At 39.6% G+C, this 144,179-nt stretch overlaps 3 protein-coding genes and 1 non-coding gene across 6 annotated transcripts; 1 reads left to right on the forward strand and 3 right to left on the reverse strand.

Moving 5' to 3' along the window:
* Window positions 1-206: 206 nt before the first annotated feature.
* STOML3 (stomatin like 3) lies at window positions 207-9,289 on the reverse strand. Its single transcript, XM_055317237.1, has 6 exons — window positions 9,143-9,289; window positions 8,989-9,061; window positions 5,895-5,977; window positions 4,249-4,452; window positions 2,420-2,554; window positions 207-504 (listed from the first exon to the last, which is right to left on the reverse strand). The coding sequence occupies exons 1-6, from the start codon at window positions 9,287-9,289 to the stop codon at window positions 280-282; spliced, it is 867 nt and encodes a 288-aa protein (XP_055173212.1). The 3' UTR covers window positions 207-279.
* An 18,001-nt stretch (window positions 9,290-27,290) lies between these two features.
* On the reverse strand, window positions 27,291-27,419 carry LOC129504678 (small nucleolar RNA SNORA1). Its single transcript, XR_008663406.1, has one exon. It is a non-coding gene; the product is annotated as a small nucleolar RNA SNORA1 (small nucleolar RNA).
* A 1,261-nt stretch (window positions 27,420-28,680) lies between these two features.
* On the reverse strand, window positions 28,681-56,087 carry PROSER1 (proline and serine rich 1). Of its 2 annotated transcripts, XM_055317394.1 has the most exons (13): window positions 55,851-56,087; window positions 53,182-53,247; window positions 50,984-51,052; window positions 48,832-48,926; window positions 47,307-47,400; window positions 45,437-45,547; window positions 43,869-43,952; window positions 42,426-42,504; window positions 41,681-41,776; window positions 37,031-37,075; window positions 31,414-33,199; window positions 30,838-30,988; window positions 28,681-30,038 (listed from the first exon to the last, which is right to left on the reverse strand). In XM_055317394.1, the coding sequence occupies exons 1-13, from the start codon at window positions 55,893-55,895 to the stop codon at window positions 29,916-29,918; spliced, it is 2,844 nt and encodes a 947-aa protein (XP_055173369.1). In that variant the 5' UTR covers window positions 55,896-56,087; the 3' UTR covers window positions 28,681-29,915. The 2 variants fall into 2 exon arrangements, with proteins under 2 accessions (XP_055173369.1, XP_055173370.1); XM_055317395.1 differs by lacking the exons at window positions 50,984-51,052; window positions 53,182-53,247; window positions 55,851-56,087 and having other exon boundaries at window positions 47,307-47,438; window positions 48,832-48,905.
* A 981-nt stretch (window positions 56,088-57,068) lies between these two features.
* Window positions 57,069-83,311, forward strand: NHLRC3 (NHL repeat containing 3). Of its 2 annotated transcripts, XR_008663377.1 has the most exons (8): window positions 57,069-57,352; window positions 57,794-57,946; window positions 58,252-58,399; window positions 60,600-60,800; window positions 62,844-62,935; window positions 65,862-65,974; window positions 66,953-82,354; window positions 83,053-83,311. XR_008663377.1 is itself a non-coding variant. In XM_055317259.1 (7 exons), the coding sequence occupies exons 1-7, from the start codon at window positions 57,269-57,271 to the stop codon at window positions 67,203-67,205; spliced, it is 1,044 nt and encodes a 347-aa protein (XP_055173234.1). In that variant the 5' UTR covers window positions 57,069-57,268; the 3' UTR covers window positions 67,206-83,311. The 2 variants fall into 2 exon arrangements, 1 of the variants encoding a protein (XP_055173234.1); XM_055317259.1 differs by having other exon boundaries at window positions 66,953-83,311.
* Window positions 83,312-144,179: the final 60,868 nt, after the last annotated feature.

Here is a 144,179-nt window from a genome sequence, read left to right on the forward strand (position 1 = left end):
TCCCACTGCAAGAAAGTGCCTGCTCTAATCAGGAATGCCTGCTATCTAATGACTAATAAGGATAATGCAAAGTAGTTTAATGCTCTTGAATAATAAAAGTAGTACACAGCCCTCTTTTTTTTTTTTTAATAGCCTCTATGGCGTTTCCCTGCTAATGCTATTCCAGCAGCGAGTCCCTCTGCTTCTGTGATGTTGGGATTCTCAGCACTTCTAGCTGCTGGCTTCTCCTGAGAATTAGAAGGGACTCCCAAAGCAATGGCTGGCGACAGCAGGAGGACCTCAGGCTCTTTTGGGAACCTTCTCATGGTTATCGTAGCTGATGCCACCAATGCCCTCCAGGATATTCATGGGCAGAGGGAACACGATGGTGGAATTCTTCTCGGTGGCCACGGTGGTCAAAGTCTGCAGGTAACGCAACTGCAGGGCTATGGGGGACTCGGCCAGCACCACGGAGGCTGCCTTCAGAGATTTGGAGGCGTTCATCTCTCCTTCCGCTGCAAGGACCTAAAAGGGGCAGAAATAAAAGAGCTCAGACATAGGGGCCCCGGGGTGGCTCAGTGGCTGAGCATCTGCCTTGGGCTCAGGGTGTGATCCTGGAGACCCAGGATTGAGCCCGAATGTCGGGCTCCCTGCATGGAGCCTGCTTCTCCCTCTGCCTGGGTCTCTGCCTCTCTCTGTGTCTCTCATGAATAAATAAATAAAATCTTTAAAAATATAAAAATTTTTAAAAAGAGCTCAGACATAAAAGTTGACGACTATAACAAGGGCTTTCCCTTTCTGGCAGCGGCATCCTGATGCCTCTCTGCCAGACCCCACTCTGCCACACGGGTTTCATCCAGTTACTTCTTTGGCAAGGGGGACAGTTTCACATTCTAATGGTGTAGGAGAATCTGAGGAGGTTGCAGGAAGCGGGGAGATATTTGACAAATTATGAGTCCCTAGATTTCCTTTGCAAACCAAATACAAGCACCGCCTTTAACCCAGCCTGGTAGACTGGGAGGTCACCTTAATTCTGTTCAGAGATCTCTCTGGAGCCCCCAACCCCGCATTAGCCTTCAGGGAAGTCTGAAATCCAAGGCCTCCACCTGGCTTCTCTCTCTTGTTTTTACTCTAGAGTAAAACCCTAGGAGATGTTTTTCTTGCATTCTGCTGCCAGTTGAGCCTCACTCTTACAATGTAAGAACTGTTTCAAGTCTCTCTGCTCTTGATTAACCAGGAGCAGTAAGTACCAGTCTGACAACACCCACTGGAAGGCTCTCTTAAGTGCTGGCTTCCCTTCTAGTTCTCTCCTGCCCAAGGCTGATTCGGTTGCCTCAGGAGTGGGTACTCACTACCTCTGTGCCAAACCACCCACCAAGTCCACTGGTGAGAAGCTCCTGGAGCTTCCCAGATAAACCAGAGATGGGGGAGGGATGAGGGTAGAGAAAAACTCATTAGTTCTTGAGGAAGTATACAAAAGGCCTCTCATCTTATCTGGTTTCTGATACTCCAGAAAATCCATCCGACATGAAGGCTGCAGGTCCAACAGACACAAGAACATTCGAGGCCAGGGTATGCTCACGTCTTGTAATTCTAACCTGGATTGTGTTTCATCATCACCATCACCACTCCCTTTCAGTTCAGCACACAACTTACCACGCTTAACAGCAATGTTCAAAAGACAGGCACGAGGTTGGCTATAGCAGATGGTGACTACACCCATTGGGGTGAGCACTGAGTAATATATAGGATTGTCAGATCAGTATGTTGTACACCTGAACTCAATCTAGCATTGTATGTCACCTGTACCTCAATAATAATAAAAAAAGTCATAATTACTAGCTTTATAAAAATGTAGAATCCTAAGCCACAAGAGACTGCTTTACTGAGTCTGAGGTGAGGCCTGAGAATTACTGTTTGCTGTCGTCAGTTCTGTCTAGGGGACTGAAATGCAGCCAGACCTGGGACCCACCTTGCTAAGTCACTAAGCATTTACTGAGCACCCCTTGACCCAAGACCTGTTGCCAAATCTCCTCAAGATAGGGGCGCCTGGGTGGCTCAGTCAGTTTAAGCATTCGACTCGATTTCAGCTCAGGTCATGATCTTGGGTCATGAGATTGATCCCCACATCAGGCTCTGCACTCAGCACAGAGTCTGCTTATTCCTCTCCCAAAGCCCCTCTGCCTCCCACTCCAGCTCACACTTACTCTTTCTCCCTCTCTAAAATAAATAAATACAATCTTTAAATAAAAAATCCTCAAGATGTATTAAGCTGCCTATTACCTTTTAATTCAGGAGGAAATTCTCAGTAAAAAGTATGAAAAAGAAACCCTTTTCTTATCAAAATAATTGAGAAGGCCTGATCTGTCATTCAACGTCCATCTTTATCTGCTCCAAAGCTGGGCATTTTGCCTTCCAGTGTAGACGGAGTGGCCCTTACCCTGGCCCTGGCTTCCCGGGTGGCCTCAGCCTCAGCCGCCATGGACCTCTGTAACTGCACGGGAATCCGAACATCTTTAATTTCCACTCGGGCCACCCGGATGCCCCACAGCTCTGTGGCATCATCGAGTAAGGTCTGTTTCCAAAGCAAAAGAAAGGACATCGATCAGAACACAGATGATGTAAATTTCTGACATGCTTTATATTCGCAAGATAAATTCCTCTGCTTTGTCTCCTTTAGTATTTGCAGCATTTGGAGTGAGACAATTTGGGAAAGAAAAAGGAGTTCTTATTGATCACTCCCAGGAATTGAAGTGACTCCCAAGAAGGATTCAGAAGCTTAAACTGACAGATCTTTCAGGACGTACCAGGACCCCCCACCCCAACTACTCCTAATGAAGTATGTGCCATCCATCTAGAGTTGAGCAAATACCCCACGTTTTCTTGTCAATGACATCAAGTAAGCAGCAACACATGGGCTTCTCAGACACTCCTGGATATTGTCCTGGCCCTGCCATTTGTAGCTGTGAGTCACTGGGCCACTTAACCTCTCTGATGCTTAGTGTTCTCATCTATAAAAGGTTTCCTTTCAGGATTTTTATGAAATTTGGAGATAATACATGTAAGAGATCTACCAATGACTCACAATTGTTCAGTAAATGTTATTGGGTATTTTTTGAGATATTATGTGCCTTGCTCTGTTTAACCTCTGCTGTGGGCTAGTTTTACTCCCCAGGTAGCCAGGTATATATATATATATATATATATATATATATATATATATATTTAGCACAAGCAGCCTAAAATCAAACATATTTGTCCTTTGTAAAAACTTAAGACCACTGATGATGTCACGTTGGTTATCCTGCAGAGGGAGGGATGAAAATGCACGCCTTGAGAAATAGTGAGACCAGATGGGTAGTTCCCTCAGAGGGCAGCGGCAGAGATCTCTGCTACCAAGTGGCAAGCCATCTCTTGCCTTTCCATGATTTCTGCAGAATTGTGGGACATGGTGAGACCTCCCAAGAACCCAGTGACTGGACTGTAACTGGGGAAACATCTGAGTTGTCAAACTCATGGGGCTCTTACAATTGATTTGCAGAGTTATACAGAACTGACAATATTTCATAAAACTTTGGGGTCTGTGTGCCACCATAGGTCCTGGAAGAGATGCCAAGGACGAAAGCTGAATTTCCCTCCTAACTTACAGAAGGGAGGTTCAGAATCAAAGTATAATTGATTTCGGACCACACAGAAATGTAATTGTCTATAAACTAGAGCGTGCAAGGGGTGAGATGGATTCCTGCAACATTCTCATCAATATTAGAATAATGATTACTATCAACATAATTACTGATATAGGTATTGCCATGTCAGATTTTCCAAGGATCACAGGCCTCTGCTGTCTCAATTGAATCCTGCTCTAATATTCCACTAAAGTGCAGAAAGACATGGAGTGTTTGAGAAGTGGTGGCCCTTCTGGAGCAACTTCAACTAAAAAGGATGCTAACCTCTTCAGGAAAGCCTAATGTGTACAATGCTAACTTGTATTTTCCAAGTTTCCAAAGAAAATGGATAAGGTGTACAATTCCTACAGCTCTCCTCCTCCTGCTCAGATATTTAAATCTACACCTTGTGATTGTAAAGGAATAAAACCACAAACTGAAGGTCAGTGTTTACAGCAGCTGTGTGTGTGTGTGTGTGTGTGTTGCATGTGTGAATGCACATGCATGCACATGAGAGGGGTTCTTTGAATTACTGATATTTGATAGTCTGATAATTAAAGTAAATGAACCAAAGATACAGGCTATTCATTCTCAGCATCTTTACCTGGATGCTATGGGCAATCTCTTCTCGGCCAGCTAAAATTTGGGATAAGGTCTGTGTCCCTAAGACGTTTCTCAGAGTAGTCTGAGCCAGCAGAAATGTGGCTTGGTGGACATCGTTGACATTAGCCACTGCTGAGACAGCACTGTAGATTCTGTAATAGACGACTCCATCCACCTGAGTAGTCACGGAGTCTCTGGTGAGGATCTAGAGGGCAAGGATAGGGAAAATCACATGTTTATTATGACTTTCACAGCAAATGACAAAGTGTCAGGCAGCCTAAGAGCCCTCTCTGCAGGAGGAGAGCATGATGCCAACATTACCAAAAATCTGCCCTGGCTAGAGTATAATATCATCTCTGTTGGTGATGATTTGCCATGGTGAGAATAAGCACATGGTGAGAATAAGCACAAATCTATTTGCTTTTTAAACATTTTTTATTTTGAATTTTATTTATTTATAAATAAAAGAGAGAGAGAGAGAGGAGAGGGAGAAGCAGACTCCCTACCGAGTAGGGATCCCAATGTAGGACTTGATGTGGGGCTTGATCTCAGGACCCCGAGATTATGACCTGAGCTGAAGGCAGATGCTTAACCGACTGAGCCACCCAGGAGCCCCTCTATTTGCTTTTATAGAGGCTCTGTGTTAATATTCTGAATAATGTGACAAGGTGCTTTGCAGCCATTGAGAGTCCTCTGGCAGACCCAAAGTAGCAGAACCTAGAACTCTCTTCTCCCATATAGAATTATGGACTATGGAGCCAGAAAAGAACCATGATCGGTCACTAAAACTGCTGAGTCTTGACTGGGTTTCCTGGACCAGAGAAAAGAAAATTAACATTGACTCATAATCCTCTATCATTTCTGCCCTCCTGCACTGTAGGCCCTACTCACATTTTCTTTCCTTTTCCTGGATCGTTTTGGTTCTTAGTAATTCTGTTTCTCTTCCCTATTGCCTTGCTACTGGCCTTGGATATTTATTTACAGCACTTTATGAACTGAAAAGAATTATTTGAAATCCAAATGCAGATGGGCTCTGTGCTCTTTCCCCACACCCACCAGCTGTGCTGCATCCAATCACTCACAAAAAAAGTGAATGCTAAAGATTTTACTAAAAAACCTTCTGGATAGGTGAGAGTGAGGATAATATCCTAACCAGATCCTGCCCTCCACCAAATTAAATTAAATTAAATTCAGTTCCTTTATATGACTCTTCCAAGCCTCTCATCTACTGCTCTCCATCCCAGTTTCTCTGCCAACTGCATCTTTTTTTCTCTCTCTTTCCTGGGATTTGCCCCTCCAAGTCATTGCAAATCTTTTAGCAGTCCAGCCCTTGCCATCGGCTTTATTCTCAATTGGAAAAGCAAAGTCCACCTCTGGTTCCTCAAGCAGGTCCCTTACAGTTTGAAAATATGTTGTAAAACTTCAACTGTCCATGTAATGGGGAAGATACAGGTTTTGTTTTGTTTTGTTTTAAATTTGTTTAGATTTTATTTATTTATTCATGAGAGACACACAGAGAGAGGCAGAGACACAGGCAGAGGGAGAAGTAGGCTGAAAAGAATTATTTGAAATTTGAGCCAAAGGCAGATGCTCAGCCACTGAGTGACCCAGGTGCCTGATACAGGTTTTACTTCTACCCAGCATTACCTCTTGTGGAGGAATGTTGCAAGTAACAGTTCGGAGATCAACTTTGACAAACACATCTATGCAGGGCAGGACCAGGATCAAACCTATAAAAAACAAAAGATAGCTTAAAAGTTTATCCTATCGAAACTAACTACAACAAATTATCTCCTAACTATATGACACATTATTTTCATGAGACTATAAATGCTTCTCAGACAATCTTCAATATGTACTCCTCTAACTTTAGGGAAAATTAGCTCCTCCTTCCAGTCAGTGACTAAAAAAAAGTGATTCCCTAGAAATTAAAATCTTGTGGTAAAAAGCTAAAGATCCTTGACATTTAATTTTTAGATTTTACTTTTAAAACACTCAACCTTCTTCTACCCAAGAGTTGAATTTGACATTAATTAATTAATTTTTTTAAATATTTTTTATTTACTTATTCATGAGAGACACAGAGAGAGAGGCAGAGACACAGGCAGAGAGAGAAGCAGGCTCCATGCAGGGAGCCTGATGTGGGACTCGATCCCAGGACCCCAGGACCACTCCCTGAGCCAAAGGCAGATGCTCAACTGCTGAGCCACCCAGCCATCCCTTGACATGAATTTAAAAGGATATTTTGGAAATTGGTGTCCTTATTAAAAATATCTGTACAAAAAAAGATTTAAGTAATAGATATTTTATCTTAAATATCATTGACTGTCAGCTTTCTCATTCATCTTCAATAATACTGAAGAAATAGAATTAAAACCTCTTTAAGATTTCAAAGTCCTGGGACCCCTGGGTGGCTCAGCGGTAGAGCCTCTGCCTTCAGCTCAGGGCGTGATCCTGGAGTTTGGGAATCCAGTCCCGCATCGGGCTTCCTGAGGAGAGCCTGTTTTCCCTCTGCCTATGTCTCTGCCTCTCTCTCTCAGTGTCTCTCATGAATAAATAAATAAAATCTTAAAAAAATATATTTCCAAGTCCCTAAAACCAATGTTTTTCAGAATTTGCTATTTCTCCAGAGCTATGTTCTAGTTCAAAGATAATGGCATCCCCCAATTATAAACACTTTCAGTTCTCTTTGAGTTGTGAAGTATTTGGGTTTGGGGCTGGGTAGGGGAAGGGTGGGGATACAGAAATTCAACTGAGGATCCCATGAATCCTTAACATGAGCTTGGTGATTGTTCTCTACAGCAAGAGTTACAAAGATTAGAACCACAAGGCATGTCAGCAAGATGGAGACACCAATCCATTTTTGTTCACCAGAAAGATTTCGTGCTGTTGTTTTTGTTTTCAAGGGAGAAACAAGTTTGTAGGTTGTGTACCATGCAAATGGCTGGTAGCATCAACAGAAAACACTGCTAAGGAGCTTTCTTTCCATTGGTCTCTGAACTCTCCTGAGACTTGCAGTGAGGCTTGTGGCCTAATTTACCTCCTTTTTTGGTGCCAGGTCACTGGTTGGGGTCATGACTCCTAAAACTACAGTTAAGTCTTAGCCCTCGCACTTACTAGCTTGTGACCTGGGAACACATACAACTTTCCTGAGCTTCAGTTACTGAATCTCTAGAAGATGGTAGTGAGGATTATGCATGATTCAATACGATAATGAAATAAAATACTAAACACAGTGCCAGGTATATATTAAGTGCTCAAGAAGTGGTAACACTTATTATTAATACTTTCCATTATTAAGGAATAATTTACAATTTACAAAAGTGGAGAGGTTTAATGGAAAACAATTGGCAATTTGGCTTGTTTCCCTCTAGCTTTTATCGCTTTCTGAGGGGACTCATTTGCCCCAGAGACATGTATGACGAGAGTAATTATCCTGGGACATTTAGTGGTGAAATCTTCTGGGAAGATTCATTTAAAAGAGATACACTTTTCTCTAGAGACTTCCAAGTTATAGCTAGTCTACTTCTTTCAAATGAAGTTTTACTTTACTTATAAGCTTGGCCCCACCAGATGCAACATGACCTGGAGGGGGTAAACCTTGGCCTGTTATACCTCAGTTGAATGAATTATATTTGGACAAACTCATAAGAACAACCATAAAAAGTCATTCTTGCCCTCTCTTCCATACATTGTTCATGAAATTAGACAAGTAGGATTATACTACTTGAAATGACCAAGCTTGTTAAGACAAGCTTCTGCTTTTGAAATTTCTCTTTTTTTTTTTATGCAACAGATATCTGAGTGCCTACCATAGTGCATGGCCAAGTACAGAGCACATACAGTATAGCAGTGAATAGATAGTTCTTGCCCCACCCCCCGAGAGCTTATAGTCATAATAGGAGGCAGAAAACAAATGTTACTAGAGAAGTACTGCAAATAACAGTACTCTTTAAATGTACTTTATGGCCTCTCCTTTCAAAACATTAGAATTTATCATGTGAAATTGTCATGCTTGAGAATCAAAAACAAATATTAGCAATTTGATATAGTTCCACTACATACATACCAAGAGAAGTTATGAGAATTAAATCAATACCTAACTTCTAGAGTTTTAGTACCTAACACTTTCCCATGTCCACCCCCTCCCCACTTCCACCAAATCCCATCTTCTTGTAACATGAAGAATTTGGAACAGTTTTCATTCTAAGATAGAGAAAGGATGGAAAGAAACACAACATGTGATCAAAGGAATTGTACAATGGCTTCCAGCTTTCTATTACTCTGCTTGCCAGGAGAAGAAGTTCCTTTTTACTTTTTCCATTAGCTCTTTTCAAAGAGTGAGAATCAAAAACCAGCTCCTGGAATAGTCTCCTTGAGTAACTTAATCATCTACTGGACCATTTACTCCCTCCCTTCATTCCTCTATCTTTCTTTTAGGGCTCTTGATAACAAGTGAAGTTCGGCCAATGTAACAGAACAAGTCTTTGCTCCTGTTCACTGAATATCTCAGAGGGAATGTTAGGAAACAAGGTCAGATTTCCAACCTCTCAAACTAGTGGTCTAGTGGTCACTCCTGTGAACTCGCATAGCCAAGCAACATCTTCCCATTTTACAAACAGACAAGGGCTCCAGCTTCCTGTGATTTTTCTTTGCTTATCAAGAGAGGCTGCTGGGGAAAATTTTGGTGATAACAGTTATAGGTATTAGGTGCCCATGATCCTTGTCAGGGGTGTCCTACCTGGCCCTCTGGCTTTGTCAGCCTGGATGCGTCCCAGTCGGAATACAACAGCACGTTCATACTCCTTAATGATCTAAGAGATTAAGGCAGAGAATTTAGTCCTAATGGTTCATCAGCTCATAGAAAGAGCCCAGTTTATTTCCCAGGGTGTTACCTTTAAGCACATCCATATGGAGAAGGGGAAAGTAATGATCATCAGCAACAAAGAAAGGGAAAACAGGATCCAGCCACACACGCCAAGCCGTTTACTGCTGATGCCTAAGAAATGAAGAGAAAGCAAGCCTGTGATCCCTTTGGCCATCCTCTCCTTACATGGCTCTTAGAAAAGTCATTCAGCCACATGAGTAGGTACTACACAAGAGGGCTGGCCATGCCTGGAAGCGCTGACAAGGAGCTTGAAATTCATGCACACCTGTAAATGCAATAAACACACACACACACACACACACACACACACACTATTGATTCAGAGTTTTAGGTTGAAATTGACCTGTCCTTTCCAAGAAAATCTCATAGCAATCAATAATAACAATTACCATTATATTTAGTAGGACTGACATGGTTTATTATCCTCAAAACACATAAAACACTGTTACCCAGTATATAATTCATAGACTTCCTCCATCAGAATCACTAGGGTACCATTTTAAAAGACATATTCCTGGGTGCCCGGAATTCTCCATGTTGAAATTCAAGACAATCTCTGAAGCACAGAGGTAGGTACAATTATCCCCAAAGGGAGGCAGGATGACAGGAAAAACATTCTGAAGAGCCCGTAGGTATGAGTTTCTATGAGAGCTCTCTTATCTACAAGTGCCGTGCCTTAGATAAGCCACTCAATGTTTCTGAGCCCCCACTTTCTCATCTGTAGGATGGGGATAGAGGTCAACTACCTTGAAGGATTTGATGAGGACTAAATGAAGTTATTTTTCCATGGCACTTGGTCCATACATTAACATCTACATTAGTACATGCCTAGTACTACCTTTATTCCCATTTTACAGATATTACAGGGATGTGTCAGATACTGATATTTGACATTTCTGACTTCTAGAGGAATTTTGTTACATTGGCTCATTACATCAGATGTCTTTTTGCTAATCACACATTATGATAACAGGGGTATTTTGGCTTCAAGAATAGTGCTCTGCAATGCTAAGTTCAAATCATATTCCAATAACTGAAACTTTATAGCTTTAATCCCTTCAAGTCTTACAACTCTAGTTTATAGAACACACAAATCAGGCTGACCTTTTTATTCTTATTTTATCCTTCAATTCACTATCCCAACTTCTTTTTAATCCTCATTCCTTCTTATTCTCCTCTTATTTTTTTTTAAGATTTTATTTTTTTTGGGGATCCCTGGGTGGCGCAGCGGTTTGGCGCCTGCCTTTGGCCCAGGGCGCGATCCTGGAGACCCCGGATCGAATCCCACGTCGGGCTCCCGGTGTATGGAGCCTGCTTCTCCCTCTGCCTGTGTCTCTGTCTCTCTCTCTCTCACTGTGTGCCTATCATAAATAAATAAAACAAAAAATTAAAAAAAAAAGATTTTATTTTTTTTATTCATGAGAAACACAGAGAGAGAGGCAGAGACATAGGCAGTGGGAGAAGCAGGCTCCTCATAGGGAGCCCGATGCGAGACTTGATCCCAGGACTCCAGGATTGCGCCCTGGGCCAAAGGCAGGCGCCAAACCGCTGAGCCACCCAGGGATCCCCTAATATGTGTTTTTATACAATCATGTAGGACAAATGGCTGGCAGTGAAAGTGTTTGGTCCAAGAGATTAGTTTTTACAGTGTTGTTAGATGGTAAGTGCCCTTCAATGATTTTGTACCAGTCCACACTCTCATCAATTGCATAGTGTGACACTGGGCCTACTTCCCCATGCCTGGCACCAGTACTCATCAGGTACTTTCTCAGTTATTACATCCTGATAGATGAAAAGGATCTAAGTTTTAGATATATATTAAGTATTAAAAACTTCTTGTGCAAATGTCCTTTAATAGGCTCTAAATACACATAAAGATATACTCAATAGGAATAAGGAGTTGCCTGCATACCCAAAATTTGTATTTTTAAAAGACCACCTTCCAAAGCCTTGGACCATAGTGAGGTGGATGGGGCTATCCTTATCCAGGATAAAAAGACACGTTGTGCATTCTAATAGAATCTTTGTTGCATTCGTGTTCATTAGTGCTTACTAGTAATGACGTAGGCTGTATATAAACATTCTCATTGTTGAAACATGTAATAATCAAAAGCAATACAGATAAAGCTGAAATCCCTTTGACCATCCTCTCCTCAGTCCACTTATCTAGACAGGTCCCATAGTTACCAACTTGGTACATTTCATGATAGACCCATTCCTAAGTATTTACATTCGTGCGTCCATCATTAGAAAACATGGCTTAGATTTGTAGATTTGGTGAGTTATGGCACCACACTAACACTTCTGCTTTGTCTTTATTTTTTTAATATTTTATTTATTTATTTGAGAGAGAGAGAAAGAGTGCCAGAGAGCACAACAGGGCGGGGTGGGGGGGTGGGGGGGCAGAGGGAGGGGGGAAGCAGCAGGGAGCCCGTCAGCTGCCGCCGGCCGCCCCAGCACCTGCCCCCCGCCCCCCCCCCCCCCGCCTGGGGAGAGACGCGGGTCCCCGAAGCCTCCTCGGAGCCCCCCCCGCGCGGCTGCGCCCCGGGCCCCCGGAGGCGGAGGCGGAGGGCGTGACCGAGGGACAGGGCCCCGCGCACCGCGGGCATCAGCACTTGAGCCCGGGCACCAGCCCCGTCCCGCTCCCCCAGGCCCACGGACGTCCACCTGCCTCACGGCCACCGGCCGAGGCTCGGCCCCGCGGAGAACGGCCTTCCCAGGCCGCCTCCATCCCCGGGCTGACCTCGGGCTGACCTCGGGCTGACCCCCTGTCCGGGCGCTGTGCCAGGGGCGCACGAGGGGCAGGGGGAACCTCCCGACAAGGGCTCACGTCTAGCAGGACAGGGACAGTAGTGGCAGGGGTAACAATAGGGTCAGAGCCCTGCTGTGTGGCCTTCCAGGAAATGGAGCACTGGCAGAGTAAGAGAGGGTCCCCCCCCCCCCCCCAGTCCGTGGCTGCGACAAAGGGCAGCGGAAAGCTTAGTCAACAGCATCCCCTCCGACCTGGAAAGAGAAGCGCGGAGCTGCAATGCACAGCACCTGGGCCCCCCACGGCGACCCCGGAGAAGAGGACCCTGCGGTAACCAAGAGCAACCCTTCCCTCCGCAGCCAGAAAACGTCCTGGTTAGTGCTGTCATCAGCATCTTGATCTCTAAGTGACGTGGGACCCATGAGCTTCACAAGCTGACAGACGTTCCTGTCTGCCTTGAGAGACGCAGACAGTGAGGCGAGCTTCACGTGTAAGGGCATGCCTCTGGGACTTTGTTCCCAGCACTGGAAAAAACTTAATTTTTTTTTTAATGATAGTCACACACACACACACACACAGAGAGAGAGAGAGAGAGAGAGAGAGAGAGAGAGAGAGAGGCAGAGACACAGGCAGAGGGAGAAGCAGGCTCCATGCACTGGGAGCCCGACGTGGGATTCGATCCGGGGTCTCCAGGATCGCGCCCTGGGCCGAAGGCAGGCTCCAAACCGCTGCGCCACCCAGGGATCCCCCTGGAAAAAACTTAAAAACCTGTAGGACTAGGGGTGAACCCTTAAAGCAAGACTGGTAATGTGCCTGGGGCCAGGAGGTAGGGCAGGTTATTCCAAATCACTAGCACTTATATGACACTAGTGGTGGAAATGAATCTCAGTAAATAAAACAGGCGAGGTGAGGTGCTGCTTATTTCTTGTCTTGGCTTGGTCAGCAGTATTTAAATATTAGATCAACACTGCGTATAATCCTTGCCCACAGATCTGTATTACAATAAAATAGCTATTTCTTCTCTAAGCAGAAATAGCTATTGACGTATTCTGACATCAATTCAAAGCACCAAAGCAGAATGTGCATTACTACAGTGAGATCATAACTCACAGCTTCCAAAATGGCAGGCATTAAAGAAACGCAGTATCACATTTTAGCAAGGTTGTGGAGCTCTCTGAGCCCTCCATATATGGGAACTCAAGATGCAATCATCTTGAGAAACTAGTTCAAAGTATCTGCTAAAGCTACGCACAGACTTGCTCTGTGACTCAGTATTCCACTTCTAAGTAATACCTGAGAGAAATGAGTGGTGATTACAATGAAAATGCATTCAAGAATGGTCATTGCAACCTTATTCATAAAATTCAAGAAATGAAGAGCCCCCCACATCCATCAATAGTAAAATGAATAAATAAAGCTATGGTACATTCAGCCAAAGGAGTACTACCCAGGAAGGAAAAAGGCTACCTACTGCCATAGGCAAAACGTGGATGAATCTCAAACAAAATACTGAACAAAATAAGCCAGACTCAAGAGTGCATACTTTTTGATTCCTTGTATAAGAATACATACTGTGTGACCTCCCTTATTTTGTACCATTTCATTCAAGAACAAGAAAAAATAATCTATTGTGTTTGGAATCAGAGTAGTAGCGGTCTCTAGTTTGGGGGGTTGTTGGTGGTTGGGTACTCTCTGGGAAGGGATGAGGAAGCCTTGTGGGTGCTGTATATCTTCCTTATCTTGATCAGGGTGGTGATTACATAGACTTACATGTATTGACCGACCCAGTGAGAAAAACAAAGGCTCTTTATTCAGAGCTTGTCCTACGGCAGAAGAGTCGGCCTCGGTCACTTATGTTTTGGCAGAGACGCAAAAGCAGGCAGAGCAGTGGGAGAGCTTTATGGTGGAGAAAGGGGAAGGTTTCAGGTGTGCCTGACTGGGAAGACGGTAGGGGAGCTAACTGGACGCAGGGCATCCTGTGAGATTGGTTAGGGGTGCTTATTTGGCTTTATTCAGGTGGTATCAAGTTGGAAGCAGGACAGAAAATAGAGAAGCTGTCAGTTATTCATCAAGGCCTGGCCTTTGGGTACCGATAGTTATAAAAGTTATTGTGTAACCTTCTGGAATTGTCACTACAGAAAGCAATCTGGCCTCTTGCAAGACTGACTTATAGCAGGCTGGCTTCCTGGGTTGGTTATTGTAGATAAAGGGATTGTTTTGAGGGGCAGGCTGCCCAAACTCCCCAGCAGAGCCCTAATTTTATATGTGGTCCAGCCACTATCTGTCTGTCTTTCAAGATAAACACTTAAGACTTGGGCACGTATTTGTATGTATCTCATACTTCAATAAATAATTCAAATAAAGATGAGAGGATATAAGATCAAGCTAGTACTGAGGATGGAAAACTCACTGCTTGCTCTGCATTCTCAGAGAGAATGGAAAACCTTCAGCAAAGCAAACCTGTGGGCAGACGGAAAAAGCACCCAGCAAGGTAAGAGGTGGTGGCCCGGAGTCGTTCACTGTACATTCTAACTGAGGCCTTCACTTGAAAGCTAGATGAACATCCCACTGGCCACATACCCTGCTTACATCTTAGTTTCCTCTTCTGTTAATAATAACTAGTTGTGAGGATTAAGTGAATCACACGTAAAGGATATGAGCCGTATCAGGAGGCCCTCTAACCAATCAACGCGTTGCTTAGGATTGTCCTAGACGTGTATTTTGGTCAAGACAGTCCTAACATTTCCTTCAGGCTGACTAAACATTAAACAGAGTCTTCCAGATTCTCAGCCCCTGCTCTTCCTTTTCTTAGACCATTTTCTTCAAAACGCTTATTGTAAGTTCTTCCTCTGCCCCTTCAAGATGTAAACATTTTTTAAAAGCCTCTTGCCAGGATCATTTTGTCAAGGGCCTGGGAGCCATTTTCTGGAAATGTAATCATCAAAGAAGGTGGGCCTCCCAGTTTTTGTGGGATGGGGGAGCCTGGCTTGAGTGGACACCTTGCTCCAAGTCATACATATGCATTCTACCTGTCAGAAAGATACGAGAACAGTATTAGTAAACACAGAGGGCCTCTGACCACCGCCTAAGGCCCTCCAGTATTTCTCCAGGCGCTCACTCCTGGCTTTAAACACACTCTACCCCTTTGTTTCAGGACTGTTGGTTCACATTGAGTTCTGGCCTCCCTCCTCTATTGCAATAGTCTTGACTGAAGTCTTCAACTGCAGTGCAATTTTTATTTTGACCACTTACATAGTATTTTTTATTTATTTATATTTATTTATTTTTTTATTTTTTATTTTTTATTTTTTTTTTACCAGATATTCTAAATATCCATTGTGGATATTCTGGTCCTTCCAAATGATGACTCCTCTGTATGGGCAAGAACTACATTTTCAAGGGGAATAAAGCCCTACCCTTCAGTGTGCCTAGTTCCTTAAAGCAATGTAGCCCCTCACTGTAAGTGCTTTCAGGTAACTTCTAGAACCTTAAAGACAGAGAAAGAGAGAGACAGACCAAATCTTTAATGTAAAACTACTAAATCAAAACTAGATGATGATCTTACCATTGCTATTCCTATGACTACAGAATTTCATAATCGTGAGTTCTCTCAAATATCATAATTACATCTCTACTACAGAAGGATGATCTGTGCTTGAGAGTTACATGAACTTTATGACACATGTATACAGAGTTCCTTTTTACCATTTGATCTTTTAAATAAATATTGAAGATATATTTTGAAATAGAGTGTTAAAATGTTCAAAAAAGGAAATGCTATTTATTAATACCTTATGCCCCCCTTCAGCTTAAGAATTTAAACCCACCCACCCAACTAAAGTTCCACTTCACAACCTCCCTGCAGATGCACCTTGCCCTGCAGCTTCCTCAAGAGGAATTGCAATAAGTCTTCATCCCATCAGTCAAATGCAGCAGCAACTCCCTAGTGTGCCTTAGGAGACAAGGCTCAACACACAGGCTCTTAGCAGGTGTGTAATTCAGTTTTTCAGGAGGCAGAGCTTTGGTCTCTCACTTCTGGGTCTAGCTGCCTCAGCCACATGTGCTCACAGCACATAAACACCCCCTACAGTAAAAAAGCACCCTGTTCTCACACATCTTTGTGCCTTTGCATGAGCCTTTGTATCCCCCGGTCCCGCGCTCATATCCCACATTCTCCTCTCCTCTCCCTCACCTAGCCACACTGCTCAGTTCACATGTCACCTTTTTTTCCAGGGTGATTCTTCTCTTTCATCCCTACCTTTGGGTGCTCCTCTTCTGAGTTTCTAATACACTCTCTATCATGGCTTTCCGTAGTATGTTGGAAGTTTCAGCTAACTTAAATGTCTTCCCTGTACGTCTGTAGTGCTTGGAGAGCAGGCATTTTATTTTTATGTCTCCATCTCCTGTTACACAGTAGATTCTAAACTCATTCATTGAATTAATGACATGAATGGCACATAAAATGCACTGAACTGTCAAGAATGATCCTCAGCAATGTCACACAGTTATTTATCTGTTGGAAGTTTCTTGTCTGGAAATAATGATCTAGCAGGAGAGATTCTGTTTGCTCTCAAGAGAGTCAATTAAACTGAGAACCATATGTCCTCACATTTTCTCCTTCATGCTACTGCTTTGCTGTACCCCTGTACCATTAGGAGAAGAAAATAAGAAAGAATGTTTTCCTTGTGAAAGAGTCCAGAACCAGCCTCCCCAAAATGTCCCACTCTGGCATGAGAATTATTCTGAACTGAAGATATACAAGGCCCAAAAGACTTGAGAAGAGCTTCTTACTTCCCTCTTAACTGCCTCTAAGAATTTAGATACAGGGCCTGGTCGAGGAAGAGAGCTATCACCAGAGATAACCACAAAGAGTATGGCAAGCTAGAGGAAGATTGGCAGGAACTGTTTGTTTAAATTTCTGTGCGTCCCACTGTTTCTGCCTGGTATGACAAACATTTATTTACCAAACATTTGTTCTTTTCATCTTCCTCCCTCTTGAAGTCCCAGACCACTATCCCCTTCTTCTTAGCTCAGGATAGCACATGATCCTCAATTGCTTGACTATCTTAGAGCCTCTCGTGTCTGTCGAGGTTCACGTACATACAAAATTAAATTTATTTTTCTCTTGTTAATTTTCCTCATGGCCATTTAATTAATAGACCAGCCAAAGAAGCTAAAAGGGTAAAGATTTTTCTTCCCCATGCTTGAATCATTCTTGTCCTTCTTCAACTCCCTTTTCTGTATGAAATAGCAGCATTACCAATGGCAACAACAAACACTTGTCCTTAATTAAGATTTATGTCCAGTCTCATGATAGTGTTACTTGTGACAGTGGTAAATAAAAAACACTCCGAAAGTACAATAGAGAGATAATTAAGCAAATCATGACATATCTACACAATATCACATCACAAATACATATTTTGCTATATGAAAACCCAGAAATTACCATGGTATGATATTAAAAGAAAAAAGCAGGAGGATGAAAAATTCTATGGACAATACAGTCCCAATTAGCACAAAATACATGCATAGAAAAAAAAATACTGGAAGAAATTGACCAAAATATTAACAATGGTTAATTCTGAGTGGTAGAAGTATGATTGATTTATCCTGAAAGGGTCAGAACAAGTGTCCTCAAAGTGTAGTCACATTGGCAAGTGACTCTTTGCAGCTGAGATCAAGAACCAGTAAGCTCAAGTGAGATTTTTGCTCCTCCCTTATCTACTTAGAAGAACTTAAATCGAAGGTTGTTCTCAGAATAAGAGTTCTTACCAAGATGAATTTTATCTAAGTGACCCATCTGTATGGCAGAGCAAACTTCTAAGTACCAAACACCTGATCTTATTGATCTGTGAATTGCCCTTTTGCCCTTTGAACCTTAGGTCCCTAGCTCATTCCTCAGCTCAGGATGGCATATATACCTCATTTTACCTTTCTGTCTTTGAGTCTCTTATGTATGTGGAGTTCCCCTTTGAGCAAAACTAAATTTATCGCCTGTTGATCAATTTCATGTCAATTTATTCTGAGGCCAGCCAGAAGAAGCTTTGAAGGGTAACAGGAAATTTTTCCTCCCTAACAATTCTGTTCTAGGTTTTCTTAATTTTGGTACCTTTATAATATTAAACAGGAATTTTAACAGAAAAAATTAATCACACCTAGTAAAAAAAGAAAAAAGTCCTTTGTGTTTCCAGAGCAGGGAAGACTGCAGACTTCCCAGGGGAAAAATAAAAAGTGTGTGGAATGAGAACAATCAGCTTCCCTGGGCCTGGGGATGTAGTGTTAAAAGTTCTTTCCTCTTTCTATTGACTTCCAATCCTGTGGGGGTACAGTCAGTAAAGTACAGTCTCAGCAACTTCCTGGTTCTTTCTCCAGAGGATCAAGGATTTTAGTGTCAAACATAAAATCTAAGTTAAACCCTCCTGGTAAATACTGTCTTTTCCTCACTTGAAATTCATCTTCCCTCCTGCCTGTTTCTCTGAAATGTGTACACAGCTTGCATCAAGGGACATTTTTCAAGGACAACACAGGATCACCAAAAAAAAAAAAAACAACATTGTGCTGCCTAAAGTGTGTTCTCAGCCTGGCCGTGGCATCAGCTTGCAACTTACTTGGATGCAAAATCTTGAGTTCATCCCAGAACTAGAGTACTAGGCCTCCCAGGGATGAGAACAAAAATCTGTGTTTTAAAAACTCCCTGGGAAGATTTTTTTTTTTTTTTTGCATATTAACATTGAGAGGAAATCCTTAGATTTGGATGATTAAGATTCCAATTAACTTCACTTTAACTCTTAAAGAAAAAAGAGAGGAAAAAAGGAGTGCAAGAGAAGTCAAAGACTAATGAGTGGTGGTGTCCTACTCACTTACATGAGTAAATAATTCATGTGTTTAACAACTGTGGGATGGGGAGGGGGGTAGCCCTAATTTATAGCACTCTATAGATCTGACCTTGTGATGTCGCTGAATTTGGGGTTGAGAAGAGAGGCACACTAGTGGTTTCTGAAAGCTTATACAAAAGGCTAGTGGCACAGTATCGTAGAAGGCTCCTGCTGGAGTTGATAACAAGGACTCAGTTATTCAAAGATTTTATTTATTTAGTTGCAGAGAGAATGAGTGAAAGAGAGAGCAGAGCACAAGCCGGGGGAGGGGCAAAGAGAGAGGGAGAAGCAGGCTCCGTACTGAGCCAGGAATCTGAGATGAGATGTGGGACTTGCTCATAGGACCCCAGGATCATGACCCAAACTGAAGGCAGACGCTTAACCCACGGAGCCACCTAGGTGCCCAAAGACTCAGGTATTCATCTAATTCCCTCAGCATTTGTAAGTGGAAATTCCTGCACAGCTTGAAGCACTAAATAATGTTGTCCTGTTAATGTATCCAAGATGGAGGAGGGCAAGGGCAAACTCATCCCACAGATCTGTAGAGGATGACTGATCCTTATCTCTCATAAACTGCCAAAACCACATGAAATCAGAAGTTGTAACATATAAGTTCCATTTCTGATTGTACTGTGGTAGTGCAGGTTTTTTTCATTATATTAAAAACTCAAAACCAAATAACCCCATGGATGGTTATCTCACTGATAAAGCTCCAGTCAGGCCATTTACCCAGCTGATATCTTCACTTGTTAAATGGCAGCTAAAACGTCTCATGAAACTTCTTGTTTAAAAAGATAATGGGAGATACTTTGAGAGACCTCACACTTAGACTTCTAAGGGATAATTTGCTGCTTCCCACATATCAATTTAGGTAAATATCTATAAATGTATACTTTTTCTTTTACATACTGATAGCCAAGTGTGTTCTCTATGTCTATGACTTTTTTTTTAAGGTTTTGTTGTTGTTGTTTTTTGTTGTTTATTCATGAGATAGAGAGACAGAGGCAGAGACATAGGAAGAGGGAGAAGCAGGCTCCCCGCAGGAAGGCTAATGTAGGACTCAATCTCAGGACCCCGGGATCACACCCTGAGGCAAAGACAGACACTCAACTGCTGAACCACCCACCTATGTCTATAAAGTATAGAGAGTATGGGTTAAAACATCCTTCCCCACCCATACATATATACATATATCTTTCATCATCATCATCATCATCATCATCATCATCATTATCACTTTCTGGAACTTCAGCAAGTTTTTAAACTCTCCAAGAGTCAGTTTTCTCCTTCATAATATGAGTTTGTATGAGAATCGACCTCAGAATTATTATAGGATTTAAAAATACAATACAAGCAAAAATGCTTCAATAATACAGACATGCCATTAAAGGTAGAAGTTAGTACTTATTTTCTTCAGCTTTTCTCCATGAATCAAACATGATGCAGCTCAAATCAATTTTCCTTTTTAATCATAGCATCATCAGATGATATTTGAAAATGGATACATTTCAGCCTATTCCACATGTCTTTGCTATGTAATGCAAAAAAAAAAAAGAAGGTAAAAATAAATACAAATTCTATCTAACACTGAAGAAAAGAGCAAGCTATATATAGACTGCTGTTCAAGAAGCAAATAAAGCCACAAAAAGCAATGAATCTAAATCCTGGGCTCTAACTGAATTGAAGCCAACCCCAGTATGTATTAGGTCCCCACCGCCCTGTGGCTACTTTGTAACTCTCACAAATGCCACAATGCTCACTTCCCTTCATGTACATAAAACAAACTTAGGGCAGAAATGAGGAACTTACCCACTAAATTCTCTTTATCCTGCTTCTCAGGGGAAGATGCCCCAGGATCCATCTCATTCTTGAGAACCTTTTACACTTGGCCAATGTTCGTGGGTTTGGAGCCAGGCCTGGGCTCCAGGTGCTTAGAAGAGGGGTAGAGGAGAGAGCTGGAATGAGCAAGTGAGGGAAGTCCCTCACCTTTCGTGAGCACCCTAAGGAGCAGTTGCCCTGGTGAAGGAAGCCTGTTAACATAAACAAAACGATTTCTTTCATGTGTTCAGACTGCCTTGTTCCCAGAGTAAATTCAAAAGAACATGACCTTCTGCTGACATTGCTTCCTATAAAATATCTCTAGGTAACTCTCTATCTACATCATTTATATTTTATAACACACTTTTATGCATCTGGTGTGATTTGTTCACCACAATGAACTCTTGATGTACAGGGCAAGTATATCTATCCTTACTTTTCAGATGACAAGATTTTGTTCAATTCAATCTTCACACTGCGGTGCGTGATCTTCTAAAACTCGAACTCGAATCTGATCACATCGCCATCCAGCTTAAAATAATCCAACGGCTGCCAATCATTAGTATGGCAAAGACTAAAATCCTAAGTGTCCCATAAGACCCTGCTAGTCTGTCCCTCTCTCCCTTTCCAGTCTCACTCACATGGTAATCCCTTCACTCACGTAACAATAGGGCTATTGGTTTCTATGAGTATAAATATGCTGTCTATGTCCTCTGTGTCGCAAGGCCTTTGCACAAATGTTACCATATGCTTAATTATTTGGTTAATGTTTGTTTCTTCCTCTAGATCAGGGCTTGGCTAACTACAGCCTGCTAGCCAAATTTGGTCTGCCACCTATCTTTGTAAATAAAATGTCACTGGAACACAGCCACATCCATTTCTTTCTGTGTTCTCTGTGGACCCTTTTGTACCACATTTGCAGAGTTGAACATTTGCTATAGAGACCATGCAGCCTGTCAAGCCTAAAATATTTTCTGTCTATCCCCTTACAGAAAACATCTGCTGACCCCTGACAACTTCCATAAGGGATGTGACCATTCTGTTATTTTTTTGCCACGGCACCTACAGCATTAGAACGACGCTGGCACATAGCTGATGCCCCACAGATACTTGTTGAATGAGTAAATAAGTAACTTGTCAAAGATAACAGCTCATAAATGTCAAAACTCTCTCGAATCCAGATCCCCAGGCTCCTGTCCCAGGAGTCCTTCATTCATCAAACCACTTAGAGTCAAGGATAATTTAGCTCTTACTCCACTACGGAAAGAACCAATATTCTCCTTGAATCATGCTCATCATTCTCCTATCACTATTCCAAATCATATTTTGTTTTCCTCTGTGTGAAAGCAACACAATACAAAGTAAACTCGGGATTTTTCCCAGATCGTCCTGTCTTTCCTGGTCTTTCTTCCCCCAACCATCTGGTTACTTTCTTCTCAGCAACATCATCTCGAAAAAAACTCCCAGATTGTGCGTTACTCTTGCCAACTACCTGATACTCTTAATTGCTTTCTCTCCAAACTCAAATTACAGTAATAACCAAGGCTGTCATCCACAGTTTGTAATGATAAGAATTAATATGGAATATTAGAACTTTGGGAAAGGAGACTGGGGACCAGAAACAGATTAAAACAGATGCATGTGCATGCAGAGTCAGAGGCTGTCTGCTTTCAAATACATTCCTCGGCATTGTCCTCATCCATTCTAGGTTATGGCTTGTTGTAGAGACGATGCCAGAGGCAGAGCGGGTAAGAAAGCAGGCCCCTGGGTGTTAAGAAGTCCTGGTTCTATTGCCAACGGACTATGTGACATGGTGTAACTTGTTTAACTCTTCTTCATGTCTGTTTTTTCCATCTGTACAATGGGAACACTAACGGTCTCTACCACAGTTGTCTGTGTGAGAAGTATATGAAAGAGTATATGTAAAATACTCAGGGTCATGACTAGCATTAATAAATGGTTATTATCACTGTGAATGAGAGCTGAGCTGTGTTTCTCAGGGCTCAGCGATCTTCTTTCAAAAATGAGAATGTTGAGTTAATTTTCACAGTATTTCTCTTTTCATCCCTGTTTCAAGCAAATGTGAGATGGATTCGTGATTGGTTAGGTAAGTCGAAACATTCCTCACCTCCCGTAACACTTCTCCAGTTTGCTGCAAATTTGAAAACTTGAGATCCGTTCCTGGTTCTACTGCACTTAGTCCATAGATTCCATTGTTTCCTCCTGGCCTCTACTTCATCACCGTGTCATCACAATTTTGGGATTAGCCTCACATGGAAAAGAGCAACAGGAAAACCTCCTATTTCCATCATTTCTTGTGTCTAGGTCGGAGACAATCCTTGCCTGGAGCAGGAAGCTTTCCTGCCGAATCCAACGACCCTCCACAGTTATGTAGCAAAATATTTTGGAAGTACTAGTTTAGCTAGCTTCTAAATACAATCCCCGTTAACATTAGCCAAATATCACTTAGGCTAGCACTGCCAGTCATGGAGGTGCAAGGTTCAAAACAACAGAAACAGTAATTGTTCCCCGGTGGTGGCTGGCAAGAGCCTCTAGGGCACTTGCAGCAAATACATCCCTGTGGAAGATGACTAAGCAACTGTTTTTCTTCTTCCTGCAAAACCTCTCAAGTATCTCAGCCTAGAAAGCAAGAATGATTTCAACAAGTAAGGGACACCTGGGACAGCTGGGGGCTTCAGAAGATGAAAGAAACACGAGATCATTCTCAATGTTTCCTCCTCCTTTGTCTAAATGTAGGTCTTGGGCCACATTAATGAATTTTCTCGCCTCCATCACGGGGAAGTGAGGATGGGGAAATAAAGCAGATCACCGATTGCTGGAATGTGCTCCCAATGAATATTTTTCTGTCTTTCTACTTTCTGTCATTATATCAATTACTGGACTTGGGCAAAGTTCTGAAATGAAGACAGCTGTTTTGTTCTGTTTGTTTTAGGATAGCTACGCTTTTAGAAGCCCTAATTCCTTTTCCACCCTTAACATACAAGATGTCGCTAAATATGCATATTTGACTTTCCCTGAATGTTCATCATAGAGCGCAAATGCCATCTTGAAACAGTTCATTCTAGCTTCAGACTTTTCTCCTTCCCTAAGCTTCTGGTTTCAGGAACACTCTCCCATCACCTGTCATCCACCATCATTTCTTGCTAAGATGCACTCATATGTTCCAGGACATTTGCTACTCCCTTAGGAAAATGTTTCCTTTTCTGGTGAAGTTCTCTGATTTCATTAGTTTTCACCAAGATATATCATCCATTCTATTTTATTCATTCTCATTTATCCAATTTTTGAATTTCCACATCCTTAAATAACAAATTAAGTCCATAGGTCTGCATGGATATTTATGGTGATAACTCCCCAAACTGTCAATCTGGCCCAGCCTTCTTTCTCTCCAGAATAATAAATATTTTCAATTTTCAGCTGATAAAATATCTCTACCTAAATGTACCCTCCACCAATGAAATAATCTATCGATTAAAAACATTCTATTAAATAGACATTTTTATTACAGAAATTTTGATGATGCATGTGAAATAATACATACAATGCATATATATGTATGTAATGTTGTGTGTTTATTGAATAAAATGAACAATGAATATACTACCCAACCTGAGAACTAGAATATAACCAACACCATTAAAGCTATTTGGGTAGTCTTCATAAGCATTATCCTCACCTCCCCATCACCAATCCATAATTATGCTGATTGTTCTCTTGCATTTAAAACTGTTTTTTTTATCATGTATGTATATATCTTTTAAAAATTATTTTGTTTTTAAAGATTTTATCTATTTATTTGAGAAGAAGAGAGATACAGAGACACTGCATGAAGGGGGTGGTGGTGGGAGGAGGCAGAGGGAGAGGGAGAAGCAGACTCCATGCTGAGCAGGGAGCCCCATGTGGGACTCGATCCCAGGACCCTGGGATCATGACCTGAGCTGAAGGCAGGCACTTAACCGACTGAACCACCCAGGTGCCCCTATATCTTTTTTCTTTTTTTAAGATGTATTTGAGAGACAGAGAGACAGAGAAAGAATGAGAGAGACCGCACTAGGGGGGTGAGGAAGGACAGAGTGAGAGAGTCCTCAAGCGGACTCCTCACTGAGCACAGAGCCTGATTTGGGGCTGGATCCCAGGACCCTGAGACCTGAGGACCTGAGGACCCATGACCTGAGCTAAAATCAAGAGCCAGTTCTCAACTGGAGGAGCCACCCAGGCACCCCTATGTGTATGCATATGTCTTGAAACAATGTATTACTTAGCTTTATTTGCTTTTGACCTATGTAAAAATACACATGTAGCCTCCTATGATTGCTTGTATGATTCTACAATGTTTTAAAGGTTTATCTGCATTGTTGCTTAATGCTATTTGCTCATTTTCGGCGTTCCTAACACATGACAAACAAGCCCTTGTTCACTCAGAATATTTTAAAGTTTTTGTTATTACCAATAACACTACCATGAATATTTTTGTACATGTCTCCTGGTGCATATATGAGTTCTTCCAGTACCTAAAATCGAAGTGTGCAATTCCAGAAATGGAATTGCTAGAATTTATGCTCAACTTTACAAGATTGTTGTAAACAAGATTTTGATTGTTTTCAAGTGGTCTGTTATCAGCTGAATCATCTACTAGCGGTGTACTGCCATCAAGTATTACCTTTGTTCCACATCATCGAGGACACTGGATATTGTTGGAGCTTTTAATATTTGACAATTGGGGATCCCTGGGTGGCGCAGTGGTTTGGCGGCTGCCTTTGGCCCAGAGCGTGATCCTGGAGACCCAGGATCGAGTCCCACATCGGGCTCCCGGTGCATGGAGCCTGCTTCTCCCTCTGCCTATGTCTCTGCCTCTCTCTCTCTCTCTCACTGTGTGCCTATCATAAATTTTTAAAAATTTAAAAAAAAAATAAAAAAAATTTGACAATTTAGTGGGTGTAAAATAATATTTCATTATAATCTGAATTTAGATTTTCCTGAATTTTAATAAAGCTGAACTATTCTCACTGGGCTATTTACAATTCATGTTTTCTTCTCCCTGTATTGCACTTACATCTTTTGCTCTTTTATTTTTTTCCATTTTCTTACTGATTTATATGTGATCTTTATATGTACTTGCATATATTTTAATATGCATATGTATTTTCTATATACTTATATATTTTGATGCTTGACACTTACTTGAGGGGCAGATATAATTCTCCCCATTGTGGCTTATCTTTTCACCTTTTTAATGATACCTTTTATGTCAAATATAGGAAGCTTCAATATACTTAGTGTCTGGTGTGACTTAAAATCCTTCCTTTTCTATGAAACACAGGATATCCTTAAGACAGGATTTCTCCTGTTTTCTTTGAAAGCTTTTAGAGTTATTTGCTCTTTTGACTCCATGTCTTTACCTAGAGTTGATTTTGGTGCATGCAGTAATGTAGGGATCCATTTTAATTTTTTTATATAAATAACCAATTCTCACAGCACCTTATAAACAAATCGTCCAATATCCTAACTGATCTGCCATGCCAGCTCTTATAAATTGGTCCAGAAAGAGTGAGCATTCATGGTTTCCTTATTATACTCCACTACTGATTTGGTTATCTCCAATTAATACATCATTGCCTTAGTTTCTACGGCTTTATTAGTCTTGGTAATTGGTAGAGCAGGTTCTTTATTGTTTTTAGAAGAATATCTATTATTTGTATCTATGATAGCTGTGTATTCTCCACTTAAATAGGGTTTCTGTAATGATTGTCATAAAGTTGATAATTCTTCATAATGTTGTTATTCATCTTTTGATGGTTTATTCCTAAGTCATAGGTCACTCTTGTCTTTTTAAAGACTTGATTTTTTATAGCAGAGGTATGTTCACAGCAAAACTGAGAGGAAGGTACAGACTTCCCATAGACATCTTGCCCCACACATACATAGGCTCCCCCATTATCGAAATCCTCCACCAGAGTCTTACATTTGTTGCAAGATGACTCTACAAGGACACGTCATTATCACCCAGGGTCCATACCTTGCATTAGATTCACTCTTAGTGTCACACATTCTATGGGTTTGCACCAGTGTATAATGCCATGATGATGTCGTCCATCACTAGCATCCTAGTTTCCCTGCCCTGCAAATCCTCTGTGCCTGCCTGCTCATCCTTGCCCCTCCCCGCAGCCCCAGGCAACCACTGGTCGCACTGTGTCCACTGGTTTTACCTTTTCCCAGAATGTCACTGAGTTGTAATCATGTGGAAGCTTTTCACTTAGTAATATGCACTTAGGGTACCACCACATCTTCTCAGTACTTGGTAGCTCCTTTTTTTAGTGCCAGTGTTCCACTGCCTGGTGTTGCCTGTTGTTGAATGGTTTTTTGCTGCTGTTGCTCCCATTTGAAAATGCAACTGGCTTTTGAATATAACATATTTGTGAATCTCATGGTTTTATATCTTCCTTTTCAATTATACCTTTTACTTTTTGGTGCCTTGCCATATTAGTGAGAGTACAGTAGACTTTCAAAAAGTCCCTGCCTGTAATCTTTGGAATCTAATTTCTTTAAGCAATTGATTTTAGGGCCTTAGAAGTTAAATTGTACAAAGTTCATTGATTGTTATTTTGTCAAGTGATTTAAAAATATATTATTCCTTGTTTCTAATACTGAAAAGTTTTGTTCCATCCACATTTAACTGATGAGCCTACAAGAAATGTTACAGGTCTCATTCTTGCCCTTGCAATAATGGAAGCATAATCTTATCTGTGTCTCAATGTAGCCACATTAACCATTAGTAGACACCACAAACAATCGTGCCCGCTTTCATCGAGAATGAGGCTTGGAGTAAATAGTCTTTTCTAAAATTCTGTGACATGAACTATATTTTATAAATGCACAAACTAAATTCAACTGGCAAATCAAGTGGTAAGACTTAAAATTAAGGTAATCATTTAGATGAATTAAGTGTTTGCAAATCCTTATGATGATAGTTTCATGGAAAGAGAATGGAGAGGTATATTTCTAATCTTTTTCCATAATGCAGATTCTCATCATCTTCATTTTTGGATTTCTGCAAAAACAATCCAGCGTACTACCTCTAATCCAACCTCCAGTTGTAGCCTAAGTGATTTTTGCAAAGTAATTTTGTATTTTAAACTGCTGACCTGAAACAGATGCCCAAGTCCTCAGTATGACTTACAAAGGTCTTTTGCAATCAGGTCCCTTGCTTTTTAAGAGTCCTCCAAGCTACAGACTTTATCCAAACTACCCAGTTATGACATTATATTGCTGTGCTAGTCTGCCACACTTTGTACCTCTATAAAGGATGTTATTTCTTACTCATCCTAAGATTTTAATGTCACCGAGAAGGCTTTCTGGACTCCCTCAGGCAGAAAGGTACTCATGTTCACCCTTCCTTATTTTCAAAGCACTTGGTAGTACAAGTAGTCTGGTATTGGTAGCAAATGCTTGGTTCACATTTACCACTTACTCATTGTGGGACTTACACCTTGATTTATTTATCTGGTTAATTAAGTTGCTAGTACCTATCTCATAGGATTATGAGATACATAAAACCAGGCCCCAGTAATTATTGCGAGTGTTCCAAAAATGTTTTCATTTTTATATAAACCTTTAAGTGTCTGATGTGCACAAGATGCCAGGAATATATCTAAAAGATGAACAGGACACAGTTCCTTTGCTATGACGACAGGGAGTCATAGGACAATAAAACTAAACAGTGTAGTAGTACCACTATAGAAAGATTACTCAGTGAGTAAATTTACTTGAGTGAATTGTCAATACACATATATATATAATATAATCTTTAAAAAGTTTTATAAGTGTAGACTTAATAAGAACAAATGACAACTTCCAGCAACTGGCACTGGATTAACTGCGGTTACATTCTGTGTTTGTAGATAACTAAAGGCATAGTCTGTTTCAACTGTTGGTTGTAACTTTCACATAAGTACTATATAAAAGAATGAGCAATCAGTAGTATATACTGAGTTTTTACTGAACTTGGACAAAAATGTTCTATGTATTAGCATATATGAAAAATTAAAATGCCTGTTGAAGCACTAAATCAAACACAAAACATTTGTCATAAAGTTTATTTTAAAAAATTGTTAAAAACTAACCATACAGGAATATTTATTAATATACTTAAAAAGTTTGTTCCCCGTGTTGAAGGAAAATACATTAGCAACATCTTCCAGACACCATCTTTATAAAAGTAAAACTTCTAGATGCTGAAATGTACTACAGTAGATTCTATAGTTTACACTTTTAATCACAGGATTGAAAATCATTCTCCCTACTCCCCATCCTCCCGAATGTGGCAGTTCTTAATTAATGACATTCAATCATGTTATATACTACCACAGATCTTTAAATAGAGTACACACTGCATGTTTACTAACGTAGCCAGTCTTCTCTATTTGTTGTCACATCATCCTTTCAGGTAAGCATTGGACTTTAAGTACAAATAGGAATACTACATCCCATGATTGTAAACATTCACCAAGAGCTTCCAGAGTACAAGTGAGTAATAGAAGTGGCCCAAGGGTCAGTCAAATGTTTCTCACTCATTTGGATACTGCTGAAGATTAATAAATAAGTTTTGAAGGCAAATTACCACAAGCCTTACTTGCATTTCCGTAAGAAAGTAGTTCTGAATATATTTTTAGTCGAAAACACCTGAAAGTCATTCTAAAGACTATATTAAGCACCATTTTCACTTACCTGAAATATATTAAGTTAAATTCAGCAGTATTTGTATGAGCATAAATGTCAAAAATTAGAAACAACTGTAGATCCCAAATTCCCTTCTGTGGATACATACAGAGCACTGAGTTCCAAGGATGCTAACAAGAACCACTTGTGCATTCCAAGGGCAGTCATGCCCCCAGGGCCAAATGCAACCCGGAAGCCTGAGGCACAACTATTACTTCTGTCAGTGGATGCTATGCAAGCAGATTTAAGGCTGTATTCGGCTATAAAGAGTTCAATCTCGTCTTTAGTATTCTTCCTCCACAGATCACATATACGACTCAAAATTTCATAGGTGGGAGGTGAAAAGTCCCCAAACACCTTTTTAATACTATTCTCTGTACAATTCATTGTCAGCATATTTACAGAGGGGACTGTTCATACTTAAAACCATTAAAAAAATGCAATCGCCATGTGTTTTAAACTCTTATCCCAATTCCCCCAGGATTATTCTAATTCTCATTTTCTGACTTTTAGCCAACTTCATATTAGTCAAGATTGTTCACTGCAGTCCTCAGGCATCTCTGATGTCGCTCCAAAGGAGAATACAAATTAAAATCTATTTACTGCCACCCACTTTGGGACAAGCCTGGTTGCAAAGAAAACGGTGTTCCTGGTGTGGAAGGGTAACTAGGAAACCCATCTGGCTGAGCTGAATAGCTTTCCAGAGCTGAAGCTGAGTGGACCTGGTAGAAAGAAGAATGTGCAGGTTAGCAGAGTGCCAAATCCAATCAAGTTGGTACTTCCTTCTGCCTATGCCACACTACAGATATTTTGAATAGGAAAGGAAAGAAAGGAAAATGTTGGGGCAAGATAAGCCTGCTCAGTCTCCTGAAATTTTCAAGAAACACTTGAAATTCTTCAGATGGTAGAGCTCAAGAAAAATGTCATTAAAATAGCTAATATTCTTGGGGCACCTGGATGGCTCAGTGGTTGAGCGTCTGCCTTCAACTCAGTGATCCCAGGGTCCCAGGATCAAGTCCCGCATCAGGCTCCTTGCAGGGAGCCTGCTTCTCCCTCTGCCTGTGTCTCTGCCTCTCTCTCTCTCTCTCTGTGTCTCTCATGAATAAATAAATAAAATCTTAAAAAAAAAAGTTAATATTATTTCAAAAAGGTCAATAGGTTTTCTAGAGAAAACATGAGTTAGTGGTCTGTTATTTTAGCTTAAATTGTAAAAAAAATAAAGCTCAAGTATAACTGTCATGTATAAAGATTCCATTTGTAAAATCTCCAAACTAAGATTTGAAAGTTCTATAAGCAGAAAAAACCATTTATATAGACAAATATATTCCACCACCCTTGTTATCCTTCTGAAAGAACACAATAATTTGCAGATTTGGGGAGATTAGTCACAAAATTCCCAGACATTCTGCTAAGAGCCACCTTTGCCTCTGTTGGGATATCATTCTCGGTACTCCAAGGTTATCACAACAGAAGCTATGCACATATGTTACCATTTAATTTCTGCCCCACTTGCCTGCTTACCTGCTGTAACAATGCCGACTGTGCAGCTGCATTATGCTGTAATTCTTGTAAGGAGGACTGTGAAGGGTTCTGGGAGAACCCTGGAATACCTGGGAGGGACAGAAGGCCTGGAAAAACAGAACTGCCTGCAGCTTGAAGGCCAGATGATAAGCTAAAACGACAGAACAGGTCAAAATGCAGATAAGACAAAACTTACTGCTTCTATATTTGTCAAAAACTACCCTGACATGTAAACAAACTTTAAACTTCTCTGCTGGAAGGACATAAAAGTCAGCCACTTTACTAACATAAAATTTGCTTTCTATTATAAAGTATGATACTCTGAATTTAATAAGTCTGTTTTACACAGAATACTTTGTTTTATAACAAAGATAAATTACCAAATACTAAAACAATTTTAACATGGCTGAAGAGCTCTGTGTTTTTTGAGTACTGAAGTTTCAGCCCAGAAAAAAATAATTTAGTGTCATCCAACAATCAGATTAGACTCATGTGAATAACTTAAAAGTAAGACTATAAACTACCTACAAGGTGGGTCAAGAACGATCATATCCTATCTCCGAACTATCCACATACCCGGCTTGTGCAACGAGAGCAGAGTTGAAATTGGAGCTAAACGCTGAAGCAAATCCTGGGAGGACGGGAGCCGGTGATGGGGTCGTGGCTGCGACAGGCAGTGGGGTGACCGCCGCCACCGTGGACGGTGCCTGCAGGCCGGGGAACGAAGGCAGGGCGGGGGCGACACTGGGGGTGTTAGCAACGGAAAAGCCAGGGTAGGAGGGGTTTGAAGATGGCAGAGGTCCCTGCGTGACGGAGAAGAGGGAGGGGACAGCGGTGGACAGATTGAGGGGGAAAGGCGCCGCTGCCGACACTGGGGCGGAGGCAGAGAGCCCTGAGAGAACAGCCGCGGTGGAACTTGGAGGAGGGACAGGTGCTGACGTGACAGCTGCAGACGAGGTGGCTATTAATGACCCTGGAAGAGACACTGATGGGTTAAGAGGTGGGTTACCAGTTAGAGGGAAATTACTGGTCAAAGAAGTAAAAGGAGGAAGCGCAGTGAACACCGGAGTGATGGGAGCTGAGGAAGCATGTGGTGGCAGGGAGATGGAGGAGAGGGGGTTGGAGACATTCAGGGAAGGAGTCAAATTGGAGAGACCTGATAATGCAGGATTAAGGCAAGTAGATAAACTGATGGGCACTGATGTGGACGTGTAGGCACGGCCCAACGTCCCTGGCAGCCCTAAAGTGCCATGAGAGGGATTGACGGAATGAGATGGCCCTTTGAAGGCTGAGGGGGTGGGGCTCGTGGGCTCGGTCTTGATCATGACAGGGATGGTTGTGACAGCAGGGGTAGGTGCACTAAGCAGCTCTGAGTTACTTGGGTGAGAGCCCTGCAAGAGGGGAGCTGAGGAGCCACAGCTGACTGGCACCGAAGTGGAAGCTGACGAAGGAGTCACCAGGGGAGAAGGTGTGGGCAAAGTAGACGGAGTGGAAGCTGAGTTAGCCACAGTAGATGGCAGGCTGGGGAACATGGCCAGTCCAGGGGTGGAAGATCTCTGTGGGGCGGGAGTGGCCGAGGGGGCATAGCATTTGCTAGGGCCTGAAGCAGGCGAGTCAGAATTCTGATTAGTAACAGAAGACAGTGAAGCCAGCCCGCCTGTAACAGTAGAGGACAGAGCGGATGAGTTGATTAAGTTGGTATCATTTGATGTCAGAAAGCCTTTTAAAGCAGACAGAAGCGGGTTATTTACACCAAGGGGACAAGCCACGCTGGGCGCAGAGCCACTGGCAATTACAGGGGGAGCCGGGTTGGACACACCTTGGGATGTCGGTGTTAAGGGCAAGGGCAGACCTGCGAACACTGACGACAGCGATGCAGAATTTGCACTATTGGCAGAAGCAGCAGTTGAAGTGGCAGGAAAGGGGAGGCCAATGAAAGGGGCAGAAGTGGAAGCAAATGTTTCATTGGAAGCAGGAGTGGCCCGAGGTGTGGATGCAGCCTGAGGGGCTGGCACAGGAGCGGAAGGACCTGGCAGCGGAACCAGGCCAGAAAAAACCGACGGGACTGGTGCTGACGTTGTACTGTGGGCAGAAGTGACAGGTGCTGCCGGCAAGGAAGGGGTTCTGATAACCGTTGGATTTGGCGTAGATGGCTGAGGTGTATGAATGGCCGAGGAGACCTGCCCTGGGAACACCGGAAGGACAGTATTCGCCATGTTCAGGCCGGAAGCAGTAGCAGTTACTGATGCTGATGGATGGTTTCCTGCCTTGACTGGAGATGCAGTAGGGACAGGAGTCGCAGCAGGTGTTGAAGGATTGGAACCATGAGGAGAAAAGAGTTGACTTGATGGGGTAGAAAATGCTATGGAGGGGAGGGGAAAAAGAGGCAAGATTATCACCATGCTGAAATATCAAATTTTAACTCAAAAGAAATGAGTAAACATTTTTGTAACATTTAACAAACATGAATAAAATCAGGGACAGGTTTAATAGGCTACTGCATTGTATACTGGTAGGTTCCATGACCCTGATTTTCACTACAGAGTCTCAGGTAGAGCCAGCTGTCTTCTAGACTCTGCTCAAAAGAGCCCTCCAATGCACACTGAGGAAGCCTTGGGAAGTTAGCAAGTTAACTTTCCTTTCATATTTTCCCAATTTTTAAAAATTAAAAATTTTAATTGTGATTAGTGTTGGTGTACTGACTTTAGCTTTCATTCTTTCAAACCACTTCTCTATAATAATAAAACAAGTTGTTTACCCCTCTTAAGAGCTTTCAGGGTATCACTCTCCTTTTAGGTCACTGCAGGCCTCCCAGGATTCATACCTATTTCTCCAGTACTATAGCACTCTGTGAGTTGAACTTGATATTCCAGTTTATAATCCATATAGCTTTCTCACCCAAGCATTTTCTCATACTGACTCCTCTATATAATCTCAAATGCTATATGCCTTGTCCTAGTAGCTCCCTTAAGGGTAAAACCCATGACTAATTCCTCTTTAAAGTCTTAGCACCTAGCCCTGTGCACGGCACCTGTGTATTCAATGTCTGGTGCCTTGGATATATCACCATGATCTCATCTATAGTTAAAACCCTTCCAAGGACTTATTCTTAAGAATTCCACTAGAGTTTGCCACATTATTTTTACTCTGATAAACAATAAGTAATTACTTAAGTATTTGGGGAGATGATTTGTGTTTCTTCCCTTGATCAGGTTAGTGACAATGTTAGGGCTTTGATGATCTTGTTAAGTGTCAAATGGAAAGCATGACTTAGGGAGCTAAAGTTATAATGACAACTATGATCTGCTGCCATACTCATATCAAAACGTGTTGTAGTTATAAACAGAGAATATTCCTTTTGCAGTGCTAATCAACTGAAAGTTATTTTCATGGGCCAAGACTTAGGGTTCTAAACGTAAGCATTATAAAGACTTTTGCATAAGGAAGCTGACATGGTCAAGCAATGTATTACGTTAATCATGGTGGGGAAGGAACCATAGGAAAAGAGTGGAAGAAAATAGCACATACATAATCTATTTGTACTAAGAGATGGCCAGAAGATGCTATACCGGGCTGAACAAATTTAATGGTAGTTTAGAAAAGAAAGATGGCAGAATTGACAAACAGTAATACAGAAATACGTGAACTTCAAACTCAAAAGGCATGAAGTCTGGTAATATTCATGTCTTTAGCAGTAATTTAGTTTCAAGAAAATAATGAGATATTTTAAATTTAGAAAATATATCAAAATAGATTTGTATCTTTGTTTTATAAGAACTAGAATAGAAGTACAAGGAACATAAACCTAGTCTTGTGTTTGTAAATAATGTATTAAAAATTTATTTAGGTCAGTATTGTTTGGGAAATATTTGAGAATTCACTATCCTATGTAACTATATGCTAAGGACCATGCAGTGAATGACAGATCACAAGTAAGACCAAACTGTCCCACAGCTTTCTTTATAGCAGCCTCCGCTGGAGATCTTTCTATATAAAAAGCAAAAGTCATGCATTGTTAACCATACATAGTACCTGTAGTTAAAATGCAACAAAACAACAATAAATCGGAAAAAAAAAACCAAAACATCCCATGATAAATATTACTTTTTTTTTTAATTTTTTTATTGATTTATGATAGTCACACACACACAGAGAGAGAGAGAGAGAGAGAGAGAGAGAGAGAGGCAGAGACATAGGCAGAGGGAGGAGCAGGCTCCATGCACCGGGAGCCCGATGTGGGATTCGATCCCGGGTCTCCAGGATCGTGCCCTGGGCCAAAGGCAGGCGCCAAACTGCTGCACCACCCAGGGATCCCTAAATATTACTTTCTTGCCATGCAATTTGGTTGTTAACCATAAAACATTATCTGTCAGATGCTGTGCTAAGTACTTTATGCCTATCATTTCATTTGTTCCCACGTAATCCTCTGAGATAGGTACTAACAACCTGTTTTACAGACTGGCAATGGGTGGCTGCGTGTAGTTAAAGCAACTCGTTAGAAGATCATGCAGCTCTTCAGTGGTGGTGAAGGGGAATAACGTTTTAGTTATGCAAGGTAAATAAGTTCCAAAGATCTGCTGTATGACATTGTGCCTATAGTTACCAATTCTTTATTGTATACTTAAAAATTTAAGAGATTAGATCTCATTGAGATCTTATCACAATAATTTTTAAAAAGGTCATGCAGTTATTAAGCAGTAGGACCAAAATTTGAATCCTGGTCTGATGGACTCATATCCTTAACCACTATACTAGTTTATCTTTTTATTTCTTGATATGGTTCAAAAGGAAAATAAAATCTTAATCATGCTAACATAAATAACACAGCATAGGAACACAAAGTATGCTAGCTATGCCTAATGGTGTTTTTTTTTTTTTTGACACTGACCCTGTTGCTCCCTTCAAAAACAAATTAATGAAGCTGAGCATAAAGGCTCAAGCTTCCTCAACCCTTTTCTTTTCTTTAAAGATTTTATTTATTTATTCATGAGACACACACACACACACACACACACACACACACACGGAGGCAGAGACAAAGGCAGAGGGAGAAGTAGGCTCCATGCAGGGAGCCTGTGATCCCGGGTCTCCAGGATCACACCCTGGGCTAAAGGCGGCACTAAACCGCTGAGCCACCTGGGCTGCCCTCAACCTCTTTTTCATAGAAGTTAAATGATATGGTCACAAAGCTAGGCGGTGCCAGAACCAGGATAAGAAAATGATGTCCTAACGTCTCAGTGTTTTTTTCCATCCCATTATACTACCTCCTTTAGGAACCACCAGCAGAAAAGTCCTGTTAAGGCACCCTGCTCAGGGAACAGAATTCCTACTGAGACTCCTAACTATGCACTATAATGATTAGATTCATGTGCTACTTTGCTATACAAGAACTGAGCTCAGGTTTTATTTCCTATCAGAAAGCATGCATCTCCTTCCAGACCAAAAAGATCCTCAACTAGAAGAAAAAATGTTGCAGTACTGCTGCCATCTGCAGGCATTTTGTATGCAACCTTTCATCTTACTTTTTCTTTTTTTTTTCTTTTTAAGTTGGCTCCATGTCTGGCATGGAGCCCAATGCAGGGCTTGAACTCATGACCCTGAGATCAAGTCCTGGGCAGAAATCACAAGTTGGACATTTAGCAAACTGAGTTACCCAGACGCACATCATCCTTCTTTTTCAATTCCACTTTCTGCTTTGGCACCCTTTGTTTTTTTTTTATATTAAGCTATGCTACCCCCTAATACTTGTGAAAATAATTAAATCTAAAACTAGTATTTGAAATAGCATTTAGGAAAAAGGATTGTATCATCTTGTTTGTTTATATCAAAACAAAAATGAGGCTTCTAATATAAATGTAAAGTCAACGTGGATACAATGCCATATAGCACTCAAATATTGCAAGTTTTTCTTTTTTTTTATTTTTTATTTTTTTTTTATTTTTTTTTGCAAGTTTTTCACATAAGACACAAAGGCATATTGTTAATTTTAAATCCAGTTCCGTGCATTTCATGTTTTGTGTATATAATGTACCACTATCCAGCCCTTTTAGCAAGTACTGATTAAACTCCTTAAATAGGAACTTTCCTCAAAGCATAGATTCTAAATATGTTCAATTCAAATTGTTCTCAGTGAATAACAGAGCAGACAACCAGGACAGACTTCAACTATATCTGGAGCAAATTTGATACTTACTTTGATTCTGCATAGGTTTTGACTGATTGGAAAGGTCTTCATTTTCTGTATGAAAATAAATAAATTGAAGTTTGATTTCAAGTTTTATTCAAATTAATCACCAACATAATAATCAGAGATTGGCATCAAGAAAAGAAAACCTTAGGGTATGTATGCATGCTAAAGTAGAAAAAACAATATATGCTTACGAAAAGAGAAAAGAAATAAACATAATAGAAGGAACTATATGAAGACTGACAGCATTATGAGTAACTGATCCCCCCACTCTCCCTCCTCTCCTTAACTTACTGAGCTTTATTTTTTTTAAGATTTTTAAATTTATTTATTTTAGAGAAAGAGCATGTGAGGGAGGAGGCAGAGAGGGAGAAGGAGAAGGAGGAAGCAGATGCTAGCCCAATGTGGGCCTCGATCCCACGAGCCAATAGATAATGACCTGAGCCAAAACCAAGAATCAGATGCTCAACCAACTAAGCCACCCAGGCGCCCCACTTATCAGATTTTAAATAAGCATTGTTATTTTACAGATATATTTAGGAACACTTTCTGGAAAGGATGGCCTGAGTATGCTGCCTAGGACAAAGCGTAGCCTACAGGTGGAACGCAGAGAAGGAGCACTGTTACTGACTAAACTGACAGTCAGTTCACGGAGTTCAATAGCGGGGAGACTTGAAGGTGGGAGGCAGACGTTAAGCACAGAATCCACCACCACCTGAGGGCCCAATCTCACAGGCCATGTGATGACCCAAGCAAACAGAAAGAAAGGGGCCCTGCCTTCCTGTTGCACTCTTTTCTGGAAAAAGCCCTACACTCGGAGCTGCTGAAAATCAACCCAGTGGAGGCTGACTTAAAGCCTGTGACACTGACAGCAAAAGCACATACCTCCGTACCCTCCATGGAAGGGACCTCTCTAACTAGACCATTAGTCAAAGATACAATAGGAAAACATTATCTCTAATGGTTTGACAATGACTGCCCAAGAAACCAACAATGGGACAGGTCTAAGGTGAAGAACCTATAAGCCCTGACATGGTGAGCAAAAAAAAGATCATAGTGTATCTAAAGAACTTGGTGCAAATAAATAACCAGAACATATGATGTCTATCAACGATTCAATGAAAGCAAAAGAAGTTTAAAAACCTGTAAAGCAAATTAAAAGCAAATAAACACATAATATGCAAAAAAATAAAACAGAGAAGATGAAGACTTAGATAGAAAAACCTGACTCCAAATTAAAATGCAAAGAATGGTGAAGATTAGAGAGAACACTATGAGAGCTAAATTACTTAGCTAGAAATAAGAAACAAGAACAACAAAATCACATTTAAAATGGCAAAAGTACAAATAATAAATGAATAGATAAGAGATTCAGAAGGCAAACAATACAAAATGAAGTACCAGAAGTAAGAAAAAAGACCAGATAAAAAGCAATAACTAACACAGTAATAATAAAAAAAAAAATTTCTTAAGTTTTAAAGGCTTAAATTTTCATATCCAAAGTGCTTACAGATTCTGTGAAAGACTGATGCTAACATCCACACCTGACATCCTGGTGAAATAGCCGAACTCTAGGATTAAAGAGATTTCTGAACTCCAAAGGTAAGGAATATTTTCTTAGTAAGCTTATAGAAAGAGACCAAAGTTCTAATAAAGAAAAGATAATTAACTGGAATTGGGTTTCTCATCTATAATTTTGTATAAGTGCCCTTTAAAAAAAAAATTACTTAGAGAAATTTTCTACTAAAAGAAAGGCAGAATGAGCATCTCAGGACAGGACATCAAAAAAACAGAGGAAACAGTAAGAAGCCACAAGTTCAGAGGCACAGAAGAATTATGTATAGTATTCCAACAAAACACACAAATTGAAGAAAAAGAAGAGAATGGATGTCAGTGGAGTATGAAGTAGCTTTTTTTTAGTTTTTGTCTATCAACAACCATTTAGAAAAAAGAATATGAAGGCAACCCTTAGCAATAGTAAAGACAATGCTTCTAAATTGGGGTGGGACAAGGAGAGAAAAGTTGTTAAAAATAAAACAGCAATTTGGGGCTCCTGGGTGGCTCAGTGGTTGAACATCTGCCTTTAGCTCAGGGTGTGATCCCAGGGTCCTGGGATCGAGTCCCACAATGGGCTCCCTGTGGGGAGCCTGCTTCTCCCTCTGCCTATGTCTCTCATGAATAAATAAATAAAATCTTTTTATTTTTTATTTTTTAATTTTTTTTTAATAAATAAAATTAAAAAAAAAATAAAACAGCAATTTGACTAATACAAGTAAACAAAGGTAAGGAAAATGAAAAACTGGGATAAGAGAATAATAATGAGTACAAAAATAAAATGGAAGGACTAAGAACAAATATGCAATTTTTATGATGACTAAAAATTCCTATTAAGTCTCTCTCTCCCTGGTTTTAAACTCAGAATCCAGCTATATCTAATTTATAAACCAACTAACCTACCAAATAAATCCTAAAATAAAAATTGAAAGTAAACCTAAGAGCAAAATACTCATATAAAATGAAAACAAAAAGGTTATATTAATATCCAATAAAGCCAGGCAAAAAAGAAATATCTTAAAGTGTAACTCAGCTGACTTTTTTTTTGTATCTAGAAAACTCAAGAGACTTTCAAGGAAAAAAAGTAGAATAAATAACTAGTAATAAGCACCTAGAAATGAAATATTCCATGTATAATTTTGACGGAAAATACTTCTAAAATCCCTAGAGACAAACCTAAGGCAAAGAGCCTACATAAAGAAAACCATAAAATCTTCTTGAAAGACATAAAATAAGCCCTGGAAAAACACTACCACCTGACATCATATAAAGACAGACGAATGAATAGTAAGACTTAATATCATAAAATGTCACATCTCCCCAAATTAGTATCTATAACTACATATAATTATAATTATATAACATAATTAATATGTGATTATAAAATATATAATTACACATATATACACACCTATACATATAAGCTCAATTGTTTTTTTTTTTTTAAGGATTTTATTTATTTATTCCTGAAAGACACAGAGAGAGAGGTAGAGACACATGCAGAAGGAGAAGCAGGCTCCCTCCAGGGAGCCCGCTGTGGGACTCAATCCCGGGACTCCAGGATCACACCCTGAGGCAAAGGCTCAACCACTGAGCCACCCAGGGGTCCCAATTCAATTGTTTTTGATTACATAGAACAATCTTACAGTTCAGATGGAGAAAGAAAATTTCCAAAGATAGCAAGAAAAACAAATTATAGTAAGAGAAAGTTAGCTCTACCAGATATCAAAACACACTATAAATCTGCTAATCGGTGGACACCTGGGTAGCTCAGTGGTTGAGCGTCTGCCTTTGGCTCAGGGCGTGATCCCAGAGTTCCGGGATCGAGTCCCACATCAGGCTCCACGCAGGGAACCTGCTTCTCCCTGCCTATGTCTCTGCCTCTCTCTCTCGGTGTCTCTCATGAATAAATAAATAAAATCTTTTTTTAAAAAAATCTGCTAATCAAATCAATGTACCATCATAACATAAAATAACCAGATAGGAACAGAATAAAGAGCCCATGTGTGTATATGAAAACGTAAGACAAATGTGGCTTTTCAAATCACTGGGGAAAATAGATTAGTTAATAAATGGTCCTGGCAAGACAGGCTACCATTTGGAAAAAAATTCAGATGAATCTCTATTTCACCTCTATATGAAAATAAATTCCAGATGCAGTAAGGGTCTTATAAAACCTGGGTCACCTGGACTCCCTAGGGTAAAAGGTTAAGAACTGAGACAAGACAGAACAGTTCCAGCTTTTCGTTCATAGCTTCTCTTTGTCTATGCAAAAATGTAAAACTCCAAGGGCTAACAATATCATAAACACGGGTTAAGAAATAAAACGATAATTTGGGGGAAAAGTAACAACTCTCATCAGAGTACCCAGCTGCAAACAACACAACCATTCTGGCTAGTAAAAAAGGATTTGTTAATAAATGCTATCATGTGACTCTGAGCCTCTGGGAAGGGCAGAAAAAAATTAAGTTCTTTCCCCACTCTATATATATCTAGAAATAAATGGTGAGTGGATTAAAAGCTACATACTAAGAAAAGAATCCCTATCCAAGTAACTATAGGATAGAGATGACATTTTCATACTGCTGGGATGGGGAAGAGTTTCCTAAGCAAGGTATAAAGCTCAGAAGAGTCAAATAAATGGTACTTAACTGAAATAAAAATTAAGTTTTTATAAAAGACTCACAAAAGAAATGTAAGCTAAATCCTATGTTCCCGATAGACCCAAAGGAAAAATGCTGAACTGAAAAGTGCAGGGGGAAAACTTGGGCCCCTCTGAGCACCTTCTTATAAGCCTTTCCACCCCATAGGAGGAGTAACATGCCCTAATGGCAATTGACTCATCAAGTCAACTGTAATTTTCCATAGCCTGTCAAAGTTTCTTGCTTGTGAGAAATGGTTCCTCTGTCTACAACCTGCTCATGTTCATAGAGGTAGGCCAAGGCCGGTCTAGAACCTATATATCATACTCAGATCCATCATCAGGCTTGTGAGCTCATTCTCCTGTTAGGACACACCACATCCAACAACTGCCCCCTCCAAGTATACATTTGTGTGTGAATTAGTTATTACTTTTAGCATCCTATAATAATATGATTTTACCTGTTCCTACTGGATTAGGAGTATATGGAGGTGGAGGGGGTACACCTGGAGCTATGACGTTGGCTAATGGTACCAGACCCGCATTGTTATAAGCACCTAAAATACAATTATAGGAAAAAAGAATTTAGTATCATTCTGTGGCCAAGAGTTCAAACCATGTTAACACAGCTATCTGATTTTTAAAACTGCTAATATAACATTGCATTTTACATGGAGTTTTAGGTCTAGTGTAAGGACAAAGTCAAGATCAAATGAGACAGCTGCAGATTGATTTCCCACTGCATGCTCATTCCAAACATAAGCTCAGTGACTGGCATGGCAGGGAGATCCTGCCATACTTAAATGATCTGCCTTTTCTGTCAAGCACATACAGGTGACCTTTTTAAGTTAAGACGTCTTGAGGATACCTTCGAACACCAACTACCGAAAAGGGATTCATGATGATTTACCAAAGTGAAAACCCATAATAACTATGAAAAAGAATCTATATGAATTTATTAAAAGGCTAATACCCTAAACTAAACTCTGTGTGCTGCACTGCTATAGACCAAGACACTGTGTAGGCTACTGTGGGCAGAATTAAACTCAGCAGAGCATATTTCGTAAGTGCTCTAATTTTCCCAATGTGTGTGTGTGTGCGTGTGTGTGTATACACACACACGCACACAAACACACGAACATTTCCTTTCAACTTAGTAAATAAAGAGCAAGAAAAAAAAATTTAAAAAATGAATGAACTGCTTACTTGGTGCAATAGTTGCGTGTGGCCGGCACGGAGGTATTGGATAAGGAACAGGCTTATGGGGATTGTACGTTGAAGGAGGCTAGATGAGGGGGAAGTAGAGTAGTTAGAAGAAAACTAAGTCAGCACTTTCCTTGCAAAACAAAATACAACTTATCTTTTGAAATATTTAGTCCTAAGAGGCTAAAAATGATCCAGTGTATCAAGTGCTACTGAACATACATAGCACTAACAAGGGAAATTTCTTTGCTTTAAAAAATGTGGTTCCTATAAATTCCAAAGGCGATCCCGCCAAAGACTGCAGCAGAGGTATTTTTTATCTCAGTATTAAATCATCTCCATTGAAGGGTCAGACCTTATCCTAAACAGCAAACTCCTCTCTGACTCAGCTGAAGTTTTATCTAAAAATTTTTATCTCCTCCTCTGTAACACAAGAAATCCACTAGGTTTTGGAACCTTGGCTACTCAAGAACTTGCCAAAATCCTCCGAAACTCATCAAAGATTCATCCTACCATTCTTACCCTCTTTTCTCCTTGGAAGAACAAAGTCCTATATTTTTTACCATTCGATACTCTGACAACTTGAATGGAATGTAGACTGGGATTACGAATTCAGTATTTTAAGTCTTTTTGCCTTTGAAATCCACAAATCTTTTATTTTGTACTTGATAGAACTATATAAGTAACAAAAGCATCCCAAGAATCAGTCTGTAGAGAATTAGAGGTATCTAAAGCCAAGCCAAATGCTGTACTTCTAACTACAGTGAGTGAGTGTGAGAGAGAGATCCCACTCCAGGGAGCCTGCACTCCTACCCTGAGGCAAAGGGGATCCACTGGCAGTGAAGGACCTAGATTCTTTCTAGCTCTCATAGACGGCAGCCTTGTAAGATGCACTAGTCTTGTGCAAGGACTATGACCTGTGACTGTTCTGCTATGAACAACTGTCACTGTAATTTCTGCCCGGTAAAGAAGCAGGGACTGCAGGATGGCTGTGTAAAGGCCTCTGTTTCAATTTGAATAATCCTTCAACCTACAGGGCTATCTTTGGATTCAGTTTATATCCTAATCAATCATTATAATCACCCCTTAAAAATAATACCAACTTCCTGGCTCCACTCCTGATTAACTAGTATTAATACTAACTTGGCTAAACCACAACCTTAAAGTGAACTCTCCATGCTCCATACCCTCCAAGGGAACAGCTGAATAGGGATAGGGAAAAACAAAACAAGACAATTTGGTCTCTCTTTAAAACAAAACACAAACCTTCAAGAGGGCCTTTAATATCGTTAACTAATTATACTATAGTTCCCTAGACTACTCATTTTCCTAATTCCTAGTATACTCTGAATTTCACAACACAGAAACAGAACTTACTGCTGTGAACAGACAGAAAACCACATGTAAGAGTTAAGACCTGTTTCATCATTTATTCTCTAAACATACCGGCTTGGATGGTCCAAGAATCCGTGCAGCGATTCCTTTGCCTTCATTAGTACATTCTTCACCATCTTTTTTCAAGGGGGTTCCCTATTTAAATAAATAAAAGAAAGATAATCAAGACTTAAACAAAACCCTCACTGTATTACACTGAAGAAAAGGACTTGACTTGGTAGGAGTTTAAGCACCTGGATTCCAGACCCAGTCCTGTCTTGGCTGTAAGCCCCTGCTAAGGTCCTCAAGCTTCCTCAGCCAGAGAACCCTCCCAAGATGAGAGGCACTCAGAAACAAGTACACAGCACACATGGGATGACAGAAGAGCAGGATAACGATGTTTCAATTTTTCCCCCTGCTCAACAGGAGCTACCAGGAACAGACTTCCAATGTTCCAGTATGTATAATGTATAATGGTCAAAGAGTCAAAAAGAGGACCTGTATTATAGTCAAAAATAGATGACAAAAATTATTCTTATAAGCATTAAGTGTAGAGTTTATGTAAGAATAAATGAGACCTCATTCAAGACCACCATTTTTCACAGATCATAATAGGCTGACAGACTATCACAATGTGTCCCCCTAAGAGTGTGTGCCTCAATAGTACACACTAGTACAACTTTCAAGATGGCCCCCAGACATCCTCACCTCTTACATTCCCTTGTGAAGTCCCCTTCCAGAATGAACAGGGCTGACCTACATAATAAATAGGGTATTCCAGAGATGATGGCATTTGACTTCTAAGACTAAGTCACAAGATACCACACAGCTCCACATGCCTTCTCCTGGATAATTTGCTCTGGTAGAAGTCAGCTGCCATGTCATGTGGTATTCAAGCAGCACTATAGGCAGGTCCTTACTCCTTATGGTGAGGAACAGAGACCACCGCCAACTACCAACACTAACTTGCCTGGCATGTGCCTGAGTACCCCTGGGAACATAGTCTCAAGCTCTACTCAAGCCCTCAAATGACTGTAGTCTCATGAGAAACCATGAACCAAAACCAACCTATGCCACTCCCAGATTTTGGATTCATAAAAACCATATAAGATAATGTTTATTGTTTTAATCCACTCAGCTTTACGGTTATTTGTTAAACTGCAATAAAAATATTCTACTCTTAGAAAAGACTATTTTACAAAGACGCTTGGGGAACACTGGAGTGTATATAAACAGGTAGGTTTCTTTCCTACAGGACTTCTCAGAGCCTTTATCATGCAATATGATGCCCAAGAAGGAAACACTGCACACAATTTCTCAAGCATACTCATCCGTGAAACTGAGAAACACTGAGAATTTGAGAAATGCTCCTTAACTAAGTAGAAAGCAGTGCTTCTAAGATATTTGAAAAACAAAACAAAATCATCCTCTTTTCTGTTTGTCCTGTTCTTCTGTACATTTTACACAAATACTTTAATGTAGTTTATACATGAACTTTTTTGATCAATGATGAATCCGTGAATTAATAAGCTGCTGACATAATAGAATTCCTTTCCTTGGTAGAAGTATCATCAATTGGCATTTTCTTTAAATATCGTAACTATGCTAAATTTCATAGTTAGCCACAAACATATGCTTACAGGGAAAATTCCATTTATGCGACTAGGTTTTCCTTTGGGATATGGATTTCCTGGGATTGTTCCACAAGAAGATATCATAGCATGAGGAGCCTTGCAGCCCCCCTTGAAAGCCTGTAACATAAAAAAGAAGAGGGTGGTAAAAAATCAATCAAATAAACTCATATTCCAGATATTACGAAGCTCTGTTAAAAAATATGAATTAAGAATAGCATCACGTTAATCTGTTCATACATTCATCAGCACTTACAGTAGAGAACATGCCCAAAATTTGTTAAGTAAAACCTCTTTATTTAAATGGAATTATTAAAGTGATAACATTTTAATAAATTTTCTATTAGCCACAACTACTAGAATCTTATACAAAGAAATCTCTACAGATTTTGCAAATTGTGTGCAAACAAGTTAATTTGGTATTTAGCATCTCACATTTCTCCATTGACCAAGAAATAATAGGGTCCAACTGTACAAACACCAAGCCTCTGTTATAGGCAAGGCCAGGAAAGCAACAGGTGAGAGACATGGACTCTGCTCTGAAGAAGTTTATAACTTAATGGGGAAAACCTGGATAACATGAGACACAGGGTATCCAAAGAGCTGTACTGTTGAAAAAGCAAGAGTAATTTAGGTATACTGTATTCAACATAGTGTTAATAATTATGAGACACCTTGAGGGATGTTCTAGCTTATTTATTATTGCATCCTGAGCTCCCATAATGGTATACTAACAAATGCTGAGTTCATACTCAATAAATATTAAATGAATGAAAAAGACTCCACTAGGTAACATACATTTCAACAGAACTATATTATGCTATAAGAATATGAAGCTATATATAGCTTTATTTTACAAGTACATATGATGTCACATATTTTGTGGTAGAGATATACTGGTTTTACATATTCATTCACAACACATAAATCAGCTATATAACCCAGCCTCTGTACTGAACACCCAACCCTAAAAATTTTCTCAATTTTGGGTTATTATAAATAGTACCAGAGTAAATACCCTTACATACAAATTAGCATATTTCTATTTATTTATGAACATTTTAAGGCTCTTTAAGTCTATCATCCAAAAAAGTTGTTCCAAGTTACATTGACCACAGAGCCTGTTCCACAGAATACTCAGGCCCACATTATTCCTGAGGAGGACAAGTGACATGATCATAATGTTTTATAAAAAAGAAAACAGCAGCATGGTGCCTTAAAGAATTTAGACAAGAAAACCAAAGGAGAATTTTTTAAAGGAAAGAAAAGTGGGCTCAGATTTTGCTTCTCCTACAATAATTTATGAGGAAGGACAAGTTCTCTGCCGCCCCTGAGCTTAGCAGAGGATGCAAGGATTAAATGCGCTTGGGCTACAAGACCCCAGGAGAGCAGTACACATCTTCCTCAAGCAAGTTTCTAATCATTAATTCCAATTTCAGCTATCATAATACTAAGAAATAACTAACTTAAAATGACAATTCAAGTAGGTTTAGGTAAGTACTCCTCCCATTCTTAGAGATTTTAAATTAATAAACTGGAATTTTGCTTTATTATCCATCTCTTATAAATCTGATTAATGCAAGACTGATGACAAAATGAATTTAAAACATCATGTTCCTAAATACACAGGGACCAAGGGACCAAGAATAAATACCTGCTGAGGTTGAAGCTGAGGAGCCAACTGGCATCATACTTTCTCACTCTCAAGCCACTTCCTTATTCCCCAGAACCCCCTTTGCCCAGCTCCCATCCTTCATGGACCGCAGGGATCCCATCTTCATGGGATGCACATGAACCATTAGGTTATTCATCACAGTTAACACAGGAATCAAGGCTGGCACTTTTTTTCTTCAACATTCAGAAATCCTGAGAAAATTACCTGTTCAAGTACTCTCTTGCACCGTTTCTTCTCAGACATATTTATTCTGAATAAATCTTCAATGGGACGAGAATTCTGTGCATCAACAATGTTTCTACCAAGGAAATGTAATTTAGCTTTTCATTTAAGAACCTGGACATACATACAAAGGCCAACAACGTTTACCAAGCAACCATACCTATACCTTAGTAAGCCTTTCCCCAATGACAAAGGGAGAAAAGTGAATTAGCTTTAGTTGGTGAATATAAATCATATTTATATTAAAAAGATCAATGTAACTGAACTAAGATTCATCTGGTTACCTAAAACAAACAAAATAATTCTATAAATAAAAATCACTATTTTGAGATTCTTGAAAATACACCCTCTCAAGGAGTGGTAAGAGATCTATGGCAATAGAAAAAAAAAAAAAAACAATCCATGTGCCAAATGCATAAAAATAACGATTGATCTAAAAATGAAGTTCTACCTTATGCTTTCATTTTGTATTTTTGTGGACATCTATAAACATACAAAGGACTTAAAAATACATGTACTCTAAACAGCAATCTACAGACTCTTCCATCATTAGGAAGAGCAGGCTCTTTTACCTTTTTGAGCTGAGATTATGATAACTTATTAAATGCTGTGGGAAGTGCTTTCACAGATCTTCTAGTATTTAAAGTTCACATATGCTAATAAATAGGTGAGATCCTTATCTTTACGATGGAGGAAAATAAGGTACAGAAAGAGTAAGTACATATTAAGCCCTCCAAAAATGTTAATCAAACTGTGGCAGAAACTAACTGTAAAACCTATGGCTTTTTCAATGAGACTATCAAACTATTCAGAGTAGGCGGGCACCTGGCTGGCTCAGTGTTGAGTGTCTGCCGTTGGCTCAGGGCATGATCCTGGGGTCCTGGGATTGAGTCCCACATAAAGGCTTCCTGCATGGAGCCTGCTTCTCCCTCTGCCTGAATCTCTGCTCCTCTCTCTGTCTCTCATGAATAAATAAATAAAATCTTAAAAAAACAAACAAAACAAAACTATTCAGACTAGGAAGGCAATGGAAGCCACTGAAATGCAGACAAACCAAATAAGTAATTATTTCTTATCAGTATGACCCATTATTTCTAAGTTATAACCATGTGCAAAGTACCCTTGATATTTACTTATTTATTTATTATTCCCTTAGAAAGAGCACAGGTGAATTGAGGAGGCAGTTCACCCATGGGCAGAGGGAGGATGGAGAGAGAAAATCTTTAAGCAGGCTCTAAAACCACAGTGGAGCCCCAGGTGGGGCTTGATCTCATGACTCGGAGATCATGACCTGAGCCGAAATCCAAGAGCTGGATGCCCAACCGACTGAGCCACCCAGGCATCCCAAGGTATTTAGATATAAAAATTTAGTTTATGCTTTCATAGATTTTACTAGAGTTCCATTTACTAATATAATTCTGAGACATTCACCCTAATGATTTAAGAGATTTAAAAAGTCTTCCAAATTTTCTCCAATAAAGTAAAAAAAAAAGAAAGAAATACTTACGAAGCTAACAGTTCAAGAGCAACTAGCTTATCTTTACTGAAGGTGAAACAATTGAGTATATTGACCACTTCTGCTGGGTGAACAGCTACCATTTTCTATTAATATAAAAAAAAAATTTTATTTTCAACATGAGAAATTTTCATGCCAGAGATTGCCTTTTTTGGGGGGAAGCACAGTTAAATGTTCTTAATATTGAAATAATTGAAGTGAAACTCCTTATTCGAACGTAAGCCCTAATAACCACGTGAATGAAACTTAAACTTTTTCAATTTAACTATTTCAGTTGAAGATTTAAGTTTCCCTATGTTTTTTTTTTATCCACATCTCTCAGTGTATTTATAGAAGAAAACATTTACATATACTACTTTCCTCAGAAATGTTATAAAAAAGGTGGAATTTATAAATATGAAAGATATACTGCTTGAGAAGTTAGAAAAAAATTACATTCCTCAGAGAGCCAGGGTTTCCTAAAGTGAGGTCCATAGTGCTGAAGAGTGCTACTTAAAAAGGGTACTACAGTCACCTCAGCTAGGGAAAAGATGAGTTAAACAGGATTTTTTACTGCAGAACTTTCTTAAGAGTCATATATTAACATGCACTGTGATACTCCTAGATTATGTACAATGTTACAAAATTTGACTAAGATATTTCTGTTTCTTAAGATTCCATCAATTTATAGACTCATGTTAACAACAGGGGAGGAAATTCAAAAGTGAAGTCAGTGCAAGATCATTTAGAATTAATGCCCAATAAATTCTTAAAATATAGAGCAATACCCAATAGATTTTTTTCGCTTTTTTTTTAGATTCTTAAAATATAGAGCAATTCTCAATTTTATTCAGATAGCATCAAAAGAAGTGGTAAAACTATATACCCCTTTACAAGTTTTTAAATTGACACCTAAAAACTATACCACAAGTTTAAACATTTACAAAAACTTGATTTATATTCAGTTTAATATATATTTGTAAAAACTCTGGAATTACTCATCTCATCAACAAAAACGTCAACAGTATAACCTTATTGACGTTAGTCTTCAATGTGAAAACAACCAAATCAGGCTTAGTTTGTCAGCAAAAGCTGACCTGTAAGTTGTGCCCGTGCTAGCCTTCTCACTTCTGAATTTTAATTCTAAAGTAGGTGGACAAACAAGCAGGCCTCAGAGCTTTGTCATGAGTTTATTGTCTTGACAAAATAAGGAGCAGTCCCCATCAGTATTTCTTACACAAGCCCTTTGCTTTGCTCTTCTGCTCAGATTACATGGTCTCTTTTTGGTCTCTGGGAAAAGATTTTCACCCTCAGATGATGAGTGGATGGTTATGATAACCTTTCTTTTGTAAAGTTGAAAAAAAGTAACTGCTAAACAGGAGAAGCACTAAGATCCACTTAGTGCTTTCTTTCTTCAGCAAATTAGTTTAGGGGGCTAAGGATCTTCAGATTCTCTTAAAACTATCCATGCCTGATAACCCAAGGAAGACCTTCCTATATAGCCATATACTGTTTGACTTAAATGCTTCTATTAATTTAGGCTCTGGAGCTGTGCTGTCTATATGTAGTAGCCACTAAGCACATGTGCTTGTTTAAATTAAAATTAAATAAAATTAAAAATACAGTTCCACAGGCAGACTAGACACTTTTAAGTGCTCAAACGCTACGTGTAGCTAGTGGTTACCATATTGGATAGCAGAGATATAAAACATTTCCATCATCACTAAAAGCTCATTTGGATGGTGTTCAACTAAAGAATGTAAATATAAAGTCACCTGGCTATTGTTCTAAAACTAAATACAAGAGGATAAAGGTATATAAAAAAATAGAAGAAAGTATATAAAAACACTTAAGAATTCAAATTCTATCCTTTGCTTACCTATAAATATTTTCTTTTCCAATTTGCCAATTTTGGACCCTATGGTGCACAATTTAATAGTACAGTACATAAAATTTAAATTCAGTTTAGGAACTTTTAATTTTTTAGTTTTACTTTTAATCTTAACTTTTAATTTTTTAATTATTTGATTAATCAAACTATAATAAAATTTAGGATCAGTTTTTCTAATGCAAACAAATTACAACTTGAGATCAATTACAGAAAACTAGGGGAGAATTCAAAATACTTAAATTCTACATTCTGAAGAAAAAATAAGTTACTTACATGCTGTAATGCTTTCATTGCCTTTAACTGAGGCTCAGCCCAGGAGAAGTATCTCAGTAAATCAACCACCTGAAAACAAAGAATTACTTTAGGTCTAATGAAATGTGTTTGCAAACATTTCTACAAGATTCGTTTCAGAACTTTAAAATACTATTCAGTTCTTTACTGGCACAACCACAGTTTAAATACTCAATAGCTTTATGAAGTAGGTAGCCACCACAATGGATAGTGCAGAAACAGAACAATTCCATCATCACAGAGTCTCTGGGGCAGCACTGCTATAGAAATAAATGGAAAGTATAAAGTACAGGAAAAACAAAGTACCTAAAGAAAAGGAAGACTGAAAAACCATTAGATGGAGATGAAATGTCATTTTAGAAATATATAGCTTTATTACAAAAGGAAACTTTAAAAATTTAGCAGAGTGACACTTTTAATCCATCAAAAAAGGGTGTTCAGTGGTGTGCTTTAGTGTAGATCCACTATCTCCTGCTTTTCTCCTCGAATCTGAAGGGCACAGTACTCGTATTTATACCACGTATCTCCTCCCTAAAAATGAAATCACCATGAATTACTCCGGGAGCTTCTAAACAGTAGGTCATTTTGAGAGCACAGTTAGCAAGGCTCTCCCACTACTACCAGCAAACTTCAAATGAATGAGGGTGATACTGTGAGATCACTAGTAGGAGGTGAGGAGGGCATCAAGGTCACAGCGTGAAGTCCCTGCCTAGTCACCACCACCCTGTTCACTGCCTCCAAGGGAACTCCAAAAGCAAAAAAAAAAAAAAAAAAAAAGACTCAGAAGAGAGGATAATAAAATCTGGGTTAATGAATTATTTTACTGTAACTACCTGAAAATGTGTTAAGGTTTCAATTATTCTACAAAGCAAAATTAATGCTAGAGACTGGAGTGGTACATGAAGTAAAAATACTTTTTACTCCTTGTAAAGTGATGCATAAGTTACCAATGGGTATTATGTGTACTTTTCTCACTTTCATGAGAATAATGGTTTTACTTATAATAAATGCTACCTGCCACTTTACCAACCAAAAAAAGTTAACAACTATCATATGTCTGATATAGGAAGAAAAACCTTCCATATAATAAGTAGGCTTAGCAGGCCATACTTAGAAAGTAGCTTTTAGTTTTTTAAAGTTTTCAATGACTTTAGCAAAGTAGAATAACCACCGAGGGAAGTTTTCTACAAAATGTCACACACACACACACACACACTCAAAAGAGGGAAAGGAAAGTTATTATCTATAAAAAATTGTAGATCTTTTCAAAACATTTAAATTAAGCCTAAGGTGAGTTTGAAAAATAATGGGGCAGCTGAAAGACACTCATTAAATAGGTAGCAAGACATGCAAATCGTAAAGTAGCTTTTAAGTATTTAGCAGTCAGAACTCCTATAGGTTTAAAGTTATTCAAGTTCAAGTTTTAAAATTCTTGAGAAACAGATGAAAGGTTGGAGCATTTACTAACTCCACTGTATAGATTCATCCACTGTCTACCCTCTCCACATTGTCACCCTTTGGCAGAACTACATCTACAGATGCACATTTCTCTCTCTGCCTTATTTCTCAAGTATTTTCTAAGGACTCTTCAGAAATCTGTTCTGTGTATGCATACATATTTTTTTTTAATTAGCAAACTCCCCCTGAAGCTGGGTGAGTTTTCACTAAACTACCATGCTTAAAACATTACTCTTCTGGCAGTGACAGAAACTACTTATTAAACACTGTATTTTTTCTTATTCCTAAAATCTTTACTTAATGGCTTCATATAAGAACCATAATTCACCATTTGTTTGAGCTTTCTTCTTAATGCATAGTGAATTTTGTAATTACTGACTTATAAATTCTATTCAAATTTAGGTATGTTTACCATTAAAAATCTATAAATTTATGATATTGTGCCCAGAAAGATAAATACTTTGAAATGCTTTTCTTGGACACTGCATTTCTGAAATCATGTTCACATATGATATTGCAGTGAAAGTAGCTACGTTTATAAAATACTCAAACTATAAATTTTGTAAAGTTTTCTATCAATATTGAAAGTTTCTAACATCCCCGAATAAATACAGGAACTAATAAGTAAAAGCAATTCTGAATTTGACCGGTAGGTAAATAGACATTAACTAGAATATCAGTTTAAAAAAAAATTTTTTTTTTGCTTAAACAAATAGAAATACCTGTTCACTAGAGAAATATCCATGCACATATTCAATTGCTTTTAATTTGTACTCTGTTAGAACAGCCTAAAAAAAACACAGAAAAACAGCATTAATATATAGAAGCAAAACAGTTATATACATATTATCAAAACTACCTAAGCATCTCAAACATGGCAGACCTTCAGGCCCAGAACACAGAGGCAGCTAAGGTCACTATGGTGACATGTCATTCTACCTTTACAGGTTCCATGCTGTAAGGGATACACTGAGACAGCAGGAAAACCACCTGGGCCTCCCTACTCTCTCAGACAAGGAAAAGGTACAGAACTGTAATAGACAAGATCTGATGTCAAGAGAAATCACAAAAGAATTCCTGTAAATGTAACTAGAGTTTCGGAATATCCCAAATTCAACCAAACTGTCATTTTCTAAAAAATTTAATCACACACATGAAGTTAGAGTTGTTATTTTTAAGGCTAATTACGTAAGGCATTACTCATCCATCAATTACTGGGCAGCTATTATGTCCTAAGTAATAGAAAAACATGAAAGATGGGTCTGAGGTCTGGTCCAGGTTCTCAGTATTTCCACTGGAATGTAAGAGCCCAAGGAGTCAAAGAGGGACCTCAATTCAATCTGTGTGCCTGCTACTAACTGGTAGAATGACCTCTGAAAGGCACCTCTTTCCCCATAAAGGGGGAACACCATTCACTACCCTCCTTGGAGTTACTGTGGAGATTAAAATTGTCAATAGAAGATCTAACACACAGTAGTAGTAGGTAAATAGTAGTAGTTCCTTTCCTCACATGCCTCCCATCAATGGGAAATTCAGAGAGAAGTATGGTGGCCTTGACCCAGCACTACCTAGAGCCAGCTAAAATCATGTATGCTCTCCTTGCAACTGCTTGGTGAGCTCAGAGGTGGAAACAATCATTATTTGGTAACTACTAATCATTAAAAATCTACTAATCTCTTTGCTTTTACTACACAACAGTATTTGTACTTGGCATGTATATTAATTTGCTGGGAGAAAATACCACAACCAGTTAACTGAAACATCTCGGTTGCCCAGCAGTTTAATTTTCACTGAAAAGGGAGGTGAAGGGGAGAGAATGGCATTCTGGATTATGTACTCTAGAAACAACTGTTGAGATGTAATCTCAGGAAGTGATAACCTGGTTTATTTTTTATTTTATTTATTTTCAATTAATCAATTACTTATTTATTTACTTTTTTGATAACCTGGTTTAAACCAACCTACATTTACAAAGTCTGAGAGCAATAAAAAAAAAAATTCTCATTTAAATATGCCTACATTTTTATCCAATCTTAACAGACTAAGACAATGTTGATGTACCTAATTATTTGGCATAGACAGCAAAAGACACATTTTGACTGCAGGCCAGAAATAAGGACTTAAATAAGAACGTAAGTTGCTATCTCATGTATGATTTTCAACTCTGGAAAATATCCTACTTCCCTCACTAGTATCACTATATGATCCTTTCACAACATAGAAGAGAGAATATATACAAAATGCATCTGCTAATTTCCAAAGGCAGAAATCTACTGGTTTATTTGAACACAAATTATTTTCTCAGACAGTCGTTAGGTATCAGCTCATGAACAAATTGTTACAAATTTTAAACATATACTTGGCAAGCGGACATTTTATTGCAAATCTTAATTGCACAAGCTGGATTTGCAAAAGCAGAAATTTTATTCAAAAAGAGCATTCAATTATCATCTAATATGTAAACTTTACCTAGCATACGATTTTGAAAAAAAGTTTTATGAAGGAGGAAGAAAAACAACACTTTGCTTTATAGAGAATGTAGAAAAACGGCATGCCCAGGCAATTTTATTAACAATTTCATAAGCTGAAATAAATCAATCACCAGAGCATAAAATAACAGATCCTTCCCAGTCAGTCAAGGGGTCTTAAGGGTCTGGAAAAGGAAGATAATCAATCACCCAGACGTTCTAAGCAAAGCACCCGTATTAGCATGAGAATGGCACAGAAAGTCCTTCCAGTTCTAAGGAGGTGAACCAGAGTTTAGGTAGTGTAGGTATTTGTCGGGCTCAAGGCTACATTCCAAATTTTTTTGCTGTCTGGTTCATTCTGGAAGGTAGGTTACACACGATGGCCTCAATACGAAGCAAAAACTTCTGAAATTCAGGTTATGGAAGCCCACTTCTAAAAATAGGACTTTAAACCCAATGCCATTTGAACATTAATTTTGTCTGTCCAAGTAATACATACCCTGCCTATCTTTAGGTTTGAAAAACCTGCCTATAATAACTACCACTAAAAGACATCTCATACGTATTACCTTCAGTGTTCAGTCTCTGGTTACTGAAAGATGAGGTGATCAGTTCAGAAATATTAAACCGCTTTTCCACAAGTAGAGAGCTTTTAAAGATCTGTAGAGCCAGCTTGGGGACGAGAGCTCTTTGAGTAGGACTTCCACAATACTGCACCGTCAAGTTCAACCTTAATACAACTTAATTTCTATTTGCGCAATGAAAAGTACCAAGACACAGACTCTCACAACTGCGGGTTAATTCCAATCAATTTGGCAATACCAAAACCCGTATTTTGCACAATCTGCACGCAGTGCCTCAACGAGAATTAACTATGAGAATTCCAAGCTCATAGCCTGGTTTAAGGAATTAAGCGAAATTACCTTTCTAATTTCATCCAAAACCGTTTCAAAAGACTTTTTGTCCATCTTGACTACCGTCTCGACGTGGCCTGAACAGTCACACTTTCAATTACAAAGCGATCATCCCTGGTCTGCTCCAGCAGTAAAAAATGTTTACAGCTGAGAAGGAAAGATTCCAGGAGCAAGAAAAAGGATGCGAAGAGGTAGAGGGTACTTCAAAGTCTGCAAAAATTTCTGAAAACCCACACTTAGGAAAACTTTTTAATTAAAAGCAAAAACCGTCAGGCTTCCGCAGCCTCTTCACACGAAGCTTCAGGGGGGAGCCCGCCGCTCTCTGAGTCCTGCAGAGAGATCCAGGGTCTGGCAGCCGGGGCCGAGCTCCGGTCTCCTGCAGCTGCAGGCCAGGCGCCGCCGGGGACAGGTCGCGAAGCCGCTCCCCGCGTGGGGGAACAGGCGGCGCCCCGAGCGCCGCGGGCGGCGAGGAGGGGGCACCGGCCTCCCGCCCGCAGCAGCGCTCTGGCCGCCGGCCGCCGCCCCTCACCGCCGCGAGCCTGGGCTCATGGCCCGCCTCGCGCTCCACCCCGGCAGCTGCGCTGGCTCCTGGGTCCCGCAGCCCGGGCGGCGGCGGCGGCGGCGGCGGCGGCCTGGCAGGCTCTTTTGTTACCAGCTGCCACGGCTTCCGGGAGCGGGCCGGCGGCCGGTGGGCACAGGAGCCCGGCGAAGGGGGGCACGCTCCCCGGTAGGGGGACTCCCGAACGCCGCGGCGCCCGCGGCGTCGAGAGCCCTTCCCGGTCACCCCTACAGCTCCCACCGGCTTCGGGGGCCTTTAACGAAACCCGTCGCGGCCCAGTAAACTCAACGCGGCGCCGACCCCTCGGGCCTCTCTTTCCCGACAGCCCACGGATGGGTCCTGCTGTGGGAACGTAGATGTTCACAGCGAATGCCTGGGTGCCTGGGAAACGGATGCCGCTGGGATCTTCCTCAGAGCTCGAAAGGCGCTCTGCAAGGACACTATCTCCAGGTCTCTGGTGTGAGTGTTCTCTATTTTGATTTTTCAATCTGAAGTCTTAAAAAAATGGACATCGAGTGGTTCAGGCATATCTACGGACGCCCGCATTTTTGGCGGACCGCAGAAGTCGGCCGCGTGGAGCGCCCCTAGGGAAGAAAAGGGGCGGGGCGGTCGGTGGGTCAGCCCGAACCACGTGACCCGGGGGCGTGGGCCCGGGGCGCTCTCGCCGCCGCCGCCGCCGCCGCCGCCGCCGCCCGAGTTCCGGTTTTCTCTCGCCGGGGTTTAGTCCTGGAGCCCCGCGCGTCCGGGAGCGGGAACTGGAGGCAGGAGCTTCGGCTCCGAGGTGGGGCCGACGCCCTGTACACGAAGAAGGCGTGAACCTAAGGCTGTCCGGTGGCCCCCAGTCGCCGGCGGACCGGACGGGGTCCTCATGGCGAGATTCTGGGTGTGCGCGGCCGGCGCTGGCTTCTTTCTTGCATCACTGGTTTTGCACTCGCGTTTTGGGGGCGCCCCGGTGAGTTGAGCAGCGAGGAAATGCCCGTCAGGTATGCGGATGGCACTGCGGAGAGGCTGCCGGGGTGGAGGTGGCGGGCCCGGCCGCCGCACCGGCCTGTCTGCGTGACCTGCAGAGGAGCGGAGCTGCCCGCGCCTCGCTTTGTCTCTTAGCGTTAAAAAGTTTGCATAGAATACATGGCCGTTTTCCTGCTTGCTCTCTTTCCCCCAGATCCCAGCGTGTCTTTAAATAATTTGCAGATTTGTATTGTGATCGCTTTGGTCTTTGGACGTATAAATCCATTTCTTCCGAATCATCTCCGTCCAGCAGTCTCAGCAGCTCTGTGTCAGTTGTCGAGGCATGCTTAAGAATTGACTTGGTTTTTTTTTTTTTTTTCCTTTTCTTCACCTACAGAGTAAACTGAATCTTCACCTTCTGATGTTTTTTTTTTTTTTTTTGAAGGTTTTAAGGAAATTTTCTTTTCAAATTTCCTGGAGAACCAAGGAAATTCTTTACCGGCTGGATGTGGGTTGGCCTAAGCGTTCAGAATACTTTACTGGAACAACATTTTGTGTTGCAATTGACTCCCTCAGCGGATTGGTTTACGTAGCCCAGGTTAGTAAGATTGGGATTTACAAAAACAAAATAACACCGAGGAAACGATCTCTTCTTGTTTTGCTGTACCAAGTTACCGTATATTGTTTATGTTACGCTAATTGTGAAGTTTCTCTTTTGGAATTGGTTGTAAGTAAATGCTTTGGTTTTGAATGTAGCAGATACTAATATTGTTAGGTTTTGAAACTCGTTTTTTAAACATTAAATTTTGCGATTAACCTTTGATTTTTGTTTCTCTCTACCACAATAAAGATTACTTTCTAAGAACTGATCCTATCTAAGCAGTTATTTTTATATACCTTCAGAGAGGGGATAACATCCCAAAGGTATTAGTGTTCACAGAGGATGGATATTTCCTACGATCCTGGAATTATACAGTTGACACACCTCATGGTATATTTGCAGCCAGTACACTACATGAACAGTCTGTCTGGATCACGGATGTAGGAAGTGGTATGTGTAGTACTATCTATTAAATTATCTTGTTAGAAATCATATCTTTGCCCATGTTCTTGCTTGTACGCTTTAAAATCAAGAGTTGCTAAATCTAATTTGACATCTTTAATGATTTATGAGATCATTTCTGAAAACCTCTATATTGTACTTCTGTAGAGTCAAAACATTTAAAAAGGAGGCTGTAATTACTATGATTTTTCCTTTAACTTGTCAAGGAACTTTTCCTCTTTAAAACATCAGTTGCAAGACCATCCTTGCGGGGATCATTACTATAGTTGTTAAAGCCTCAGTTGCTCTTCCCAGGTTAAACTTCTAAACATCTTCAGTAAAGCCCCAAAAATAGCAATCTCTAAAAGTTAATGAATGGAGTCTTTGCCTTGTTTTCCTTTACCAGTTCTCTTTCAAAAGAAATTGTGCTAGAAAACTAGGACTGCTTTGCTGCCCAAAATGTAGGATTTGCAGAAACTGCTGGTGTTATTGTTTCTGAAATCCTACCTACTGCACCATGTCTGAAATCTTTTCATCAAATACTTCTAGTAGAATGTGTTGCAAATCAAAGTAAGCATAGTTGGATTTATAGCTCTGGATGTTTTCAGAGATAGCTGTTTGCACCTTCTCGTGGCTCAAGATAAGACAATACCAGAGATAACCTGGCATTATGATCTCAGGAACTCAGGAATGAATGGGATCTTGAAGGCAGTATTTCCAGTATTCTTTAGCCCGGTTACATACTTGGCTCAAAGGGCATCCTGTTTCTTCATTTATGGCTATTTCAGATACCATTTTGGAATTAATGAGCTCTCAGTTTTTGTTAGAGGTGCCATTACCATCTGTTCTCAGAACCCAAAAGATTTCTAAGCCTCAGCCAATGATCCATTTATTTCAAGATATATTTTGGGTGATATCATTCCTGTTAAACAAAAAATCTTGATTACCTCTGAGTTCCGTGTAATATTGTAATGAAATATGACTATTTTCACTTCTTTTTTCCCCCAGTATTCACTGTTTAGGGCCTTTACTTTTTAATTTATTCCATTCATGTGATCGTTTTTCATAAAATACTTCATTGGTTCCCAGAAATAAAAAGAACAGACATGATCTCTTCATTCTTTCCACTAATGGGCTTTTTAATGCACAGATCTGAAGGCATTTTTTATATTCCTTCCCCTTTTTTTGAAGAAACAATACCCCTGTAAATAAAAATGTAGCTATAAATGAGCCTTAGCAAAACAAAACAATGTTATATACTGGTGTTTTATGTCTTTTGCCAACTCTTTAGAAACTTTGAAGGTTGCTTCCTTTAGTAATATTTTGTTCTCTTATTGTTGCTACAAATTCTCTCAAGCATTCAAATAAGGTATAATAATAAATACTTTTTTTTTTTTTTTGGTGGACAGCAAAGCAAGGTTTATTAAGTAATACAAAGTGATAGTACAAAGCTCCCAGAATTGTAATGCAAATTGCTTCATTTTATTTCCAGTGAGTTCATTGTATCCAGTTTTATCTTTTGCATGCCTACCAGTTAGTTTGGCCTTGGTATGCCTTCATGCTGGTTTCTGTTAACTGCATTATGTTTTTTCCTAATTATTAGTACCATACTTTATATTTTTGTTTGTAAGATAATTTCAACTCAAGTCTTGATATAAATGAGAAGATACTAATGATTTGGAAAGATTTATTCTTAGGAAAAAGCGCTAATGGGTTGAATATTGAACTTGTTTCTGTAAGGAGAAAGTGTAGGTTTAAAAAAATCTGTATTATAATGAACTTTTTTGTTGATCTACTAAAATTTGAGATCTGCACATGATTAGCTGAAATAATGATTTTCAAACGTAAGTTCCTTTTCCAGTTCCTTCTTGATTTTTTTTTTTACAAGGAATGTTTATTCAAGGTTTTACTTAAAATTACAAAAGAAAATGATGTATCTATAATTTAACATGATGAGCCAGTTGTTTTGGTTTTATTTATTTGAATTTAGAATCTACTTATTTTGAGGTACCTGAATTTTAATTCATGATATTTGGTTGCCACTAATGAAGAAGCTCTATTGCTTGTGAAATACAGCATTTAGTTATCTGAGCCTATTAACTTTTTATTACTCTTCAATTCTATTAAATTCCTGCTCCCTGCTTACTTGAAAAACATGAATGTTTAAACAGGGGTTATATTTGTGAAGTGTGCATATTTATCTTTATAGGATCCTACGGTCATACTATTAAAAAATACAATTCCTTTGGTGATCTTGTTCAAGTCTTGGGTACCCCAGGCAAAAAAGGCACTGGTTTGAATCCCCTGCAATTTGATAATCCTGCAGAATTATATGTAGAGGACACAGGAGATATTTACATTGTGGATGGAGATGGAGGATTGAATAACAGATTGATCAAATTGTCGCAAGGTACATGGCTTGCATGGTATCCTAAAAATGCTATTTAGTAAGTTGGATGTATTAAATTTATTTGATATTTGGTATGATATTATAACTATAGACTGTGTGTGTATATATTTTTAATTTTATGTATTTATTTATTTATTGAGAGAAAGGGAGAGATCCAGGGAGAAGAAAGGGGGAGAGGGAGAGAGAGAATCTTCAGCAGGCTTCACACCCACCAGGGAGCCTGACACAGGGCTCAATATCATGACCTTTGAGATCAGTGATCTAAGCCACAATCTAGAGTTGGACACTTAACTGACTGAGCTACCCAGGCCCTCTATAACTATTGTATATTGTATTATATATGAAGCTGTGTTTAAAAGGCTCAAGTGGGATGTTTTGGATGACCAATAATAAATGATTCTGATAATATGCTTGCTTATTCTTCAAAACTTAGATGTTTCCTTTGAATTAAACTGGAGGCAGTTTGGGAATTTATAGTGGGCTCAAGAAATAAGTGGTTATCCTATCCAGTTAAGAAAGAGAAGTTTCTGAACTTGACATACCAGAGCTGAGATATCCTTCAGTTTGATTAGCTAAAGTTTCATTGTATTCAGTACTCTGTGTTCTCAGTAGTATTCTAGGTGCTGGTCTATTTCAGATGAAGCAGTTAAATGCTACTCTATGGTATTGACTGGTAAAGTAAAATTAGGAGAAGGAGAAATTACTGTTGACTGGAGAAATAGGGCAAGCGTCCATAAAGGAAGTAGATCTTGAACTAAATGGGTTTTGGTGGGAGAAGAGGAATGGGAGGAACATTTACAAGGCTCTATCACTCAAGGTCTACAGGTAATTAGTAAATCTTGTAGGAAAAGAGCTTAGGATCTAATTTTGGAATAGTAAAAAAAAGATCTGGTATGTTCTTAAAGGATTATCTGAGAATTCACTGACATGAACCACATTGCCATAATTTTGCCTTTAAAATGTCTGAAGGTTTGTAGCAGGAAAGTGGTGTTACACAGTTTTTATGAGACACAATACTGTATTGGGATGTATTTGCAGTAAACTCTGTCATTTGGATAAAGCATAAACTCCTACATGGAGGATATGTAGTCAGCTTATTACTCAGTAACTGAGTTTGGTTGGTGATAGTTAAAGGGAGGTAAAGTGCAGATAAAGCGAGAATCAAAAAAATTCTATGAAGGAAACAACCAAACTCAGGAGACAGATTGGATATAGATAGGTATATTGGTTTCTTGTGGCTGCTATAAGAAGCTTAATAGCGTAAAGAGAAATTTTATCCTCTCCTAGTTTTGAAATCCAGAAGTCTGAAATCTATAGGGCAGGCCCTCCCTGCCCCCTCTATTGGCACTAGGGGACATTCCCTCCTTGCCTCTTCCAGCTTCCCATGGTTCCGCACTTTCCTTGGCTTGTGGCAACATACCGCCAGTCTCTGCCTCTGTCTCCAACTGGCCTTTTTTTCTGTGTCTCTGTGCCTCAGATCTCTTTCTCCTTTCTCTTATGAGAACACTAGTCATTGGATTTAGGGTCCACCCTGAATCCAGGATCATCTCATCACAAGATCCCTAACTTCATATGTCTGCAAAAGTCTATGACCAGTAAAGTCACAGTCACACGTACAGGAGTACTCCTGTACCTGTACTTGGATATACCTTTTGGGGTAGAGATACAATTCGGCCTACGATAGGAGTAAGAAGGGAGACAGACTATAAAAACGTTGTGAGTTTTTAAGCTCACAGGAATTGTAATACCAAATAACACAATAGGTGGGAAGGGAGACACTGACATGAACCACAAAGAGTTTTGAGTGATGAGAAACCCAAGTGGAGATAGTGAAGAAGTCAATTAATTGCTTGAAACAGAGGGTTTTTTTTTTTTTTGGTAAAGCATAATAATTAGGCAAACTGGTATATAAACAGAAAGCCAGGAAAGCATAATCAATTGAGAGTATAATTGAATAGTTTGTTTGCAACTTAAGACAAAAAACATGCAAATATGTAAGGTATTCCATATGTTGCTCTGACCAACTATTTTTGCCATTGTCAGACTTCATGGTGCTTTGGCTACATGGAGAACGTGGGACGGGACCTGCTAAGTTCAACATACCTCACAGTGTTACAGTTGATTCAACTGACCGGGTAAAAATACACTGTCATGGTATCTGGGACTGTGTGTCTGAATGTATGGATATATATATGGATCGTGGTGCACATGTGTGTCTGGACATCTGTCTGGGTGTGTCTGGGCAATTCCTCTGGGGCTGGGTATCCCACATACTCGTAAATGTTTAGGTCCTATAATGATGAGAGTTTCTCGAATATTTAGAAGTGAACAAAATAGATTTCCTGTGTCACTTTAAGGTAGAAGGAACAAATAATGGGATAGAATATAAGTTACCTGTAAAAGAAAAGAGTTGCTTTCCTGTGAAGAAAACTACTAGGAGTGTTTGAATATATTTTTAATTTAATTTAATTTTTTAAAAAAGATTTTATTTATTTATTTATTCATGAGAGAGAAGCAGAGACATAGGCAGAGGGAGAAGCAGGCTCCCTGCACGGAGCCTGATGTGGGACTCAATCCCAGGACCCCGGAATCAGAACCTGAGCCAAAGGCAGATGCTCAATCACTTGAGCCACCCAGGCATCCTATTTTTAATTTTAGAATTAAATTAAGTCTGGAATATGTTGATCAAAAGAGAAATGGGAGAGATTAATCTTGGAAGCTTGAAAACCGGAGCCAGCCAGGCAACTTTGTTCTCACTAGCTCCACTCTGGTGAACAGAAAACTTTAACTGACCATTTCAACCCATTCTTTTTTTCCACCCTATCCACTTCTACTTCCTTGCTTTTATATGCCTTTAAGCATACATATCACTTCTTTGGGGTTACTTTCCTATGATCCCCACCCAAAATGTTTTATATTTGTTTCTCCTTCTGTTTTCCTAGAGTAGCCTGTATTTCCCTGTTATAGTAACTATCATGCTATAATACAATCAATTAATTGTCTCCCTTAGCAGAGCGTAGGCTATATGAGGGCATGTACTGAATCTCTTTTGCTTTATATCTTGGTGTCTGGTACATAGTTACCTTATATGTAACCGTTAAGTGCCTAAATGTCTTGTTGCACAATGCATCAGACTGTCTTGGCTTCACATTGTTAAAAGTTTAGTCCGTTTTTACTTCTGATTCTGTGTTCAGCAAGCAACCTTTTGATTGTCATTTGTCTTCCTATGTAGACAAATGAGAATGTTTCGATCATAAAATCTTCAAGTGTTTCCCATGTAGATAGGAAGATAACATGGGAATTTTGTCTAGAAATGGGGAGCTAGAAAGTTCGAATTCTGATTTTGAACACAGGACCCTCCTGAGCCTGGTTAACTATTTCCTTCGTGGAATAAGAGTAAGATCACGTTTCTGAGCAGGCAAGACCTGGATCCAGGTAAATTCTCCATGGTGATAAGTGCCCTTTTGAGAAGCCTTTGAGAACATTTGATGGGGATACTCTGGCATTACTGAATGTTGAAAAAGGAGGGTGTTCATTTCCACACACGGGTATTTTAACGACAGTCAATGGCATTCAGCGTATTTTACCTAATTAACTCATTTAGTCATCACCCCAGCCCTATATGAAAAGTTAATTAGTTTCAGAGCTGAACTTGTTATTTTTTTAAAAGATTTACGTATTTATTTGAGAGCGCATAAGCATGTGCAAGTTGGGAAAGGGATAGAGGGAGAGGGAGAAAGAGACTCAAGCAGACTTTTTGCTGAGCATGGTGCCTGACCCGGGTTTTTCAATTCACAACACTGAAATCATGATCTGAGCCAAAGTCTCAAGTTGGTTAACCTGATGGGCCACTCAGGCACCCCTGGGCCACTCAGGCACCCCTGCTATTGTTTCTTAAACAAGATTTCTCATAATCAAGATAGTTCAGTAGAAAAGATAATACTAAGTCTAAAATATTATTCAATCGTAGCGTCTAAACAGTATTTCTTCCTTGATCACTCATCTAAGACAATAATCCCAAAATCTTTGAGGAAATCCATCCTTACTAAAGAATCATGCCAGAGAAAGGTCTTGAGTAATTACCTTACTTAGGGAACAACTTTTCTGAAGTGCTACAGTGAGTCTTTATTTGTTTCTAATTATAGATAAATTTAGTGGCTACTTAAACTCACAGGCATTGACAAATACATAGTCAGGATTGCTTTGAAAAAATAGTCCCTGAATCCACAAACCCAAGAAATCTAAAGATCCTGAAAGGAGGAGGTAAAGGTCTGCAGGGCTGGCCCACATGTCCAGTCCATTTGTACATACCCCTCTACAATCCTAGCCTCACATCCTAAATTCATTTCACTGTATATATGCCATAGGTTGCATTCATCAAATGTGGTACATGGAATGTCACTTAGAGTGAGTCTGCTTTCCTTAATAACTCATTTCAGCCTATAGCAAAACTAAATTAAACCTGTTGTTAGCCTATATTCTTTAGATGCTACTAAAATCTTCTAAGCATCCTCTTTCAGTAACTTGGCACCTGGTAAATAGCAGGGAGATGTTTAGTGATACCTGCAATAGGAATGAACACCTGGCTTCCACCTAGCCTGAGCTCCTAAGGAGCAAGGTTACATTTCTTTGTTTTTGTCTTCTAACCTAACCCAAGAACTGACAGGTTGGCAGTACTCAGTGGGACAGAGAATGCTTGCTGGAGGAATGAATGGATTCTGTTGCTTCTCAGTGCTGTGCTAATCTTCTGAATCATAACGGAAGACCCTCATTTTTTAGTTATTCAGATGTTTATTAGAGTAGACCGAGTGTATGGGCTTTGAGTTAAGACAAGTGGCCATAAGTGGCTGTCCTACATATTGTAAGCTTGCTTCAAACTTTAATTTCCTGTCTGAAGATAGGGCTTTTAATACCTTCTTCTTTGGGGTCCTCTAAGTACTAAGTGAGATGATGTGTCTGAAACTAATGAAAATAAACATTCATCCCTCCTCTCTCCCCCTTCTGTTTTCTTTCTTATTATGATGTGGATCTTTTCCAAGAAAAATTTTTATGGTTTCTCAGGTGTGGGTTGCTGACCGAGGAAATAAAAGAATTCAAGTATTTGATAAAGACACCGGGGAGTGGTTAGGAGCATGGGATAATTGTTTCACAGAAGAGGGACCTTCTTCAGTCAGGTAATTTTTTTCTTCTTCTTTTAAAATGATTGTTTTATTAGGTGGCGGGGCGGGGCGGGGAGGGCGCGCTGGGCTAGTTTGTAATGGTCATTAAGGAAAGCACTTGTTGTAATGAGCACTGGGTGTTATATGCCAGTGGTAGATCACTAAATTCTCCCCAGAAACTAATACTACACTACATGTTAACTAACTGTAATTTCAATAAAATCTTTAAAAAAATTTACTTATTTGTCACAGAGAGAGAAAGGACATAAGCAGGGGGAGCGGCAGGCAGAGGGAGAGGGAAAGGCAGGTTTTCCGCTGAGTAGTGAGCCTGATGTGGGGCTCTATTCCAGGACCCTGGGATCATGACTTGAGTTGAAGGCAGACGCTCAACCGAGTCACCCAGGTACCCCTAAATAAAATCTTGAAAGAAAAAAAAAAATGCTTGTTTTATTTGGTTTATGCTAGTTTCTCTGAAGAGCTAGCTGAAAGTTTAAAATATTACTAATTTTCAGCAAGTGAAAAGGGGGCAGAACCAAGTATGCAGAGAACTCATAATAGTATTTTAAATCCCAAGCAGAGCAAAGGCAATGAAACTCCCAGTGCGCTGTGGGATCCAGGTCGCAGAGATAACATATGCTGCACCTCCTACAGCGTTCACCCTCGAGATACATGTGATGAATTTTTAAACGCAGAATGAAAATAGAAATCTTGAGTCTACGGTGTCAGCCTAGCACTGACTCTCCGTTAGTTTCATTTTGTGTGGTACTCGCATACTATTATTTTTGTTGTTTAAGCTGGTATTTGGCTACATCTATCCTCACAAATCTATTCCCTCATCAGCAGATTTAGACAGATTTTAAATTCTCCTTGAAAGCAACCTTCAGCAAGTAGAGGCGCCTATTGTTTAGCGCCATAAGGGATATAAATGTTGAGAAAGTAAACCTTTTTATTGGTTTTGCATACATTTATTCTGTAAAACGTTTTCCTCTTTAGATTTACTCCTGATGGAAAGTATGTGATTATAGGCCAGCTGAACCTTAGCAGGCTCTTACTGGTGGCAGCACCCCCAGTGGGAAGCATTGGCAACTGTTCTGTGATAAGCACAATCCAACTAGCAGATCAAGTGTTACCTCATCTCTTGGATGTCAGTGGGAAGACTGGAGCGATCTATGTAGCAGAAATTGGAGCAAAGCAAGTACAAAAATATGTCCCTATGAATAGCTATTTTCTTTCATTCGGTTCATAATGTTTCTTTCCATGGAGATCTTTTAAGTGGAAGTTCAGATTTTCAAAATCATTGTTAAGTCCTGACAAATAATGTCCAAGCATAAGAACATGTTTATTTTTCTGTGACCTGGTGATGAAGAAATTTGTATATCATGAAAAGCTGTTATGTTTTGTTGCTATTCTTGTGGCTTAGTTTTACTTGTAAGTACATAAGGATATTTTAATGAAGGAAATACAATTCTAAAATAATGGGGTCAGAAAAAGGGCCTAAGGTTGTAACCTGGGTAATTTGCCTCTGGTAGAACTCATTCTCTTTGGGAGGAAGAGGGAAAGGGATAAAACCTGGTTGTTCAGGATGTATTGAATTCCACGTGAAGAGCTACAAACCTCCAGTTTGTTCACCTTCTGTAAAATGTACATTTTGAGGGATCAAATCAGATGGACTCTTGATGAAAGTGTACCACAGGATGCTAGCTCCTAAAGATTCAAAGATGAAGAAGCAGGATTTATCTTTGTGTGCCTTTTCAGTAGCTTCTAGTCTAGTGGGGAGATAAGTGTGCACACTGATGGAACACAGTGACAGCAAGGCTTATGTGTATGTAGCAGGACTTTTGGAATTAGCAACATTACTTCTGATGGAGAGGATCCTGGAGATTTTGCCAGTAAAGTTAATTTGAGCCCCAGCTTGAGAAACAGAAGAGGGAAAAACAAGGGGGTCCAAGTGGACAAGTTGTAAAAAGTTATAAGCTTGCTAGGAACTTTGTAGGCTTTAAGAGCCCAGCTTGGCTTGAGTCCTTTAGCTGTAAGATCCTTAATCTCAACCTCTAAATGTAGAGATAAAACAATAGGCATTCAAGTACTTTACTGAAAAGGATCTTTATAAGTGTAGACTGCAATAGTTTTTATTAAAGGTAGCATTAAAAATAGGGCCTCTCTTCAGTGCCTCTTTCCTTTCTTTTTCTTTTTTTCTTTTTGTTAAACATGAACTCAGTTCATTCCTAACATCTTTCTACCTCAAAGGAGCTTTAGAATTATTTATATGGGGATGTGTACTGAATACTTTGCACTATTAAGATGAATAATTTCTTAACATTCTAGGTCTCTCTACCCCTTTGGTTTCAATATTTGCTTCCCAGAAAAGACCATCTTTCCAGTTTGTTTTGGGGTTTTAGTTGAACCTGACTATAGGTTGATCATTCCTCCCTTTTCTTATATCCATCTCCCTCCCTATCCTAGTCTTGTACTGCAAATCATGTAGCATGTGAGAAGTCTTGAGCTGACTTTCCTCAACACCCATTATGGCTGCAGTCTGTTTTGCAGATACCTCAGGGAATTCAAACTATTTTGATCCTTGGATCATAACTTGATGCAGTTTGGAAGGTAAATCAACCAGCAGGAAACTTTACCCTGTTCCAAGGCCTTTGATAAGTGTGTTTGTGCCGCTGGTCAAGCTGTCTGATCCTAAGTGAGTCATCTTAGTTTTTCTTTTTAGTGAAATGAGAACATCATTGTCTTTCCTCCTCCAGGAACGCTGTTACGATCAGATGTATGACAGATACCAATGTGCTGTTTGAAATAATATAGTTTCGAGTTATTTTAAAGGCAGAAATTCTTAACAAAGATCCTTCTAAATGTGCGATTTACCTGATAACAATTATCAAGTTTGCCTTAATTTTGCCCTTATTGCTTTTTTCAAAACTTATCCTCATAACTTTATGCAGCTTAGCCAATACAGTAAATTTATTTGGATAAAGGAAAGTGATTTCAGGTTTTTGTTTTGTTTTTAAGCCAGGACAGGAAGTACAAATGTCTCAGGAATGCAGGTTAGTAAACTGATCTCATTGTTTCAAAAGTGTTATATTTAACTTTGTTTTATACAGATTCTTATAAAACTTGCTGAAAATTTTGTGATTATAGACTTTGCTTGAAGTGTTTATTAGTATTCCTGTGTTCATAATATTTCATTTTTCCCCCTTTGGATTAATTGGTTAAATGAAAAAATGTATTTTCATTTTGAAGATACAAATTAAATTTTTGGAAAGAAAAAGAGGCAGTATCATCTGGCTTTCTGTTTAATTTTGATTTTATTGTTTATAAAAGCACGGTTTTTTTTTTAAAGGTTTTATTTATTCAAGAGAGACACACACACACAGAGAGAGAGAGAGAGAGGCAGAGACACAGGGAGAGGGAAAAGCAGGCTCCATGCAGGGAGCCTGACGTGGGACCCGATCCCAGGACTCCAGGATCACACCCCGGGCTGAAGGCAGTGCTAAACTGCTAAGCTACCCAGGCTGCCCATAAAAGCAGCTTTTAACTTCTTACTCCACTGAATAATTTCAGCAATCCTGAAATCACAGGTTGGCGCTGAGAGAATATCCTCCTTCATTGGCACATAAAGTGTAGGCTGAAGCACATTTTGTTAGAGGTTTCTTAGAAGACCAAAAACAGCCTGGGTGTTGAGATGGGGGGTAGGTATAAATGCTAGTGATACTAACTAACTCCATATGTTTTTGCATTGGAAATAGAACCTCTTTATGTGTCTGCTTTCTAGATCTATTGGGGTGTTTGTGTGTGGTGGTGGTGGTGGGTGTTGGGGAGGGGATGGCTTCTAAATTAGAAGACTGAAGCCTGGAGGTATCTTCCTGACTTCCAGTGTGACATGGGGGTTCTACAATGGAATGTTTGTCCTCAGAGAAAAGCTGTGTGCAATCTGAAGGTAAACTAAGAAGACCTATATAATTTGTGCTTAGGTCACTTAAAAGACTGCTTCAAGCAATGTGACTGTCACACTAAATAAAGGCACTCAAGTCCCAATTTTGTTTTGCCTTTGTTGGTTGTATTTTTAATTATTTTTAAAAGATTTTATTTATTTATTTGCGAGAAAGAGAAGAGAGCACAAGCAGGGGGAGAGGGTGGGGCAGAGGGAGAAGCAGACTCCCCACTGAGCAAGAGCAAGATGTATGGGGCTCCATCCCAGAACCCTGGGATCATGACCTGAGCCACCGAGCTGCCCCACCCTTGTTCATTTTATTTATGTATTTATGTATGTATGTATTTATTTATTTACTTACTTAGCGGGATCGCAGTTGTTCATTATGCATTTCTGACACTGAGGCACGTGGCCGCACCGCTCACACAGTGCAGGTCCTGCCAGCGTGGGGCTGACTAGGAGCCTCGGTGTCCTATTGTCACTGCCCGTAGTGTTCTCCCAGTCCATCTTGCCCTGCCTTGAGCAGTGCTGTGTCTTCCGGAGCCCTTGTTCATTTGAAACACTGGATTTGAAAGCAGCATATTTTGGATAGCCTATACAACAACTGGAATCTGTCTAGATTTTTGCTCCTTTGGCTCACCAAATCCATTAGAATCATTGAAAAAAAAAAAGTATCCTGAATGTATGACTTCGTTTTACTCTTGACTCTAAAGTTTCAGCAATAATCAAAAAAACGTTTAGAAAAATCAGAATAAAGTCAGATTGATTTATTCAACAAAGACATACAAAACAAATTCGTGAAGGGATTTAGGCAGGTATTCCCTGCCTAGTAGTTGACCATCTATCTGGGAAAACAAGCCCCAAAATGTATTTCCTTTCAGTTCATCCTAGAAAGTGCCCTATTTGGCACTTGCATTGTGTTTCATTCTTGCTACAAAAGAGGGCAGTAGAGTCCTGCTTATAAGCATTTCTTGAAACCATCTGTGGGCCTTCTTTATACTTTGAATTTTTTAAAAATTGAGGTTAACCGTACTTTTAAGTTTTCTTCTTTTTCTTTAGCTTGTATGTCTTGAGGAAATTAGTGTATAGGTAACATATTTTCTAAGGGTTACTGGGAATTTTTACTGTTTAATTGGCCATTTTCATGTTTAAAAGAACAAAACCAAAAAGAGCCTTCCAATAAAAGCCAGTCTTTTTTTTTTTTTTTAAAGATTTTGTTTATTTATTCATGAGAGACAGAGTGAGCCAGAGACATGGGCAGAGAGAGAAGCAGGCTCCATGCAGGGAGCCCAATGTGGGACTCAATCCCAGGACTCCAGGATCGCGCCCTGAGCCAAAGACCACTGAACCACCCAGGCGTCCCAATAAAAGCCAGTCTAATAGCCAGAAGTGAATAATACATTTTAAACTACAACCTGAATATGAATATAGTACAATATAAAATGCATTCATATGAGCCAGAGAATTATTCCTTTTTTCCTTACTAGATTTTTTTTTTTAAGATTTTATTCATTTATTCATGAGAGACCAGTGAGAGAGTGAGAAGCGAGACACAGGCAGAGGGAGAAGCAGGGTCCATGCAGGGAGCCCGATGTGGGACTTGATACCAGGTCTCCAAGATCACACCCTGGGCTGAAGCGGGGCTAAACCACTGAGCCACCTGGGCTGCCCCCTTTTTGTTTCTTTTAAACAATTTTGTCTGTGGTTGCTGACTCTTTTAAAATAAGAAAAATTTAGAGAGGCTAAATAATTTCTCCACCAGACACTTAGGCATAGAATTCATGAGTTTATAATTTAATCCTTAGACATTTGATGACCTGTAGATATTCCTTTTGTATATAAGAACTGAGAATTTGAGCAATGAAAAATAGCACTTTTTGAAACTTTTGTTTCTTCCATTGTAAACAGTAAAATTATATTGATATGATTTAATTCTGCTTGCATGTAATATATGGTAAAGTGGCTAATCTTGTCGCAACCTGTTTTTAGCTCCTGTAATATAGCCTCTGACCCTGGTAAACAGATTTGTGGTGTTGAGTTTCCTTTTGGATGCTACATTTAAAAGAGAATCCTACAGATAGACTTTAATCCAAAAGCAGTTGACCAAAATAACATGGTGTTTGGAAATAATTCTGAGACCTTCAAAGAGTGATCATATAGGATTATGAAGAGACTTATTGAGCTTTCCTCCAGAATGAAGATGAGTAGGAATAATAGTGTGGCCAGATGGTCCAGCTTAGTATAAGAACATTCTAGCAAAAAAGCTGTTTAGCAATGGAACAGACTGTGTTCATATTGGAAGTGGTAAAGTTCAGTGATTCAGAACTTGAAATCTGGAGGTAGGTTAACCGGGGTTCTAATCTAGGCCCTGCCACTTACTTGCTGTCTTGTTTGAGACTGCATCATTTTTCTTTTGTGAAATGAAAATGATAGTATTTTCCTCATGGGACCGTTGTGAATAGAAATGAGATCCTGCATATAGAACATTACACCCAGTCCCTGACACATCGTAAGCACTCACCACACCTTTTTTTGTAGTATGTAAGCCAAAGATGGGAAACCATGCCACCTTTGGGCAGAAATTCTTACACTGGGAAGATGGTGAGACTAGATGACTTTCCCTATTGTATGATTCTGTGTTTAGTCCCATTGTTGAAAACTAAAGATAATAGTTGTGATACACTAAGTCATCTATCGTTTAGAATGGCCACTTTTAAAAAAAACATGTTTTCATTTGGCACTAAGGCTATTTAGTCATCCAACAGATGCCTGCGTGTTAGGTACCAGGAATATGGTGGTGAGCAAGGTAAAGACTCCTTTTCTGGAGTATACATTCTACTTTGGAAAACAGAACTGTTTGAATGAAAAAGTGAGCTTCTGACTAGAATTTGTGAAATATTAACACTTGGTTGGCTAAGTACCCATCCTCAACCTTCTTCCTTACCTTACACAACCTTGAAGACTGGAAGAGGTAGGTGCTTGCTTTCTCAGCTTAATTAGCATCTAAGCGTAATGACATGATATGGTTCTGGCCAGTACAACAGAAATGGAAATCTCCTGGGAGATTTCTGAAGAATCATTTGCTTTTTTGATTAAAAAAAAAAAATAGGTATACTTAGCACCACTGCCTTCTCCCTTCTTCCCCAACCTGAACTTGAGTAAACACTCAAGTGTTGCCTGGAATTGCAGCAGCCATCTGGGACTATAAAGCGAAAAACCAACATTCTTAAGGACGGCAGAAAGAACGAGGCTGGGTTTTTACGATTGGGGAACCACTGTCCTGGCCTGGTAATTCCTTTCTCCAGATTTTTTTATGAGAGATAGTTAAACATTTTAGTTACTTAAGCCACTGTAGTAGTTGGGTATCTTTTTACAGATAAAAAGCATTCCTAAGAAATTCAGTATTAAATTAACCTGCATTAGTTTGGAAAGGATATTTTTTATGGTTTTCAGATTCTGCATCCAGGAAAATAAGTTACTTTGCTTTTATGTCTTATTTTATGTCCTATAATAAGATTTTACTTTTTTTTTCAATTTAGATTCTATGCATTTCTTTTGAGACATATTTGATACAGGTATCAAATTTATTCTATGCATTTATTAGTTGTAGCTGTTAGAGTAGGATTCCCCTCCCCCTTTTTTGAGAGAGAGCACAGAGTGGGGGGTGGGGAACAGAGGGAGAGGGAGAGAGAGAATCTTGAGCAGGCTCCACACACAGGTGCAGAACCCAATCTGGGGCTCAGCCTCATGTCTCTGAGATCATGGCCTGAGCCAAAATTAAGAGTCCGTGCTTAACCAACTGATCCACCCAGGAGCTCCTTTTTCCACATTTCAAATTAGTTTTTGATGGCATAGAGAAAAGGTATCAATTCTTTTTATCTATGTCACTTCTATTCACCTTAATAAGCTCTTACTAATTTTAATTAGCTATTATAGATATTCAGATTTTCTAGGTATGCCACTCTGAAAATAAAGGTTAACTATATGTCTTTCAATTATTTATTGCTTGTTTGATTTTTAGAAATTTATTGCATTAGCTACCTTGTTCAAGACATGGTAAATGATAGTAATGATTATTTCTGATTTTAATGGAAATATTGGTACTTTCCCAATAAATATGTTTGCTATTGAGTTTTGGTAATTTTTATATTTAGCCAGGGTTTTTTTTTTTTTAAATCTCGGGATTTTATTACGAATTACTACTTAGTTTTGTAATGACTTTTGGCATTGATGTGTACAATATGTTGATTAATGAAAGGTACAGGTTTTTTCTTAGGGTTATTGTTGGAAAAACTTTACTTGGTAATTTCTTGCTTAGAATTTTTATTCTTGAAAGAAAGAGGGCAGTAGAGTGCCATTGTGTAGAATTTATCAATTGTGTTCCACCCATCTCCAAAAGGAATTTGAGCCTCTTTACAATAAAAATTTTTAAATACATTAAAAGAGACTAATGTCAAGAATTGCATAGAGGGGAGGAAAATACATTTATTCAAAACCTGAATAGGTGGATCCCTGGGTGGCTCAGCAGTTTAGCGCCTGCCATTGGCTCGGGACATGATCGTGGAGTCCTGGGATTGAGTCCTGCATCAGGCTCCCTGTATGGAACCTGTTTCTCCCTCTGCCTGTGTCTCTACCTCTTTCTCTCTCTCTCTCTCTGTCTCTCATGAATAAATATATAAATAAAATCTTAAAAAAAAACAAACCTGGATAATAGTTATGGCAATTAAGCATTAAGTTAATTCTGAGTTTTATTGTAGCCTTAGCAAAGAAGGAAATGTGCATATTTCATTTTCATCTGCTGAAATGAAATAGATCCATTCTTCAGGAAACAACTTTTTTCCCCATATGTCATTTGTATGGTTATTTATAGGTGAAATAAAACAACATGCCTTCAACAAAAACTTATTATAACATAAAGAAACCTTTTTTAATGTAATCAAAGAAGATGTGAAGAAGGGATAGGGTCTTTAAGCCAGTAGCTCCATAAATATTATTCTTATTTGGTGTACACATCACTGAGTGGATGGACAGTCTTTGTCAGGGTTCGACTGAAATAATGGTGGTAGTGTTCTGAATATCTGCTGTTCAACGTGGTAGCCCCTAGCTCATGGACTATTGAACACTTGAAATGTTCGTGTGTCTAAGGAACTGAATTTTTTTCAGCTTTATTTTTAATTAATTAAATTTAAGTTCTACATGTGACTATTGGCTACTGTATTGGACAGCCTGGCAGGTGTGACTAGGTTTTCATGATAGTGATCAATAATTTGTTTTTACTCAATTTTCTTACTCATTTGTATAATTTGCTTTCTCTGTAGTATGACCTTTTGGCAGTGTTTCTAATAATTCCACCTCAAAGATTAGAAGTTATGCACACATTAAATTGTTGAATCTTTTAAAAATATTTTCCAAATGAAAACGAAGTCAGTCTGTGAAAAATGAAGGAAAATGGTTCTAAAAAGCTTTTAAATGTTTATGTATATGCTTATTTATCTGTTCACCTCTGGGAACAGTTTAGAAAAACAGCTCTGTTTTTCTATTTTTTTTTCCCCCTAAAAAGAAACCATTTCACAGACAACAGCTCAGGTTAAAATGCACATTTGTCTCTTGTAGATTTTTTTATGCATCCCACAGAGGTATTCGCAGTAATTGTTTCAGACATCCTAAAAATCAGGTTGGAAGGCAATAAAATGCAATCACAGGCTCATTACTGGTGATGTCAAATTATTACATCTTTAGTAATGATTGCATTAGTTTCCTTCTTTATTTGGATTTTAAAGCTTAGATAATAAAATCCTAAATAATCCTACTTCCATTTTTTGAACTTTATATCATGAAATATTTCATCAATTGTCAACTTGTAGACATGTCATCTTATTGATATCTTTGCATACTTACCGTGTGCCTATGCTGTTTGATTATTTTGTATTGTCTCCAACATCATATTATTTCATCTTTAACTAACTTAGCATGTTTTCTATAACGTAATAATAATTTTTTTGAACATGATGTTACCACCTTTAAAATTAATAGTCCCTTGGGGCACCTAAGAGGCTCAATTGGTTAAGTATTTGCCTTCGGCACAGGTCAGTATCCTAGAGTCCCAGGATCAAGCCTCATGGCAGGCTCCCTGCTCAGTTGGGAGTCTGCTTCTCCCTCTGCCTCGCCCCCAATCCTACACCTGCTCATGTTCTCTCTTGCTCCCTCACTGTCTCATAAATAAATAAAATCTTAAAATTAGTAGTCCCTTAATACTGTTAAATATTGTCCTTGTTCTGATTTTACCTCAGTATCTCATGTATTTTTTGCCAGGGTTGAAATAAATTCCATTTTTAAATTTGTTTCTTATATTTAATCTGTAGTTTCTTCATCTTCCTCTTCCTTTTCTTGCTCTCTCTGGCTCCAGCCTTGTGTCTTGCTTTCTCTTCTCTTGTAATATATTTGTTGAAGAAAGCAGTTACCTGTTCTAGTTTCCCAAGAATCTGGACTTTGTTGATTTCAACCTTCTGGATTCGTTTAACATGTTACTTTGTCTTCTCTAGGCCCTGTAAATTGGTGGTCAGTGCGAGAGACTGTGTCAGATTAAGATTTGATTATTTTTGTGGCAAGACTTCTCTAGGTGCTGGTCTGTAACTTCGTCATGTAACTTTGAACCTCTGGTTCAAACTACTTTTCTTTGCTATGGACTTGCATAGCCAATTGCTTCCTTGACATTTCTACTTGGACATGTAACAGTTATTTCAGACTTAACAGATTTAAGATACGTACTCATTCCCTTTCTCCCACTCTCAAATGGGATAGTACCACCATTTATTTATTGAGCAACTCTCCCATCTACCTGGAATACACTTACTCCAGATCTTTATTTGGCTCAATTTGTATACTCTTTTAGGTTCTGCTCAAATACAACCTCTTTAAAGAGGTGCGTCCTGAATGTTGTTCCAAATAAGCATCTACTCCTGTCATTTTCTATTCTTTCACCTTGTTTATTTTCTTTATAGCTTTTGTAATTCTCTGATACTGCTCATTTGATTCTTTACTTGCATATCACTTGTTTCCCTCTGTGGAATATAAGCTTTTATGCAAGGCTGGGATGACTTTGCTTTTGTTCATTGCCAAAGTGCCTGGAACATAGTAGGTGGTCAAATACTTGTCAAGTGTTGATTAAATGAATGACTCTCATTACCTTGTATTAATGGTTTAGTATATCATTAACTAGCTTAAGCTTCTCAGATCAAATGATCTTTTATAGTTTATCTACTTGGATTTCATATCAGGCCTGTGTGTAGGATTCTTCTATCAGCCTGCACTTGCCCTCATGTATTTCTTAAGACGTATTTCCTCTCCTTTTTGCTTGGTTTTATTCATTTGTCAACTGTTTTACCATTCTCCACTGCCAATTCTGGATCTATTTTTTTTTTCAGAATTCAGAGCCTCATTGGAATATCCAGCCTCATATGGTGACTTTAAGCATTGCTGTCTTTATCTATTGCTTATTTTTCTCTGCAAAGATATGACTCTTACGCTGTCCCTCACTTCTTCCTCATCCAGTTATTTTTTTAAAAAAGATTTTATTTATTTAGTCATGAGAGACAGAGGCAGAGACACAGGCAGAGGGAGAAGCAGGCTGCCTGCAGGGAGCCCGATGCGAGACTCGATCCCAGGACACAGGGATCACGACCCGAGCCAAAGGCAGACACTCAACCACTGAGCCACCCAGGCACTCTCCTCATCCAATTATATACAAGAATCTTTTGTCTTTCGTAGGTGTTGAAATACTGTATTTAAATACTGTTTGAATTTTCAAAGATATTCTGTATTCTGTACTACATTTTATACAGATCTCTCCAACCTGCTCCCCTCTTCTTATTTCTCCCATAAATCTACTTTTGAAAGCTTGTCACAACTGATGAATTTTGTATGTCCAGCTGGCATTCAGTGACACTGGGATGACATTTCACATGAAAAAATAAGTAGATAGTTTTAATAATGCCTTCCCCCCCCCACATCAACATCCCCAATATCTCCAGGTTCTTATCTCTAGAACTTGTGAGTATTACCACAGAAAACAAAGACTTTGGAGATGTGACTACATTTAGGAATTTGAGATGTGGTTATCCTAGATTATCTCAGTGGGCCCTAATGTAATCAGATGTTTCATTTTAATAGGGAGGTAGAGGGAGATTTGATATATAGAAGAGAAGTCAGTGTGACCGTGAAGGCAGAGCTTGGAGTGATACAGCCACAAGCCAAGGAATGCCAACAGCCACCAGAGGCTGGATGAGGCAAGAAGTGGATTCCATTCTAGCACTTCCAGAGGGGACATAGCCCTGCATGGGTCTTGATTTTGGCCTAGTGATACTGATTTTGGCCTTCAGTATTATGAAAGAATGTGAGTTTCTGTTGTTTTCAGCCGCTAAGTTGCTGATAATTTGCTACGGCAGCTGCAGTAAACTAATACAGATTTGATACCTAGAAAAGGAGTCCTGCTGATAAGCATACTTAAAAATATAAAACTATAATATAGAAATGGACAATAGGTAGAGGCTGGAAAAATTTTGAACAGTAAGATAATAAAAAGCCTAAATTGTTTTAGACTTGGTAGAAGTATGACATTAAAGTCAACTGGGGGGCAGCCCCGGTGGCTCAGCGGTTTAGTGCCGCCTTCGGCCTGGGATGTGATCTGGAGACCCGGGATCAAGTCCCGCATCAGGCTCCCTGCATGGAGCCTGCTTCTCCCTCTGCCTCTCTCTCTCTCTCTCTCTCTCTCTCTCTCTCTCTCTCTCTCTGTCTCTTTTGAATAAATAAATAAAATCTTTAAAAAATATAAATAAATAAAGTCAACTGGTTAGGGCTCAAAAGGAACTAAGCACAATGCTGAAATCCTATATCATCTTAGAGAATGCATATCTTGTAAACAGATTGTTAGTTAAAAATTCGGATTTTAAAGGTATTGTTGGTAAAGGTTCAGAAGGAAATGAGGCACATATTTTTAGAAACTGGAGGAAAGAGGGCATTTATTATATAGTGGGAAAAGACATAAGAATGGTTATAAATCATAAAACAATGGAATATCTTTACATTACTGGAAAAAAATAAGGTCATTCTAGAATTCTGGATCCAATAAATGTTTCTGTGAAAATTGAAGAAATATTTCAAGCAAACAAAAGCTGGAATATTCATTGTCATCAAATCTATACTGCAAGAAATATTAAATGATGATTTTTAGTCTGAAAGAAAATGATACCATTTGAAAACTTGAATCTATACAAAGGGATAAAAAGGGCCTGAATTGGAAAATTTGTGGCTAAATATAAAGGTCATTGTTTTTCTTTTAGAAAAAAATTTTTTGAAGATGACTGCTTAAGGCAAAACTAATAACAATGCATTGATGAATTTATATAATTTATAGAAGTACATAAATGATATAAAGGATGAGATGATGAAATGAAAATATACTATTATAAGAATATGAGAAGTGGTACAATATCATTTGAAAGTAGATTCTGACAATGTAAAGAGAAGTATTGTAAATTCTAGTGTAACCAAAAATGAAACAAATGTATATATAATAGCCAAAAGAAAAAGGTAAAATGCTATACAAATAGCCAATTCCAAAAGAACCCTGAAAAAGAGGGAAATGGGACTAATAGAAAGCAGCATGATGGTAGATTTAAACCCTGTCATATTAAGTACTAAATTAAGTGTAAATGGCTTAAATACTCTAATATTCAGCAATTGTCAGACTGAATAAAAAATGCATGAGTGATAAGCTTTATATATAAATATAGGATAATTAAAAGCGAAAGGATGAAAAAAATATTCCATTATAAACAGTAATTTTAAGAAAGCTGAAGTTGCTATATTACTGTCCAAGTAATCATCAGAATAAATATGACCAGAGATAAAGAGAGAAAGCTTTTAAGGATAAAAACATCTTTTTATGTCCAGGATGAGCCAAAAGTTAAAATGTATATATTATTAATAGCAATATTTTGGAAGTAGATTAAAGGGAAAATTGACAATAAAACAGAAATATAGATTAATCTGCCATCAAGGTTGAAACTTTTAAAATCCATCTCTCAGGAACTGATAGAACAACTAGACACACACAAAAATAGAGATGACCTGAATAACGCTATCAAGTTTGACCAATTTGTAGAACACTATGTACAACAACGCAAAGGATATACATTCCTTTTAAGTGCACAGGAAACAGACATTAAGACCACATGCTAGGCCACAAAACAACTCTTAATAAATTTATTCAGTTTGGAGTCACGACAACATATTTTCTGACCATACTAGAATTAAAATAGAAATAAAAAATATATCTGAAAAATCATCAAATATTTGAAAATTGAATATTACACTTGTAAATAACTTATGTCACAGAAAAAAATCACAGAAGGAGCAAGAAAATGCTAAGTAAAAATACAGGTCAAAATATGTAAAATATATTAAAGCGGTGCTTAGAAATATATTTATAAGTTTAAGTCATTGTGTGTGGAAAGAAGAAAATCTAAAATTAGTATTCTGTTTTCACCTTAAAAAGAAATAGCAGATTAAGGCAAAGATTAGTGAAGAAAATAAATAAATTGAAATCAACCAAGTAGACAACAGACATTAATGAAATAAAAAGTCAGATATTAGAAATGATCAATGAAATTTACAAATCTCTAGCTATACTGATCAAGAAAAAAAAAACCCAAATTACCAATATCAGGACTGGAAGTAGTTTTATTAATACAGATCTTATAGACATTAAGAGAATAGTAAAGAAATACAAAAGATTTTATACCATAATGTTTGGCCACTTGGATCAGGAGTTGGCAGAGTTTTCCTGTGAAGAGCCAGACAATAAATATTTTAAGCATTATTGGCCATGCGGTCTTTTCAAATACTCAACTCTGACACTATAGCATGAAAATAGCCATGGACATGTGTAAATGACTGAGTTTAAACAAAACTTTATTTATAAAAATTATGCAACCATGGACGTGGATGAACGTGAAAAAGATGCTGAACACAAAAAGCAAGAAATAAAAGAATACATACGGTTGGTTTCATTTATCTGAAATCCTAGAAAAGGCAAAAGAATTCTGTAGTGATAAAACAGATCAGTGTTTGAAGCCATGATGGGTGTTGGTGATGAATTATGAATGGTGTGAGGCAACTTTTTTCATATAATGGAAAAACTATATTTGCATTTTGGTGGTAGTTTCATGGGCATTATGTATCTGTCAAAGTTCCTCAAACTGTACACTTAAAATGAGTGTGTTATATTGAATATAAAGTAAGCCTCAATAGACTTGATTAAAAAGCAAAACAGAAGATTGGAGAATCCAAACAGAAACAAAACAGAAAATGGGAAGGTGGAGAATGAAAACAACAAAAAAGAGACTTTTAAGTGGAGGAATGGTAAGTGAGAGAATACCTGTTCAATAACCTTGACCCCCCCCCCCCCGCCCAGTACATTTGATGAGTGAGAGAAAGTGATTAGGTGTAAGAGGAAGTTGAAAAGAATGTGAACAGCTGTTGTATAGTATAGCAGATGCCAGGAAACACAAAATGAGGGAATTCATTGCAAACTGAAACCAGAGAGCAAGAATATTGAATGTCAGGTATTCCCATTTCCTTTAGTTTCTTTAGGCATGATTTGAAGCCTAGAGAAAGCAGCAAGTAGTCATTACTAAGGCTTAGGGATGGCAAAGCACATATGGCTAGTTAAGTACACACTGTACTTGTTAAGTAACACTTAACACAGTTAAGTGTTAGGAAAAGCAATGTAGGTAGGGCTGTGTAGTTGAAGAGGTAGGAGTGGTAAACCTTTGTTAGTAAAGAAGAGGTTGAACATGTATGAAAGATAGGAAAGGTGAAAGGTGAGAATGATTTGGACTAAGAAAAGTTACTTTCTATGATTAGTTCATACATTATGCAACATGAGCATTCCAAAGTAGTGTTGAATGGCAGGCAGCTAAGCCTGAAAATATAAAACACTTCTACCAGGCACAGACTCAGAAAAAGCCCCTCTCCTTTCTGTAAGGAATAATCTCAGTGGGCATCAAACTTACCAACTTGTAGCTTTGACAGTAAAGTATTTCACATCCTCATTAATTAATGTATGGCTCTCAATGACATTTTTTTCAAGAGTTACTTGATGCCCCGAGCCTCAGTGTGTCATGGGCATGCAGGGCATGTTCTACATTATAACTCCTAAAGGCAGAAGACAGGTTCACTGTAGACAAAAATGGACTAAAATTTCTTTAGCCTCCTAGGATCTTGATAGGGCTGACATGATGGATGATTTCTACTGAAGAAAAAGAGGACAGAGATTTCGACTCATCAATAAAGTATCTGACTCCTCAAGAAATGACTGGAGATTAAAGTGAATCTTAAATTAATTTGAAAAATGCACGCAAAGATTATTACCTGCACCAATTAGTTCTGTCAGACCTGTAAGTACCTATGTAGAAACAACAGCTTATAATTAATAGGGGGGAAAAAACCCACTACTTTTCCTGGTTAGGAGCATAGGAAAGGCAAGTTTGAAACAAAAGTCTTGTTGGGACATTTGACAGGACATCAGCTGTCAAAATCGTGATTATAATTTTTTTAATAGCTTTTGAAATTGGTTTTGAAGACTTCTCTCTTACCCTGATCTCTTCCTTTTCAATTCTTAAAATACTAATGTTTATCAGTTCCTGAGTTGCTTCTATATGTCTTGGCCTCCATCAAGCTTGCAAAATAATAGAGAATGGAATTTTTATGTATTTCATAATGCCTCGCTCCATGCTATGCACATGATATATGCTCAATTAATACAATCACACCTGGATTCCAAGGTCCTTCAATGGTGGAGAGGATGAGAGCTGTAGGACAGAATTCCCAGTATCAGAGCTGAGTTAAGAACAGCAATGGCATATCAAGGCATATCAATGGCATATCTTTCACAGTGGCTGATGCAAGCACAGGAAGAAGGAAGGGCTCTTTCTCTTCTTCCAAACCTAAGTAACCACTTGTTAGGCCCAGAGGAGCCCTCTGTTGCCAAAAACAAAAACAAAAACAAAAAAACAAACACAAAGCCTTAAACAGGTTAATATTTTTTCCCTTATGTGAATATACAAGGTTAAAAAACTTTAACCTTTCTCATCAGGAGAGAACTGACAAGGTTTGACAGTAGCACAAGCTGCTCAGATGTATTCTGTCCTCCTTCATCTGTGGACCTCCAGAACCTGGAACGCCGCCATCTAGTATAATGACTACTCCTGGGATGCAGTGGTGAAATGAGGAAATGGAAATTCTTCCCAGATGTGGTGTCCTACTGGATGTGTCATCTGCCTCCCTCTGAGTTACTCCTCTACACATTTGGATCTCATAATTTCAATGCATGTTAAATAAATTTCCAGTCTACACACAGGTGTATATGAGCAGGAAATGCGCCAAAGGGGGAGCCTGAGCGGCTCAGTTGGTTAAGCGTTCAACTCTTGGTTCCAGCTCAGGTCATGATCTCAGTGTTGAACTCAAACCCTGAGTTGGGCTCCACTCTCAGCAGGAAGTCTGCTGGAGATTTCTCTCCTTCTTCTCCCTCTGCCCCTCCCCCCCACTCGAGCATACTCTTTCTCAAATAAATAAATCTTGAAAAAAAGGAAGTGCCTCAAAGGCACTTCTAAAAAAAATCCTTTGCTAATGGGTACCTCCATATTTGGGGTATATTTTCATTTTAACTATGTACATCCACAGAATAGATTAACTCTGTGTAGAAAACAGCAACATAGTCTCAGAGGGTCCTACACCTTAAAAGAAAATAATTTGGAAAAGCAGTGAATGGTGACCCTCTTTCCACCTCTACTGGCATTGTGATCTCAGGCAAATTATTCAAGTTCTCCAGACCCATCTCTAAAATGTGATCATGACAATGGTGCCTGCCTCATTAGACTGTCATGAGGATTCATTGAAATATTGCACTTGAAGAGCATATAGAGACAGTCCACTAAGTACTAGCTATTATTATTGTTAGTGAAAAAAATTCAACAGATACAGCTATCGGGATAGTAGGAACTTTGTAGGTTTCACAAACTTCGTAACTTTCTCATATTCAAATCAGTTGTAGGACCTTGAAAGAACCATAGGCCTCTTATTTGGAAGAATGCAACACACATCACCTTGAACAAAATAAATTATAGCCATATTCTCAAGTAAATGGAATTGTTGTAACATTTTTGAAAATACGTATAATTTTACTGCTACATCTTTTATCATTTTGAACACTTTGTTTAGGTCTGAAACATTTTTCAAATAATTGCCTGTATGTATTGTTTTTTTTTTTTAAGGTTATTTATTCATGAGAGACAGGCAGAGAGGGAGCCCAATATGGGACTCGATCTCAGGACCCCGAGATCACAACCTGAGCTGAAGGCAGATGCCCAACGGCTGTGCCACCCACGCCCCTATGGATTGAGTTCTTAATGCCCAGCAGATATTATCCTAAGAGTATTACATGCCTTAACTTATTTAATCTTCATGATAACCACAAGGTAGCTACCTTCATTGCCCCATTTTACAGGTGAGAAAAACCAAGGCATAGAGAGAGCCTAAGCAACTTCCCAAGATGGCATAGCTAGTAAGGAACAGGGCTCATGTAACATCCCAACATGACATGACTTACAATGAGTAGAGCTTGAGTAATTACCCAAGATGGCACAACTAGTAAGGACAGAACTAAAGTTCCTTGACAAAGATGTCAAATTTAGGAAGGGGTAGAGCTAGAGGAATTTGTCCAATATGGCACAACTGATAACTAGCAGACCTCAGGTAACTTCCCAAGATGGCATAGCTAGTAAGTGGTAGGACTCAAGTTGCCCTAATTGGCATAGCTAGTAAGGGCCAAGTGATTAAGTACCTTCCCCAGGTCACATAGCCTCTGAAGGTTGGAGAATGCAGGTGATCTAGCACCATGCTTTCACCGTTTCTACTGTAGCACTTGCCAGGCTCAATTGGTTCTAGGCTCTATGCAGTGACTCCTGACAGATAAAATAGCCTTCTTCACTTTACATTGGTTTTCTCCCTCACTTCTTCAAAGTGGAACCTAAAACAGTCTTTTTTTTTTTCTTCTTGCATTTGAGAGGCAAGGAAAGGAGCATTGAAAAACCTGCCTCCACTGCACCACCAGTCTAGAATTAAGGAGCCCTAAGGCTAGAATGTTGGCTTCTAAGAGAAGTGGAAAGGCTGCTAAGACCTGAGGCTGAAGAGAGGGAAGAACTGGGTGTAGAATTAGCAGAAGGTGAGTGAGCCACTTGGTTTGGATATAAAATTTAAAGTTCACCAAAATAATAATCAAGAGTGAATCGTATTTTAATAAAATATTTTTGAAAATTAAAAAAGGCAAAAAAAAGCCCATGAAGAAGAAAATATCAAACTTTTAAATAAAGATGGAATCCAACAAAGCCGATATTAGGTGAAGCAATTGAGGCCAAGTCTTACAGGATGTTAATTAGAAATACACATTAAAATATTCTTTACCTTGATTACTGTGCTTTGAGGAACCCCTGAAATTTTATGCCTGAGCTGAGTACCTCACTCACCTCCTCCTAATTCTAATTTGGGGAAAAAGAGAGGGGCTGAGAAGCCAATTGGAGCCTAAGGAATGATCCAGGGGCCTCACACACACAAAAAGAGGACATGAAGCCTAAGAACATCCCATACCAGGTTCCTTTTCACATGTTATTTACTCCTGAGAGTACCCTTCTGGCAGCTGTTAGCATTATCATTTATATAATCAAGCTGAATGTGAAGAATAGAAAGTGACCCAGCCCGTTTCAAGATCTACCTGCCTCTAGAGCCTGGCTATTCCCACTACTGGCCAGTGTGTGCCTCTTAACAAAATTCTTGATATTTTTTTTCATCTTTTGGGTCATAAGCTCTACCACATGAAGACAGAAATCATAATGAGAAATTTCACTGACTTGACCCCTCTTGTAGCTGCCGGAAGTTTTAAACCATAACTTTCCTCTCCTGGTACTATTGAAAAAAATTATAGTTCCTCCTGAGTTACTCATATATTACATCTAGTAAGAAGCTTCAGACACTAGAGTGTTGATGGAATGCACCCATTTCATATTGGTGCACCATTTTCTGGGCCACAGCATATTTGGAACAGAAAGGATCAGTTAAGTGAATTCAGTGACAACTTACATTTGTGTTATAAACCTAGTCCATTATTTATGGTAATCCAATTTGGGGTGCAGCGGAAGGAGAGTGGGCTTGGAGTCTGAAATGAAATAGACTGCTGATAATGTTACTTTGAATCATTTACTGAAATCTCTCTGGGATTTCAGTTTCCTTTTGTATAAAGTAATAGGGTTTTTCCCCACCATGAAAATAAGGTTATATGACATCCTGCCTTCCTTAAAGTCGACATGACCCAGTGATGAAGAACTGACATTGTGATTTCTACTTGCACATCAGGAATCTAGGCTCAGTCAATACTTTTACCCATTGCCAAATGTAATTAAGGCATAGGGCTCCCTGATCTAAAAAATAATAATAATAATTAAACCTATTAGTAAACAACTACACATAGATCTGGCTCCACTGGTTACTTCATTAGTGTCTGCTGTAGCCACTTTTGGCATCTAGCTTGGGCTCCAGTCCATAAATAGCTATTACAAATGCATTAGTGTCATCTTGTTTGTACAAGTTCTGTTGTGAACAACAACCATTTATTATCTAAAAAATCACCTTTTGGCTTCCATAAATGGCCATTCTATTAATTCATTGAATAAGCATAGTCTTTCAGGCAGAAGTTAAGTATGTTTTGTGTCCCATTGGATTTTGGGCGTAACTCCACTGTATTTAATCTTTGTATATTCAATGGCAGGTGCAATGCCTGGATTGTAATAGGTTCTTCCGGAGACGATGGTTGATCCTTAGTGGAAATCATAAACAAATTTTTGTTTGTTTCATCCTTGTATAAATAAATACTCTCAACACTAGGCTCTCCAGACCCTGCTCTACCCCTTAGCAAATGACCCAGGAATCACAGCATCAGATCAAAAAGTAAAGATTAGAGACTAAGAAGACCCTAGTGATTGATATGGTCAAGCTTTTCACCTACTGAAATTAATTTAGATTAAAATCTAATTCCTGCCATTTAGCTTTATTTTCTAATATTTAGGCATGATAACTTTAGAAACACCTTTGAAGGAATTCATTCATTCAACAAATACATTTAGGTATTGTTTTGGGTGCCGATGACTCAAAGATGTCTAAGATACTGTCTCTGTCTTTAAGGATATCACAGACCAATGGATAGCACAGGCATGTAAGCAGATAGTTAAATGCAGTGTAAATACAATAATAGAAACATGTCCAAGGAAGAATATAGGCATAAATAGGAAGTGATTTGCTCTGATTTTGAGTCTAGGAACAACTAACAGTAAAGCTTGAAAACTGTATAAGGGGAAGTAGGTTCTCCTGGTGGAAGAGGAGGAGAAAGACATTCCAGAACCAGAGAAAAGCATCTGCAGATATATAGAGGTCTAAAATAGCATGAAAACCTCCGGAAGTTATAAATAGCTTGGTGGTGTTGGAACAAAGGATTCTTGGAAAGGGTGGATGATTGCACAGAGAATTTAAAAAATTGGAAAGGATAGTTGAAACAGGGTTGGAAGGCCACAGAATGGGCAGTGGGGTTTGCTCTAGTTTTTCTTATGCTTTGAGCTCCTCCCACCAAGTTAGGAAAGTAAGAGAGAGCATACCATAAAGGAAAGGAAAGGGGAAACATTGATTTCTCCCCTGCCTCCCTACCCATAATTCCCACCTTATTCTCTACAATGAGCCCATCCTCCTTGCAACATTTTGAAGATATGTACATTTATAGGCACAGAGATTTTTGTGGCAGGAAAATGTTATAAATGAAAAGTACAGGGGTGTCTGGGTGGCTCAGTCGGTTAAGCTTCTGCTTTGGGCTCAGGTCATGATCTCAGGTCCTGGGATTGAGCCCTGGCTCAGGCTCCCTACTCGTTGAGGAGTCTGCTTCTCCCTCTCCCTCTGCTCTTCCCACTACTCATTCTCTCTCTCTCTCTCTCTCTCTCTCAAATAAATAAATAATCTTTAAAAAAGTATAGGGGTGATTAGTATAAATCTCTCATTCAAACCACACAGAGATGCATGGACTCGATCTTGAACATAGGGTAGAATTGAAGCTGTTGTTAACCCAGTTATATTAAAGTGCATCCTTAGGATTTCTGTGGTATTACAGAATTGGTGATTCTCAGTTCCCAAGACACTGTAGCTCTTATTGTGATCCTTGTGAGTATTAAATCAGGTACTTCAGAAGGGGGGCAGAGTCTATCCTCATACTGTCAGTTTATTAGTTAAGTAGGGCTGGAAGGATTAATATTTGGTTCAATTCTTCATCTTTCATTTTTCAAGTAAGAAATAGGTTACTATGGAAAAAAATGTGCTCTCTCTGCATGGAAGTTTTATTTTATGTGCCTGCAGAGCCTGATGAGGGCACCATGCATTTAGGGTTTTATAAATAATGAAATAACACCCTTCTTTAGTGTAAAATTATTCAGAAACACCTCCATTGGTATCACTTTGGAGGTTGTAAGGACAGTCACACAAAGCACAAAAAACATAAATAGTGCATAAAAATAGAAACAGTGCATCACAGGAAGTCAAAATGTAACCTCAAAGGTAGTAACAGGAAAAGAGGCAGTATTTGGACCCAACAGACCTAGATTGAGTTTATAACTGTGATATCGGCTGAGTCTCTTAGCTCTGTAAACCTCCCCTATTAAATGATGTGAACCCCTTCAGTTGGACAGGAATTTCAACAGAAACTATATTATGTTGGTTTTATAGCCAGCTCCTGGGCTCTCATCAGAAACACAGAGTGAAAGAAAAATCTATTTTTCTCAGAGCTCCAAAACTGCTAGAATTAAGTTGTCTGTCACCTTATACCCTAGAGATTAGTACAGAGACAAACTTAAAAAAAAAAAAAAAAAGTAACTTCTTACCGGCTATGAGAGTATGAGCCAGTGGGGCACTGAGGACTGAGCGTGAGTGGGGAAACCGTCTGACTGCACAAGGAGCACCATGTTGGGTGAGAGTTTTCTCGCCTTCCAGCAGCTGTCTTTTTCTACAACCCTGCTGACTGAAGAGGTGTACAGATTCCACAGACACAAGCCTGTATAGATCAGAAGATAAGCTTATACCTGAGAAATGGAATATTCAATTTTGAAGACCAACATATTGCATTAAGTAAACCAAAAAAGAAGTGGCCAGTGAGGAAAAGCTGAAACCCGGAGGGACCAGAGTAGCAGCTTCCTAATGCCATGCATTTTTTTTTCTTTAATATCTGCTATACTCCACTCATTTTATTCATTCCTAATCTTGCTTATCTGCAATTTCCTTCTTTAAAAAAAATTCATATTGCTGGACTTATCTATTTTTCTTTTCAAAGAACCAGGGTTTGCCTCTGTTGTTTTTTTCTCTCTAATACTGTGATTTTGTCTTTTGCTCCTTATCCTTTCTTTTTATTCTTTTTTGGGCTTATTCTGTTCTTTTTCTAACTTCTTAAGTATATGGTTGGCTCGTCATTTTAAATCCTTCTTCTATTGTGTAATGCTATGGTTTTCCCTCTAAGTGCCACTTTTGTTGGGCTGTGTAAGTTCTCATATGTAGGATCTTCAATATAACTCCATTCCACTAGAGGGTATTATGCTAAGTGAAATAAGTCAATTAGAGAGAGACAATTACATATGATCTCACACTAATGTGGAATTTAAAAAACAAAACAGAGGACCATAAAGGGAAGGGAGGAAAAAAATAAAACAAGAGGAAATCAGAGAGAGAGACAAACCATAAGAGACTCTTAATCATAGAAAACAGTTTCTGGAGGGGATGGCAGGGAGGCAGTGGTTGGTGTGGGGGTAAGTGGGTGATGGACACGTGATATAATGAGCACCGGGTAAAAGACTGATGAATCACTGACTTCTACCTATGAAACCAATAATACATTGTATGTTAATTAATTGAATTTAAATAAAATATAATTCCACTCCAAGTACTTTCTTAATTCCATAAATGATTCTTCTTTGAAGTCTGTTTTTAAGTTTACAGTTATGAGGAATTTTATTCATCATTGTGTTACTGATTTTGAACTTAACTGCATAATTGACAGGGAAAGCAGTATGTGTGATATAGATAATCTGGAATATTGAGACTTGAATTGTAGCTAAGTATACAGTCGATCTTGTAAAAGCTCCATTTATTCTTGAATGAGTATTCTCTACTGCAGTTAGATAAAGCTTGCTATTTGTATTATCTGTAGTAAATATTTTTGATCTCCTTGAGCTCTTAATTGAGAAAAATGAATTTGTTAATTTTCCCAGAAGTTTCATCAGTTTTTGCTTGATATTTTCTTATATTCTGTTTAGAATACCACAACAAAATCTCAGGAGCATTGAAGAACATAAAACCTGGGAGTAATTGATTTACATTCATTGGAGCTATCATTAAGTGGATTGGATTAACTTGAGTATCTTCACCCTCTCACTTTTCCAGCCTCTTAAGTCTGAGATTTGTTTAATGCCTTGTTACTTTTATGGTTCCATTAAAGTTACAGTGCCCAGGGCAAAGTTTTATTAAAAGAGGAAGGAGCTGCTTCCAGGAAATTTCAAGCCACTTGGATGGAATGTTGATGGTGCCTGCTTGTCTGACTGCTTCCTTTCGAGGTTTACATTTCCATTAGCAGTGACTTCTCACTTAACCGGTGACTTCTGTCCACATGCCTCACACAGTCTATAATAGTCAAAAAGAAGAGAGAGTCCGCCAGCCTATGATGAGTTGAATTTAATAAATTCTTCTAGTCATGATCTAATGATCCTTTTGTTTTTCCTGTTTCACCTTTTTTCTTGATCCCCTTTATAACCCCAAAGAGGTCACTGGGTCACTGGTACCTGTTTTAGCACTTAATTTTTTAGAAATAATTTTAGCTTTAAAGAATTGCAAAAGCAGTATAGCATTCCCATACACCTGTCACCCTTATATTAACAGCTTCCATAACCACAGGATATTGATCAAAACAAAGACATTAACCTTGTTACAACCCTATTTACTAAAGTTAGTAAAATAAAGTAGAAAATTTCTCACCTTTTACCAGGTTTCCAATTAGTGTCTTTCATCTGTTCTAAGACCTAATGTAGGATCTCACATTACATGTCCTTGTCTTACGTTTATCTGACTCCCTAGTCTCCTCGATCTGTGACAGTACCCCATACCATGACCTTGATACTTTGCAAAAGTAGTGCTCAGTTATTTTGTAGGATGTCCCTCACTTTGGGTTTGTTTGATGTTTTCTCATGCTTATTCTGAAATCATGCATCAGTGGGAAGGATACCACAGAAGTATGGCTTTCCAAATGCAGCACACAATGTCAATATAGAGCTATTACTTAGGATGGTAACCATGATCACTTGGCTAAGATGATGACTGCCAAGAAGCTCCACTGTAAATTTACTATTTTCCCTTTTTAATTATTACATATTTGGGGATAGACATTCTAAAACCATGCAAATATCCTATTTGGACTTGAACTTTTGCATCAGAGTACCTAAGACCTACCTAGTCTTCAGTCGGTGTGGAACTCTAGCCCTTAGGTCACTGAAACTTCCACTTTCCTCAGAACAGAGGTCATCATCCAGAGTCTGCTTATAGATTTTTAATTTCCTTTTCACTTTGGCCCCACAGAATTGTTCTTTTTTTTTTTTTTAAATCAGAATTGTTCTTACTGTCTTACAGGCTCAGTTAATACACTTAAAAGAATGCTTGTTACATTTTACCAGGCATTTCATTGTGCTTTGTAATAAAAGACTTTGCAGCTTAACTATGGTAACATGTTGCTGAAAATGATTGTTGCTTCCACCTGCCTGCATACCTTGACATCCACATACCTCTCTATTCTGAAGGCCATCATTATGATGCCTATATTTTCTTTTTTTTTTTTAATTTTTTTTTGTTTTATTTATTTATGATAGGCACACAGTGAGAGAGAGAGAGGCAGAGACATAGGCAGAGGGAGAAGCAGGCTCCATACACCGGGAGCCCGACGTGGGATTCGATCCCGGGTCTCCAGGATCGTGCCCTGGGCCAAAGGCAGGCGCCAAACCGCTGCGCCACCCAGGGATCCCGATGCCTATATTTTCTGAGTCCAAAGTAGACTCCTATTCTGAAGAAATAAAAAAGACTTTTCTTGATTTGTGATTTTTGTGTGTGTGTGAAAAGATCTACAATTGTGGAAAAATCAAATTATGTTTTGTTTAGTCAAACTTTCAATCATATATTTTTGGAAAGAATATAACCACGTAAAATTGAGACAAGCACAGAAAAATACCAGACATATGTTTTCTGCACCTATGACTCATTAATCATGTTGCTCAACTTCTCCCTTTCTGTTCAGGTCACATGATCTCTCACAACACTGTTGCATCTGGATAACACTGAGCTCCGTTTTTCTGTATTTGATATTGATAATAATGATGCTATAAGGAAATAACTATTTCTAAACTATGGACAGGTATACAGGTATACAGGTATACCTAACAAAATAGTTCTTCTTAGCCTTTTTTTGAAAACTAAGTTCTATCATCTCGTATTGCTATTTTGTTACATTGCCCACATCTGACTTCTATGCTGATATATTTTCACCAGCATGCTCCTTTCTATAGTTTTTTCCTTTTTTTTCCAACTGCTACCATCTGTCATTATAATTCATCTTCTACGCTGAGTGGTTTTGCATGTGATGATTACCGGTTTCCTAGCCACGTGGACTTCTCAGTTCTCCCTGAAAGAGGAGGATCTCATGACTTAGATACCTGACTCATCTAAATTTCCTACTGAGATTAAAACCTGACATGGGAAGTCAATTAAGTGTTTTCTGTTGAGGCTGGGGTAGAAGCTGGAGCTAATGCGTGTGTGTGTGTGTGTGTGTGTGTGTGTGTGTGTGTGTACATGCTTGTGTGCTCATTTGGAGAGGACAGGCTAAGTCCCATTGTTCAATAAAGCAAGGAACAGATGGCACTGTCAGTTCTAGGCACAGCACAATCACACACCATATGAGCATTCCCAAACTGTGCTGCATATGCAAACCCAAGCTGCCAGCAATCCCTCTGATATTTAAATCCCCAGAGCTCCAAGAGAGCATATTGCACCGCATTCCTTTGAACAATAAAAATTGCTTAGCTTTCTGCCTTCCCTCCACACTCCTTCTCACTTGCTGCTCCCTGGGGCAAGTTGGAGATGAGCTTCAAACTTAAGGTTTATGAAATGAAGTCTTTAGTCGTTTGTTCTGTAGGGCAAGGAGATAGTGACACATGGTGGTGCCGGAAATAAAGGAGTGAGACTCAGCCCAATAAATGTGAAAATTATGTATTCACTGAACGAGCATATGAAAATCTCCTCCCTTCATGGGCAAAAGCCTATGTGGAATAGATAATGATACTAAAAAAAAGAAGAAAAGAAAAAAGGTACAATCTCTGCCCTCAAACCAGCTCAAGCTGGTAATAAATCAGAGGAGATAAGATATACAATGTATCTGAAATACGAGTTGAAACTTAAAGTGAAAGAGTTTAAATGAATGGTGTCACTGCTAATTGAGAGGATAGACTTGATGGAGTTAGTAGTAGCTTTTGAGTTGGACTTGGAGAAGGTGAGCTTTAAGTTGGAAAATAGGATTGGGTTGTAATTCACTAGTGATACAATGAAAATTATATATATATAGTACTCCAGCAATTCCTATTTCCATCGCTAATCATTTAGCCCATTAAAAATTGAAATGAGAAAAAATATTTCATCTTGGGATTTGGCCATTTTCTTCTTGTTGAAGAATTCCCTTTGCAACAATTTTTCCTCTTGAAAAATTTTACCCCAACTGGAACTCGCACACCTCTTCATGATGTAAAGTGGTACTACCCCTTTGGAAAAGTAAAGCCAAAAGTAGGCATATCTTATGATTCAATAATGCAGTCTCATATATAATCACCAAAAGGCACTTTTTAGAATATTTATAGCACCACTATTACATCCCAAACTGGGAAGCTAACCAAATGCTCATTGACCTTAATATTGATAATTATATGATGGAATATTCACTCAGTGGAATGCTATACAGTGATACATGCATGATGTATATCTACACATACATGAATGAAACTCTCAGACATGGAGTTGAGCAAAAAAGTCAGAATTAAAGAGTAGGTACTGGATGATTTTATTTATATAAAGTATATAAACTGGTTAAAGTACTCTGTGTCGTTACAAGATGAGACAATTGTCACCACAGCAGGTAATGACTTGATAGAAGCAAAAAGGAGGGCTTTTAAGGTGCCGTTAATATACTGTTTATTTTCTGCTTAAAAGAATGTGTTCATTTTATGAAAAGTGATTGAATTTTACTTTTATGACGTGTACTTTTCTGAAGACATATTTTGATTAAAAGTTTTTAAATACTTTTTCACAATAAGATAGTCTAGATTTTTCAAAAACAAAGCATAGAAGAATTAATTTAATTAAACTTACATTTTGATCTTTGAAACTGAGTTCTTTATGTTATTATTATTATAAAAATATGACTTGATCTCTAAGGCTTTCATGACTCTTCTGTACAGATAATATGTATCTTTCTCCAACAGGAAAGTTAGGTCCAGATTGGTCTTCTTTGGGTTTGTCATCTTCTTAAATACTGCTCATGTAAAGTTGTGTCCTTATCACTGCTCTTTGCATTCTGTCCCATCTTTACATGCTCTTCTGTTCATTGCAAAGCTTTAATTTCCACCACTAAAGAGTGATACCCAAATTTCTAGCACTTTCCTTTCTTTAGCTCCAGAGACTCTAATGCTGTCTCCACTTGGATGTATCACAGGCCCTCTAAATGGAACATGTGAAAAATAGAGCTTGATACCTCCCCACCAAAAAATTCCTTTCCCTCCTGTTCTCCCCATAATGGTGAACGGCCCCCCTGTCCACTTCCCGATCCCATTTGCCAGTTGGTCATACGAGACTTTCCTTCTTCTTCACTTGGTCCAAAGGTTCTGTCATTTCTACCTACTTAAGAGCTCTTAAAAACCTTCATCTTTTTTCAGTTCCAAGCCTACCCCCCAAAAACATGTGAAATAAATGAATCTCCATAGTCACCATACTCCTATTTCTCAGCAAGCCACTTCTCACCCATATGTTCCGTCTTTATTTATATAAATAATAAGTCTATTTTACCAGTTCTTAGCACAAAAATCTTTGAGTCATCTTTGACTCTTTCACATATCCAGTTGGATAGTTCTATCTTCAGCATGTATTCAGAATAAAATCCAGGCTATTTTTTTACCACCTCTTTCCCACCCTTACCATGTGGATTCAATACAAGCCATTCTCCAACCAGCATAGCCATTCTCACACCTGTATTTCACACCTGTGCTCCACCCACACTGTTGGGTTTACTGCCCCAGCGCATCATGCCATTGTGTGTGCACACTCTTCTCACTGCCAGGGGTGCTCATTCCCCTGTTGCCAACCTGGATAATTCTTTCTCATCTAAGTTGAGCATATACCATCATTTTCTCTAGGATATTTTTTTCAGGCTGAACCAGTACTCTATGTTTTTATGTATCTTTATATTCTGAGTGCCAAGCACATTGTCTGGCATGTTGTAGTTGGTTCTCAATAAATTCAGAGGCACCGATGATGAACTAACCTATTGCACTGTAATAAAACCCTGCCGTAATGCCTTTTGCAAACATTTATTACAATTACGACATCCCATTGTAATTTCTGATTTCCATTTGAGATTCCTTACCAGGTTAAAAGCTACCCAAGGTCAGGAAATGTGTGTCTTAATCATATTTGCATCCTTTATATGCCCACAGTAGTGTGCAAGTATAATTGCTAAATGAACAAGAGCACAAATGTGTTTGGAGGACATTTATAAGTCTGTGTCTCTTGCTAACTGCTATGTATTAAATTATATTCCCCAAAAATTCATATGGCGAAGCCCTAACCTTCATTGTGATGGTATTTAGAGATAAGGCCGTTAGGAATTAATTTGGTTTAGATGAGGGTGGGTCTCTTATCATAGGATTCGTGCCCTTATGAGAAGAGACATCAGAAAAAAAAAACAAAAACAGAAAAGACATGAAAGTGAGCCCTTTAATATCTCTTTCTCCATGTGTCCCATTCCCTTCTATGTGAGGACACAGCTAGAATGCAACTGTCTGCATACCAAGAAGAGAGCTCTCACCAAAATCTAGCCATCCTAGCACCCTGAACTCAGCCTTCCAGCCTTCCGAACTATGAGAAAATAAATTTCTGTTGTTTAAGCCATCCAGTCTGTGGTATTCTGTTATGGCAGCCTTAGCAGATTAATATACTGTCCCATCTGAATTAGCTACTTGTGGCTATTGTCAAGAGCCATGATTGGGAACCTTCCTGAAAATACACATTACACTTTTTCTACAAGTTATTGCTTCATCTTGGCTGTGCATTTAAACTGGTTCCAGATGGCGCCAATAAGGCCAAGATCAATAAGCTTGTTGTAATACAAAGTCACAAATTACATCCTTAGCCACAACCAGTCATCTCAGGAAGGTGAAACTGAATAACCCCATTGCTGGGAAATCAATCCAAAGTCCATTTCCTCCTAAGCAGTGGCCTGTAAGTGCCATGCTTATAAATTAAGAGCAAAATATTGTTATGATATACTTTCCATTACTTTCCTGTAATTGACTCTTGGTGACTAATTTTTCCCTCTTTATTTGACTCACAGGAAAATGAATTCCTCTTCAATTATGTCCTCATGGATATTTAATTTTTATGAATTAGGTTTTTAAGACTCCAAGTCTGTTTACTTTGTGTGTTTTAAGAAGAATGGGGGATTCTTTTTTTTTTTTTTAAGATTTTATTTATTTATCCATTTATCCACACAGAGAGAGGCAGAGACACAGGCAGAGGGAAAAGCAGCTCCATGCAGGGAGCCTGACGCGGGACTCTATCCCAGGTCTCCAGGATCACACCCCGGGCTGAAGGCGGTGCCAAACTGCTGAGCCATCAGGGCTGCCCGAATGGGGGATTCTTATAAGAATATTTACTTCCTCCACTTTTAAATTTCTCTCCAAAGAGAATTAACCTAGGTCAGTTGATTCTGATGATGGAGCAGCAGGTGACATACATATTTGTAATCAGAGCTTTTGGTTTAAGATCTTCAAGTCCAGCCTCTATCTGTGTCAGAATGCACTAGGCAGCTGCAGTAGGATTTAAGTTTGAAACCAGATAGGCCCAAGTCAAGTTGTAACTTCCTGATTGTCTGATTTTTTTTTAAATTTGGAGAGTCAATTTAATATTCAAAAAGGAGAAGATGCTCCGAGGACCGATCTAAAACGGACCAGGTGGAAGTAATTGTCTAACACTCCCCATCAAATTGCTTATAAGGAATCCCACTCTGATTCCATGTGTCTTATCTTCTCAGTTTCTGCACTGGCTTATTCCCAAATGAAAACTAAGAAAGAGACTGACACGTTAGTGATGGTGTCTCATGCTATCAAAACATAGTTGTGGTGTGATTATAGAATGGTGAATATTCTTCTTAAAAAGAAAAAGAAAAGCAAACAACAATAATAACAAAGCCCAAGAAGGAAAAGGCTGATTCCACTGATTTCAGAGTCATATACTCCAACACTATTATAACGAAATGGATCAAAATTCACAGCAGGGTCAAGGTGTCTGACTCTTGATCTCAGTTCAGGTCTAGATCTCAGGGTTGTGAGTTCAAGCCCTGGGTTAGGCTCCATGCTGTGTGTGGAGCCTCATTAAGAAAATATACTCAGGGGCATCTGGGTAGCTGAGTTGGTTGAGCATCTGTCCTCAGCTTGGGTCATGATCCCAGGGTCCTGGGATCGAGCCCCACATCTGGCTCACTGCTCAGTGGGGAGTCTGCTTCTCCTGGTGCTCATGCTCTCTGTCTTTCTCAAATAAATAAAATATATATATAATATATAAAATTATAATAATATTAAATATATGTATATATTTTTCACACCAGGGTACAGGCTCACAAGACAGTGCTCTACCCCCAAGCTCTCACTGTTTCATTCCTCCTCTATATGCCTCTTTTACTGCTTTCCTGGGATTCTCCACTCTTGCTTTTAGAAACTGTGATTTGAAAGAGGAAGCCATTTTTCCATGGATAGTTGGTTAGGGACCAAGCTGTTGCATTGCCAGAGTGATAAAATATTTACTTCATTGAACTGACAATAGCACAGATTTTCTCTAAGCAGAGTCCCTTCAGGTTCCTCAGCAAGAAAGAAAACTATGAAGTCCAATGTGCTGTCCTAGTGGCACATTGAATCCGACCCTTCAAAATGGTAACTGGGGCATTTCTCCCAGCTCTTCTGGAAGGGAAACTGCCTTGGTTTTGAAAAATTTGAAGGAAATGTATGGTCTGACTATGCTTGGCAACTGCTTGCTAGGATGTCAAGCATACTGGTAAGGGAGAGCCAATAGAATCCAAATTTCTTTGGGTTAAATTTGCAGCTCAGTCCAGGCAGATGATGGTTCACTTACACTTTCTGCCACATCCCACCGCTGCTGCTTCTTTCAGGCAAGGCATTTCACCATTGAGGGAACAGCCAAGCAGGGAGACCAAGCGGGCTGCCTGTGGGGAGGGTTTTGTGCCCTGCAGATCAGCTGGGGAACCCGCAACTGAGACTCAAATCTTAGCATACTTAGGGCTTTTGAACCTTATTTTTTCCCCTTTCCATTGTCCTTGATCCTTAATTTTTTAAAAAGATTTTTATCTATTTATTCATGAGAGACACAGAGAGAAAGAGGTAGAGACACAGGCAGAAGGAGAAGCAGGCTCCACGCAGGGAGCCTGTTGCAGGGCTCCATCCCTGGTCTCCAGGATCACACCTTGGGCTGAAGGCGGAGCTAAACTGCTGGGCCGCCAGGGCTGCCCAGTCCTTGATCCTTAAAACATTAACTTAAAACCTCATGAGTGGAGGAGACTATACCCAGTCATCAACATCCTCATTTAAGACAACTGTCTCTCCTTTGACCTGAAGTTAGCATCTGTCCATAGTTAGGATTTGTTTTTGGACTTTGTAATATGAAGTGTGTTTTCTAGCTAAAATCTACTGATGATCAAAATATTTTGCTCAATTAAAAGAGAGGAATGTAAAAAAAAAAAAAAACAAATAAAAGAGGAATGTGCATAAGTTCAGAATTTAACAAAACTCTGAAAATGAGAAAATGGCTAATTTTTTTTAAAAAGGGGTGGTCAGTAGTCAATATATTTATGGGCATTGGCTGATGATTATGTTAGTCATCAGCAAGAGTTCCATAACAAGCAAATCCTGGCACCCCTTTCATATCCATCTCCTCTCAGAATTTCTCCATCTTTTTTTTTTAATACCAAAAAAAAAAAAAAGAGCTTTTAAGTGGATTAAAACTCATAGGCCCAAGTAAAATGTAATAGAGGCTGAGCACTCATACCTCTACTTGGGCTCTGGGTCATCTTCTCCAAGTAAGGATGCCACTGAGGAGACAGTTGATCAGTTATCAGGAGACACACCGAGAACCCCAAGGAAAGTCAGTTTCAAGTTATCCTGATGTAATTACTGATGCATTTAATTAAATCATGTACAAAGGCATTAAATATTTCAGTAAAGTCTGTTTTAAGTTGTTTTACCTCTTGAAAGACACTAATATGAAATGATTTTCTCAGGTAAATGAAATTTGGCTGTGTTGGTGAGCAGAGCAGACACAGCAGCTGCAGTTTTAATTAAACGTTTGCCTAACCATATAAAAAGACAGTGATATATCTTCATAGCATCTGGCAGCTTCACCATCCTCCAGTCGTTCTTTAATTAGCATGCTGGTGAATTTAATAGAAAATGGCTTTAACTCAGGAGCAGATGGCTCTTCTGAGTGACAAGGGGAATGACAATTTCTGTCATGTTTACTTCGTCTGTAGCTTTCTAGTCTGGAAGATCCCTTAGGAGCACAGGCCTGGTCCGATCAGAGGGTCGGGTTTAATATCTTCTGAAAGCAACCAATTCTGAATCTTGTTCAATTAGAAACATCTGACTCACAAGCTTCCAGAGATGGTTTTCCTACGTCTCTTCATGTTCACTTCTCATATTCCATGGTGAAATTAGCCTTTCAGCTATTAAAAGCAAGGTTTTATAAACATTTGTATAGTTTCTCTGAGGCAGATAAAACTATGTCAGATCTGATATAATCTCAAATGACAATCTACATCAGACTTTTAAAATTTAGGAAACATGAACCCCTGCTCCCTCTTAGCTGGCGACTGGCTTGAAAGAAGAAAAGAGGAAAAGATCTTTGAAACAAGAAAAAGTTAAGAAAGTCCTAAAGAAGAAAAATAGGAGTGTTCAAAAGTGATGGTGTACTTTGGTTCTTATGGGCCTGTTTTGAGAATTTTTTTCATGTGTAAATGATCTTCCTGTGGGCCACTGGTCACTATGCCAGCTTCCCTGGGATGGCCATGTTGCACCTGGGAAATTTTATTTTCATCTTTTTATAAGGTTTTATTTATTTATTTGAGAGGGAGAAAACACAAGTGGAGAGGTAGAGGGAGGGGGAGAAGCAGACACCCTGCTGAGCAGGGAGCCCTAAGGGAGTCTCAGGACCCTGAGATCATGACCTGAGCCAAAAGCAGAAGCTTAACTGACTGAGCTACCCAGGTGCCATGCACCTGGAAAATTTTAAATAATGCCTTTAGTTCACTTTACATAAGTACGATTGACTGAATCAAAAATGGAAAATTTATCTCTTTGGATCAAGAGTATTATTTCTCCATTTATTTTCAGGTTTTCAAATATGATTGTGAAGAAACTAGTCCAAATCAATCATGTACAGTGTGCATGTGTTCATGCTGCCAGTTGCAATATTGGGCACTTTATTTAAATTATCTTATTTTTCACAATAAGCCCATAAGCCTGTAATGCTTTTGATAAATGAAGAGATGACCTCAAGAAGTTACCTGAGACAGGTTACCTGGGTCAGTTTTGGGTGTTGGTCTGTCAGAGAGCAGTATTGTTCTGTCTTCATGGTGTGACATTGTTTTTAGACCCGGAGACGTTTGATTACTTATTCACAGGAAAAAACATGTATCATATCTAACCATGTGCCAGACAAGTGCTGAGGATCCAAAGATACATAGATCCTTGACCTTGAGGAAATCTCAGTCTCTAGGGGTACAGAGACGTATAATCATAGGCACAATAAATGTGATGAGAATTACAGTAAAGAAACAGGCAACTGCTTTGTAACCCAGAGGCAGGAACAGAAAATTTTTCTAGGTATCAGGCATAAATTGACATTGAATTTGGTTTCTCTTCTGCCCACCGCCCGCCCCAGCTTTACTGAGGTATAATTGACAAATTGTATACATTCGTGGCATACAATGTGATGTTCTGATGTACATATACATTGTGAAATGACTACCATAATCAAGCCATTAACATTGCCATCGTCTTGCGTAGTTACCATTTGTGTGGGTGTGTATGGTGAGAACACTTAAGATCTAGTCTCTTAGCAAATTACAAGAGTACATACATTATTATTTACTCCAGTCACCATGCTGTATAAGATCTACAGAACTTGTCCTGCATAACTAAAACTTTGTACCCTTTGACCAATATTTCCCCATTTCTCCCCATTTTCCTCATCCCCAGTCCCTGGCAACCACTATTCTACTCTGCTTTTGTGGATTTGAATTTTTTTGGATTCCACATATAAGTGATATCACATAGTGTTCGTCTGTGTCTGGCTTATTGCACTTAACATAATGTCCCCCATGTTCATCCATGTCATCACAAATGGTAGGATTTCCTTCTTTTTAAAAAGCTGAATAATATTCTATTGTAAATATTTATACCACATTTTCTTTATCCATTCATCCATCAACAGACACCTAGGTTGTTTCTGTATCTTGGCTATTGTGAATAATACTAAAATGAACATAAGAGTGCAGCTATCTCTTTGAGATACTTGTTTTATTCCCTTTGAATATACACCAAGAAGTAAGATGGCTAGATCATACTGTAGTTTTATTTTTTAATTTTTTGAGGAACCTCCATACTGCTTTCCATGTCTGTACCAATTTACATTTCCACCAACAGTGTTCAGAGTTTCCCTTTTCTCTACATTCTTACCAAGGCTTGTTATCTTTTATCTTTTTGATGATAGTCATTTCAACAAGCATGAAGTGATATATCACTGTGCATTCCCCTGATGTGTAGTGATGTTAAATACCATTTAATTACCTGTAAGCCATCTATATATTTTCTTTTGAGACTTTGTCTATATGCTTTGCTCATTTTCAAATCAGATTGTTTTTTGTCACTGAATTATTTGAGTTCCTTATGTTTTTTTTGGACATTAACTTCCTACCAGATGTGTGATTTTCAAATATTTTCTCCCATTCCATAGGTTGTCTATTCACTAGGTTGATTGTTTCCTTTGCCGCGCAGAAGTTTGGTTTTATACAGTCCTGCGTGTCTATTTTTGCTTTCCTTGCCTGTTCTTTGGAGATTGTATCCAAAAAAAATCATTACCAAGACAAATGTTAGGAAGCTTTTCCCTAATGTTTTCTTCTAGTAGTTTTATAGTTTCAAGACATGTGTTTAGATCTGTAATCTATTTTGAGTTGTTTTTTTTATATGTGGTGAGAGAGAAGGATCCAACTTCATTTTTCTTCATGTTGGATATCCAGTTTCCCACCATTTATTGGAGAGACTATCCTTTCCCCATTACATATTCTCAGCACCCTCACCATAGATGAGTTGAATGTAAATGCATTGAATGTACTTGTGAGCTCTATTCTTTTCCATTGGTCTCTCTATATATTTTAATGCCAGACCATACCGTTTCAATTACTATAACTTCACAATATAGTTTGAAATCAGGAAGTGTGATGTCTCTAGCTTCTTCTTGCTCAAGATTGCTTTGGCTATCTATTCAGGATCAGCTTCCATATGAATTATACCTAGTGAGGAATATTGGTTCAGCATTGCCAGATCTCTCTCTCTCTCTCTTTTTAAAAGAGTCAGACATTCAGAGTTTGTAAAAAAAAATCTTGAAGTCCCTTTCTAGGAACTTAACATGGAACTACACCTCCACCATGTGAAGGCACCATTTGCCTTCAATACATGCATTTATCACAACACAGTTGAAAGGAAATATTGGAGACAAATGTGGACCTATTCAAAGAGAAATTGTTCAATAAATGTTCCGAGCTTCTAAATAAATGGAACTGATTCAAACTTAAAGGAAATAGAACATCTGCAAGGCATATTCATCTCTTAAGTTGCCAGCTTGCAACCATCGGTTCTTGGAAAACTGCTAGGTTTCTACTTTCTGTTCCCTTCTATTTCCATTCCTATCAAACTCATTTCCTGCTGGCAGTTTGGGGACAATGGATTATCATTAATGGATAAGCAATCCACTGATGTGAAAGTTTAGTTTTCTTTGGAGTTAGCACCTTGGAAGCAGATTTAACCTGAAATGCATTCACTTGGCACCTTTTGAGCAGCTATTTATACTTGCTAGTGTTAAAAGAAGGCATTTGGTTCTAGAAGGGACAAGGCACGGACTTGTATTTATTCAATCAGCACAAAGAAAACCTCAGAAAACTTGGAGGATAGGGAGTAAGTAAAAAGAGGGGAGAGAAGGAAGAGAACCCTACTGTAGCTTAATAGAGGGATGCCAGAACAGGAATCCAGGTGCCTGACAAAGCATCTCTTCTACCGGAGAGTTTTCTCAAGTCTGTTGTAAAATCTAGAATCTCATCAGGACACATTTTATCAATCAAAAAGAGTTTCTCTGTATATATCATCTTGCTAATCAAATGCAGATTAGTAAAAATGAAATATAATGAAATAAAGGATATATGTACTCTGAATTCCACAAAGGAATGGGTATTTTCTTAAGATTTTATTTATTTGAGAGAGAGAGAGAGAGAGGGATGCCTGGGTGGCTCAGCGGTTAAGTGTCTGCCTTTGGCTCAGGGTATGATCCTGGAGTCCCGGGATCAAGTCCCACATCGGGCTCCCTACATGGAGCCTGTTTCTCCCTCCACCTATGTCTCTGCTTCTCTCTCTGTGTGTGTCTCTCATGAATAAATAAAATCTTAAAAAGAGAGAGAGAAAGAGAAAGAGTGGGGGGGGAGGGACAGAGAGAGAGAGAGAGAGAATCTCAAGCAGACTCCCTGCTGAGCAGGGAGCCTGAAGTGGGGCTCAATCCCAGGACCCTGAGATCATGACCTGAGCTGAAGGCAGACCCTTCAGCCGACTGAACCACCCAGGTACCCCCAGGAATGGATATTCTTATTTAAAAAATGATTACATTCGTCTTGGAGACCTAGTCTCTTTCTAACAGCAGTTTAGCTTAATCCATAGCAAGAGATGTTCACGTCTTAAAAATCTTCTCCGGGTATTTCACCAGAGAAAATATACAAATGGTTTTTTCATGTAAGAAGATACTCTATTTCCCTCCTAATAGGAGAAACACAAATTAAAACTAAACGAAGATACCATTTCTTACCTATCAGTTTGGGAAACATTCAAATGCTTGTCAATACGCTGATCATGGGGCTGTGGAAAACAAGCACTCATCCTGTGTTACTGACAGCAATGCAAAATAGTATAACCATTATATTAGCCTGGGTTTCCCAGAGATAGAGAACCAATAGGATGTATGTATGTGTATGTGTATGTTTGTAGATGTGTATGTAGCTATTTGATGGATTGGCTCACAGAATTATGGAGTCTGGCATGTCCAAAATCTGCAGGGTGGGCCATCAGGCTGGAGACCCAGGAAAAGCTGATGCTTCAGTTCAAGTCCAAAGCCTCTTTGCTGGTAGGCAAGACTGCCTTCTTGCTCAGGGAAAATCAGTCTTTTGCTCTATATAGGTCTTCAACTTATTGGATATGGCCTACCCACATTCTGGAAGATGATCTGCTTTACTCAAAGCCCACCAATTTATTTATTTATTTTTTTAAAGCTTTATTATTATTTTTATTTTTTTTTAAGATTTTGTTTATTTATTCATGAGAGAGAGAGAGAGGCAGAGACACAGGCAGAGGGAGAAGCAGGCTCCATGCCGGGAGCCCGATGTGGGACTCGATCCTGGGACTCCAGGATCATATCCTGCCCCGAAGGCAAGCGCTAAACCACTGAGCCACCCAGGGATCCACAAAGCCCACCAATTTAAATGTTAATCTCACCCAGGAACACCCTTACAGAAGCACCCAAAACAATGTTTGACCACATATCTGGGCACCAATGAAGTTGGGACATAAAACTAACTATCACAGCTGTGACATAAGAGAATTTAGCAGTATCTAGTAATACTACGTATGCATTTACCTTATGATCCAACAATCCCCCTTCTGGGAATGTATTGTGAAGGTACACATCCACAAGATGAATCAACATGAAATGACATTCGCACAAGATTACTAATTACAGCACTGTTTTTTTTTTTATTTATGATAGTCACAGAGAGAGAGAGAGAGGCAGAGACACAGGCAGAGGGAGAAGGAGGCTCCACGCACTGGGAGCCCGATGTGGGATTCGATCCCGGGTCCCCAGGATCGCGCCCTGGGCCAAAGGCAGGCGCCAAACCGCTGCGCCACCCAGGGATCCCCTACAGCATTGTTTAAAATAAAATACCGGAGAAAGACTAGGGCTCATTTGAAAACTGGCTAAATAAACTATAGTAATAAGATAGCCATGGAATAGATTATTAGTTAGTAGTGACAAATACTAAGGCAGATCTCTATGGACTGGTATAGCATTATTTCCATAATATACTCACAAGTGAAAAAAAAAAGCAGAATGCAAGTGAACATATAGTGTGCTATATTGTATAAAAAATAAAGGGAAATTATATATATGTAACATGTATATAAATGTAAGTATATACACACATATGTTTTTGCATAAACACACACACACGTGCTTAGTTTTTCAAAAAGAAACTTGGGAGGAACGTCTGGGTGGCTCAGTCAGGTAATCATTGGACTCTTGATTTTGACTCAGGTCATGATCTCAGAGTCATGAGCTCAAACCCTGAGTCAGGCTACAGGCTGGGTGTGGAACCTGCTTATGATTCTCTCACTCTCCTCCCACCTCCCTGCTTGCACTTTCTCTGAAAACAAACAAACAAAACAAAACAAAACCTGGGAAGGATAAACCAGAAACACACAAAATGATGAGCTGTATAGGGTGGGTTAAAAACCTTTCTGGGGGATCCCTGGGTGGTGCAGCGGTTTGGCGCCTGCCTTTGGCCCAGGGCGCGATCCTGGAGACCTGGGATCGAATCCCACGTCTGGCTCCTGGTGCATGGAGCCTGCTTCTCCCTCTGCCTGTGTCTCTGCCTCTCTCTCTCGCTCTCTCTCTGTGACTATTATAAATAAATAAATAAATAAATAAATAAATAAATAAATAAATAAAATAAAAAAACCTTTCTGGGATCCAAATCCAAATATTGTTCTTTTCCTTGATCCTATCCAGGGCCAACTACTTTACAGTCGTGGATCTATGCATATTCTGGAAACCCCTAAAATTTCGATACAAGTACTTGTTTACTTTTCCTTAGGAAAATCAAAAGTATTTAGGGACTTCCATGTGCCAGGGACTCATAAAACTCTATCACTTATAACAAATGCTTAATCAAGATCTCAAATCCCTTGATATGCCTTGTCATTTTACCCTCATCCAAAATGTGGATGACCTTTTGTATTCCTAAGCTCTGCTGATAAAGAAGACTTCAAAACAGATTCTATTTACCTTTTGGCTTTTTTTTTTCTTTGGTTCCAAATGGACATTGGACATCAAAGGAAAATGCAAAATTATTAGCTACAGTTTCATTATTTGGTGTCTGATTTATCTGAGGGCATCAGTCTCTTACCTCTGATTGATTACAAGCCAGCTAAAACTTCCATATGTCAGTTACCAAAAGAAAACACAGAAGAAGCTCTAGTCTCACTGGCATTTTTAGGGGTATAGAAAGGGAAGAGATTCAAGATCAGGAGGCCATTAGAAACCCAAGGCAAGGGGATCCCTGGGTGGCGCAGCAGTTTGGCGCCTGCCTTTGGCCCAGGGCGCGATCCTGGAGACCCGGGATCGAATCCCACGTCGGGCTCCCGGTGCATGGAGCCTGCTTCTCCCTCTGCCTGTGTCTCTGCCTCTCTCTCTTTCTCTCTCTGTGTGTGACTATCATGAATAAATAAATAAAATCTTAAAAAAAAAAAAAAAGAAAGAAACCCAAGGCAAAAATATAGTAAAGGTTTCCAAAAGCTTGAACTAAGACCACGGCAGCAGAGAAAAAGTGAGAAAGTGGGATAGATTTTGGAGATGGTAGCTGTCTAGCCCAAATGGCTAGGTGGATGGTTAAATTATCCTTTGTATACACCTTTATGGAGGGTGACCATCTTGATTTATGTACAAAATACTAATGCCAGAAAGAATGATGCAACAATAAAGATGACTTTTCAAAGGGGGGGGGGGAATGATGCACAATTGATTAACTGGTTCTTTAGAAGGTAATTCACAGGTAAAATAAAGTACAGAATTTTCCTTCCATGCTAGGTGAAATATAAAACTTGGCTTTTGTGACAAAGGGGGCAATGGGGATTGGATGAATTCTGAGTTCAGCAGTATCATTTTTGATGTCCAGGTATTTGGGAACTCACTGTTCCAGAACAACAAAGGAAAATAAGGTCCCCCCTAAACGTCATGGCTCTGCTACACAACCATTGTGCTTTATTTGGAAATTTAGTAATATATCGAATTTATTTTCCATGGAAAACACTGACGTTTGGAAAGCAGAGCAATGTTGATAGTATTAGGGAGAAAATTACAAGCTTTATTTCATTGCTTGTCTGTCCTAGAAGACTGATGGGCACATCCTACTAGAGGAGACGTATGATTACCTGTAGATCCACATGAACACACAAACACACCTTATGCTTTGAAGATTCAAGATACAGTGTACTCCAGTCAATCAGAATAAGATGTGGCACAGGTTGGAGTCAACCCATTCCCTCATCATGCGTACTCAAAATGTTCAAGTACTGAAATGTACTCATGTGTACTCTACCACTGTGGTGGTAGATTTTTATCATTTTTCAAAGAATTTGCTGATTGTGTCTGGGGTAGAGGCCTTCTTATAGGGCCCCTCCCTTTTACATTGCTCCATGCAAAAGAGTTGTGTATTCTTGCCCTACTCAGTTACAGCTGTGTAATTTATTTTGGCCAGTAAATGTGAGTTAAATCATGTGTGTTCTTTCTGAGCAGAGATTTCAAGAGCTGGTACATACAGTCCCCATCTCTTTATCTTCCACTAGGAGACTGGTAGGTCCAGTCAGAGACTCTTCTGTCAGACAGGGTCCCCGAGGGAAAATAGGAACAGAGCCTCAGATACCCATGACGGTATCTAATGTAAGCAAGAAATGTAGAGGTCTTTTATTACTACAACATAATTTAGTCTAAGCTTAAAATATTGCATTTCCAGAATTATGCAAATAGTTAAAAACCACAAAATCTCATTTGGTACAAAACAAGCATTTATTTCTCACTCTTGTCTGTGGGTTGGCTGGGGTGCAACTGATCTAGGCTGGGCTTAGCTGGGCTTGGCTTCAGGCTTAGCTTGAGGTCAGATCTGCTCCGTGTGTTAGTCATTTTTCAAGGGCCAATAGGCGAGGCTGGACATATTGTTTTCATGACAAAAGGAAAGAGCACAAAAGGCAAAGCACCAGCCCATAGGCATATTTTAAAGTATTCTCATCACATCCAGAACATTCCATCGGCCAGTGGAATGTTAGTTGAATCTAATATCAGTGAGGCAAGAAAATAAATTCTGTCTCTTGTGGGATGAACTGTAAAATCCCATGACTAAGGTGGTGAAGAAAGGCAGGGGTGAAGAGTGGAGAATAATAAATAATTCAGCCCACCACTGGCTTTGAGATGGCAGATAATTATCCAGCAGCAAGTCTGAGTGGGCATCACAGGAGCTCTGTATGCTCCTAGCACAATACACCCCACCACCTCCCTCACCACTTAATGTGTACAAAGAGGAAGATCCAAATTTTGTGGGACCTGAAATTTATACCTTATGAAGTGTCCTTTTCAAGTAAAAAAAACCACCAAGTACCTTGAGAACTCATTGGGAGCTCTTCATGGGGTCCTCAAAAGAGCATGTGCACATAAGAACCTTTGAAACTTAGGCTTTCTTACCTGGAGTTTTTTTTTCTTTTTTTTGGAGGGGGCAGAGGAGAGGAACAGAAGGGAAGGGAGAGGGACAAGCAGACTCTGTGCTGAGTCTGGAGCATAATTTGGGGCTTGATCTCACCACCCTGAGCATGACCTGAGACAAAGTCAGGAGTCAGATGGTTAGCCCACTGAGCCACCCAGGTGTCCCCTTATTTCACATTAAATCAGCCTCTGCTCACAGGCTCACCACCATTATCTTTCTTGAGACCACTAGCTTTAATCTCATTTTTATATTTGCTGATTTATGTCAGTCAGTCCTCAAGAAGCTGAGAGTTTCTTCGTAATCGCACAATATCTATACTCCCATCTGATGATATGAATGTTACTTTCTTAGGAAGGCCTTCTTTAAAAATTGGCCCTGCCCTGCTCCTTTCCTGCTTCCCTTTTGTCCATGGAACTCATCACTGACTCACATACTGTATATTTTATATACTTATTCGTTTATGTCTACCCACTAAAACAGAAACTCCATGAAGTAGGAATTTTTAAAATTAATTTTGAACATCACTATATTCTTAGTGCTTAGGACACTTAATAAATATTTATCAAATGCATGAATAAAAGAAAGAGGCATTCTGGTATTTTCATTCTAAATGCATATTGGGAGAGAAAACAACTTGAAATGCAATGCGTATTAATCATATTTACTAAAGTGGAGCTGGAATGTACCTTGGGGATCATGTTCCCCAAAGTAAGACCAATGTTCTTACTTTATAAATTGGGAAACCAGGGCCCAGGGATTTAAGGGATTTGCTTGAGGCCACCTGTGGAATCAAAATTCAAATATATCAGGATGTTTTCAATTGTAGCACTAAGCCCAACTTATGTGCTAATTACTTTAAATAATAGTGTGGTTCTTGCTTTGTTCTAAGGAATTTCCCAGTATTAACTCACTTAGTGTTCGTGGCAACTCTGTGATGAAAGCATTAGCTGCCTAATCCTACACATGAGGACACTGAGGCACAGCACCTGTGGGTAGCTGCCAAGATGACAGTTAGTGAGTTTCGAAACTGGGCTTTAGACTCAGGCAGCCTGGTTCTAAAGCCCATGGTCTTATCTCACTCTGGCTGACTAATGGAAATTTATTGGCTTAAGTAAGTGATACATCTGATGGGGATTGATCCAGTGGTTTAGCCCTGTCACCAGATTTCCTTTGCCTTCTGCACTCTGTATCCCAGTGTTGGCTTCATCCTAAGCCTGGCTTCCATTGAGTTCCCACAAGCCAGCAGCAACCCAGATTATACATGTCCATCTTTATATCCAGTAGGGAGAACACATGCTGGCAGTATTCCTGAAGTTATCTTGTTTCTAGCCTCAAGTCACATGCCTTATCCCAAAATCCAGTTCTGGCTATTTTATTTAGCTCAGGTCATGGACTTCTGTCCTACCCACATAACTCAGAGGTCTGTTGGGAAGGAAAAAAAGGATGGGAAAGGCAGTTTTTGTGAACTTAACATAAGTCAGTTTGTGTGCCAAGTATTGTGCTCTTTGGTAAATACTGGAAACCTCCAGTGTTTAAAAGTGGGAGTATTGACCCAGTCCTCTAATGTTGCTTCCAGGTAGAATGCTACACTGACAGTGAGTCTCCAACAAAATCTCATCCAACATAGATTTAGCAAGCAAGCACAAAAAAAAAAAAACAAAAAAAAAAAAAAACAAAAAAACAAAAAAAAAAAAAACCCAAAAAAACAAAACCCTGTCACACTGCCAGGTTGTAGCTCAGGGAAGTCCCAATATTTGTCATATGCCAATGGTCTCTATCTTGGCTGCACATTAGAATCATCTGGGAAACAGAGACGGTTTGCTGCCCATCTAATGCCTGACCATTTACATCAGAATCTCTGGAGACAGGCTCAACCATCAGTGTTTTTATTTTTAATTTTGTTATTTGAGTGTAGTTTACACACCGTGTACATTAATTTCAGGCATACAACATAGAGATTCAACAAATTTATGTATAATGCTATGCTTACTACAACTGAAGCTACCATCTGTCACCATATAATGTTATTACAATAGCATTGACTATGTTCCTTATGCTGTGCCTTTTATTCCCATAATTTGTTTATTCCGTCAACCATTGGTATGTTTTAAAGGTCACAAGGTAATTCTACAGTGTTAGCAGGAGTTACAAACTACTGCTCTGGGCAGTACACGTATGAAAATCCCAACAATATTCTGAAGGTAGGACTTGTCGGCCTGACAGAGCTGGCATGGGGTCTTCCATGATGTGGTGCCCCCAGGCCCCCAAACAGCAGTCTTCAGTCTTTAACTGAAATTGATAAGTTAAAAAAAATTAAACTTACATATTTGAAAAATGATATATACAATTTTTTTCATCATAATTTTTAGTCATTGCTAGGACTTAATTTCTGGGATATTGAAAATATTGGCATTTAAAAATAAATGATTACATTATTTTTCAAAATGTAGTCTTGGAATCTAAATACCATGAATTTGGGATCCCTGGGTGGCGCAGCGGTTTGGCGCCTGCCTTTGGCCCAGGGCGCGATCCTGGAGACCTGGGATTGAATCCCATATCGGGCTCCCGGTGCATGGAGCCTGCTTCTCTCTCTCTCTCTCTCTCTCTCTCTCTCTCTCTCTCTCTGTGACTATCATAAATAAATAAATTTAAAAAAATTAAAAAAAAATACCATGAATTTATAACATCAGCAGCCATTAAAAAAATTACAGGAACAACTTCTTTAATAGTACAAAATTTTGGGATCCCTGTGTGGCGCAGCGGTTTGGGGCCTGCCTTTGGCCCAGGGCGCGATCCTGGAGACCCGGGATTGAATCCCACGTCGGGCTCTCGGTGCGTGGAGCCTGCTTCTCCCTCTGCCTGTGTCTCTGCCTCTCTCTCTCTCTCTCTCTCTCTCTGTGTGTGACTATCATGAATGAATGAATGAATGAATGAATAAATAAATAAATAAATGTACAAAATTTTATATTATTTATCTTTCTCTTTGAATTTGTGTTTTTATTCCACTTCCCTTAGAGCGAAGAGACTTTAATTTTAATTTATCATACTTTATACTTGAAAGGGTTTTAGTGATCAACGTATTATGATAAAAATAGGTAGATACAATTAAATTTTAATTCACATATAAAAAAAAAATTTTAATTCACAAAATTTTCTATGACCTCAAAGTTCAAGAAGTTTTTTTGTAAGCTAAGTTATTGTAATTATTACATTAAAATTAATAAAAATGTCATAAACACATTACACATATTTTGTCAGGATATTATCAAACAGAAAATAAAATTTTATTACAATTATATCCTTTAATAAGATAGTTGGAGATTTAAAACACATTTTTTATATATATCCACATATGTTCATGTATATTTATCACCTGAAATGGGACAAGATTCAGCACTGATTTTATTCCTATTATCATTTTTATAGGCAAAATTTTAAAGCACACCTATTCATATAAATGAGTAGATGGGAGTCAAAGGTTTGTTGCAGGAATGCCATTCGATTCTTTGAACTCCTCAGTTATGTGTCAAAAGTCATGTAGTGATCTATCATCAAAATAAAGTTTTTCAAAGATTTTATTTATTTGTGATAGAGAGAGCACAAGTGGGTGGAGGTGCAGAGGGAGAGAGAGAAGCAGGCTCTCCACTGAACAGGGAGCCCACCTCGGGGATCACTTCCACGGCCCTGGGATCAGGACCTGAGCCAAAGGCAGATACTTAATCAACTGGGCCACCCAGGATCCCCTCATCAAAATTAATTTTGATCACCTTTCATCTGATAACTTGATTCCATCCCCTTTTCCGTTTTGTTGAGAACAATAAGTAAAAAACAACCTGACCTGTGAAAGCTCTTCATTTACTCGTTCCATACCAATTCCAGTATGTGGAATTCTTTCGCTGCCTGTTGCCCAGTGCCTTCACACTGTCATCTCCCACCAAAGAATGTGCCATAATAAGGTGTGATAAGGCTGAGAGCAGGCAGCCATCATGGGTGCTAGCACAGGACCCCCAGCTCAGAAGGGTTCCACTCTAGGTTTAATGCTCCACTGTCAGTATCTTGATAACCTTAATAATTTTGGAACAAGTGGCCCCACATTTTCATTTGCACTGAGCCCCACATATTATGTCCCTGGTTTTGGATGAGAAGCCTGCTTTTCTTTTGAATAGAAGAGCCTTGCAAGAATGGTGATGGAAAGGAGTGGTGGCCTGCAGCAGGCACGTTCCCAACAAAACTAGTTTTAGAAAAGAGGTACACCAGAAATGTAAGGATCTGGAGGTAGGTTTCCTTAACACGTTTTCAAAAATTTTCTTTATACCTCCAAGGGCACATGTGGCACAATCTCAAAACCACTGTTCCTGTCTTCCAGGAAGCATGTGGCATGCCCCGGGGGCCGCTGGATTTTTATACTTTGCTTCTGAAAGAGACTGCAATAGCCCCAATCCACATCACCCAATTTGAGCATTAGTAACTTCACCATTAACAATTTATCAGTAATGTCCTATATGCTAGTGGATAGACCCCCTAGTGTATGTGTTGCTAAGGATATTTTTAAGTGAATAACCCCTCTCAAAGTGGGGTGTGGAGTCTTGCTTGATTGAAGAACTTCAAAGTGCTAAGTAACTATGCTGTAGATTATGGTAAATTTGTGCCCAATCATCTCACTGTTTTTCTACTATTTTAAATTGCCATACACACAATATTAGAGCAGCCGACAGATGCCTACTATATCAAGCTCAGGCTCTCTGACTCCAAATGTAATGCTATTTTTTATATACTGTGCTTATGATCCAGAGAGAATACGGCTCCGCATGGGAGCATAAAGGAAGAGCGACTGTGTCCGAATCCCAGACTGGACTATAGTACAGACGTGGCCGGGGCGGGGGTGGGGGGCGGGGAAAGGGGGTCTACCCAGTTCTGAGAACCTTCTTGAATAACAGCACCCTGGTCTTCATTCCAGGATTTGTATATTGTTTTTATCATATCAAAAATAAGTTATTTAGTTGATTAATTCTGCTCTAGATAAAAAATCATGTACTAAAGTATTTTGTTTTTCTTTCAATCGTCTGAATGAATACCTAAAAGCATCTTAGGACAAGTGTTGAGGACATGAAAGACAAAAATGAAGCCATGGAACTCAGGGCAATAGAAGAGAAAAAGAAGTAATGTCCCTGGTAGTGGTGAGAAAAAGTGGAACAACTGGGTTACAGTGGCTCTCAGTGACAGGAAGATAATCAAAGTGAAAGCTATGGACATTTAAGCAGGAAGTGAAATGAACACCACCTGTTGTTTCAGGCGTCTAACGCTTACTGAAGATGACTGCACTTGAAATAAGATTAATTGGGTTTTAATCTTAGATCTATGAGTTTCTAAATCATTGAACCTCTCTGAGACATAATTTTTGCTTCTACCAAATAGTTCTAAATACTACCTTCTTGGTGGCGACTTACAGGGATGTTGTAAATTCACAGGAGAAAACAGTCATTCCACTATTTTACTAATAAACATGCAAATCATGTGAATTTCTCAGGATCCTAACACAAAAATATCATTTGTATATGGAAACATATAAAATTAAATAACTTCATATAATAATTATATAGTTATTTATAAAAAATATATAAATATTATTTCAAGTCCACATTGTGTATAGAGAAATTTAATCTAGTTAATTGTAAGCAAATACCATCCCTTTAAGGATTAAGTTCCATCCCCCTTCATCTTTCCAGAATAACATGAAATATCCAGGAGGCTTTTATTTCATTTAAGAAATTTATTTTGAGGGGCATCTGGGTGGCTCAGCAGTTAAGGGTCTGCCTTTGGCTCAGGTCATGATCTGGAGTCCTGGGGTGGAGTCCCACCTCAGGCTCCCCGCAGAGAGCCTGCTTCTCCCTCTGCCTATGTCTCTGCCTCTCTTTCTGTCCCTCATGCATAAATAAATAAAATCTTTTAAAAAAGAATTTCATTTTGATTATCCATACTGTCTTTTTTCTTAAAGGTTTTATTTGTTTGAGAGAAAGAGAGAGAGGGAGAGCATGTGCGGGGAGGGGGGAGGGACAGAGTGAGAGAGAATCTTAAGCAGACTCTACGATGAGTGTAGAGCCCAACGTGGGGCTCCATCCCAGGACCCTGAGATCATGACCTGAACTGAAATCAAGAGTTGGCCACCTAATTGACTAAGCCACCCAGGTGCCACTGGCCATTATTTCTTTGAGTACTTTTCAGCCCCATCTTCTTTCTCCTCTCCTCCAGGAAGCCTGATGACGTATGTCCTTGAAGATCTGTTGTCCTTATTCTTTTAAAATCTTATTTTCCCTTTTGTTCACGTTAGGTAATTTCTATTTTTTAATTTTTCTGTCTTACCCATTCTTTCCTTAACAGTTGAACTCATCCACATTTTTTTTTTAAATTTTGCTTGTTTTACTTTTCAGTCCTAAAATTTCCAGTTGGTTCTTCCTTATATCTTCTATCACTTTGCTGAGACTTTCTCGTCTTGAAGTGGTAGCAGTGTCTCTTTAATACTCCACCAACACCACCATGTGGGGGTGGGGTAGGGAGGTGGCTTCACTACCACTAGGTATTGGTAAAAGTCTTGACTGTTTACTAATACCACTTCAGTGGACAGGGGTAGGGCATCTCCCCACGGCTGTCATAGCCCACTACTTGGCTTCTTCTGAGCCATTTGGATGATTGTGTGATGGGTGCTGGAGCCCTCAACGCAGCCTGGTGAGAGGAGGAAGCTCTGGACTTCCCATTCAGCTTTTGCCACCATGGGTCCGGGTAGGATCATTGTTTTCTTTGGCTGGAGTAAAATCGATTATTGTCTAAAAATGTTGTCTTACTAGAATACCCCTTACCTGGTTCTTTGGCTAGACAGCAAGATTTTGTTGTTGTTGTTGTTGTTGTTGTTGTTGTTTTAACTAAACCCATTGGCATTTTTAAAAAAGATTCTACTTATTTATTCATGAGAGACACAGAGAGAAGAGAGGTAGAGACACAGACAGAGGGAGAAGCAGGCTCCCTCCAGGGAGCCCCCTGCAGAATTCAATCCTAGGACCCCGAGATCACGCCCTGAGCCGAAGGCAGATACTCAACCGCTGAGGCACCCAGGCGTCCCCCACTGGCATTTCTGAGTTGCTGGTTTCTCTAAGCACTCAATCTGGGATATATATGAGGCAGAAGAAAAACCCTAGAATTCACTACCAATGTCATTCCTTAGGTCTGAAAGTCCCCAGCCAGTCTGCCCTTTTCTCTCTACCTTTCAGATTCTGCTTATATTTGCTTTCTATATAATACCCAGGAATTGTAGCTGTACATAGAAGGAGGAATTAAAAAAGTATGTCTATCTCATTTTCTTGGATTGTTTATTTTTTCGGAGCTTTTCTTAATATGCACCATAAAATGCTTGCTGTCTCTGATTTCCACAGTTAGGGACTACTTTATCCTGTTTCATGGTTTTGTGGTTTTCTAACCCATCTTTTGTATTATCTGTAATTTATCTCAAATAATTCATTTAAAGCATATGATTTATACTCTACACATAGGGGAAATTGTTTTACAGTTGATGTGCTCTAATCCAAAGTGTAGATCCTATGAGAGATTCATAAACATTTGAAAGATTCTTAATCAAAGGTCTACATTAGAGAGGCCATCATAAGAACCTCAACTATCTTCAATGGACATGAAGACTTTATGTGTAGTTAGTATTAGCATAACGCATGTTAGAAATAATTTTTCATTGGCAAAATGAGTGGCACTTAAGGTATGTGGATTGCCCAGAAATGTCCTTTAAGGTATCATGAGAATCCAGCAAGCTTGGTAGACCAAACCTTTCAGAAAGGCAACTTTGGCTTAGGATTCTAACCTGTCTCCTGCGTGGCTACTGAGACAGGATTTCATCTTTTGGATTTTTGCCCTAAGTGAATCTTTCAAATATGGTATTTATTGGAGTGCCTAAAAAGATAGAGAGCTGCTACTCCACTGAGCTTACAGAATAGGCTGTGATTGGTTTTGTGCCTGCTTGCCAAGGATTGACTCCACCTGGGTTGGAGACTTGTTCTCAGTATAATATACCACTCGTTAGCAAGGCTGTGGGTAAGAGGATCTATTCACCTTCCCTACCTCTGACTAGTGAAGACTAATTGATATCTCCAAGTAGAACCTAGTAATTTGTTAACTACTAAGTAGCCTTGAGTCATTTGCAAGGCACTTAGTATCGTGTATATCTTCCTTTCATGCTGCATTGAAGAAATTTGGGGTTACTTAGGTCCTTAGTACACTGAGGGCCATGTTGAGATTCTGTTCCCTTTGACTACAAAATTATTCTCTGATTGGTCTCTGAAGTGAAACTGGAAGCTCTGGAGCTGCTCGTGATGTTTCTTGCACAACCCCAAGAAACAGATCCTTGACAGGAGTAGTTTAGGGACTTCAACTCATTCATACCCATTATCCTACAGCCCACCTTTATTCTATCATCTAGAAATATCTGATCTTCTATAGTGCACATTGCAAGACAAGGTAAATGGTGGAAGAGGCATCTATGAAAGCAAATGGCTTTTTAAGTGTTACCCCCAACAATTTCAATATATATGCATTAAAGAATGCTTAGAAAATAAAGTGGAAAAGATCTTTTCCATAATTTTCAAGAAAACTGTGACATAGATAGAAATCCTTTTTTTTTTTTTTTTCCTTAGCCAGACATTACCCTTCAAACCAATGAGGGACCCTATTCAGAGATCTCACCTGGTAAACTGAGCAAGGAATACTCTTATTCTAAACAGCAGGCTGGAAATACTTCTAACAGTTGGAAAGATTTTTTTTTCTTTTCTGAGTAAAATGTGACCAATGATTCTAATGTAAAAAGTGGATGTACATAATGACCAGGTTTTTCAGTCATTGTAAACATTCATTATTGTTTCCAGAACCTCAAAACTCCTAGAAGAAGCCACCATTTGAACACAGCAGAAGCCCCTTTCCTGACACAGGTTAAAACTGATTTTCAAGGCTTTTTGAATTCAAACTTCTGCTGCTAGGAGCTTGTGTTAAGTTTTTCTCCATGTTGTCAGAGCAGCACTGTCCATGAATCAGTGTGGGCCAGGCCAGCTGGAGGCACGGCAGGCCATCAGATACCCCGAATTGTACTATACCCATTCATACCATATTAGCGGTTCAAGTTGGAAAGCTTGGTGTAAACTGGATAGGCATTTTATCAATTTTGGCAATGGCAGACAAAATAGCTATATTCTGTTTCATAAAACCATTTCCTCAGGCAGGGCCTAATAACTACCATCTAGTCTATGGATAAAGCCTTCTTGCTCCCAAAACTGGCAATGATAAAGTGGAACTACCTCACTGGGGTCTCAGCCAGGGGTTGGCCTAACGTGTGAACAGCTTCTCTTTCTGTGTGGTTGGAGTAGGACCAGGAAGCCTCATTTGCTCCCAAATAGTCACCCAGTCAGGTGCCTGAAATTCTACCATCAGAGATTAGTTTATCGAGGATTAGGGATGAAATCAGTAGTGCAGGGCTGAGTTATCTAACAGGCATTCCCAGCATCACCGCAGCTGTTCTTACTATTAGAAGCATGATCATCTCAAACAGTGTTTGGAGATGTAGGGGTCACTCTGGGGTTGTCACAGTGCAGTAGGATGGATACAGGAATAGCAGACATGAGGCAAAAAGCATTATTGAGTATTTTGCAAAGGGAGGGACTGTCTTATATAAGGAAGAATTATTTTGCTCCAAACATAGGAAGAAAAAAATCAGATTTATCCCTATCTCCTTCGTGTGCATTTATCTGATTTGTTTTATTTCTAACCTAAGAAACTTACAGACCATGCAAAATCTGTGTGCCCTTGGGGATGGAGAAGCACTGAAACTCTAGCTGGATTAATTTATAACCACAAATAGGTTAGGGGCAGGTGGGGACTAGGTTAGAATTGAATTAAATCGGTGAGGCTTTGGAAAGGCAACCTGTTCTTTTCTGCACTCCCAGCTCCTCACACATTTCTGTGCAGGTATAACCTCAGAATCCTGGAAAAGAAGCAGAATTGTAGAAGCTGGGTGATCCTTAAAATGGGGCAGTGTAAGCAAGGGGATTTTAGGTTGACTCTGACTTGGACGTGGGAAAGGGAAAGTGGCAGGTGGACCAGTGGATGCCATGGTCATTTCAGGGTACAGGAGCCAGCCGGAGTTTATCCTGCTCAGCTGAAGTCTGAAGTCACTGAAGTCATTCCAGCAGCTACAATAGTGTGCATTGAGCCCATCTCAGACAATGGCATTGATCTCGTTCCATCCACTTAGTGGGCTGTAATGAGCCAACATGCCTCATGGACAAAGCTTTACTTCCCATGTGTAGCATTTTCTGAGGAGTGCAGAGAATGCTCCCTTTGTTCTTCTCTGGGTTTTTTATTAGCACCTGCCTGGGTCTGTGTGTCTCCCTGCACCTGCTGAGTTAGCAATCCTGCGGTGTAAGTCATGTCTGCCGAGGACAGGGCTGCAGTGAACCACAGCTTTCCCCTGGAGCTCGGGCAAGAACAGATCTTGAGAGCAGGCCTTCCCCACTCTTTTCTCAAAGACTGCCTTGTGACCTTTTAAACAGACATGAGTGGATTTTTTTTTTTTTAACATATGGAAAAAATAAAATCCTAAAAAGGGTTGGTGTGTTTGGGAAAGAAGTTTAGCAGCCTTTTATAAAGAATGTGCTAAAATCAGCTCTAAGCAAATGCAAATGTGTGTTACCAGGAATCTGAAGATACTTAAAATAGGTCTTGGAGTCTAAGGCATTCAAGATCATGGGGATTCAGTAAGTGCTCTTAAAACTGGTACAAGTAAAGTTTCATTTCAATGTGACATTTTCTGAGCTTATATCCAGAATAAGCTGTCTGTACAATAATGTGGTAATTGCCTAATCATTTCTGATTTTAATTGCTAGATTGTGAGCGGAGCTCTGTACTGATAACACTAGGATGAACAGGAGTTACAGCCTCACCTGAAAGATAAAAGAATCTAAGTTCGGGCACTAGGAGAAAGACTTGCTGTGACTCCTGTCACTTCCACCACTTCTTTCTCACTTCCTCATTTACACCTATGGAACATCACCCTGATAACAAGGGAAAGGCAGGGCACTGACTTTTCCAGTGACCATTCAAGATCAAGACCCTGGGGGAAGGAAGAAAAGCTACAGCAGGATACAGATTTTACCTGGATGGGGGTTGTGCTCCTGACCAGCAGGTCTCCTAGGGATGAGGTCTCTCCAGCAGAGAAGTCTGAAGCCCTCCGCAATAACGAGCCCAGTCCAGCCACAGGTCTAGCCCTGGGGCCCCCACTACAGACCACAGGAAGGGCAGGGTCCTTGTTTGGGAACAGAGAGGTAATCCTTATTACAGTGAGGTAATAAGATGCACGCCTCACTTCTTCTCACCCCTCTTTCTTTCTTGTATGGAGCATTCAGCATGAGATTCTAGAAATGCAAGACTGAGAAAGACACTATCCTAGCAAAGAGGACGTTTTGGTCAGAAATCGTGAACATGGACAGAAATAATTGTATTGTGATGAGACTTGGGCTGAGAGAGCCAGGAGGTCATTTGTACCCACAATTGTTGCCATCAGGAAAAGGTCACCTGAAAAGAATTTAAAAGGTGCCTAACATTTCAGGGTAAGTAGAGGAACAAAGGTTGGCTGAGGACTTTATCTACAACGATGGAAAATTTAAAAGTATTTCTTTTCTCTTCTTTTTTGAAGGGGAAGAAGGAGAGGGCAAGAGAGAGAGTCTGGAGCAGGCTCCATGCCTAGCACACACACTTCACTTCCGTCTCCTGGCTCACCACACATCTGAATGTTTTGGGTGCCAAAGGTCGCATGAGGGTAGATCACAGACCGTTCCAGTCTTCTACAGGTGCTTGAGCCCTCCTCTCTAGGTCGTGCCACTCTTCTTTTGCCTTCTTTCTTCCCAAAATGTGTTGTTTCTCACTGACCCGTGACTCTGATTATTTTGATTTACACTTACATTTACATTTCTGTCTTTAACCCTCCTTACCTGGAGTCTTGTGAAGGATGAGGGAACATGACACAGGCCAGTCTGCCATGCTGAGTCAGGAGCCTGTGCCAGTTTGGGTGTCGGCAAGACCACACTCTTTAGCAGTAGGAAATGGCCACCCAGAAGGCAGAGCCAAGGCAGGAGGGGCAGATGGGAGGTGGGTCCTTCTCTTATTCACAGTGAGCTTCTAGAAAGCAGTCTGCATTTATTGCCTCTGCTTTTTTCTTCGTGGTCATTCTTTTTTTTTTTTTATATAAATTAATTTTTATTGGTGTTCAATTTACCAACATACAGAATAACACCCAGTGCTCATCCCGTCAAGTGTCCCCCTCAGTGCCCGTCACCCATTCACCCCCACCCCCGCCCTCCCCCCTTCCACCAGTAGCCAAACTGTAGAAGGAGCCTCGGTGTCCATCGAAAGATGAATGGATAAAGAAGATGTGGTCTATGTATACAATGGAATATTCCTCAGCCATTAGGAACGACAAATACCCACCATTTGCTTCAACGTGGATGGAACTGGAGGGTATTATGCTGAGTGAAGTAAGTCAATCGGAGAAGGACAAACAGTGTATGTTCTCATTCATTTGGGGAATATGAATAATAGTGAAAGGGAATATAAGGGAAGGGAGAAGAAATGTGTGAGAAATATCAGAAAGAGAGACAGAACATAAAGACTTCTAACTCTGGGAAACGAACTAGGGGTGGTGGGAACATTCGTGGTCATTCTTTAATCTATTTCATTCTGGCTTCCATCATCATCCTTTTGCCAAGTTTTCCAGTAACCTCCTGGTAATCTAGTAGATACCCATTAGCCTTTATTTTAATTGGTTAACTGCAGCCTTTACTTTAAATTCTCTCCTCTTTTGGTTTCTGTGATTTGTCTTTTAGCCCTGGGCTGAAGGAGGCGCTAAACCGCTGAGCCACCAGGGCTGCCCCATTTTAGAAGTTTTCAAAGTCTATTTCCCTTTGGAGAACCTCCCTGTAAAAGAGATCTGGCTTCCAATCATCTAAACAACTATAAAAGAAGTCAGCCGTGTAAGCCAGAATGAGATATATCAAAGCACCTTTGATCATTTTATTAGCTGTTTCACTCTTTCAAAAGCTGGGACAAGAGGTTACAGTAGATTGTGTTACTTTCAATGTGTCTTCCTCTTACCATGTTCCATCTCAGCTGCCAACAGGCAGATGGCAGCCAGGAGGAGCAAGTCTGTCTTCTCCCTCTGAGCATTTTGAGTGCATGTGGGTCTTAGGCAAACAGGATGTTTATATCCAAGGAAGTCTCTGTCTCACCTCCTCGGTTGGTGCCTCATCGAAGACAGTGGCACTCCAGTACATATTCCAGGGAGCTATGTGTGCTTGTAAAAACATACTGCAATTCACAAAGTGATTGGCTCTTAGTCATGAAGCAAAAACACCTGTCAAAAGAGTTTTATTTTAACTTGTTAATGATACCACAAATAGAGGACAGTGCCATCATTTCAGGGGACAGTTTTACACAGCAGGCCTCTTCCAGGGCATGCAGAACACTGCAGACTGGCTCTGATCACTAATTAGAGAAGGCCCTCCATAATTTATGGTGACACCATAAATCTATTGTCATCAGAGAACTGTCGTCCTGTGTGTGCAGGGAGGCTCTGCATCTGTCAGCACCGAAGCCAAACCCCATGGCAATTACTGCTGCCCAAGAGTTCCTGGACATGGCTCATTACTCAGCAGATAACTTATATTTTCTCATAGCTCTGAGATGATAGAGTGGCTTATTAGGCACTGTTTTGCCTGTTGCATTCATAGACACAACCTCTGGTGCTCATGACTCTGGGAGAAGTTTGGCGAACAACTCACAAAAGAACATGATCCTTTACTGTGCTGAATTCTTGCATTCCTTTCGAGAAGTACAGAGCTAGATTTGGAGGTTTCATCTAGATTCCATCTCATTTAGCAGGCCTTGGCCAGCCTGACCACCCAATACATGGTGCCCCCTAGGCCTGTCCTTCTGGGTGGAGACGTTCAGCCCTCTTCAAAGCTTCCTCTTTTTGAGAGCGGTTCTCCAGATGGAATGTCAGTAAGGGACGCGATGTGAAGCACAGTTATGGCCTAAACTGTGTCCCTTGCAAAATTCATATGTTGAAGTTCTCAAACCCTCGTATCTCAGAACATAGCTGTGTTTCGAGACAGTCTTTAAGGAAGTGATTACGTTCAAATGAGATCATTAGGATGGATCCTAATTCAATATGATTTGTATCCTTATAAGAAGAGGAAATTAGGGGGCACCTGCGTGGCTCAGTAGGTTAAACATCCGACTCTTGATTTTGGCTCAGGTCATGATCTCAGGGTTGTGAGATGGAGCCCTGAATTGGGTTGCTTGTTCAGTGCAGAATTTGCTGGAGACTTTCTCTGCCCCTCCCACTACCCCTCCCAACCCCCCTCCACGCTCCCTGCTCACTCACATGCTCTTTCTCTTTCTCAAATAAATAAATAAATTTTAAAAAATAATAGAGCTATCCTACAACCCAGCATTTGCACTACTGGGTATTTATCCCAAAGATACAGATGCAGTGAAACCCCGGGACCCCTGCACCCCAATGTTTGTAGCAGCAATGTCCACAATAGGCCAACTGTGGAAGAAGCCTCAGTGCCCATCGACAGATGAATGCATAAAGAAGCTGTGGTATATGTATATAATGGAATATTCCTCAGCCATTAACAACAAATACTCACCATTTGCTTCAACGTGGATGGAACTGGAGGGTATTATGCTGAGTGAAGTAAGTCAATTGGAGAAGGACAATCATTATATGGCTTCACTCATACAGGGAATATAAGAAATAGTGAAAGAGATTAAAGGGGAAGGAGGGGAACTGAGTGGGAAAAATTAGAGAGGGAGACAGACCATGAGAGACTCCTGACTCTGGGAAACAAACAAAGGATTCCAGGAGGAGAGAGGGTGGGGGACAGGGTGACTGGGTGACAGGAACTGAGGAGGGCACTTGATGGGATGAGCACTGAGTGTTATACTATATGTTGGCAAATTGAATTTAAATTAAAAAATGTAAAAAAAAAAAAAAAAGGAAATCAGGACACAGGCCTAATTAGGATACAGAGGGAAAAGCACGTGAAGACACAGGTAGAAGACCACCATCTACAAGGCAAGGAGCGGGGTCTCAGGAGAAACCAACCTTGCCAGCCCCTTGAACTTGGACTTCAGCCTCCAGAACTGTTAGAAAGTAAGTTTCTGTTGTTTAAGGCACCAGTCTGTGATTCTTTGTTATGGCAGCCCAGCAAATTAACACAAGCATTTTCTAAAATCTCTTACAAAAACATGTTATTTAAATAGATTGTGACCAAGCCATGAGCAGCATCTTTCTCTGGAGGATTTGAAAGGGACAAGAACAGAGTTTTAGGCCACACATAAGGTTCAGCAATTTTAATTGAACTGGCTGCCCAGAAAGTTAGTAACAGTTCAGTGCAATAGAGGAGTAGATTTACTTAAGTTTACATAAAGTTGTAAAAGTAACTTTTTTTTAAAAGATTTTATTTCTTTATTTGAGAGAGAGAGAGAGAGAGAGAGGCAGAGACACAGGCAGAGGGCGAAGCAAGCTCCATGCAGGGAGCCCAATGTGGGACTTGATCCCGGGACTCGATCCCAGGACTCCAGGACCACACCCTGGGCCAAAGGCAGGCGCCAAACTGCTGAACCACCCAGGGATCCCCAGTAAAAGTAACTTTTAAAAAAGACAGAAATACTATCTTAAGAATTTAGGAAAAAGTATTTTCTAACATTTTTTTCTAAAGTTAAATGGTCAAAACTATTTCTTTGGGGTACTATAGGCAGGACTTTTGAAATAAAGAGTAGGTTATGTCCTCATTAGAGTTCTAGTAGTTTTTTCTTAGTTCTTTCATCTTGCCCTAGATATTTGCATTTATTTACTCTTTGCTCAGCACTGAGCATGGAGGATGAATGAGACTCTTCCTGCCCTCTGAGAGCTCACAGACTTAGTGGGAAGGAATGTAACCCACCCCTTGCAGCAGCAGGATCACTGTACGAAGCATTCAGGGACATAAAGAAAGGAGAGATCAAGAAATTCACCTAAGAAAGTCAGGGAATACTTCACTGAAATAGAAAAGAAAAGAGAATCACTGGGAAGAACATGGTGTGACCCAGTGAGAATTATTAAACTTTCAGCTTCTGGTGCCTCTCCAGTAAAATTGGGGATAAAAATGCATTCTGTATCAAGACTTTAGGAAGAGTTGGGTAGTATCTAGCACATAATTACACTCAGCAGATTTTCTTCCCTCTCTATAGTTTTGCTTCTCTTCTTTCTCCTTCTCCCTTCCCCACATCCCTTCCTCCTTCTTTGCCTGATCTTGTAATCTTCCTCCTGTTTTATCCTGTATCAAGCAATATTCCATCAAAAAGCAACCCAAGTGCCTGCCAATGCACTAGTAAATCAGAGCCATTTAGGTACTTGCCCAAACTAGAGTCATGCCTTCTGTTGACGACCTAAATTGACTTTTATCTATATATAAAAAAGAAAAAAGTAAATGAAGCAGGAGATTCTGAGCACCAACAGACCAGCCACTAGTCAGAGGACTACTGTTCACATCATTTCGTTTTTACTGCAAACAGTATTACATGACCTTGGGCCCAGCAAGTTCATGGTATCACATTGATTTCAGTCCTTACCTGGTGGGATTTCCCCTTTTGTTTCAAACGCCCAAGGAACATACCTCCGAACATTTAGGTTGCATATACAAGTGATCTGACTTGTGACAAAACATTTGTTTCCGGATGGAGAAGATATTTAGACCCATTCTAGAACTTTTCTTGGAGTAGAAATGACTGGACAGGTGAAGTCGGACGAACACTTCATTATCTCCTTTAAGGCCAAAACAGCCCCATAGAGTCCTCTCTGGACTTTAAAATAAATAAATAAATAAATAAATAAACAGCAAGCCAGTCTGATTTTTTGCAGTGATTTCTCACAGAAATTTTGCAAGCGTGGTCTAATCCATTTGTTGCAATAATAAGAACTTTATCTTTTGTAGGAATTTATTGTGTGATTTATTTCAGTACAGTAGGCACCAGGCTCCACTTTCTAACCTCTCTTATTTCCTTCAAGAACAGAAAGTGTATTGCCAGTCTGGTAAATGTTAAAGGGTCTTAGGTCTATAAAGGGAAATTTGGCTAAGGATTTCCCAGAAGATATGTATATCAAAAATGAAACAATTTATACTTTAAAAACTTGCTACCTGATATTTCAAAATACCATCAAAATGATCATGATGGCAAAAATATATATAGAATTTTGTTGGACTTTGCTATACGAGTTTTATGTTGTAATACTCTTTTCATTTTGAATTATATATTTTGGGGGAATGAAGGGTGTTGTGGGGAGGGGGTGTCCCATAATCTTACCAGAGCTTGGTAAAGGTCTTAATCTGACCATGACTTAAGTCATCATCAAATAGGTAACCCCAAAGCTGCTTAAAATAATAGTTTGCTTATAGAAGAAAATAATATGCTTAAAATACACAGGAAATATGGGAAGAGTAAATTGGTACATTCAGACTGGCTGTCTGGGGGCAAAAGTTGGGTGTGAGAGAGAAAAACAGACACAAAGCAGTGAATATATTGGAACAGAGACTTCAGAGCAAAAGATGAGCTTGGTTTTATTTAGCATGTGTTACAATGGAAGACGGCCCCATGACTCCAGCAAAAACAACAAAAACATTAATGATCATTTTGATTACTGTTAAGAACAGATCATAGTAGAATCGAATTAGAAAATGAATTTTTCAAAGAAAAAGATAGAATCATGAATGTGAAAGATCAACAGAGGAGCACCATTACTTCCAAACGGAGATCATGCATGGAAAGCCCTATCACCGGGCTCCACTTCTGGAGCCCCACGCCCTGAAATTTCTTTCACCAGCACACAGCTGTTGACTGCTTTAAAACTGAGAACTGGGGTTCCTCTGTTAATATCACCATGAGGGTTTGAAATATAAAGAATAGTGCTAATATTTTATACTGCATATGATGGATAGGCATCCTTACAAATACTTTATATTAATTCATTTAATGTTACCTGTATGAGGCAGACACAACTGGTATTATCCTATTATACAAAAGTGGATATACTGAGGTACCAGGAACAAAAGTAATGTCTTCCAAGACACACGACCAGTGAGAAACAGAATGTGTAATGAGACTCAAGCAGTCTGAATTCAGAGTCCAGTTGCTTAATTCCTTAGCTACCTCACCACTCAGTAGGTGAAGGACATGTGTGGTCTTTGGTGATCATCTATACCCTAGATTTTCTGGGCCATCTTGTTTTCAAGCATTCTGCTCATTGCACCTAAATAAATTCCAGTACTCCAGACATTTTCTGTCACAGACAATAAATGTTTGTACATGTGTGTATGAATATGGAAGTTCCAATTATCAAATGTTTCCATTTCAGTCTCAGTAAAAGCTATTCTATAGTTTAGATTATCTACCTTTACACAAATAGAATACTTGTAATTCATTGGCATGAAAATACCCAACCTCTGTGGACCTCGGTCTCCTCATGTTTAAAATGAGAGTGTTAGACCAGATGAGTTCCCATTGGTCAAGATTTCATATTTTTACATCTGTCACTTGCATCCAGGTTCAGTCCCATTTCTGCTGAAGTAGCATGTTGTAATCAGCCTTCCAGGAAAGGATTGTGAAAATTCATTCATGTGCTCTAACATCCAGCAGAGCACATTCCAGAGGTAATTGAGTCTGCTCAAATCAATGGGTCATTAACCATCTGTAACTCTCCGCAGATTAATTACCAATACCATTGTTAAGACTGTAACCTGTTTTGTTTGTGCCTAGAGAAATGTTTTCATGCTATCACTCTTAATTCAGCAGTGGTTGATATTAGTTCAGACCATACATTATACTCATTGGTCTTTCATGACTGCCATTTCCCTGATTACCCTACCCACAAAACAGCAGAGAGCACCTAGCTTGTAAGATAGCAGATGAACGACACTCAGTGAATGAGCTTTCTGTACAAAATGGGGCGTAAGGTTCATTGCGCTCCCTAACACAGTCAAGAGAACTTGCAACGGAGAAAAAATAAGTCATTTAAATAAACTGGAAGAGATAAAAGAAGAGCTCCAAGTCACTTAGCCAGTTAAAATCAATTTCATACCTTCATAGAATTTAGCACCTTTCTGCTTAAAGTCCTTTGGTGGATTAAATATCCAGAGGACTGGCAGAGAGAAAGGAACCAAAATTTCTGGGCATTTGATATGTGCCAGTCACCATGCAGTTTCTCTAGGGTAGTAACAACAGCAACAAACATTTGCTTCACGAGCACAGCTCCAACTGCTGCTCTATGCATATCTGCCCATCTCATCCTCACATTAACTCCCAAAAGTAAGCACTTTTACCCCTATGTTACTGCTTTCAAACTTATAACCAATTTAAGAGAGACTCCATATTGCCCCTATTGCCCAAACTGCTAATAGATGACTTAGGTCAGAATTCACACTCCTGTCTGTTTCATCCCAAAGTTGCGTCTTTTCCTGCCTCACCGTGAATCCTAATACTTCTGAAAAGCTCTGCATTCTATCTTGTATCTGATCATCTCCAAGTTGGAAGAGACCTTAATGATTTCAAGCTCATTGCTTTTATTTTCTAGAAAACCATTGCTACCTTCAAATGGTTAGCTGGTCTGAAAACCCGAGCTTCTGCCTTCTTGGCCTGAATCATCTTTACATCTGTGATTGCTGGTCAGTAGGACTCACACAGTTCTAACACAATGACTCTTAAGTTGGGCTGTGTATCCGAGAGCTCACCTGTGGAGTTTTGAAATACAGATTGGCCAGCACCACCATGGACCTAGTGAATCCAGGTTATCTACTCAGCAAATGTGTGACACTGATGTCACTCTACCTTCATGCTATGTTAGTATAGTTATTTACTCTAAACTCCTAGAAACTAAACCTTGAGTCACCTTATAGCTGTCAGAATTCCAATGGGGTGGACTTCAAGATATACCAGGACTTTAGCAAAATAGGCAAGTAGAGACCAAGATTAAAGACCATGGGTTCTGACTTAGCAGTAGACTCAGCTGTAGATCTGGACCTTGAAAAAAGTGACCAGAAGTTTACAGGTGCATGGGTAAACTAAGAAGACCATCTTTAGCTGACCCAGAGGTCTTTAGACAGTGGAGATGCTTGAAGTCAGGCAGCAGGTAACATTGCCATTCTGTAGAATCTGAGTTAGAACAGGTCCCTAACCAGAACAATTATCCAAGGAAGAGTCTATGCTCTGGGAAAGTGGAACTGGCAAGGTAGAGGATAGTTGGCAAGGCTTTAGTCACATAACATAGGCTTTGGAGAAGACTCTCAGCCTCACAAAGAATTTTTAGTACTAACAAGGAACCAAACTGCATGCTCATTGTTGATCATTGCAAGCATCCATTTCTTCATTTAAGTGCTGATCACCTCTTAGGCCTACTCTACTAGATAGAGTAGGTGGCTTGTGTATTCTATCATTGTAGTGCAGATTGTTTGTTCTTTCTCGGCCATTCAGCACCACTGAACACTCTTTCCATATTAAAAACAACAACAACAACCCAATTTTATGGTTCTGAGGACACATAGAAGCTAGATACTCTATTTTCTAGCTTCCCTAGCATCCAGGTTACAGGTTGTAACCTATAGCCTGTCAACCAAAGACCAACCAGGGCTCCAGGCCCTCTGCTATGCACTAGAGATTCAAAGAGCAAGAAGACCTTGTATATTAGGCTTAGTCCATACCCACCTCAGTGGTATGGTGCCTGCTGATATACAGACCACCTTGGTCAGAACTGGCTGAGAGGCTATGTAAGGTTAAGTCTGTGCATGTTTAGTGCTAACGTGTATAGCTTCCCGGGGAAGGGAGGCCTTGAGGATAGTGAAGAAGATCACATATGTGCTATTTCATGTATCCAACCCTAGTGTATCTGTTGCCATCAGTAAAATACACCCAATGAGTGGAAGATGGCAAACGGGAAAGTGAAAGGATGCACCTTTTAATACACGAACTACAAACTCCACATATCACCTTTAGGCACATCCCACTGAGCAGAACATAGGCACACCTCACTGTAAGGGAGCCCTCAACTTATAGGCTTTAGCTGAGCAGCAATCCATGTGCTCTTTGTTACATTATGTGACTTATTGGAAAATAAAATTCCAAAATTGATAAGCAAGCTGGGTGTTAAATCTTGTTTTCTTTCTTTTTTTTTTTTTTAAACTTTTTTTTTTTTAATTTTTATTTATTTATGATAGTCACACAGAGAGAGAGAGAGAGGCAGAGACACAGGCAGAGGGAGAAGCAGGCTCCATGCACCGGGAGCCTGACGTGGGATTCGATCCCGGGTCCCCAGGATCGTGCCCTGGGCCAAAGGCAGGCGCCAAACCGCTGCGCCACCCAGGGTTCCCATAAATCTTGTTTTCTAAAAACAATCTAGTTTAACAGAATTTATGGCCTGCTTCTTTTTTTAATAAATTTATTTTTTATTGGTGTTCAATTTGCCAACATATAGAATAACACCCAGTGCTCATCCCATCAAGGGCCCCCCTCAGTGCCTGTCACCCAGTCACCCCCACCCCCCACCCACCTCCCTTTCCACCACCCCTAGTTCATTTCCCAGAGTTAGGAGTCCCTCATGTTCTGTCTCCCTTTCTGATATTTCCCACTCATTTTTGCTCCTTTCCCCTTTATTCCCTTTCACTATTTTTTATATTCCCCAAATGAATGAGACCATATAATGTTTGTTCTTCTCTGATTGACTTATTTCACTCAGCATAATATCCTCCAGGTCCATTCATGTCGAAGAGAATAGTAGGTATTTGTCGTTTCTAATGACTGAGTAATATTCCATTGTATACATAGACCACATCTTCTTTATCCATTCATCTTTCGATGGACACCGAGGCTCCTTCCACAGTTTGGCTATTGTGGACATTGCTGCTAGAAACATCGGGGTGCAGGTGTCCCAGTGTTTCACTGCATCTGTATCTTTGAGGTAAATACCCAGTACTGCAATTGCTGGGTCGTAGGGTAGCTTTATTTTTAACTCTTTGAGGAACCTTTACACTGTCTTCCAGAGTGGCTGCACCACCTTGCATTTATGGCATGCTTCTAACAAACATCTGTAGATTCTTATATTATAAATCTTGTATATTAAATATACTAGACATTGACCATTCTTATTGGTGATCAGCATCTGAACTTCATTATAGTTTAGGAATCCCTTATCTCTTTTGTGATTGGATCTAAGCAAGCGAGAGGCAGCAATTTTTCTAGACACTTTGATAAGACATTTGTATGTCCAAGAGTGGGAAATAAATCTGAACAAGAATTCAGGGACTGCCACGCCAATGAAATTTCTAGGGGCCCAGGGATGTTAGAGCATGCCCAGATATCCCTTATAAGATAAAGGATAATTTGTTGAGTCTTGCTCCTAAAAGATATCAGACCCTAATACCTGGAATCTGTGAATTTTACCTTATATGATCATGTTTTTGCAGAAGTAACAAAATTGAGAATCTCCAGGTAAGGTGATTATCCTGAATCATCTGGGTGGGCCTTATCTGTCATTGCATGTTTTGGAGGAAGGTAGAGGGAGATTTGACAACACCCACAGAGAAGGCAGTGGGAAGATAGAGGCAGAGAGGTTCGAGTTGTGTAGCCACAAGGCAAAGCATGCCAGCAGCCATGAGATGCTGGAATGGCAAAGATGGGACCTAACCCCAAGAAAGGAGAGAGCAGAGCCCTGCTGACACCTTGATTTTGGACTTTGGCCTCCATCACGGTGAGACAATAAAATCCTGTTGTTTTGCATCACCAGGTGTATGGTTATTACAACAACCACAGAAAAGGAATACAGATTTTTCTACTAGTAATTGGAAAGAGCAGATGCCGGCAGCTTACTTCTCCAGTCTCCCTTGTCTGGAGGGCATGAGGATGTGCTGGGTGGATGCATCCTGGAACTTGAGTCAGGAATTTCTGATACAAAATGCTGGGATTGTAGAAAACTCTCTCCAGCAGCAATGGAGTTACAGGAAGGTGGATTTATGGAGCAGGAGTACTGTGCTAGCACAGTGGGGGAGATCTTGGCATCACTTCTGGTTGCATGGCCTCTGCCCAGCCCAGCTCTCCTCACTGTCCAGTAATTCTGTAGGCTGTTGATGTTCTTTCAATATGTCATCTTCCTGTTTATACTGAATTGAATTGGTTCCTACAAACTAAAGCACTGACTAACACATGGCTTTGCCATTCGTGGGAGACATTCCTAAAACTATCTCTTTTTTTCTCCCTTGGTGGAGCGATTTGGTATAGATATAACTATACATACACATATACAGTTGAGTCCCTCACCTTTGAAGAGGAGATATGAAAGACGTAACAAGTATGTCCTATTGTGAGTAAATACACTAAAGACAGTGTTTTGTGCACACAGAGATATTGTTTATAAGACTCTTTTGATGTTTATCAAGGACCAGTTGAGGCAAAAACACAGCCACTGCTTCTCAGAAGGAGGTTGAGCATCAGGAGGATACAGCCAGTGAGGAAGAGGTGTCTAATATAAGAGCCAACCTTGGGGTTCAGATGCACTGGCAGGTGGCTGATTGTGCCCTGATGGCCAGACCCAGGGAAGGATGGAGTGTGGTATGTAAACTGAGCCCCAGTCTCAAGGAGAAGGTGTTAGAGGATGTGTCCATCCTGAATGTAAAATGGAGAACCCGAGTCCCAATTTATCCTGTGGCTTTCCCTTGGCTGGTACCTTCTCTGGGACACAGCACAGAGAAATCACAGGACAGGAGAGGTCACAAAACAGAACCTAGAGAACATTTGTGTTAAATGTTTGCCATAGGCCAGACTCTTCATTTACAACTAGCTTAATTCTTAAAACAGCCTAACGATGTAGGTATTGTCATTAATATTCTGAAGATGGCATAAGAACCTTATTCTGGGGGCATAAGAACCTTCCCAGAGGTCACAGGAAAAAGGTAGGGGGGTCCCAACACCCAGGCCTGCCCATTTCCAAACCCACATTCTCCCCTCTATGCCAAACTCATTTGCTGCCTCGTGACTAAGGGACAGGATGGGACTCAGGTAACCTTACACAGTTCCTAATCTAGAAAGAACCTTAGGATAAAGATTTTTTTTAAAAATATTTAAAAATATGACCAAAAGTTCTCTTTATTTTTACAAGATAACATCCACCCCCATAAATAGGAAAAAAAAACCCTCAAAAATTCATACACAATTTCTTTGTTAAAATATCAATTAGTAAGTAAGAATACCCAGAACATATTTACAGTTTAAGAAATTAATTTAAGTATCAATTGATTTATCTGTTCTAACATACTTGGCAAAAATAACCTCCAAATATCCATAAGCAGATAATTCTATCTCTAGCCTAGATTCTTCTTGGTGGTTGACAGAATTATAAAGGCAGACCTCAGGATCTCTGTCTGTTATTTAATCAAACAAATAAGGTAGTGAGTGCTGCTGTGAAGGGATTTTGCATAAGTAATTAAAATGCCAGGTCAGTTGATCTTAAGATATGTGATTATCCAGTGACCTTCACTCAATCAAGTGAACCCTTAAAATGCCCAGGGCTTCCTTCAGCCAGGAAGAGAGAGAAAGTTAGATTGAAAGCATAAGGAAGGACTTCACCTGCCCTTGCTGGTTTGAAGGAATGCTTCTAGGAGCTGAGAGTAGTCCTGGTTAAGCTGACAGACAGCCAGGAGATGGTGACACAGGGAACTAGACTCTGCTAACAACCCAAATGATTTTAGAAACAAATTCTTCCCCAGAGCTTCTAGATTAGAGCCCAGACTGGCCAGCACCCCAATTCCAGCATTGTGAGGCCCCTCACAGAGAACCCTGAAGAACCCACCTGGCCTTTGTGTCTATAGGACTGTGGGCTAATAATTGGGTGTTGCTTTAAGCTACTAGGTTTATGGTAGAAAGCTAACACATCTTTTGTCTTCTTAGTGTCATCTTTTGTCTTCCTCTACCACCATGTCCAATCAACCAACCAGTCCTATTTATTCTATTTACCGAGTATCTTTCAGATATGCTACCTTATTTCTAAACGCAGGTCCTCTGTTAGTTCAAACGACCAGCACCTCTCCCTTGGATTCCTGCAACACCCTCTTAACTGCCCCCTTCCACTGGTGACTTCACTCCTGTTCCCTGGTTTGTTCACACTGCAGCCAGGGTATTTTCCTTTTAGCACAGATCTAGCCGTGGCTAGCCACAGTATTCCACGAATCCCCCTAACTTCAACTCTAACCTCACCTTCACTCCATGAGTTACAGTACACAAATCACACAATGACCTTAAAGTTCCTTCTCTCCTCATGATTCCAGTATCTGTCACTTACAGCCCTTCCTGTTGTAGCTACTGTTCCCTCCAGCCACACCGAACCACCCAAACACCATTTCCTCTCTCTCTTCTAGTGCTTTTCCCTCCACTTGAGACAGATCTCCACCCTCACCTCCAACATTTTTTTACCTTCCTCCTTGTCTTTATTTCAACTTCTGGGAAGATGCAGTGCTCTTCCACGGGCTGCCTTGTACCTATCGCATACCTGGCCTCTTTTAGCACTTACCACTCAGCACCTGTTCAATAGATAGTTGACTGTATTAAGCAACACTCTGAATAGTAAAATTGATTAACTCAAAAATTGCTGACAGTTGCTTTAAATCATGAGCTAAAGTGATTCAATTTACCTCAAAACCACCTCATTTTTTAGTGTATTTGTTGTATCCATTAAATTGATCATAAAAGGCTTTCTGCAAAAATCCTTTCTTTCCATGCTATATTCTGCATGCCTGTTCATTATAAGACTTGGATTGAAATAAAGCTGTACTGAAGTGCTTTAAAAATATCAGTGCATGAATAATATGTCTGAGAGAATTTCTGAGTCTGTTTGCAAAGCTGCTATCAATCTGTCACCTTAAAATATTTTCACTAGCTGTTCCCACATTTACCAATGTTATTGCCATAGACCTTACACAGCAATTTTGCTGAATGAATGAATGTTGATAAGCATATGAGTATGCTTATCAGAAACCTGAACATCTACTGGGGAGAATGGAGAATCGAAGGCATCAATGTGAAGATGAGTGGGTCCCATTAAGGCTTCCAAATTGGGACCCACAATACAGGCAGGGATGCGGTGGAGTAAGGAGATGACAAGAGGCTGGGGGAGGGAAAACATCGAGAAATAAAGAAGGAAATAAAAGTTCTGCACAAAATGGGTAGATAGAAAAAATGAGAATGGCAATTTTTACTGGCCATTTTTCTAGTTATTTTACTCCCTCACTGAGGTTGTTATACTCGAGCTTTTCCAGGCAATAGGGCAAAGGAAAGCCAAGCAAAAAGATGGTTTGTAATCCAACAGTCTTCTAATGACCATGTTGGCCAGAGTTCTTTGTTACAAGCAAATGATACCTATTCTAACTGATTCACACATAAGTGAAATTTATTAAAAAGACACTGAGTAGTTCACAGAATAGCAACAGGGCTAGAGAATGTGGCTTGGAGGTTATTCAGCCACATACCACATACAGACAGTCCCCAAAGCATGCATCTGAACTTGTTGCTAGCTTATGCATCTTGTACATTCAATGTTGGTGGCCCTGAAACTTGGACAGTGGCCAAAGGACACCATTATGAGTACTCCCTTGCTACCCTGCACTCCTCATTTATACTAATTTTACCACTGTGCGAGACAGAACCCTTTGCCTCTCTGAATCGCTCGTTCCCAAGTTAAAAGTCAAGGGCAGGTGCGTTAGATGCTGTATAGCCAAAAACAATGACAAGTAACTGCCAAAACCAACACATGAGTTGATGGACTATATTGGAAAAATTCAACGACATTAAAATTAAGGCTAGTATTCATCAGAAGACATCATCAAGAGATTTCAAAACAAGTCATAAACTAAAAGAAGATATTTACTTCATGCATATTCATCAGAGGGCTATTATTTGGTGTATTATAATGAATTCCTATGAATCAGTAAGAAAAAAATAGAGAAGTGAGCAAACATATGAGCAAGAATTTCACAGAAACATAAAAAGCTTATAAATATAATATCTTTAATGTTATATGTATTCAGTAAAGTGGAAGCTTAAAAAATTAGACACAAAAAAATTAGACACAATTTGGTATTCACCAAATTAGCAAAAATTAGAGTCTGACAAGAACAGTTGCTGTAAGAATGTAAAAACAAAGATTTCTCACACATGTGTGTTAAGTCTCAGTGAAAATAAATCTTTTGGAGAACAGTTCAGCCTTGGCTAGTAAAATTCAATGAATACGTGTATTCTGAGCTAGACATTTTATTCCTGGGGCTGTAACACAAAGCAACTCTTTATGGGGACAAGACCTAGTAAGTCCATAGTGACATTGTGATATAAGTTGGAAATATTTAAATGTTTCTTAATAGTAGGAGAGATATATATGTTTGTTTGTATTTATTTATTGGGATACTCTACATTAGTGAAAAAAAAATCAATGAACTATAGTTACTCAGATCATCATTCATGATCCTCAAAAGCAAGACATTGGATGAAAGTAGAAATTTCAGGAGAAAACCTACAATATACTTCGTTTATTTAAAGTAAAAAAACTAAGCAATATATTGTTAAAGGATAATTAGAGTGATTAAACTACAAAGAACAAGAGCACAATGATTAGTTAAACATCAGAACAGTGATTGAATGGGAGTGGTGAGGGAAGGAACTCATAAGAGCCATAACAATAGCATCCAAAGTACCGGTTATCTTTTGGTTTTTTTAAGTTGGCTAGAGATTATTACATGGATATTCATATTACTGTTACTCTTTAACATATATGGAGATGTTTGTTCACTCTTTGAAATGTTATCCTAAATTTCACAATTAAAAAAAAATAAGTTTTACTTAGACAATGGGAGTGGGGTGGTGGTACTGAAAAGGAGGTCTGTAGTTTCGGATTTCTTTTTTTTAAAGATTTTTATTTATTTATTCATGAGAGACACAGAGAGAGGCAGAGACACAGGCCGAGGGAGAAGCAGGCTCTCAAGAGGAGCCGGATGTGGGACTTGATCCCAGGACTCCCGGATCACGCCCTGAACCAAAGGCAGAGGCTCAACCACTGAGCCACCCAGGAGCCCCAGGGCTGCAGTTTTGAGCCTTATGGTAACCCCTCCTTTTCTGAGCCCCGCAGGGAGTATCTGTGGATGCCCTTGTGGAGCTGTTGTGTTGGGACCAGCTTAGCTTCCCACATGCCTTTCCCTAGGAGAATACCGGTGACCTTCATGAACGTGCAGCAGCTTTTTACTGAAAGGCTTACGGGAGGGGTAAATGAGTGGTAGGTCTACGGAGAGAGAATATGGGTTTTGTGCCCCTGGTCTGGTTACCGGTTATCTTGTGGCACAGCTACAGGTTTACTGTCTAGGCTTTTTGCCAAGAGTCCCATGCAAATGCTCCCAGGTCTCCTGCCCGCTCTTCTGCCGTGGACATCTCTCATTTCCTACTCCCTGGTCCCTTACTCTCTTGTTCCTTACTTTCTGATTCCTTACCCTCTCGTGGCTTTCTTTTCCATCTTGTAAAGCACTCTCCCTTTAACGTTGTTTCCCTCCTGGTCCCCATCTCTGATCATCTCTGGATCCCCATCTAGAGTCAGGGTCTCTCTGACTCAACTCCCCTGTATTTAACACAGTTTGCCACCTGTGGTGTTGGATTGTAATTACGCTTCTCCTCCATCTCATGACTGCTTCTCCAGAAAGAGATGTGGGTAGTTTCTGGCTAGATGTGCCTTCTTGCCCCTGGGAAAAATCAGAAAATGACTTTTAGTTTTCTGCGCGGGTAGGGGGCCAATGGGCTGCAAGAAGAAGTCTTTCCCTCTGGTGGCAGCTTCTCCTTTCTCACAGTATCCAAGTCAGATGCATCTCACCACAGTGCAGATCGATTTCCTTCTAAAAACTTCATCTAGTGTACAGAGAAATGCATAGTCTGCCTGTAACATAACTTTGGACCCTCCTCCTTTTTTCCCCCTTTCTTTTCTTTTCTTTCTTTCTTTCTTTCTTTCTTTCTTTCTTTCTTTCTTTCTTTTTCTTTTCTAGCCTGTACTGAATACTCAGGACTCCATACACTAAGAGATGTTTACCCTGCTTTTGCAATGAGTCACATTACAAAACTCTCTTCATTAACTGACACTGGAGGGTAAGAAGCAGGATATCTAACAGGTTATTGTCCTTTCAGAATTAGGTTGCCTGTGTTGGAAGGTGAGCTTCACCCTTTCCCAGCTGGCAAAACTTGGGCAAGTGACCTAACCACCCTGGATCAACTTTCTCAATCATATGGAAAGAGCAACAACAGTTCTACCCCTATCAGTTAAATAAAATAGTCTGATGTAAAGTATGTGGCATGCAGCCAAGGTTCAGTATTAGTTATTATTATGTCATGCACAAACCACATCTGTCTAATTATAGGGTTTTCCCTCTTGAATGATTAGGTGGGTGGTTGAGCATAGGGCACAGCAAGCCCAGGGAGAGAAAAGTCCTTCCATTAACATTGAGTATTTTTATCCCAAGAGTACTATGTACTTTAGAAACAGCACTCATTTCTCTAGTGGGACAGGTTGGCAGGTATAAAAACAGCACAGGATGATGACCAGTAAAAAAGTAAGACTATTTCTTGGATTTAAACACAAATCTTTTTTTTTAGAGGTGATAGATAGAGGGATATATATATATATATATATATATATATATATATATAGAGAGAGAGAGAGAGAGAGAGAGAGAGAGCAGAGGGGCAGAGGGGGGTGGTGTGGGGCGGGAGAGAGAGAATCTTACACAGCTCCACACCCAGCGTGGAGTCCAAGGCAGGGCTCTATCTCATAACCCTGAGATCACAGCCTGGACCAAAATCAAGTCGGATGCCCAGCTGAGCTCCCCAGGTGCCCTCCTAAACAGAACACTTTTAACAAACAATCAAATCTTTTACTTACTTTCTAAAAATTTATGCCAGAAAAGCCATCTGAACATGTCTGCTTTTAGGAACAGGCATATAAATCTGTCTTCATTCTAAATTTTCCTCTGAGGAGGAGAAACATGGCAAATGAATATAAATAGTTAAGGGTTTCTTATCCCCGCCTCCCCGGCAGATGACAAGGCTGACACTTGTTAAATTTCCAGTTGGATTTGGAACGCAGACTTTGAAAGAAATGTACCTTGGATTCTGTCAGCTTTCAAGTTTCAGAGAACACTGGGAGGCCAACGTGAGGTAGGTTAAGGGGCACGCAGTGCTGGCCAGGCCGACCAAGGCTGTGGATTTGATTTTCCTCTGCCCTGCCAACATTTGGAGAAAAGGAGCTGGCTGCTCTTTGAAGCAGAAATAAACTCTAGAAGCTGACAGGAAGCTAGAGGAAGGCCAAACCTGCATGTCTAATGGGGGAGCGGTGGGATATAATGCTGTATCCTAGAATTAGCAGGCTAGACCTCCCAGCTTCTTCCAGAACTTCAGATCTTAAAAGGATATTTTATTATGTTGTTTGGAAAATAATTGTCAAGCCAGTGTTTGTATTTTACATCTCTGCAGTGATTTTACCTATGGATAGTGGTTTGAGAATTGTAGGGTGATTTTAAGCCTATGTTAGTAAGGGGGAATAAGCAGGGAACAATAGTGCAGGGCACACATGGGCAGACACAGTGCCCAAAAGAGAACATCAAATGCCATCAAGCATAGGAAACAATGTGCACCTTCTTGAGTTGGCAGGGGAATGCCAACTAAAACCAGAATCAAGGATGTCTGCACAAGTGTTGGAAGGGCAGCAATTTAAAAGTCTGACAATTCCAAGTGTGCACAGGGATGTGAAGCAATGGGAATTTTCCAGCTAGAATGTCAAAAGCACGAGCACTGTGGAAAACTGACAATTTCTGCTAAAACCGACAAGGCCTATCTCATGATCCAGCAATTCACACCAAGAGAATGGAACACATTTGTCCACAAAAATACATGCATGATAATATTCAGAGCAGTTTATACATAGTGACCTCAAACATCTAGACACACACACAAAAATCCTATTTGATACCAATGATAGTAAAATTCAGAAGAGCAGTTCTCTGTGGACGTGGAAGATGGTTGCAGAGTGGGGAGGGACTCGAGGGACACTTATGGGTGCCAGAAATGATCTGTATCTTGACCTGCCTAGTGATTACAGGAATATACACGTGCATAAAAAATCATCATCATTAGTTCACTATGTTTATCCCTAAGTAAAAAATAAATAAATGTGAATAAAACAAACCAAAGAGATAGGAAATGGGAAGACCAGGTTGGGTATGGAAATGAAGATAGCTTCCTGGAAATATTGAGCTAAACAGAGCCACCGTAGAATCTGCAAGCAACACAGCAAACTCATTTATTTCTCTCCAGCATTTCATTCTGAGTGAGGGATGAAGTTTAGAGTTGTAGTAAGGCAAGTTCCCTGGGAAACAGGTTCTGAGGTAGAGATTCGTGTGCAGGTGTTTTATTAGGGAGTGTGCTCACAGGAACGTCACCAGTTAGAAAGTGAGGGAGGCGGGACTGGGCAAACTGAGAAGTTCAAGGCGATGCTATTTTACCAGACTGAGCCCATGCCACAGGAAGCTATTGCACTTCCCGAAGGTCCTTCCAAATTGTTACAAATTATGATAAAGAAGCCAAGTTTTTGCACCCTTCAGCAATCATTCATTCGTGTGACTGCTCTGGGGAGGGGCTGTGAACTCGGGTAAGGAACTCCCTTTGGTGGATAAGAGCCCTCAGAGGGGTATCCAACTATGAAGCATTAGCAGTTAACACTCCTGGCACCTGGAAGAATGATCGTGTTGGTCTGAAGGGTGCAACCTGGACCAAGTGCCACCGTATCCCCTCTTTACGCCATTGGCCTCTTATAGTAAGTTTGCCCCCACTTGGAACCAACTTCCCTAGGATTCCGAATGGTCTCATTTCCTAGGTAGAGCCACAAGAGGAAGGGTAGTGGGATGAGCTACAGACCATCATTCTAACTGGCTTTGAGGTCACCACTGATTCTCATCATCTCTTCTTCTACTACCCATTCTATATTCTTTTCACCCTTGGCTAACAGCTCTGTTGGTCTCAGTGGCTTTCTGTATGGTGTGATATTTACCTTCATCCCTGAGGACTTTGGACTCCTACTCATTGTGCCTTTCTCACATTGTGACTGCTGAATCTGTCCCATTTACTGTTAAAATTGAGAGGAACGTTTCAAGACATGCCCCTGAGAACAAAGCTATCCTTCCCTGACTGTCTGGCTCACTCGAAGTACCCAGTCCCAAAGTAGCAGGTTGGTGAGCAAGGCCACTACTACTTCAATCCCCTTGGATCTTGGACCCATATAGTATACCTATTAAAGTCACAGCACCATGTAATGGTCTTTTAACTTTGTGTATAGTCATCTTCCTGAGAGCCAACACCCTATTCTTGCAAGGTTTTGGCTTCAAATTGGTGCTTTGACTTTATCTATAAAAAGGCATTCTGTCATTCTTATGCACTTGGTAGATTCTGGATGGTGTGGTATATGATAGGATCAGCGGATCCCAATTGCCTGCAGCTGTACCTCTTTTGGTAGAAGTTAGGTCTTTTGGTAGGAAGTGCTGCTGTGCGTTAACCCATGTCAGCAGATCAAACATTCTGTAAGTTTTCAGTTCATCATGGTGACTGGGATCCTGGGACCAGGAAAGGCAAACTCATGTCTCAAGTGTGTTAATTTTCCAGTCAAAATTAACAGTCAAAACCATTGCCCCTCCTGGATGGAAGAGGCCCATGTCGTCAATTTGCCAAATGGCTGATCTGTTCTTTCTAAGGATAGTTTCTTCTAGGAATAAGATATCAGGCACTCAGTGTTGATCCAAGTCACTGGCAGTTTGGTCATTCGGAAAGGCAGAAACGAATCAACCTTATGTGAGAGCTCATACCATTGGAACCATATACGGCCTTCTCTGATGTCATGGCTGTCTTGGGCCGAAACTGGGATTGCTGATGACAGGCACTGGTTGACATCAACCAATTGAGGCATTCCGTCTACTTGGTTGTCTGGTTCCTCTTCTATGGTAGATCCTCTCATCTGGGTGTTAATTTGTCAGGCACAGTGTTGGTTCACAACCCTCTTGGGAGCTCCCTGGGTGTGATATGAAGTTCACCCCTTCACCCCCCATATGTGGAAGGTAGGGAGAGACAGAAGAAAGAGGCGGCCCTCCTGATTGGTAGGTGGCAGGTTTAATAAGCAAAGGGAACCTACCTAGGAGACTGTCTTGGGCAACAAGACAAGTGAATCCCCACACCCACCCTCCAACTTTTAAAAGTTTAAAAAGAAGCCCTAACTGGACTCAGCCACATATCCCGCATAGGTGTTCTCAACACCATATCATCATCTGAAGGCTATATCTTTGGAGCAGCCTCTGAGAGTAGGAAAGGTAAGTGGAACCTACATTCCAACAGTGGGAGAGGGGCTGAGGAGTCTCTGAGTGTCTGGGGTCTAGCTTATGAGTCAACTGGCAGTCATGTCTTTTGGATGACCTTCCCCAACACACTGGTCTTCACACCTTGTGCCTGCTTCCATAGGTACATCCAAATGCTTCTTCCCAGACTTCTTTCTATCTGGCTGTCTCCTTCCAGACTCCTGACCAAAATCCAAACCATTCACTATCATATATATTTTTCTGTTTATATTTATGGCAGACTACTTCTCTTTCTCCATAAAGTGTGCTCAGGGATACTTCCTTGGTAATTGGAAGGATTTTCCTTCACCTGTGTCTTTCAACACCACCCAGGCATGGAGTTGTATGAGAACAAAAGTTTATTTTTGGCCTGTACTTACATACCAAGACAACTCATTCTTTTTTTTTTTTTTTTTTTTTTTTTTTTTACCAAGACAACTCATTCTTAAACCAAGCTTGGCCTTTTCCTTCTCTGTCAGCTGGGGACCCACATATGCAGCAACAGATGTGAGTTGAAAGAGAAGCAGTGATATAATAGTAGCCAGTGCCACAGGGGTTGGGGCCTCCTTACTTCTTCTTCTGGCTATGGCTCAGGTCCAGAACCTGGGCAAGGGATCATAATGTTTTATGGAGACAGCTGCTTCTGCCTCCTAATATTTTTCTTTGGTTTCTTTTGGTTTTATAGCTTGGGCGGTACAGCTGTTGGCTGTCCATCTATCTTGTCCTTAGGGATCCCGTAATTTTATTAACCATCCCCATAGCTCTCCACGAGTCAATCCCCACCTAGTTACCACTTGACCTTGGCACTTATTATGACAATTCTATGCACTGACTTTGGTTGTTAAGCACTATCAACTGGCCTCCATTATTTCAATATCTTATCACCTTCATTGCTGTCAGAAACACAGTTCTTTAACAGCATCTCCTATCATTAGCTCGGCCTTTGAAAGACAGACACCACGGAGCTTCTCAGTGAGGCCAGTTGCCTCCAGGCCCTCCCACTGTACAGAGTTTGTGGGGTTTGCTTTTTATATGGTGTGTTCTCTCTAACATGCCTGCTTCTCTGAGCCTTTTGAGCTTACCACCATTTGCCAAAACCATTCTGGCATTCCTACATCCTTTAGTGTAGGCCATCATGTTTTCTTGGCTTTTAAGAACCATACTACTTGCATATTCACGCACATTGCCAGGGTCTTATATTCTGTGTCTCAGTAGAGTTTTACATTGATAAGCTCTTTTTTGTATGATTTCATTATTCAGCCGTCCTTGATTCAGCACTGTCTGGATTCGATCCCACAATACTCTTTCAGCTCCTGTGGTCTGTATTTACTTGGTCTTACAGCTTCTTCAGGGCATAGTCTGTTTCCTCCC

The sequence above is a fragment of the Nyctereutes procyonoides genome, unplaced genomic scaffold (assembly GCF_905146905.1).
Source record: "Nyctereutes procyonoides isolate TBG_1078 unplaced genomic scaffold, NYPRO_anot_genome, whole genome shotgun sequence".
Taxonomy (NCBI): domain Eukaryota; kingdom Metazoa; phylum Chordata; class Mammalia; order Carnivora; family Canidae; genus Nyctereutes; species Nyctereutes procyonoides.

Bases quoted from the DNA above. Each gene is read 5' to 3' on its own strand.
- STOML3 (XM_055317237.1), bottom strand. From the start codon at position 9,289: ATGGCCAAAGGGATCACAGGCTTGCTTTCTCTTCATTTCTTAGGCATC. The intron at 5,978-8,988 runs GTAGGACACCCC...TGTTTTTTATAG, and splicing joins TGACAAAGCCAGAGGGCCAG to GTTTGATCCTGGTCCTGCCC. The intron at 2,555-4,248 runs GTAAAGATGCTG...CTTTGGAAACAG, and splicing joins AGATTGCCCATAGCATCCAG to ACCTTACTCGATGATGCCAC.
- PROSER1 (XM_055317394.1), bottom strand. From the start codon at position 55,895: ATGGACAAAAAGTCTTTTGAAACGGTTTTGGATGAAATTAGAAAG. The intron at 51,053-53,181 runs GTATTTCTATTT...CTTTGTTTTCAG, and splicing joins GATATTTCTCTAGTGAACAG to GTGGTTGATTTACTGAGATA. The intron at 47,401-48,831 runs GTAAGTATTTCT...TTTCCTTGGTAG, and splicing joins GCTCTTGAACTGTTAGCTTC to AAACATTGTTGATGCACAGA.
- NHLRC3 (XM_055317259.1), top strand. From the start codon at position 57,269: ATGGCGAGATTCTGGGTGTGCGCGGCCGGCGCTGGCTTCTTTCTTGCA. The intron at 57,353-57,793 runs GTGAGTTGAGCA...TTTTTTTTGAAG, and splicing joins CGCGTTTTGGGGGCGCCCCG to GTTTTAAGGAAATTTTCTTT. The intron at 60,801-62,843 runs GTACATGGCTTG...TGCCATTGTCAG, and splicing joins ATTGATCAAATTGTCGCAAG to ACTTCATGGTGCTTTGGCTA.